The sequence below is a fragment of the Zea mays genome, chromosome 8 (genome assembly GCF_902167145.1).
Source record: "Zea mays cultivar B73 chromosome 8, Zm-B73-REFERENCE-NAM-5.0, whole genome shotgun sequence".
Lineage (NCBI taxonomy): Eukaryota > Viridiplantae > Streptophyta > Magnoliopsida > Poales > Poaceae > Zea > Zea mays.
The window spans coordinates 158,883,100-159,027,278 of record NC_050103.1 but is presented as its reverse complement, the minus strand read 5'-3'; the positions used below and the strand labels follow the sequence as shown (position 1 = coordinate 159,027,278).

Here is a 144,179-nt window from a genome sequence, read left to right as displayed (position 1 = left end):
GCGACATCTCAAAGGCCACGATTTTCCCAATCACAATGGTCGGGGTCATGTTGCTTAAGTCCTCCATGTTGTGAAGGATGGTGATGATGCTCCCATATCTTTGTTGTGGTAGCAGGGAGATAATCTTCCTCACAATGTCCGCATCACCTAGCTTATTAATGCCAATAGAATTGAGCTCATTGATAATTAGATTCAAGCGAGAATACATGTCTCTAACAAGCTCATCATCTTTCATAGCAAAAGAATTATACTCATTTAAGACTAGGCAATGTTTTTGCTCACGGACATTGGATGTGCCGTCATGGAGCTCATGCAATTTTAGCCAAATCTCATTAGCAGTTTTCAGGGTAAATACTTGATTGAAAATATCCATGCTAAGAGATTCATACAAGCAATTTTTGGCTCTAGCATTTAAATGAATTTCTTTTTCTTCACTCGTGGTGGGTTTCTCGGGATTCTTGAGGGGTTTCATCCCGTCACGAGTGACTCTCCAAACACCTAGATCAACGGCCTCTAGGTAACAAGCCATTCTAGCACTACAATATGGGAAGTTAGTGCCGTCGAAGTGTGGTGGCCTATGGGTATCCATCCCTTCCTCTAAAAAGCGTCGGCTCTTTTAGCGGTGAAGCTAAAGCGTTTCAAATGAGCCAAACCGGGCTTTGATACCACTTGTAGGAAACGAGTGACGCCTAAGAGGGGGGGGGGGGGTGAATTAGGACTTCCAAAACTTTTACTAAACTAGGCCACAATTAAATCCCTAGAGCAAAACCTTTGCAAGTAATCAAACTAGAGTGTGCAAACTAGGTTTTGTCTAAGTGTTGCTATCTCTACCGCAAAGGTTAAGTTTCAATCTACACTAAACAAGTATGACTACAAGATTGAAACTTAAATGCTTAATATAAATATGGAAAGTAAAGAGCTAGGTAGAGAAGCAAACTCTCGTGGATGACGCCGGTATTTTTACCGAGGTATCCGGAACCACGCAAGGTCCCGACTAATCCTCGTTGGTGCCCCTACGCAAAGGGAAGCCCACGCGAGGGCCAAGCACCTCGGTCGAGTAACTCCGTAGAGAGCCGCGTGCCTTCTCCACGCGCAAGTGGTGCTCCGCTTCCGGCTCCTCTCGGACGCTCCCCGCCGTCTCCACTATCGAGCTTCCGGCCGAAACGCCGCGGGCCTCGTTCCCTCCGGTACACGGTGGCGGCCGTGACACAAACGTGGTTGTCACGGTCTCGCAAGACTCTCGCCCCACTTGGTACAATTACAACGACTCACGCAAGAGCCGAGGGGTTGTGTGGTTTTACAAAACTCACTCAACTAACTAGGATTCACCTAGAGCAAGCGCTAATGTGGTCTAACTAACCTAAGCACTTCACAAAGCACCTACGCTAATCACCGAGTGATTCTATTAAGCACTTGGGTGTTTGAGCACTTGGAAATGTCTACAATATGCCTTGGTATGTTTCTTGGGCTCCCACACTTGAGAATGACCGGTTGGGGTGGTATTTATAGCCTCCACACTCCAAACTAGCCGTTGGACAGAAAGCAGCAGCTTTCTGTCGTCGGGTGCACCAGACAGTCCGGTGCACCACCGGACACTGAACAGTAGATGTCCGGTGCACGCCACGTCAGCCGACCGTTGGCGCCTGTAGCAGTCGACCGTTGGATCCGACCGTTGCCGTCTGCCCGTTGGCACACCGGACAGTCCGATGCACACCGGACAGTCCGGTGCTACAGCCAGAGAGCGCCTTTCTGCGGCCTCTCTGCGCAGACTGTCCGGTGTCTCACCGGACAGTCCGGTGCACACCGGACACCAATGTCCGGTGCGCCACCAGGCGCTGGCTGACAGCTCTTATGTTGGATTTCTTCGCTGATTTCTTCGGGCTTCTTTGTTCTTGAGTATTGGACTCCTATGCATCTTTTTATGTCTTCTTTTGAGGTGTTGCATCCTCATTGCCTTGGTCCAATTCTCTTCGCATCCTATGAACTACAAACACAAACACTGGAAGACTTATTAGTTCACGGATTGTGTTGTTCATCAAACACCAAAACTCAATTAGCCAAATGACCCGGGGTCCATTTTCCTTACACGCGGTCGTTGCAAGTCTTGAGTATGACCGGACCGTCCGCTGGAATTCTCCGGACCGTCCGGCGTGGTCCTAGACCGTCTGCGTCTGTGCGTCGGACCGTCCGAGATGCGCAGCACGAGCTCCTGCTCCTGCCCCTTGGTCTGCGCTTGCCCCTCAGCGCCGGAGGTCGTGATGGTCACCTTAAGAGTCTCCCCTCCATCGGGAGTCTTCTCGGCCACCACTTTCCTGCAAGAAATTTTATGATTCCCATCGGCCTCTCTTGCGTTGCCGATGACTATCTCTTTGTCTTTGCCTTTATCGGTTGTGTTTGGCCGAACCAGGATCCTCTTGCCCTCAAAATCGATCATGTTCATCGGAAAGGGCTTCGTGTCCACCTGCATTTCCTAAAATTTTAATCGTCCTTCGTCAATGGCCGATTGAATCTGTCGACAGAATACATTACAATCATTAGTGGCATGAGAAAATGAGTTATGCCACTTGCAGTATGCACGACGTTTCAGCTCGTCGGCGGATGGAACAGTGTGATTTATTTTAATGTTGCCATTTTTGAGTAATTCATTAAATATTTTATCACATTTACCAACATTAAATGTAAACTTAACTAAAAGGGAAATGTGCCCTTGGGCCATTTCTAAGTATTTTGGTGATTGAGTGCCAACACAAGTGCTTAAGTGTTAATCTATGCAAAGTGGCGGACAAAGTGCAAATCAAGTCAAAAGGTATGTTTCTAGACTTAGTACATTGTTTTGTGGACTAATGTATTGTGTCTAAGTGCTGGAAACAGAAGAAATCAAACTGGAAAAGTGATGGCTTTGTTCAGCCAAAGTCTGCTCAGTCTGGGTGCACCGGACTGTCCGGTGGTGCACCAGACAGTGTCCGGTGCGCCAGGCTGGCTCTGGCGAACTAGCTGCTCTCGGGACTTCATCGGCGGCGTACGGCTAAAATTCACCGGACTGTCCGGTGGTGCACCGGACTGTCCGGTGAGCAAACAGTCGGCCGGGCCAACGGTCGGCCGCGGAATCCGCGCGCGACGCGTGGCAAGAGCCAACGGTCGGAAGGGGCACCAGACTGTCCGGTGTGCACCGGACAGTGTTCGGTGCGCCAATGGCTAGGAATCTGCAACGGTCGGCTTCGCCAAATAAGGAAGGAGATCCGCACCGGACTGTCCGGTGCGCCAGTCGACAGAAGGCAAGAATTGCCTTCCTACAATGCTCTCAACGGCTCCTAGCTGCCTTGGGACTATAAAAGGGACCCCTTGGCGCATGGAGAAGATATCCAAGCATTCTTTAAGCATAGTTGATCACTCACACTTCGTTCTTGCGCACTTGTTCAACATTCTTAGTGATTTGAGCTCCGTTCTAGTGAGAAACTCGTGATAGTGTCTTGAGCTCAAGTCTGGGTCTTGTGTGTGCGTATTTGCTGTGATCTTTGTGTCTTGTGTGAGTTGCTTATCCCTCCCTTACTCCGTGCTTCTTTGTGAACTTCAAGTGTAAGGGCGAGAGACTCCAAGTTGTGGAGATTCCTCGCGAACGGGATATAGAAAAGCAAAGCAAAACACAGTGGTATTCAAGTGGGTCTTTGGACCGCTTGAGAGGGGTTGATTGCAACCCTCGTCCGTTGGGACGCCACAACATGGAGTAGGCAAGAGTTGGTCTTGGCCGAACCACAGGATAAACCACTGTGCCATCTCTATGTTGATCTCTTGTGGTTATTGTGTTTTGTTGAGACTCCTCCATAGCCACTTGGCATTATTGTGCTAACGCCTAACCAAGTTTTGTGGCATTAAGTTTTCAAGTTTTATAGGATCACCTATTCACCCCCCTTTAGGTGCTCTCAATTGGTATCAGAGCCGTTCTCTTCACGAAGGGACTAATCGCCCGAAGAGATGGATCCTAAGGGGAAGGGAATTGTGATCAACAATAAGGAGAAGGAGTCCTTCGTCAACGAGTCGAAGGATGACAAGCCTACCGACTCGGGCTCGGGCCACAAACGCAAAGATGGGAAGAAGAAGAAGACGAGACGCATCAAGGAGATTGTCTACTACGACGACAGCGATGAGTCCACCTCTTCCCAAAAGGACAACGATGACAACGACTACGATAAAAGAAAGATGGTTAATTCGAACTTTTCTTTCGATTACTCTCGTATTCCGCAAAATACAAATGCTCATTTGCTCTCCATTCCACTTGGCAAACCTCCTCACTTTGATGGAGAGGACTACGGATTTTGGAGTCACAAAATGCGTAGTCACCTGTTCTCTCTCCATCCGAGCATATGGGAGATAGTAGAGAGTGGAATGAAATTTGATAGTACTAATAGTCCCATGTTCATTAACGGGCAAATACACAAAAATGCACAAGCAACTACTGTTCTTCTAGCTTCATTGTGCAGGGACGAATACCATAAGGTGAGCGGCTTGGACAATGCCAAGCAAATCTGGGACACCCTCAAGATCTCTCATGAGGGGAACGACGTCACCTTGCTCACCAAAATGGAGTTGGTGGAAGGCGAACTTGGGAGATTCACGATGATAAGGGGCGAGGAGCCAACCCAAACGTACAACCGGCTCAAGACCCTCATCAATAAAATAAGGAGCTACGGAAGCACGCGTTGGATGGACCACGATGTCGTTCGCCTAATGCTAAGGTCTTTTACTGTACTTGATCCACATCTGGTGAACAATATTCGTGAAAATCCTAGGTACACCAAGATGTCGCCCGAAGAAGTTCTTGGGAAGTTCGTAAGCGGGCGAATGATGATCAAGGAGGCGAGATACGTGGACGACGCGTTGAATGGTCCAATCAATGAGCCTCAACCCATTGCTCTCAAGGCAACGAGGAGCAAGGAGGCGCTACCTAGCAAGGTAGCGCAAGTTGAGGCGGCAGGGCTCAATGATGAAGAGATGGCCCTCATCATCAAGCGCTTCAAGACGGCGCTAAAGGGTCGCAAGGGGCAGCCAAGCAAGACCAAGACAAAGGGGAAGCACTCATGCTTCAAATGTGGTAAGATTGGTCATTTTATCGCTAACTGTCCCGATAATGATAGTGACCAGGAACAAGGGAACAAAAGGGAAAATAAGAAGAATTACAAGAAGGCCAAGGGCGAGGCACATCTTGGAAAGGAGTGGGATTCGGATTGCTCCTCTTCCGACTCCGACAATGAAGGACTCGTCGCCACCGCCTTCAACAAGTCATCCCTCTTCCCCAACGAGCATCACACATGCCTCATGACGAAGGAGAAGAAGGTATGTACTCGGGATACCACTTATGTTTCTTCAAGCGATGATGAATCTAGTGATGACGATGAAATAGACTATTCTAGTTTATTTAAAGGTTTAGATAGAATTAAAATTGGCAAAATTAATGAGTTAATTGATGCCTTGAATGATAAGAATAGGTTACTAGAAAAGCAAGAGGATTTGTTGTATGAAGAACATGATAAATTTGTAGAAGCACAAAAATCTCATGCTTTAGAAGTTAAAAGAAATGAAATGCTTTCTTGTGAACTATCTACTTGCCATGAGAAAATTTCTAGCTTAAAGAGCATAAATGATGATTTGAATGCTAAGTTAGAAAAATCTAGTAAATTAACATCTTGTGTAGAACATGTTGTGATTTGCACTAGGTGTAAAGATTTTAATATTGATGCTTGTAGTGAACACCTAGTTTCAATTTCCAAATTAAATGATGAAGTGGCTAGTCTTAATGCCCAACTTAAGACTAGCAAAAATGAATTTGATAAATTAATATTTGCAAGGGATGCCTACACGATTGGTAGACACCCCTCAATTAAGGATGGACTTGGCTTCAAGAGGGAAGCCAAGAACTTAACAAGCCATAAGGCTCCCATCTTCGCCAAGGAGAAAGGGAAGGCCCCTATGGCTAGTAGTGCTAAAAAGAACCATGCTTTCATGTATCATGATAGGAGACATTCTAGGAATGCCTATAAAAGTTATGATGTTTTTGATTCTCATGCCATGTTTGCTTCTAGTTCTTCCTATATGCATGGTAGAGATATGTCTAGGAGAAATGTTGTTCATCATATGCCTAGGAAAAATGTTGTTAATGTTCCTAGGAAAGTTAATGAACCCTCTACAATATATCATGCTTGCAATGCTTCATTTGCCATTTGTAGAAAGAATAAGAAGGTGATTGCTAGGAAGTTAGGGGCAAGATGCAAGGGAGATAAAACTTGCATTTGGGTCCCTAAGACCATTATGACTAACCTTGTAGGACCCAACATGAGTTGGGTACCTAAGACCCAAGCCTAAATTTGCCTTGCAGGTTTATGCATCCGGGGGTTCAAGCTGGATTATCGACAGCGGATGCACAAACCACATGACGGGGGAGAAGAAGATGTTCACCTCCTACGTCAAGAATAAGGATTCCCAAGATTCAATCATATTCGGTGATGGGAACCAAGGCAAGGTAAAAGGGTTAGGGAAAATTACTATTTCATCCGAGCACTCTATTTCTAATGTGTTTTTAGTTGAGTCGCTTGGATATAATCTGTTATCTGTGAGTCAATTATGCAATATGGGATATAATTGTTTATTCACAAATGTAGACGTGTCTGTCTTTAGAAGGTGTGATGGTTCACTAGCTTTTAAGGGTGTACTAGACGACAAACTTTATGTAGTTGATTTTGCAAAAGAGGAGGCCGGTCTAGATGCATGCTTAATTGCTAAGACTTGCATGGGCTGGCTGTGGCATCGCCGTTTAGCACATGTGGGGATGAAGAACCTTCACAAGCTTCTAAAGGGATAACACGTGATAGGTCTAACTAATGTGCATTTCGAAAAGGATAGACCTTGTGCAGCTTGTCAAGCAGGCAAACAGGTGGGAAGCTCTCATCACACCAAAAATGTGATGACCACATCAAGACCTTTGGAGATGCTTCATATGGACCTCTTCGGACCGGTCGCCTATCTAAGTATAGGAGGAAGTAAGTATGGTCTTGTTATAGTTGATGATTTTTCCCGCTTCACTTGGGTATTCTTTTTGCAGGATAAATCTGAAACCCAAGGGACCCTCAAGCGCTTCCTCAGGAGAGCTCAAAATGAGTTTGAGCTCAAGGTGAAGAAGATAAGGAGCGACAACGGGTCCGAGTTCAAGAACCTTCAAGTGGAGGAGTTCCTTGAGAAGGAAGGGATCAAGCACGAGTTCTTCGCTCCCTACACACCACAACAAAATGGTGTGGTAGAGAGGAAGAACAGGACGCTCATCGATATCGCGAGGACGATGCTTGGAGAGTTCAAGACCCCCGAGCGCTTTTGGTCGGAAGCCGTGAACACGGCTTGCCACGCTATCAACCGGGTCTACCTTCACCGCCTCCTCAAGAAGACTTCGTATGAGCTTCTAACCGGTAACAAACCCAATGTGTCTTACTTTCGTGTATTTGGGAGCAAATGCTACTTTCTAGTAAAGAAAGGTAGAAACTCTAAGTTTGCTCCCAAAGCTGTAGAAGGGTTTTTATTAGGTTATGACTCAAATACAAAGGCGTATAGAGTCTTCAACAAATCATCGGGTTTAGTTGAAGTCTCTAGCGACGTTGTATTTGATGAGACTAATGGCTCTCCAAGAGAGCAAGTTGTTGATGTTGATGATATAGATGAAGAAGATGTTCCAACGACCGCAATACACACCATGGAAATTGGAGATGTGCGACCACAAGAACAATTGGAGCAAGATCAACCTTCTTCCTCAACAATGGTGCATCCCCCAACTCAAGACGATGAACAGGTTCATCAAGAAGAGGCGTGTGATCAAGGGGGAGCACAAGATGACCATGTAATGGAGGAAGAAGCACAACCAGCACCTCCAACCCAAGTTCGAGCGACGATTCAAAGGAATCATCCCGTCGACCAAATTTTGGGTGACATCAGCAAGGGAGTAACTACTCGTTCTAGATTAGTTAATTTTTGTGAGCATTACTCTTTTGTCTCTTCTATTGAGCCTTTCAGGGTAGAAGAGGCCTTGCTAGATCCGGACTAGGTGTTGGCCATGCAGGAAGAGCTCAACAACTTCAAAAGGAATGAAGTTTGGACACTGGTGCCTCATCCCAAGCAAAACATTGTGGGAACCAAGTGGGTGTTCCGCAACAAACAGGACGAGCACGGGGTGGTGACGAGGAACAAGGCTCGACTTGTGGCAAAAGGTTATGCCCAAGTCGCAGGTTTGGACTTTGAGGAGACTTTTGCTCCTGTGGCTAGGCTAGAGCCTATTCGTATCTTGCTAGCATATGCCGCTCACCATTCTTTCAGGTTGTACCAAATGGATGTGAAGAGCGCTTTCCTCAACGGGCCAATCAAGGAGGAGGTGTACGTGGAGCAACCCCCTGGCTTTGAGGATGAACGGTACCCCGACCACGTGTGTAAGCTTTCTAAGGCGCTCTATGGACTTAAGCAAGCCCCAAGAGCATGGTATGAATGCCTTAGAGACTTTTTAATTGCTAATGCTTTCAAGGTTGGGAAAGCCGATCCTACTTTATTCACTAAGACTTGTGATGGTGATTTGTTTGTGTGCCAAATTTATGTCGATGACATAATATTTGGTTCTACTAACCAAAAGTCTTGTGAAGAGTTTAGCAGGGTGATGACGCAAAAATTCGAGATGTCAATGATGGGCGAGTTGAACTACTTCCTTGGGTTCCAAGTGAAGCAACTCAAGGACGACACTTTCATCTCCCAAACGAAGTACACACAAGATTTGCTAAAGCGGTTTGGGATGAAGGACGCCAAGCCCGCAAAGACTCCGATGGGAACCGACGGACACACCGACCTCAACAAAGGAGGTAAGTCCGTTGATCAAAAAGCATACCGGTCAATGATAGGGTCTTTACTTTATTTATGTGCTAGTAGACCGGATATTATGCTTAGCGTATGCATGTGTGCTAGATTTCAATCCGATCCAAGGGAGTGTCACTTAGTGGCCGTGAAGCGAATCCTTAGATATTTAGTCGCTACGCCTTGCTTCGGGATCTGGTATCCAAAGGGGTCTAACTTTGACTTGATTGGATACTCAGATTCCGACTATGCTGGATGTAAGGTCGATAGGAAGAGTACATCAGGGACGTGCCAATTCTTAGGAAGGTCCCTGGTGTCATGGAACTCTAAGAAACAAACTTCCGTTGCCCTATCCACCGCTGAGGCCGAGTATGTTGCCGCAGGACAGTGTTGCGCGCAACTACTTTGGATGAGGCAAACCCTCCGGGACTTTGGCTACAATCTGAGCAAAGTCCCACTCCTATGTGACAATGAGAGTGCTATCCGAATAGCGGAAAATCCTGTTGAGCACAGCCGCACAAAGCACATTGACATCCGGCATCACTTTTTGAGAGACCACCAGCAAAAGGGAGATATCGAAGTGTTTTATGTTAGCACCGAGAACCAGCTAGCCGATATCTTCACTAAGCCTTTAGATGAGAAGACCTTTTGCAGGCTGCGTAGTGAGCTAAATGTCTTAGACTCGCGGAACTTGGATTGATTTATAGCATACATGTGTTTATGCCTTGATCATGTTCCTTATGCATTTTGTTGCTTCTTTATGGTGCTCAAGTTGTACAAGCTCGCCCCAGACCTCACAAGTCCTTTTTGCAAGTGATGCACATATTTAGGGGGAGACGTGCTACAACTTGACCCTTTGAGACTAACCGTGTGCTTGAGTTTGCTTGATTTAGTCTCAAAGGAGGTTTGAAAGGGAAAAGGTGGACTTGGACCATGAAAGACTTCCACTGCACTCCGATGAGAGGGTAACTTATTCCAAGTTCATCTCATATACTCTTCTTGCCTTTGTATTCTTATTTGAAGATTTTCGGTGAGGCAATGGGGTTCTAGGGTCAAGATTGATCCCGTTTTGGTGCTTGATGCCAAAGGGGGAGAAAATAAGGCCAAAGCAATAAATGGATCAGCTACCACTTGAGAAATTTTGAAAATAATAGAATAGAGCTTTTGTTTTGTCAAAATACTCTAGTTGGCTCTTTTTGTCAAAAGTTGGTCCCTTGTGGGGAGAATGGTTGATTATGGGAAATAGGGGGAGTTTTTGATACTGTGATCAATTTCTATTGGAACAACTCTCTTTATGTCTCTACAAGTGTGTTTGACTTAGAGATAGGAAATTGAGTTTTGATTTGCAAAAACAAACCAAGTGGTGGCAAAGAATGATCCATATATGCCAAATTTGAATCAAAACAATTTTGAGTTTTCATCTGCATTGATATTGCACTTGTTCTAGCTGCTTTATGTTGTGTTGGCATAAATCACCAAAAAGGGGGAGATTGAAAGGGAAATGTGCCCTTGGGCCATTTCTAAGTATTTTGGTGATTGAGTGCCAACACAAGTGCTTAAGTGTTAATCTATGCAAAGTGGTGGACAAAGTGCAAATCAAGTCAAAAGGTATGTTTCTAGACTTAGTACAATGTTTTGTGGACTAATGTATTGTGTCTAAGTGCTAGAAACAGGAGAAATCAAACTGGAAAAGAGATGGCTTTGTTCAGCCAAAGTCTGCTCAGTCTGGGTGCACCGGACTGTCCGGTGGTGCACCGGACAGTGTCCGGTGCGCCAGGATGGCTCTGGCGAACTAGCTGCTCTCGGGACTTCATCGGCGGCGTACGACTAAAATTCACCGGACTGTCCGGTGGTGCACCGGACTGTCCGGTGAGCAAACAGTGGGCCGGGCCAACGGTCGGCCACGGAATCCGCGCGCGACGCGTGGCAAGAGCCAACGGTCGGAAGGGGCACCGGACTGTCCGGTGTGCACCGGACAGTGTCCGGTGCGCCAACGGCTAGGAATCTGCAACGGCCGGCTTCGCCAAATAAGGAAGGAGATCCGCACCGGACAGTGTCCGGTGGTGCACCGGACTGTCCGGTGCGCCAGTCGACAGAAGGCAAGAATTGCCTTCCTACAATGCTCTCAACGGCTCCTAGCTGCCTTGAGAATATAAAAGGGACCCCTTGGCGCATGGAGAAGATATCCAAGCATTCTTTAAGCATAGTTGATCACTCACACTTCGTTCTTGCGCACTTGTTCGACATTCTTAGTGATTTGAGCTCCGTTCTAGTGAGAAACTCGTGATAGTGTCTTGAGCTCAAGTCTGGGTCTTGTGTGTGCGTATTTGCTGTGATCTTTGTGTCTTGTGTGAGTTGCTTATCCCTCCCTTACTCCGTGCTTCTTTGTGAACTTCAAGTGTAAGGGCGAGAGACTCCAAGTTGTGGAGATTCCTCGCGAACGAGATATAGAAAAGCAAAGCAAAACACAGTGGTATTCAAGTGGGTCTTTGGACCGCTTGAGAGGGGTTGATTGCAACCCTCGTCCGTTGGGACACCACAACGTGGAGTAGGCAAGAGTTGGTCTTGGCCGAACCACGGGATAAACCACTGTGCCATCTCTGTGTTGATCTCTTGTGGTTATTGTGTTTTGTTGAGACTCCTCCACCACTTGGCATTATTGTGCTAACGCCTAACCAAGTTTTGTGGCATTAAGTTTTCAAGTTTTACAGGATCACCTATTCACCCCCCCTCTAGGTGCTCTCATTAACCTCCTCTTGCCGTTTCTTTTGAACCGGCTGCTAGGAGGAACAAGCCAAAGATTTGGCCTGCTTTGGCCAAACCATTTCAGCAGCATATACTTCTATTGATTCGTCGTCCGAGCTACTTTGGTCGCACTCTACAATATGGACATTGTGATGAATGGTTTTGGCAGTCTCTTTGCTTCGGCTTTCACATGCCAAAGCTCTCTGGTGTAATTGTGCTAGCGTGAAAAATTGGATGTCTTCTAATCTTTCTTTTAAATAATATCGCAGTCCATTAAAGGCTAATCCTGCTAGCTGTTTTTCAGCTAAGTGTATTTGGAAGCATCAATTTCTTGTATCCCGGAACCTCCGGATGTATTCATTAACCGATTCGTCCTTCCCCTGTCGCAGGGCCACTAGGTCTACCAGATCTAATTCATAATCACCGGAAAAGAAGTGATCATGGAATTTTTGTTCTAACTCCCCCATGACAAAATAGAATTAGGAGGTAAAGTGGCGTACCATGCGAACTCGGTTCCTGTTAAAGACAATGAAAATAAACGTACGCGAAATGCTTCTGTGTCGGCCAACTCTCCTAATTGTGCTAGAAACTGGCCTATGTGTTCGCGCGTGTTTTTTCCTTGGTCACCCGAAAATTTTGTGAATTCGGGTATCCTGGTTCCCTATGGGTATGTGTGGTGATCGAATCAGCTGTCATAAGGTCTCCGATATGATTGCCCCCCAGGGACCATGCTTACTCCGAGCTTACCTCAGAACGCCCCAGCTATTTCCTCCCTCACTATATCGATAGCAGCCAGTGCGAGACCACCGACTCTCTGGTCAAACATAGGTGGGGTTGCCTGGATATTGGCATGTTGTCTTCCCCCCATTGGTTTGAGCTATGTGGTGCATTGCCATTTCCCTATATGGCTCATAGGATTGACCGTTGAAAGGGAAATGTGCCCTTGGGCAATTTCTATAATGTTTTGGTGATTAAGTGCCCAACACGTTTCTTTAAGTCCTAATGTGTCAAAGGCCAAGAAGTGCAAATCATAACAAGGTATGTTTCTAGACTTAGTAATTGGTTTTTGTATACTAATGTATTTGTCTAAGTGTTAGAAACAGAGCAAAAAAGAAAAGAAATGAATTGCAAAAGACTTGGTTGTGTGCAGCCAAAGTCCAGCTCGGCCTGGCACACCGGACTGTCTGGTGGTGCACCGGACAGTGTCCGGTGCGCCAGGCTGGTCTCCAGTGAAATGGCTGCTCTCGGGAATCGACGACGGTGTACGACTATAATTCATCGGACTGTCCGGTGGTGCACTGGATTGTCCGGTGAGTCATCCGCGACGAACTCGTCGCCCTCGGGAAAAGCAAAGGGGCGACGTGGCTATAATTCACCGGACTGTCCAGTGGTGCACCAGACTGTCCGGTGAGCCAACGGTCGCCAGTGCCAACGATCAGCCGCGCAATCTTCACGCGACGCGTGGCAGCTCCAACGGTCGGCAGGGGGCACCGGACTGTCTGGTGTGCACCGGACACTATCCGGTGCGTCAACGGGCCCGGAGCTGCAACAGTCGTCTGTGCCCGATTTGGAAGGCAATCGCGCACCGGTCCGTCTACAGGACCTGTCCGGTGGTGCACCGGACTGTCCGGTGCGCCACTCGACAGATGGCAAGGATAGCCTTCCTTGTTGGTCTTCAACGGCTCCTAGCTGCCTTGGGGCTATAAAAGAGACCCCTAAGCGCATGGAGGAGTCACCCAAGCATTCACTAAGTATTCTAAGGCATCCAGACTCTGCTCCGCGCATTCGCTTTCTTGTGTTAGAGATTTGAGCTCCATTCGAGTCGTGAACTCCCTGTGTTGTCATTTGAGCTCGAGTCTTCACTTGTGTGCGTGGGTGTGCTGCGTATTTGAGTCTTGCATGTGTTGCTTCTCCCAACCTTACTTTGTGCCTTCATTGTGATTCTTGTTGTAAGGGCGAGAGACTCCAAGTTGTGGAGATTCCTCACAAACGGGAAAATACTCTAAGGAAAATATCGTGGTATTCAAGTTGATCATCGGATCACTTGAAAGGGGTTGAGTGCAACCCTCGTCCATTGGGACGCCACAACGTGGAAGTAGGCAAGTGTTACTTGGCCGAACCACGGGATAAAAATCACGTGTCTTGTGTTGATCTCTCTGTGATTGTTTGTGTTCACAAGAACTCGCTTCAAGCTACTTAGCCATACTAACACTCATAACTAAGTTTTGTGGCTATTAGTGTTTTATTTTTCCAGGATCACCTATTCACCCCCCTCTAGGTGCTCACAATTGGTATCAGAGTCGTACTCTTCATCTAAGGGACTAACCGCCCGAAGAGATGGATCCTAAGGGAAAGGGGATGGTGGTCAACGACAAGGAGGGGTCCCTCTTCAACGAGCCAAGGGACGACAAGCCCACTGACTCAGGCTCGAGTCACAAGAAGAAGGACGGGAAGAAGAAGAGGCGCATCAAGAAGATCATCTACTACGACAACGATGCATCTTCTTCTTCACTAAGAGACGATGACGACGACGACTCATTGTCGAAAAAGAGAACAGTTAATCAAAACTACTCTTTTGACTATTCTCGCATGCCGTACAATTCGAATGCACATTTACTTTCTATTCCACTAGGAAAACCTCCACACTTTGATGGAGAGGACTACTCATTTTGGAGTCATAAAATGCGCAGTCATCTATTTTCTCTCCATCCTAGCATTTGGGAAATAGTGGAAAATGGGATGCATTTTGATAGCACTGATAACCCTGTATTCATTAATGAACAAATTCATAAGAATGCCCAAGCTACTACTGTCTTGTTAGCTTCACTTTGCAGGGATGAATACAATAAAGTAAGTGGCTTGGACAACGCCAAGCAAATTTGGGACACCCTCAAGATCTCACATGAGGGAAACGATGCTACAATGATCACCAAAATGGAGTTGGTGGAAGGCGAGTTGGGAAGATTTGCCATGATCAGGGGAGAAGAGCCAACACAAACCTACAACAGGCTCAAGACCCTGGTCAACAAGATTAGAAGCTATGGAAGCACAAGATGGACAGACCACGACGTCGTCCGACTCATGCTGAGATCCTTTACCGTTATTGACCCCCATCTTGTGAATCTTATCCATGAAAATCCCAGGTACACAAAGATGACGCCCGAGGAGATACTCAGAAAATTCGTGAGCGGGCGCATGATGGTAAAGGAGGCACAATATGTGGATGACGCCTTGAACGGTCCACTACCCGTCTACAAGCCGCAGCCCGTTGCGCTCAAGGCAACAAGCAGCAAGGAGGCGCTACCAAGCAAGGTAGCACAAGTAGAGGCTGTCGGGCTCAACGAGAATGAAATGGCGCTTATCATCAAGCGCTTGAAGACCACACTCAAAGGACGCAAAGAATATCCCTCCAAGAGTAAAACATGGGGGAAGCGCTCCTGCTTCAAATGCGGTAAGACTGGTCACTTTATTGCAAATTGTCCCGATAATGATAGTGACTAGGGACAAGAAAAGAGCAGGAAGAAGGAGAAAAAGAAGAGCTACAGGAAGGCAAAGGGCGAGGCACACCTTGGAAAGGAATGGGACTCGGACTGCTCTTCTTCCGACTCCGACAACGAAGGACTCGCTGCCTCGGCCTTCAACAAGTCTTCTCTCTTCCCCAACGAATGCCATACATGTCTTATGGCCAAGGAAAAGAAGGTACATGTTCGAGATACCCCTATGTACACTACTTCTAGCGATGATGATTCTTCCGATGATGAAGTAGATTACTCTAGCTTATTTAAAGGTTTAGATAGAGCTAAAGTAGAGAAAATTAATGAATTAATTGATGCTCTAAATGAAAAAGATAGATTGCTAGAAAAGCAAGAAGATATTTTGTATGAAGAGCATGACAAATTTATTAGTGTTCAAAAATCTCTTGCTTTAGAAACTAAGAGGAATGAAATGCTATCTTCTGAGTTATCTGCTTGCCATGAAACTATATCTAGTTTAAAGAGCTTAAATGATGAATTAACTGCTAAGCTAGAGGAAGTTAGTAAAATAAATTCATGTGTAGAGCATGTTAGTGTTTGTAATAGATGTAAGGACCTTGATGTTGATGCATGTAATGAACATCTTATTTCTATTACTAAGTTGAATGATGAAGTGGCAAGTCTTAATGCTCAACTTAAGACTTGCAAAAATGATTTTGATAAATTAAAGTTTGCTAGGGATGCCTACACTGTTGGTAGACACCCCTCAATTAAGGATGGACTTGGTTTTCGAAGGGAAACCAAGAACTTAACAAGCCATAAGGCTCCCATTCTCAACAAGAAGAAAGGGAAGGCCCCTATGGCAAGTAGTCCTCAAAGGGACCATACTTTTATTTATGATAGGAAAATTGCTAATCGTGCTCACTATAATAGGAGTTATGACCATGATGCTTTTGATTCACATACTATGTTTGCCTCTAGTTCTACTTTTGTTCATGGTAGAAGTAGGCCTAGGAGAAATCACGTTGTGCATCATGTGCCTAGAAAAATGTGTAATATACCTACTACTGTTTTCCATGCTTGCAACACTTCTTTTGTACTTTCATGTAAGAATGAAAAAGTGGTTGCTAGGAAGTTGGGAGCCAAATGCAAGGGAGACAAGACTTGTATTTGGGTTCCGAAAACTATTGTGACTAACCTTGTAGGACCCAACAAGAGTTGGGTAGCTAAAACCCAAGCTTAAATTGCCTTGCAGGTTTATGCATCCGGGGGATCTAGCTGGATAATTGACAGCGGATGCACAAACCACATGACGGGGGAGAAGAAGATGTTCACTTCCTATGTCAAGAACAAGGATTCCCAGGATACGATTATTTTTGGAGATGGGAACCAAGGCAAGGTCAAAGGTTTGGGAAAGATAGCCATCACAAGCGAGCACTCTATTTCAAATGTATTTTTAGTAGAGTCATTAGGGTACAACCTCCTATCTGTAAGTCAATTGTGCCACATGGGCTACAATTGTTTGTTTACAAATGTTGATGTATATGTCTTCAGAAGGAGTGATGGTTCATTATCGTTTAAGGGTGTATTAGACGACAAACTCTACTTAGTTGATTTTTCGAAAGAGGAGGCCGATCTAGATGCATGCTTAATAGCTAAGACTAGTATGGGCTGGTTGTGGCATCGCCGTCTAGCACATGTTGGGATGAAGAACCTTCATAAACTTCTAAAGGGAGAACATGTGTTAGGACTAACCAATGTTTGTTTTGAGAAAGATAGACCTTGTGCAGCTTGTCAGGCAGGGAAATAGGTAGGAAGCACTCATCATAACAAGAATGTGATAACAACATCAAGACCACTGGAGCTTCTTCACATGGACCTCTTCGGACCCGTTGCCTACCTTAGCATCGGGGGAAGTAAGTATGGTCTTGTAATTGTTGATGATTTTCCTGCTTCACTTGGGTGTTTTTTGCAGGATTAATCAGAAACCCAAGGGACCCTAAAGCGCTTTCTAAGGAGGGCTCAAAACGAATTTGAGCTCAAGGTGAAAAAGATAAGAAGCGACAACGGGCCCGAGTTCAAGAATCTGCAAGTGGAGGAGTATCTTGAGGAAGAAGGCGTCAAGCACGAGTTCTCCGCTCCCTACACACCACAGCAAAACGGTGTGGTAGAGAGGAAGAACAGGACGCTTATTGACATGGCGAGAACGATGCTTGGAGAATTCAAGACGCCCGAGCGATTTTGGTCGGAAGCTGTGAACACAGCTTGCCACGCCATAAACCAGCTCTACCTACATCGCCTTCTCAAGAAGACCTCGTATGAACTCCTTACCGGTAACAAACCCAACGTTTCTTACTTTCGTGTATTTGGGAGCAAATGTTACATTCTGGTGAAGAAAGGTAGACATTCCAAATTTGCTCCCAAGGCAGTAGAAGGGTTTTTACTAGGGTATGACTCAAATACAAAGGCGTACAGAGTCTTCAACAAATCATCAGGTTTGGTTGAAGTCTCTAGCGACGTTGTATTTGATGAGACTAATGGCTCTCCAAGAGAGCAAGTTGATCTTGATGACATAGATGAAGATGATGTTCCGACGGCCGCAATGCGGACGATGGCGATAGGTGATGTGCGACCACAGGAACAACAAGAGCAAGATCATCCATCTTCCTCCACAATGGTGCAACCCCCAACTCAAGACGGTGAATAGGTACCTCAAGAAGAGGGACAAGATCAAGGGGGAGCATAGGAAGAACAAGTGATGGAGGAAGAAGCACCACGGGTCCCTCCAACTCAAGTCCGAGCGATGATCCAAAGAAATCACCCCATTGATCAGATTCTGGGTGACATAAGCAAGGGAGTAACAACTCTCTCACGTTTAGCTATTTTTTGTGAGCATTACTCGTTTGTCTCTTCTATTGAGCCTTTCAGGGTAGAAGAGGCCTTGCAGGATCCGGACTGGGTGTTGGCCATGCAGGAAGAGCTCAACAACTTGAAGAGGAATGAAGTTTGGAGTCTGGTGCCACGTCCAAAGCAAAATGTTGTGGGAACCAAGTGGGTGTTCCGCAACAAGCAAGATGAGCATGGGGTGGTGACAAGAAACAAGGCTCGACTTGTGGCAAAAGGTTATGCCCAAGTCGCATGTTTGGATTTCGAGGAGACTTTTGCTCCTGTGGCTAGGCTAGAGTCTATTCGAATTTTATTAGCCTATGCCGCTCACCACTCTTTTAGGTTGTTTCAAATGGATGTGAAGAGCGCTTTCCTCAATGGGCCAATCAAGGAGGAGGTGTACGTGGAACAACCCCCTGGCTTTGAGGATGATAGGTACCCCGACCATGTGTTCAAGCTCTTTAAGGCGCTCTATGGACTTAAGAAAGCCCCAAGAGCATGGTATGAATGCCTTAGAGATTTCTTAATTGCTAACGCTTTTAAGGTTGGGAAAGCCGATCCCACTCTTTTTACTAAGACTTGTGATGGTGATCTTTTTGTGTGCCAAATTTATGTCGATGACGTAATATTTGGTTCTACTAACCAAAAGTCTTGTGAGGAGTTTAGCAGGGTGATGACTCAAAAGTTTGAGATGTCAATGATGGGTGAGTTGAACTACTTCCTTGGGTTCCAAGTGAAGCAACTCAAGGACGACACCTTCATCTCCCAAATGAAGTACACACAAGATCTTCTCAAGCGATTTGGGATGAAGGACGCCAAGCCCGCGAAGACACCAATGGGAACCGACGGGCATGTCGACCTCAACAAAGGAGGTAAGTCCGTTGATCAAAAGGCATACTAGTCTATGATAGGGTCATTGCTTTATTTATGTGCTAGTAGACCAGACATTATGCTTAGTGTATGCATGTGTGCTAGATATCAATCCGACCCCAAGGAATGTCACCTTGTGGTCGTTAAGCGAATTCTTCGGTATTTAGTTGCTACGCCTTGCTTCGGGATCTGGTATCCAAAGGGGTCTCCTTTTGACTTAATTGGATACTCAGACTCCGATTATGCCGGGTGCAAGGTTGATAAGAAGAGCACATCAGGGACGTGCCAATTTCTAGGAAGGTCCATGGTGTCCTGGAGTTCCAAGAAACAAACATCTGTTGCCCTATCCACCGCTGAGGTCGAGTATGTTGCCGTAGGACAGTGTTGCGCGCAACTACTTTGGATGAGGCAAACCCTTCGGGACTTTGGCTACAATTTGAGCAAAGTCCCACTCTTATGTGACAATGAGAGTGCAATCCGCATGATGGATAATCCTGTTGAACACAGCCGCACTAAGCACATAGACATCCGGCATCACTTCCTGAGAGACCACCAGCAAAAGGGAGATATCGAGGTGTACCACATTAGCACCGAGAACCTGCTAGCCGATATCTTTACCAAGCCGTTGGATGAGAAAACTTTTTGCAGGTTGCGTAGTGAGCTAAATGTCTTAGATTCGCGTAACTTGGATTGATCTATAACATACATGTGTTCTATGCCTTTGATCATGTTACTTCATGCATTTATATACTTTGTTGCTTATTTATGGTGCTCAAGTTGTGCAAGGGATCCCCGGACCTCACAAGTCCATGTGTGAATGATGCACATATCTAGGGGGAGATGTGCTACAACTTGACTCTTTGAGACTAATCTGTTTGTTTGAGTATACTTGATGTAGTCTTAAAGGTGCATTGAAAGGGAAAGGTGAACTTGGACAATGAAAAGACTTCCACTGCACTCCAGTATTGGTGTAATTAATTCCAAGTTCATTCTTACGCTCTATTTGCCTTTTTGCTCTTAATTGACATTTTTGGTAAGGCAATGGGGTTAAAGGGCCACAAATGCTCCCGTTTTGGTGCTTAATGCCAAAGGGGGAGAAATTAAGGCCAAAGCAAATGGATCCGCTACCACTTGTGAATTTTGAAGACAATAGAGTTAGAACTTTTGACTTGTCCAAAATACTCTTATTGCAAAATTTGGTCTCTTATGGGGGAGAATTTTGATTATGGGAAAAAGGGGAGTTTTTGGCACTTGATCAATTTTACTCTTGGAATAACTCTCTATGTGCCCAAACAAGTGTGTTTGACTTAGAGATAGGAAAAAGAATTTGATTTGCATAAACAAACCAAGTGGTGGCAAAGAGTGATCCAAATATACCAAATTATAACAAAAACAATTTGGTCTTCAATTTGAATCGATGTTGCATGTTTTGTGTTGTTTTTTGATGTGTTGGCATAAATCACCAAAAAGGGGGAGATTGAAAGGAAATGTGCCCTTGGGCAATTTCTATAATGTTTTGGTGATTAACGTCGTGTTTGGTTTGCAGGTTGGACTGCTTTCAGAGTCATCCGGACATACGTTCGAGCCTATATTACCATTTGGTTTGAATCGCGGAACGACGTCGTCCGTCACTGTGTTATTCTAATAATATACTAACACGTGGGATCAACTCACTCTACAAGAAAGTGCAAGACCGCTCTGTCCGGAGCCAGGCCACGATGGATGAGCCAAACCATCAAACCAAACACGCTGTAAGTGCCCAACACGTTTCTTTAAGTCCTAATGTGTCAAAGGCCAAGAAGTGCAAATCATATAACAAGGTATGTTTCTAGACTTAGTAATTGGTTTTTGAATACTAATGTATTTTGTCTAAGTGTTAGAAACAGAGAAGAAAAGAAAAAAACGAATTGCAAAAGACTTGGCTGTGTGCAGCCAAAGTCCAGCTCGGCCTGGCACACCGGACTGTCCGGTGGTGCACCGGACAGTGTCTGGTGCGCCAGGCTGGTCTCCGGCGAAATGGCTGCTCTCGGGAATCGACGGCGATGTACGTCTATAATTCACCGGACTGTCCGGTGAGTCATCCGCGGCGAACTCGTCGCCCTCGGGAAAAGCAAAGGGGCGACGTGGCTATAATTCACCGGACTGTCCGGTGGTGCACCGGACTGTCCGGTGAGCCAATGGTCGGCCGCGCAATCTTCACGCGACGCGTGGCAGCTCCAACGGTCGGCATGGGGCACCGCACTGTCCGGTGCGCCAACGGGCCCGGAGCTGCAACGGTCGTTTGTGCCTGATTTGGAAGGCAATCGCGCACCGGACCGTCTACAGGACCTGTCCGGTGGCGCACCGGACTGTCCGGTGTGCCACTCGACAGAAGGCAAGGATAGCCTTCCTTGTTGGTCTTCAACGGCTCCTAGCTGCCTTGGGGCTATAAAAGGGACCCCTAAGCGTATGGAGGAGTCACCCAAGCATTCACTAAGTATTCTAAGGCATCCAGACTCTGCTCCCGCGCATTTGCTTTGTTGTTTTAGAGATTTGAGCTCCATTCGAGTCATGAACTCCCTGTGTTGTCATTTGAGCTCGAGTCTTCACTTGTGTGCGTGGGTGTGCTGCGTATTTGAGTCTTGCGTGTGTTGCTTCTCCCAACCTTACTCTGTGCCTTCATTGTGATTCTTGTTGTAAGGGCGAGAGACTCAAGTTGTGAAGATTCCTCGCAAACGGGAAAAATACTCTAAGGAAAATACCGTGTTATTCAAGTTGATCATAGGATCACTTGAAAGGGGTTAAGTGCAACCCTCGTCCATTAGGACGCCACAACGTGGAAGTAGGCAAGTGTTACTGGGTCGAACCATGGGATAAAAATCGCGTGTCTTGTGTTGATCTCTCTATGATTGTTTGTGTTCACAAGAACTCGCTTCAAGCTACTTAGCCGTACTAACACTCATAACTAAGTTTTGTGGCTATTAGTGTTTGATTTTTCCAGGATCACCTATTCACCCCCCTCTATGTGCTCTCAATCGTTCCTTTCCGACCTTCTAGACGGGGCCAGAAAGCTTTCCCGAGCCCTGGATTTTGTATTAATGGGCTGATGCATTGCATAGTGTGATGGGAAGTGTTGCTGGGACGGGTGAGGATTTAGGTAACAATCCTCCTCGAAAAAGTCATGCGCGGACTGTCCGGACATTGGCCCGGACCGTCCGTGATTATATGAGGATCGTCCGTCGTTGTATGCAGACCGTCCGACTGGGTAGTTTAGATTCTGTGCCATATGTTGTGGCTCGGGTGCATGTCTGGGTAACTCAATAAAAATGGGCCCGGCCGTTGCTGGCCCGGACGGTCCGCGCTCACGTGCGGACGGTCTGGGCAAGTGCAGATCGGCTGATTTACTGCCGATTTGTGGTTGCTCAGGGTATGTGTCCATCAGCATTCCGTAAAGGGGTTGTGACTGGTTGTGACAACCTATAGCCGACGCGTGTTACCCCCTAATTCAACCTCGTGTGAAGGAAAATTTGCTATACTAGATTTATCAAATGCACGTACTAGTCTCTTATGATCGTTTTGCATACCCCCTATGATATTTTGCATTTGTTCTCGCTGTTCATCTACATAATTCTTAAGAGATTGTAGCTCATTTGTATTACTTACATTGGGAATATCTGGTGTGGGTCAGAGCGAAGCTGGATCCGTCGCCCGTTGTCGGACGACCTTATTGTTCCTGTCCACCTTGAAGTTGGCCAGAAACTTTGCTCTCGCCTCTTGAATCAGCTGCTCCTTATGCTCCTCGAACTGGAGCTGTTCGTCAGCCGGCAAGGTTTCCCAAGTCGGCTCTATAATGTTGCTGGGAGAGACTTCAGAACTATTCCTAGAACCGGCCATTAAGGGCCGATTTGATGGGTCTAGATGTGTTGTCCCCAGCGAAGTCGCCAAAAAGTATGTTGATACCTTTTTAGGGCGCCAATCACTCAACACGAACCAGCGGCGGTGCTCTCTGCACAGGGGCGGACGGTCCGCGGTCTGGCGCGAGGCTAGGGTTCCTGCCTGACGGCCAGACGGTCCGCGCGTGCGCAGGTGCGGCGGAAGATCGTCGACGGCGCCTGGATCTCACCCCGGGAGGGACCCCGTCGGGAGGAGAGATCCTATGAGTTGTCTAGGCTCAGGCAGACCGACCTAGACTCCTCTAATCGACGTAGAGTCGAAGAGAACTAGAGAATTTGGGGATTGGAAGGCTAAACTAGAACTAGACTAGAACTACTCCTAAGAAATAAATGCGAAATAGAAGTGTTATTGATTCGATTGATGATTACAAATAGGACGTATTCCTCTATATTTATAGAGGAGGAGGCTAGACCCTATAACAAACAAGCTCCCCGAGCTAATTCCGAGAATCTAGCTAACAAACACAGTAAGAAACTCGGAACCCTCATCTGTTCTGCGCGCGTGAACCGTCCGACCCTAGGGCCAGACAGTCCGCCCTCTTTTTGGTGCCCAACACACACCTTTTACAGATCGGCAGCGTTGCAATGGAGTTTTCTAGGCAGGTTAGTGCGCAGCAACGTAGGATAGCAAGAGTTCATGACGCCCCATCACCCCCATGGCTGTGATGATTCTAGTACTTACGAGGGTCCCCAACTCTCCGTGATCTAATAAACAAAAACTTCATTGGTTGGACACAACCTTTATACGCTTTTTCTGATAAGTTTTTTTTTCTGAAATCTGAATTCATCTAGAATATGGCTGCATGGAGAGTCTGAATATTGTGAATACTGTCCAGCATGGTATTTTTACCACTTCCAGTGCAGCTCCACGAGAATTCCAATCTGTTTTCTGTTCTTGCAATTTCAACGAGCATCAGATTGATGTGGATTGAAATGGACGGCGCGCCAGCCACAAGGACGTGGTGGTTGCACGAGCTCTCACCCCTTTACCGGTTAAAGCAACGAAAAGCTCACTGTATCCCTTTAATGCATAAATTATCTATTCTTTTTCAACCACAACCCTTAACCTGTTATTTTATGCATGATATGATTTTGAGACAAGTTATTATGGCCACCCCGCCACTTGCCGCAATCAATCTTTATACTGCTTGACATATTTGTTACAAATGATTTGAGAAAAGTGTGAGTTTTTAAAAGAAATGTTTTCCAAAATAGGTATGATGAAGGGTTGTCACCCTTATCACCTTTTGAGCGGGATGATCAGAGACTCCCTGGTTTAGGGGAGGGCCTAAGGTGATGGCTCAGCTGATTTAGGTGTGAGCATGAAGGATTGTCCCTCTCGCCTAAGGACCGGTTTGTCATCACTCCTTACCTATACTCTTATCAAGTATAACCATTCGAGACTGTATGGGCAGTCACTCAATCTAAACTTGTACGGTCTGAACCCCAGGGTTATGATGGCTGGGGAGCACCGGGAGGATAAGGAGGGGGAATGTGTTGTCCGGTTTGGGCATGGTGGTGACCTGACTCCTTACGGTATAATCGTTAAGGTAAGGACGTGCAAGGAAAGAGAGAGATTCGGCATTCGAATCTCACGACGGTGAGATTGCAGAAACCAGACTAGTGGGTAAAGTGTACACCTCTGCGCAGAGTTTGAAAAACCTATTCGAATAGTCCGCGTCCACGGATATGGATGAGTCATGGCTTGGATTTGACAATTAGTGTTTTGTTTTCCAAAAATGTTTTTGAAAAGTGGTTTTTAAAAGGTCCGGCGGTCGAGCCATGAGCTATGGTGGACGAGATAGGGGGTTATTTATCCAGATCACCCGATAGTGTCAATGCACCATGCCCTATTAATCGTGATAGTGCGAGAGCGCAACGCAAGGGAAAAGGGCTAGCAATGAGCAATAGTGAGGGCTTTAGACAGAACAAGGCCATAACACAGAGGCTCTATAAGTGTGACGGAACCTCCCAAGTAATTAGGCCCACCTACAGTTGTCCTTGTCCAACGGACATCAGACACCCTGTAGATGTTCCTAAGTCACTTGACAAGCTCGGTATCTTTCCTTACCTCACCAGGAACGTTTCACCCGTCTTGCAGACATTACAGAACATCGGAGATATAGAAGTGCGGAAGCAATTACATAAACTTACATTTATTTAGAAAGTAAGATCAAGTTACTTATTACAGACCAGAGCTATAAACGAGTGCTGAGTACACATATCAAGGGAGGCAAAAACTCCTCCCAAGAAATTATCAAACAAAAAGATCCTATGTGGAGGACCAAGTCCTCCCGTATCTTCATTCTTGTTTTTCTTCATTAGATATCACCTTGGAGCAAAAGCAACAAAACTTTGTCGCTTCCTCACCTAAAAACAACAAAGAGATAAACCCTGAGTATGGAATTACTCAGCAAGTCTTACCCGACTAAGGAAAAGACTCTCAAGGGTATGCTGGATAAATAGGAGTCAAGGAGAGGCTTTAGCAAAAATCAACTTATACTTTTGCAGAAGCAGCTTACTACAGTGAGTCCTTACTTTCAATCTTTTAACGCCATATTAAGTATTAATAGACTCTATTTGCATCTAGTCTAATTTCAACATCTCATCCATACAACATCATTTTTATCCATAGTGTTCACATCCTGACTTTAGGTTGCAGGGCAGTGACCAAGTCTTCATAACCGCGAAGGTACGGCGATCCGAATCGATTATACTCAGCTGAGGATCTCCAATCACACGACATATGTAGCACTTAACCCTTGCATATGTCAACCCGCCACCGGGGTTCTTAAGACCGGATCAGGTTCATGCAAACCGAGAGCACAGATACACCACCGTCCAGCCTCTTGCCACGGAGGGTACACGCTACTCTCGCCACCGCTCCACGCCCATTTCGTGTTATCTTATTCCGGCCTTAGTCTGCCCGAGGCAAGGCTTACCCATGACGAGGCATGTGACCAGTTAAAGGGTCCTCGATCATCAAGCCTACATACGCGTTAATCCTTAATCAACCTGGGTAGAACATCACCTGTTCCTAACCCAAGTCTCGATTTATGTACTTCCATCCTTAGGATTGTTTCTGTTCCCAAGGATGAAAAGAGCATCACAGGGAGCTTTGCAGTAAGATCCCACCATTGCTCCAAATGAAAATATTCTTGCAGGTAGAAGCCATCCTTTCTCGAGTTAAATTAAGGACAACCTCTAACCACAAGATCTAAGCAAGGCTAAGCATTTTTGTAAATCATATTTTGATACTTCACAGAAGTATCTATAAAGGTATGGATATCAAGGAAAGCAATGCATCAAAGGGTTTCAAGCAATTCCTATGAACCTAATGCACATTTCACTAGACTTAAGTGTGCGAAAAGTATTTAAAAACACAAGGAAAGGGGTTGCATGCACCGGGGCTTGCCTTTGTTAGTAGGTGAGTCAGGCTCGGACTCGCAGATGTCGAAGTAGAGCCAAGTCTCTGCCTGAGATTCCAAAGGTGGTGATGTCTTCTCTTGAGTCACTTCACTCTCTTCTTCGTTTTCTAAATATAACCATTTAGGTATATATATAAGAATGAATGCCATGTCATGCTCATGAGAGTGCAAAGATAATAAAGATTTATTAACTAAGTCTTGAATACAACTTTCCTTCACGGAATTCCGGAAACTTAGGGTTTCCGGAGTCGGTAAAGGAGTTCATAGGGCAGGGGGGGTGTTTTGGGGTTTGGTGATCAAACAAGGTCCAAATCAATTCAAACCCTACCCAAGGCTTCTAAATCATGTGAAAAGCTCACATAAAAAGTTTGAGCAATTTTGGGATTATTATCTATTTTCTAAAAATCCAGAACCAGTAGTTTAGGCTATTTTAAATACTCTAAAATTCCCTATTTGATCTAAAAATCATGAGTTTATTTTTATTAAATACTACAGGAAATTAGGGTTCTAAGAAAATTGGTCTCATATTTTTAGGATTTTTCTACCATTTTCTATAGGTTTTCAAAGTTCTACTGAAAAAGAAAAGGAGAAAAGTTAAACAGTGCTGGGCCAGAAGCAGCCCATACGGCCCAGCCCAGAGGGAAAATCGTGCCCGCGCGCGCGCCAGTGGTGACTTTGCGCGGAGACCCCCACGGTTTTGCATATCTAGAACCAAGTTCAGCGTACTGTTGTAACGGGTCACTGACAAACTACAAAGAAACCCCTGAGGTTCTATTCCTTTACACCGCCCGATCCTCGACGGCGAGCAGCACGACGGAGCTCCGGCGAGCCCACGTACCGGCCGATTCACGCGAGGAACGGCGTCCTTCTTCATCCGAAACCAGATTCAGGTCCCCGTGAACGTTTCCCCTAAGTTAATTTCAGGAACGGCTATCTAAATATTTCTGGCCACGGTGAGCGTGCGGATGAACTAACAACCTACACGTTCCCGGTGATTCATGGGATCCTAGCTCAATTGGACGGGTTGGCGAGTATCGCAGACGTATGCGAATGCTTAAACAAGGGAGCAGAGGGAAGGAGCTGACCCGAACTGAGCTGACCACGGCGGGCTTGGTTCCGCGGTGTTCTTCGATCGATTTGGGGGTAATCCCAAATTGGGGAGCTGTGGGGAACGATTGGAGCTAAGAGTTGGTTCACTGGATGTATGACTACCTAGCGGAACGTGCTGAGGCTTCAATTTATAGAGCTAGTGGGCGGTGGCCGCGAATTTGAATGAAGACGTGCGGCGGCCGGAGGTAGGGAAGAATACGGTGGCTGTACCCGTGGCGTTCACCGACGCAACGGCGCAAGAAGAATACTCCTAAGGATGCCACGCTTACAACCACGGCCGTAAGGCAGTCAAATCCATGATGGCGTGGCCAAACAGAGAAGGGCGGCGCCGGTGACCGGACCTGGCCGGAAGGAGGGATGGCCACGTGGCAGCCGGAGCTAGTGCCCTCCACCGCGGCGGTCTTATCCGGAGCAAAGAGGTCTTCGCGGGGAGATGCTTGCCGCCCGATCACCTCGACCCCGACGCAAATCGCGGCGCGGATAGGTCGTCGGCGGTGAAATTTTTGACGCGGCGATCTGATCCCCAATTGAGTTACTGTACCATGGCTAGTGTTCGTCAGACAGCCTGACAGAGCCTTTTGGAGCATGGTTTTCTCTTGATTTTATATATCAACATGATCGACACTCTTTAGCAAAGTTGTAGCCCTAGGATCCAGCTATAATCTTGATATAGCAATCCTAGGCAAATACTTGCTTGATCATGTATTAATTCATGCCCAAAGTGCCTGTAGTTGCACTGCTTGTGTGAGATTCAGAACTTAAACAGCATGACAGTCCAACTTTAATTGGGTTTTTCTCCCAATTTCTTATAAGATCATGGCTTGAACCCTTAAACAAAGTTGTTCTCCTATGTTTGGTCTATAAGTTTTATGTGGTGACCTAGGGCATATTTTCATTAATTTGAAAGTTACAAGGGCTCAAAGTTGTACTCACAACACTGATTTCAGACTTAGGCTATATAGAGGCCAAGTGGTACATTTTGCAAATAAACCCAAAACTTAGGGTTTCACTTGCAAATCCCTAATTTTGTGAACCATATGACTTAACATGCTTTAACATAGTTGTTTTCACACTTTAGTCCAAATGTGCACTATTTTTGCACATAGACCCCTAGGGTTTGGTTTTAGGGTTTACCAGGGCTCCAATTAGGGTTTCTGGTATCTTAGGGTATAAAGGTGATTCAACTTTATTCTTGGGGTCATTTTATGACTTTTACCCTAAAGCTTTTAGGTTTTCTCAACTTGGGTTAAGTTTTACCCCTTTAATCCCTACTTAGGGTTAAGCTTCCTATCCAGGGTCCTATTTGCAAAAACATTAAAACAATACAACTTGTTTGAAATTTTTACCTAGTGAATGCACTCTAGGTGTATCAAACATATGCAATGCCAATGCTTATGATGCCATGCTCAAGTTTTAGTTACAGTAACACCAGGGGTGTTACATCCTTCCCCCCATAAAAGAATCTCGTCCCGAGATTAAGATCCTAGGGTAGATAATGGTAAAGGAAACACATCACATTTTTATTTCCTAAGTTTTGGTGCAAGGCAGGGGTGATGTGGGGGTTACTTCTTTATTACAACAGCTATACAGGCTTTACAATTTACATGAGGCTAGGAAGCCTGGGAAATTCTTATTCAAGAAGTCTTGAGTTTCCCAAGTAGCTTCATCTTCAGAATGCTGGTTCCACAGTATCTTGTAGAACTTGAGAGTCTTTCGTCGGGTGATCCTGTCCTTTTGATCCAGAACTCGAATAGGATGCTCCGAGTATGTTAAATCTGGTTCCAGGACAACATCAGTCACTTCAACGGTTCAATCGGGAACCCGAAGACACTTCTTCAATTGTGACACGTGGAACACATTATGCACAGCAGACAATGTTTCAGGTAATTGAAGTCGGTACGCCACTGGTCCACATTGCTCAATCACCAGGAATGGACCAATGTACCAGGGTGCAAGCTTCCCCTTTAACTCCGAAACGTGATACACCCTTCATTGGTGAAACTTTTAAGTAGACATAATCGTCTACCAGAAAGCATAAGGGTTGTCGTCGTCGGTCTGCATAACTCTTTTGTCGAGTCTAAGCTTTCTTCATATTATGAATAATTTTCTGAACCTTTTCTTTGACCTCTTTCACCATATCAGGCCTAAAGAAGTATCTTTCTCCAGGTTCAGACCAATTTAGCGGAGTACGACATCGTCGTCCATATAAAGCTTTAAAGGGTGCTATCTTGATACTTTCTTGATAGCTATTATTGTATGAAAATTCCGCTAAGGGCAAACACTTATCCCATTTCTGTGAGAAGTCCAGAACACATGCTTGCAGCATATCTTCCAGTATTTGATTGACTCTTTCAGTCTGTCCACTGGTTTGAGGATGATAGGCCAAACTGTGGAGCAGTTTAGTACCCAGGGATTTATGAAGTTCTTCCCAGAATTTGGATACGAATTGCAATCCACGATCCGGCACTATGGTTTTTGGAACATCGTGCAGACTAAGAATACGAACAATGTACAATTGGGCATAGACAGTAACTGGGTAATCGGTCTTGACTGGCAGAAAATGAGAAATTTTCGTAAGCCGATCAACAATAACCCAGATAGAGTCATACCCTTTTGCAGTCCTGGGTAATCCCATGATAAAGTCCATACAATATCTTCCCATTTCCACGTGTGCAACTTACTTTTTCTGATGACACTGTACTATCTGAGTCTGTTGGGTGGCAATTATGCAACTTTACCAAAATAGAATCAGATGCACCATCTTGGGTAAAACACACAAGAAGAGGTTTACCAACAAGTGGTTACAGTAAGTTCATAGCACACGAGACGAGTGTGAATGTCGAATAACATCACGGTCAACTCGTGTTAGCCAGGGAATCCAAATTCACGAAAGGTGATATTGATTCAAGAAAAATCACCAGTGGAGGGATCTAAAAATGCGGACTTTGCAACTAGTCCATTTTATCGGGCACTAGACATGGCTCGACCCAATCACTTATGCTGGAAAAGCATACATGAGGCAATCGAGGCACGACTAGAGCGATGGTTAGGTGGTTATTGACTGACTTAATCTCAATTCTTGAAAATTCTTCCTTAAGAGGGGTTGTACAAAAGTGAGCTTAGACAACTCGATAAAACGATCTCTAAACTCAACCTTCGTTCACCAGGCAGTTGCACGTTAGTGAAACCAACTTGTTGAACTACTTTTGACATTGAGCAAGTCCTCTCAGTACCATCGGTAAGCCAAGGGTTGAGAGTTCACATTTGCAAGCCAAAGATCATGCATTTGGATAGAAATCCATTTGGTCAGGTTGTTCATCCGTTTCTTCAAGCGAGATGAATTATCCACTTGGTTAGGGAATACATGGATTAAATAAGAGAGCGAATGAACAAACTCCTGCATTTCAACAACAGGGAAAATAGATCTCCATTTTGGGAGCTAATCAGTTGTTGTCCAACACTAAAAGATCCAAGGCTTCACCTTTACACAAAAAATGCAAAGGGAACTTGTGTAAGTAGTCACTATCAAGATCAAAAGAAATAAGACCACACATGAAAGTGGTATGGCCTTTTGATCCAATGGAAATGACAGATGTTGCTTGATCTCTTTACAAACAACAAGAAACTGTTTTAAGGAAGGAGTCCACAGAAGATCACACATTAGTGTAGTTTCACAATGGATCATGACCAGAGACTTCGATACCAACATGCGCCAAGCAGCAGAATCCTGTGTGTACATTCACAGGAGGCTCTCAGTTTCGCCGCGGTACCATAAGTTCTTAACCATGACACCATTACAAAACTGGCACCAATAATGGATCTCACGTGGTAAGAACAATTTGCGTAGAGATAACATATTGATATAATCTCATAATGGATTATGACTACTAACTGTGATACAAGCATGCATCGAGCAGCACAACCTTGTGTGTATACCCACAAGAGGCCCTCGGTTTTGGCGCAGCATCATCAATTTTAGTCATAATGCCAATACGAGACATAACCAATAAGGAATCTCACACAACACAAATAGACTGATCAAGGATGACAAGGTACAAAAGAGACTCCACCTGTAAGTACGATCACAAGTAGAGATCCAAATAGATCATGGCCCAAGGAAGTGAACAAGGCATGGCCATAACCTAAACTTGATGAAAGAAGTATGATGGGAGACTGTTAATTCAGCCCAAACATATTTCTATGCCCATCATAGGGATCACCAGGTCAAGGATTAAGTTGGTAGGCCTTCGATAGATAACATGTCTTTCCTAGGTTAGGTTAATAAGGCAACATGGTGATCCACATGGAATATCCAAAGGAATAGCCATCTTAACTCTTGAATTTTGAGAAACTACTATAGATATTAAAAGTTGCTTCATAAACCGGCAGTCGTTTCTTACACCATAGTCATATAAAAGCTCACACGTTACATGATCCAGGTGAAACAGGAAAACTCTTTCCAACAAAGTTTAACCTGTTTTTATTACCAAGCTGGTCTATCTACACCTACTTTATTACATTGATCTACTACATCTTCTCTAGCTATACCATCTGCCAGATGTTTGTTGCCATTCTTCCAAGGAACCCTTAGTCCGCCGGTGCAGGAGTAGGATAAAAGGCAACATTGAGCCTATGCACTGCTTGCTGCAGATGGTTGACAAGCCGTTGTGCTACTTGAAACTCCATGGGATGAGCACGATTCAATTCTTTGATCGCCTGATCCTGATGGCTTATGAAGCTCATGGTTTCCTTAAGGTCTTCTCTAACAGCGACAACATACAGACAAATTTCTTCTTGTTGCTTACTCAAAATTTTTAATTTAGAATGAGCATTAGTTAGCTGATGCTCAAGCTCCTTAATGCGATTCTGATCAGCTTGGTGTTGCATCTGAAGTTCTGTCACCTGATGCTCTAGTCCAATAACCTGTTCCGCTTGAACCTTTGTTTCCTCAAGTTGTTCTTGTGCTTGAGTACAAGCACTGTTCTTGGCCATTTCCATCATCTTAAATGCTGCATAACTCCCAGTGTACAACTGCTGCCACTTTTGACGACTGTGCCCCCGAGTAAGTTGCAACTCTAGCACGGCCATCAAAACTCGAGCAGATGCCGATTCAACAGAATCCTGCCCAATAGGAATGCTTTCCATTAATCGGGCCTGGTGATGATACACCAATGGGTCACTTAAGGCAACTGCAGGGAACAACCTCATAGATGTGGCTTGTATTTCTTCCCTTTTCTGGTAACAAATGGTTGTTAGTACCTCTAAGGCAGCTACCTGAGCACCCTCCCAAGGAGTCATTCCTTCGGCATGGAACATCCAATACGGCCAAGATGGTTTTCTAGCACGTTCTGGAATACGCACTACTACCTCATACCATGGTTGTCCTCTAAGAATAGTGCGTGACCACTGGTACTTGGGTGCTTCGGTATATCCGACCTCTTGAAGTAGTCGCCACAGGACCACTGGAACACCAAAATTTCGTAGAAACTCTCCAATTCCTGTAGGAGCTTCTTGTTGATTCATCTATAGAGAAGGGCAACGGATACACTCTATTCACTAAGGATGTATGAACAAGGTAGATGAATCATGTACTAAACTAGCTACGCAGGGGGTTTAACTTAAAGTTTGTATGACATGATGCATGTGTAATTACAGAATCAACCTTAGTTGATTCATACCTTCTATTGCACTCTTCCTATCTGGTCTTTAAGATAGACTCTTCAGAATACTCAGGTAAGAAGAGAAAAGAGTTTTTAGGTAAGACTTTTAAAAATCCTTTTGAAGATGCCTCATAATATCTGCAAAGAAGGGCTACGCTCCGATACCAGCTGTGACGGAACCTCCCAAGTAATTAGGCCCACCTACAGTTGTCCTTGTCCAACGGACATCAGACACCCTGTAGATGTTCCTAAGTCACTTGACAAGCTCGGTATCTTTCCTTACCTCACCAGGAACGTTTCACCCGTCTTGCAGACATTACAGAACATCGGAGATATAGAAGTGCGGAAGCAATTACATAAACTTACATTTATTTAGAAAGTAAGATCAAGTTACTTATTATAGACCAGAGCTATAAACGAGTGCTGAGTACACATATCAAGGGAGGCAAAAACTCCTCCCAAGAAATTATCAAACAAAAAGATCCTATGTGGAGGACCAAGTCCTCCCGTATCTTCATTCTTGTTTTTCTTCATTAGATATCACCTTGGAGCAAAAGCAACAAAACTTTGTCGCTTCCTCACCTAAAAACAACAAAGGGATAAACCCTGAGTATGGAATTACTCAGCAAGTCTTACCCGACTAAGGAAAAGACTCTCAAGGGTATGCTGGATAAATAGGAGTCAAGGAGAGGCTTTAGCAAAAATCAACTTATACTTTTGCAGAAGCAGCTTACTACAGTGAGTCCTTACTTTCAATCTTTTAACGCCATATTAAGTATTAATAGACTCTATTTGCATCTAGTCTAATTTCAACATCTCATCCATACAACATCATTTTTATCCATAGTGTTCACATCCTGACTTTAGGTTGAAGGGCAGTGACCAAGTCTTCATAACCGCGAAGGTACGGCGATCCGAATCGATTATACTCAGCTGAGGATCTCCAATCACACGACATATGTAGCACTTAACCCTTGCATATGTCAACCCGCCACCGGGGTTCTTAAGACCGGATCAGGTTCACGCAAACCGAGAGCACAGATACACCACCGTCCAGCCTCTTGCCACGGAGGGTACACGCTACTCTCGCCACCGCTCCACGCCCATTTCGTGTTATCTTATTCCGGCCTTAGTCTGCCCGAGGCAAGGCTTACCCATGACGAGGCATGTGACCAGTTAAAGGGTCCTCGATCATCAAGCCTACATACGCGTTAATCCTTAATCAACCTGGGTAGAACATCACCTGTTCCTAACCCAAGTCTCGATTTACGTACTTCCATCCTTAGGATTGTTTCTGTTCCCAAGGATGAAAAGAGCATCACAGGGAGCTTTGCAGTAAGATCCCACCATTGCTCCAAATGAAATTATTCTTGCAGGTAGAAGCCATCCTTTCTCGAGTTAAATTAAGGACAACCTCTTTCATTGATGTTGGCGTGTCGTTGGAGGCTTCCTGGTGAATGGCGGACGATCCGCGTGCGGGGGCCGGACGGTCCGCGCCTGGTGCAGGTTGTCCAGAGGCCTCCTGGTGAAGGACGAACGGTCCGTGCGCAGAGGCCGGACGGTCCGCGCCTGGTGCAGATTGTCCAGCCTTGCTGGCCGGGCTATCTGCCATACCTACAGGGTGCTGCACAAGTATTGTTTGATTTTCTATTTTTGTGGCCGTTTGTTTTTCCTCAACGGCCTTTGGTCTCCATTTCTTTTGCGGTGGCGGGTACTGTGGATGTGTTGTAGGATTACGGGGAGGCTACGCTAGCGCAAAACAAAATTTTCAACCCCATAAAACCAAGAACTACTGCGGTTATAGGTCATGGAATTACCACTAGACGCGCAGAGCAGCGGAAGACGTCTCGATGTAGACGAACGCGTCGAGCAGTGCCGTGCAGTCGTCGGCGTCCTTCACGTCCTCGCACGGTTCGTCCTAGTGCTCCAGATGCAGCACCTCCGAGGTATCCACACGTACAGGGAGGAAGCGCCGCGTACCGAACTGCTAGGTTCGCGACGGCGGCTTGGCGAGGGCGAGAGGCGAGCGGCTACTCGTTTGCTGGTGGTGAATTAGGGTAAGCCTAACCGCGCCCCCGCCCCTCAATATATAGGCGTTATGGTGGGCTTCTGACACGGAGGCCCATCAGTAACCCTAAAGCCCAGTCTAATTTTGGATCTAATCCGAGTTAGGCTTCCTTCCCCTTAAGTGTGTGACCCTATAGGTTCACGTACAAATAGACATAGCCCGAGTACTTACTCGGCCCAATAATTGACAGCGGCCTCTAGCAAGACATGCCAACTCCTATCCGCACATAAAGATCATATCAGACGAACCATTGCAACATTACGTACATGCTGTTCCCTTTATCTCACGATATTTGGTCTGGCTCTAAGCTGACCTCTCTTTCTCGATACTGTGAATTGGAATCCTTTCAATGGTTAACTCTTAACCCTAGCACGGCCATGCATTTCTTGATCCAATCACTCGAGGGGCCCAGAGATATCTCTCTCACAAAGAGAGGGACAAATTCCAACTTGACTGACCATGCCTCACAGCATGCTTCCTGACAAACCCAAAACTACCTTTATAACTACCCAGTTACAGAATAGCGTTTGATAGTCCCTAAGTAAGTCAATTCACATCTTGAGAACATGCGACAATCTCAGGTCTAAGGATACAATATTCATGTTGCAAAAAGAGAACTATATTACAATATCTCACGTTGGGTCGGTCCAGCCTCATGTCATACATGCGCCCACATTATTAGTTTAACATCTCCATGTTCATGACTTGTGAAATGTAGTCATCAACTAATACATGTGCTAGTCATCGACTCTGACTAGGGACATCATTTAGAATAACCATATAAGTAAAAAATCTCACAAACAATTCACATAATTGCTAATCAATACAAGGTGCCTTCCATGGTTATTCAATTAAGCAATATATATATCATGGATACAAAGAAATATGCTCATCTCTATGATTATCTCTAGGGTATATTTCTAACAGTCTCCCACTTGCACTAGAGTTAATCTAGAAGATATCTAATACCCATAGATCTCATGTGTGCCTCATGCTTACGTTGTGGAAGAGGTTTTGTCAAAGGATCAGCAACATTCAAATCCGTATGTATTTTGCATATCTTTATCTCACCCCGCCTAACGAATTCCCGTATGAGGTGAAACTTCCACAGTACGTGTTTGCTTTTCTGGTGGTTCCTTGGCTCCTTAGCTTGCGCAATAGCCCCATTGTTGTCACAGTAGAGGTTCAATGGACTAGATGCATTAGGAAACACACCAAGCTCGATGAGGAACTTTCTTATCCAAACACCTTCCTTCGCAGATTCAGAAGCTGCAATGTACTCGGCTTCTGTTGTAGAATCAGTCACAGTCTCCTGTTTGGAACTCTTCCAACTAACAACACCACCATTTATTGTGAACACAAAACCTGATTGCGATTTTAACTCGTCTGGGTCAGTTTGGAAGCTAGCATCGGTGTAACCAGTTACAACGAGCTCCTCCTTACCCCCATATACCAGGAACATATCTTTAGTCCTTCTTAAGTACTTAAGAATGCCTTTTATCGCTGTCTAGTGACCCTCACCTGGATCAGCCTGGTACCTACTCGTAGCACTTATAGCGTATGAAACATCTGGGCGTGTACTTATCATGGCATACATGATTGATCCAATTGCTGAGGCGTATGGTACCTTACTCATGCGCTCCCGCTCATTAGCCGTCGCAGGACATTGCATCTGGCTAAGGTGTATACCATGTGACATAGGTAAGAACCCTTTCTTGGACTGTTCCATGTTGAACCGTTTCAAAACCTTGTCAATGTACGTATCTTGACTTAATCCTATAAGCCTCTTCGACCTATCTCTATAGATCCTTATGCCCAAAATATATGCTGCTTCCCCTAAGTCCTTCATAGAAAAACTCTTTTTCAGTGAAGCCTTGACGGACTCCAGCATAGGAATGTCATTCCCAATCAATAATATGTCATCCACATACAAGATCAGAAATACAACAGCACTCCCACTTTCCTTCTTGTAAACACAAGCTTCTTCTTCATTCTGATGAAAACCAAGCCCTTTGACCACTTCATCAAAACGAATGTTCCAACTCCGAGATGCTTGCTTCAATCCATAAATGGATTTCTGAAGTTTGCATATCTTTCCAGCATTGATCGGATCGACAAAACCCTCGGGCTGTATCATATACACGTCCTCATCCAGGTTTCCATTAAGGAAAGCTGTTTTGACATCCATCTGCCAAATCTCATAATCGAAATATGCGACAATAGCTAGAATGATCCGAATAGATTTAAGCATCGCTACTGGCGAGAATGTCTCGTCATAGTCAACTCCTTGAACTTGTCGAAAACCCTTTGCAACAAGTCGAGCCTTATAGATGTGAACATTTCCATCCATGTCTTTCTTCTTCTTATATATCCATTTGCATTCTATGGGTCTAACACCATCAGGCGGGTCAACCAAGTTCCAAACTTGATTTTCTCCCATGGAGTCTATCTCGGATCTCATGGCGACTTGCCATTTCTCGGAATCTGGGTCCATCATCGCTTCTGCATATGTTGCAGGTTCGTCGTTGTCTAACAACAACACTTCCCCATTGCCCAACAATAGCACTTCTCCTCGTGCCTCGCGAAGCCTTGCTGACCTTCATGGTTGTGGTGGTGATTCTCTTGCCATAGACGTCTCAACTTGTTCTGCTACATTAGCATCACTTGTTGAATCTTGTCCCACTGGCTCATCCTGAACTTCTTCAAGATACACCTTTTGTTTACTTTTCTCTCTTTTGAGAAACTCTTTCTCTAAGAACACACCGTTCCGAGCGACAAACAATTTGCCCTCTGACCGGTGGTAAAAGTAATATCCTAAAGTTTCCTTTGGATATCCCACGAACATGCACTTGTCCGATTTTGGAGTGAGTTTATCCGACTGAAGTCGCTTGACGTAAACCTCACAACCCCAAATCTTCAGAAAAGACAAACTGGGAGTCTTCCCAGTCCACATCTCATATGGTGTCTTAACTACGGACTTAGACGGTACCCTATTTAGTGTGAAAGCTGCTGTTTCTAGAGCGTATCCCCAAAACGACAAAGGTAGGTCCGACTGGCTCATCATTGATCGAACCATATCCAATAAAGTCCGATTACGTCGCTCAGACACGCCATTCCTCTGAGGTGTTCCAGGCGGCGTAAGATGTGGAACAATTCCACAACTCCTTAGATGATTGCTAAACTCATGACTCTAATATTCACCTCCACGATCCGATCGCAGTGCTTTAATTTTCTTGCCACGCTGATTTTCTACTTCATTCTGAAACTCTTTGAACTTTTCTAAGGATTCAAACTTGTGTTTCATTAAGTAGACATACCCATATCTACTAAAATCATCAGTGAAGGTTATGAAGTATTGGAATCCTCCCCTAGCTGTCGTACTCATTGGTCCGCACACATCAGTATGTATGAGTTCCAATAAATCTAATGTCCTCTCCGGTAAAACCCGTGAAGGGCGCCTTGGTCATCTTACCAAGTAAGCAAGCTTCACATGTCTCGTATGATTCAAAATCAAACGAAGTTAAAAGCCCATTAGAATGAAGCTTCTTCATGCGATTCTCACTTATATGACCCAAACGACAGTGCCACATGTAGGTAGGACTTAAATCATTAGGCCGAGGCCTTTTAGCACTAATATTACAGATAGGTGCATCATCAAGATTTAAAATGAATAACCCATTCATAATGGATGCAAAAGCCACAAACATGCCATTCTTAGAGATCACACAACCATTGTTTTCACTCGCAAATGAATAACCATCTTTCATCAAACATGAAGGAGACATAATGTTTCGACTCATACTAGGAACTAGATAACAATTATTTAACTCCAAAATAAATCCTGATGGGAGGTGGAGTTGCATCGTCCCGACGGTCAACGCAGCAACTCTTGCATTATTGCCTACCCAGAAATCAACTTCTCCTCTTTTCACACTTCTACTTCTTATCATTCCCTGCATCGAACTGCAAATATGGGCAACCGATCCGGTATCAAATACCCAAGAATTAATATAAGAATCAGCAAGAAAAATTTCTGTAATGTGAATAGCAAGTGTACCTGCTGCGGCTGTACCCTTACCGCCGCGATCCTTAATAAAGGCCAAGTACTACTTGCAATTCCTTTTCCAGTGACCAAGTTCTTTGCAATAAAAGCACTCTGCATATGCAGCTGGTCCAGCCTTGGGCTTTTGATTTGGTTTGGATACTGTATCCTTTGCCTTGCCCTTCTTCTTTTGAGATTTACCCTTCTTCTTAAAGTTGGGTTTGTTTTGGACCGCCATCACATGGCCGCTGCTGCCAGCGCTTTTCTTTATGTCCCCCTCTGCTATTTTCAGCATGCCACATAGTTCATTGAGGCCCCTCTCCGCCCCATGCATATGGTAGTTCGTAATGAAGTTTCCATAGCTGGGCGGAAGAGATGCCAAAATGAAGTCAGTGGCCAACTCTTGGCTTATTGGGAAGCCTAGCTTCTCCAACTCTGACTGTAACCAACCATTTTGATTACGTGTGGCCCAACTGCTGCGCCTTCTGCTAGCTTGCATTCCAGAAAGGCTTTGGACACATTGAACCTTTCAGTCCTAGCCTGAGTCTGGAACATATGCTTGAGCGCCACGATCATATCGTGCGCCTCATGGTTTGTCTCAAACTGCATCTGTAGCTCAGGCTCCATGCAAGCAAGCATTAGGCAAGTCACTTCAAGATTAGCATCCATTGCTTTCTTGTAAGCGGTTTTAGCTGCAGCAGTTGCATTTTCACCAGGATCCTCTAGCAGTGGGGTGTCTAGAACGTCTTCCTTTTTTTTAGCCCTGAGAACAATTCTCAGGTTACGGATCCAATCCGTATAGTTTGTTCCATTTAACTTATCCTTTTCAAGAATTGATCGCAAAGTAAATGTTGGTGTGCTAGGTGCCATTTATCTACAACAAAATAATGCAAAATACTAAGACAAAAATATCCATGACAGAGTAAATCATATTAAACATTTAATAGTCTACTCCCACTAAAATCAATATCCCTCGATTGATACTTAGTGATTCAGAACCCACAACTAACAAGTCTACTAGTGAGCTTTAGCATCACCGCTAGAAGATAAGGTAGATCGGTAAGCAACTCCTTGCTAATCATATCATATATATGACTTCTGTTGTTGGGTGACATCTCTATGTCTCGGCTCCCAACCTTATGCCCCAAAGTCCTTAACCATTAAGCTGACTTTGTTTAAGTTAACCAACCCTTTCTGCAGTTCGTATCCGATACAAACCTATCTAGTCAAGGAAAATTGGTGGCACCCTAATTTCATAGACCCACCATCAATTGTACAAGACTTATGATAGTGCAAGGTTTCGAGAGGCATTTAAGCTTAAACATTTATGAGGGATCGTCCTACTTATATCATCGCACGCAAGGACATATATGCAATATGAACAAGTATAACATTAAGAATGGCATTCACACAACAGTTGTGATTCGGTATGGCTTGCTGTCACATGGTGATCCTCATCTCCAATAATCTGTCCATCACGATGATCTCCATCTCCATGATATAGGTATGCCATCCTTCAGGTGATGAGTCCTTCAAGACCTATCTAACGTATGCTGGTAAACAAATTACATATACGCTTTGGATCATCACATGTTGACACGCAGGTCATTACATTAAATTTGGACAATACATGTGGCTCCAGCTGTATTGCCCTGGTCACGACACGCAGGTCATGAATAATTCATTAATATGCATCATATACACACAATAGCCATACCGATCACAAGATGTCCTGCAAAAACAGGTTAGACAAACACGTTTCTATATGTTCGCCACTACAGCAGATAGCCACGGCGGTTGATCAAATCAACCCAAATCCATGCATCGTATGTATGGAAATTCCACTGAAAATCTCATGCGGTTGATCAAATCAACCCAAATCCGAGACTTTCGACCCGAAGAAGATTACACTCATGACGTCGATCTGTTACGTCAATCTGCTGGTTGTGTACGCAGTTAGCCCCGATGGTGATTCCAGCCGGTAGGGGCAAGTCGCGCACATAACAGAGAAGGACGAACTAATCTCTTCAGTCGTATCCGATGTAATCTACTTCAACCCTTTATAACCAATTGATCTAATCAAACCGTGCATCAAGTAGATCCATCTCATGAACCTAGATCCAGACCTAAAACTACGCAGAACCTGGCCTCTGATACCACTGTAGGATTACGTGGAGGCTACGCTAGCGCAAAACAAAATTTTCAACCCCATAAAACCAAAAACTACTGCGGTTATAGGTCGTGGAATTACCACTAGACGCGCAGAGCAGCGGAAGACGTCTCGATGTAGACGAACGCGTCGAGCAGTGCCGTGCAGTCGTCGGCGTCCTCCATGTCCTCGCACGGTTCGTCCTAGTGCTCCAGATGCAGCACCTCCGAGGTATCCACACGTACAGGGAGGAAGCGCCGCGTACCGAACTGCTAGGTTCGCGACAGCAGCTTGGCGAGGGCAAGAGGCGAGCGACTACTCGTTTGCTGGTGGCGAATTAGGGTAAGCCTAACATTGGTGGGGTGATCCAATCGGCCTGACCTGACGTTGCTCATGAATGGGTGAGCGGGGCCGCTTTGCTGGCCGGTCACTAGGGTCGACCTTCTTTTTCACGTATTTAGACAACAATTTATCGAAAGTCGGGCCAGGCTTGATCAGCCGACCAGCTGCTTTAAATGTATTTGTTTTCCACGTACCTATCTCTGGTCGTCGTGGTTTGAAGGTATGTGGTCGCTGCGAGTCCTGAGCATGGTCGGACCGTCCGCTGGAGTCCTTCGGACCATCCGCGTCTGGATTGCGGACTGTCCGCGATGCGTAGCACGGGTTCCCGCAACTGTCTCCCTGTCTGCGCTTGCCCCCCAGTGCTAGAGGCTGTGATGGTCACCTTCAGGGTCTCCCCTCCATTGGGAGTCTTCTCGGCCACCACTTTCCTGCAAGAAACTTTACAATCCCCATCGGCCTTTTTAGCATTGCCGATGATTGTTTCTTTGCCTTTGCCTTTATCGGTTGTATTTGGCCGAACCAGAACTTTCTTGCCCTCGAAGTCGATCATGTTCATCGGAAAGGGCTCTGTATCCACCTGCATTTCCTGAAATTTCAATCGTCCTTCGTTAATGGCCGATTGAATCTGTCGCCGAAATACATTACAATCATTAGTGGCATGAGAAAATGAGTTATGCCACTTGCAGTACGCACGACGTTTTAGCTCGTCGGCGGATGAGACAGTGTGATTTATTTTAATATTGCCATTTTTGAGTAATTCGTCAAATATTTTATCACACTTACCAACATTAAACGTAAACTTAACCTCCTCTTGTCATTTCTTTTGAACCGGCTGTAAGGAGGAACAAGCCGAAGATTTGGCCTGTTTTGGCCAAACCATTTCAGCAGCATACACTTCTGTTGATTCGTCATCTGAGCTACTTTGGTCGCATTCTACTATATGTACGTTGTGATGCATTGTTTTAGCAGTTTCTTTGCTCCGGCTTTCGCAAGCCAAAGCTCTCTGGTGTAACTGTGCTAGTGTAAAAAATTGGATGCCTTCTAATCTTTCTTTTAAATAATATCGTAGACCATTAAAGGCTAATCCTACTAGCTGTTTTTCTGCTAAATGAATTTGAAAACATCGGTTTCTTGTATCTCGGAATCTCCAGATGTAATTATTAACCGATTCATCTTCTGTCTGTCGCAATGACACTAAATCTACCAAATCCAACTCATAGTCACCGGAGAAAAAGTGATCATGAAATTTTTGTTCTAGATCCCCCCATGATGAAATGGAATTAGGAGGTAAAGTGGCATACCATGCAAACGCGGTTCCTGTTAGAGATAATGAAAATAAACGCACGCGAAATGCCTCCGTGTCGGCCAATTCTCCCAATTGTGCTAAGAACTGGCCTATATGTTCGCGCGTGTTTTTCCCTTGATCACCCGAAAATTTTGCGAATTCGGGTATTCTAGTTCCCTGTGGGTACGGGTGGTGATCAAATCGGCTGTCATAAGGTTTCCGATATGATTGCCCCCAAGGGACCATGCTTACTCCGAGCTTATCTCGGAACGCCCCGACTATTTCTTCCCTCACTATATCAATGGCAGCCGGTGCAAGACCACCGATTCTCTAGTCAAACATAGGTGGGGTTGGTTGTATGTTAGTAGGTTGTCTTTCCCCCCATTGGTTTGAGCTACGTGGTGCATTTCCATTTACCCTATATGGCTCATAGGTTTGATCGTTTCTTTCCGACCTTCTAGGTGGGGTCGGAAAGCTTTCCTGGGATCTGGATCCTGAATTAATGGGCTAGTGCACTGCATAGTGTGATAGGAAGTGTTGCTGGGACGGGCGAGGATTCAGGTAATAATCCTCCTCAAAAGACTCATGCACGGACTGTCCGGATACGTACCCGGACCGTCCGTGGTTATATGCGGACCGTCCGTCGTTGTATGCGGACCGTCCGACTGGGTAGTTTGGGTTCTGTGTCATATGTGGTGGCTCGGGTGCGTGTCTGGGTACTTCATTAAAAATGGGTCCGGCCGTGGCTGGCCCGGACGGTCTGCGCTCACGTGCGGACGGTCCGGACATGTGTAGATCGGCTGTTTTGCTGCCGATTTGCGGTTGCTCAGGGTACGTGTCCATCGGCATCCCATAAAGGGGTTGTGACTGGTCGTGACAACCTACAGCCGATGTATTACGCGTGTTACCCCCTAATTCTACCTCGTGTGATGGAAAATTTGCAATGCTAGATTTGTCAAACGCACGCGCTAATCTCCTATGGTCGTTTTGCATATCCCCTATGATATTTTGCATTTGTTCACGCTGTTCATCTACATAATTCTTAAGAGATTGCAGCTCGTTTGTATTACTTACATTGGGGATGTCTGGCGTGGGTCGCAGTGAAGCCGGATCTGTTGCCCGATGTCGGACGACTTTGTTGTTCTTGTTGTTAGAAATATGCCCTAGAGATAATCATAGAGATGAGCATATTTCTTTGTATCCATGATATATATATTGCTTAATTGAATATCCATGGAAGGCACCTTGTATTGATTAGCAATTATGTGAATTGTTTGTGAGATTCTTTACTTGTATGGTTATTCTAAATGATGTCCCTAGTCAGAGTCGATGACTAGCATATGTATTAGTTGATGACTACATTTCACAAGTCATGAACATGGAGATGTTAAACTAATAATGTGGGCGCATGTATGACATGAGGCTGGACCGACCCAACGTGAGATATTGTAATATAGTTCTCTTCTTGCAACATGAATACTGTATCCTTAGACCTGAGATTGTCGCATGTTCTCAAGATGTGAATTGACTTACTTAGGGACTATCAAACGCTATCCCGTAACTGGATAGTTATAAAGGTAGTTTTGGGTTTGTCAGGAAGCATGCTTTGAGGCATGGTCAGTCAAGATGGAATTTGTCCCTCTCTTTGTGAGAGAGATATCTCTGGGCCCCTCGAGTGATTGGATCAAGAAATGCATGGCCGTGCTAGGGTTAAGAGTTAACCATTGAAAGGATTCCAATTCACAGTATCGAGAAAGAGAGGTCAGCTTAGAGCCAGACCAAATATCGTGAGACAAAGGGAACAACATGTACGTAATGTCGCAATGGTTCGTCTGATATGATCTTTACGTACACATAGGAGTTGACATGTCTTGCTAGAGGCCGCTGTCAATTATAGGACCAAGTAAGAGTACTCGGGCTATGTCTATTTGTACGTGAACCTATAGGGTCACACACTTAAGGGGAAGGAAGCCTAATTCGGATTAGATCCGAAATTAGACTGGGCTTTAGGGTTAATGATGGGCCTCGGCGTCAGAAGCCCACCATAACGCCTATATAATGAAGGGCGGGGGCGCGGTTAAGGGACAACCTAATTCGCCGCCTGCAAACCAGCAGCCGCCGCTCGCCTCTCGCCCTCGCCAAGCCGCCGTCGCGAACCTAGCAGTTCGGTACGTGGTGCTTCCTCCCTGTACGTGTGGATACCTCGGAGGTGCTGCATCTGGAGCACTTGGACGAACCGTGCGAGGACGTGAAGGACGCCGGCGACTGCACGACACTGCTCGACGTGTTCGTCTACATCGAGACGTCTTCCGCTGCTCTGCGCGTCTAGTGGTAATTCCATGACCTATAACCGCAGTAGTTCTTGGTATTATGGGGATAAAAAAATTTTGTTTTGCGCTAGCGTAGCCTCCCCGTAATCCTACAGTGGTATCAGAGGCAGGTTCTGCGTAGTTTTAGGTCTGGATCTAGGTTCATGAGATGGATCTACTTGATGCACGGTTTGATTAGATCAATTGGTTATAAAGGGTTGAAGTAGATTACATCGGATATGACTGGAGAGATCAGTTCGTCCTTCTCTGTTATGTGCGCGACTTGCCCCTACCGGCTGGAATCACCATCGGGGCTAACTGCGTACACAACTAGCAGATTGATGTAACAGATCAACGTCATGAGTGTAATCTTCTTCGGGTCGAAAGTCTCGGATTTGGGTTGATTTGATCAACCGCATGAGATTTCCAGTGGAATTTCCATACATACGATGCATGGAATCCGTGGCTATCTGCTGAAGTGGCGAACGTATAGAAACGTGTTTGTCTAACCTGTTTTTGCAGGACATCTTGTGATCGGTATGGCTATTGTGTATATGATGCATGTTAATAAATTATTCATGACCTGCGTGTCGTGACCAGGGCAATACGGCTGGAGCCACATGTATTGTCCAAATTTAATGTAATGACCTGCGTGTCAACATGTGATGATCCAAAGCGTATATGTAATTTGTTTACCAGCATACGTTAGATAGGTCTTGAAGGACTCATCACCTGGAGGATGGCATACCTATATCATGGAGATGGAGATCATCGTGATGGACAGATTATTGGAGATGGGGATCACCATGTGACAGCAAGCCATACCGAATCACAACTGTTGTGTGAATGCCATTCTTATTGTTCTACTTGTTTATATTGCATATATGTCCTTGTGTGTGATGTTATAAGTAGGACGATCCCTCATAAATGTTTAAGCTTTAATGCCTCTCCAAACCTTGCACTATCATAAGTCTTGTACAATTGGTGGTGGGTCTATGAAATTAGGGTGCCACCAGTTTTCCTTGACTAGATAGGTTTGTATCGGATACGAACTGCAGAAAGGGTTGGTTGACTTAAACAAAGTCAGCTTAATGGTTAAGGACTTTGAGGCATAAGGTTGGGAGCCGAGACATAGAGATGTCACCCAACAACAGGAGTCATATATATGATATGATTAGCAAGGAGTTGCTTACCGATCTACCTTGTCTTCTAGCGGTGATGCTAAAGCTCACTAGTAGACTTGTTAGTTGTGGGTTCTAAATCACTAAGTATCAATCGAGGGATATTGATTTTAGTGGGAGTAGACTATTAAATGTTTAATATGATTTACTCTGTCATGGATATTTTTGTCTTAGTATTTTGCATTATTTTGTTGTAGATAAATGGCACCTAGCACACCAACATTTACTTTGCGATCAATTCTTGAAAATGATAAGTTAAATGGAACAAACTATACGGATTGGATCCGTAACCTGAGAATTGTTCTCAGGGCTGAAAAAAAGGAAGACGTTCTAGACACCCCACTACCAGAGGATCCTGGTGAAAATGCAACTGCTGCAGCTAAAACCGCTTACAAGAAAGCAGTGGATACTAATCTTGAAGTGAGTTGCCTAATGCTTGCTTGCATGGAGCCTGAGCTGCAGATGCAGTTTGAGACAAACCATGAGGTGCACGATATGATCGTGGCGCTCAAGGATATGTTCCAGACTCAGGCTAGGACAGAAAGGTTCAATGTGTCCAAAGCCTTTCTGGAATGCAAGCTAGCAGAAGGCGCAGCAGTTGGGCCACACGTAATCAAAATGGTTGGTTACAGTCAGAGGTTGGAGAAGCTAGGCTTCCCAATAAGCCAAGAGTTGGCCACTGACTTCATTTTGGCATCTCTTCCGCCCAGCTATGGAAACTTCATCACGAACTACCATATGCATGGGGCGGAGAGGGGCCTCAATGAACTATGTGGCATGCTGAAAACAGCAGAGGGGGACATAAAGAAAAGCGCTGGCAGCAGCGGCCATGTGATGGCGGTCCAAAACAAACCCAACTTTAAGAAGAAGGGTAAATCTCAAAAGAAGAAGGGCAAGGCAAAGGATACAGTATCCAAGCCAAATCAAAAGCCCAAGGCTGGACCAGCTGCAGATGCAGAGTGCTTTTATTGCAAAGAACTTGGTCACTGGAAAAGGAATTGCAAGCAGTACTTGGCCTCTATTAAGGATCGCGGCGGTAAGGGTACAACCGCAGCAGGTACACTTGCTATTCACATTACAGAAATTTTTCTTGCTGATTCTTATATTAATTCTTGGGTATTTGATACCGGATCGGTTGCCCTTATTTGCAATTCGATGCAGGGAATGATAAGAAGTAGAAGCGTGAAAAGAGGAGAAGTTGATTTCTGGGTAGGCAATAATGCAAGAGTTGCTGCGTTGACCGTCGAGACGATGCAACTCCACCTCCCATCAGGATTTATTTTGGAGTTAAATAATTGTTATCTAGTTCCTAGTATGAGTCTAAACATTATGTCTCCTTCATGTTTGATGAAGGATGGTTATTCATTTGCGAGTGAAAACAATGGTTGTGTGATCTCTAAGAATGGCATGTTTGTGGCTTTTGCATCCATTATGAATGGGTTATTCATTTTAAATCTTGATGATGCACCTATCTGTAATGTTAGTGCTAAAAGGCCTCGGCCTAATGATTTAAGTCCTACCTACATGTGGCACTGTCGTTTGGGTCATATAAGTGAGAATCACATGAAGAAGCTTCATTCTGATGGGCTTTTAACTTCGTTTGATTTTGAATCATACGAGACATGTGAAGCTTGCTTACTTGGTAAGATGACCAAGGCGCCTTTCACGGGTTTACCGGAGAGGACATTAGATTTATTGGAACTCATACATACTGATGTGTGCGGACCAATGAGTACGACAGCTAGGGGAGGATTCCAATACTTCATAACCTTCACTGATGATTTTAGTAGATATGGGTATGTCTACTTAATGAAACACAAGTATGAATCCTTAGAAAAGTTCAAAGAGTTTCAGAATGAAGTAGAAAATCAGCGTGGCAAGAAAATTAAAGCACTGCGATCAGATCGTGGTGGTGAATATTTGAGTCATGAGTTTAGCAATCATCTAAAGAGTTGTGGAATTGTTCCACAGCTTACGCCGCCTGGAACGCCTCAGAGGAATGGCGTGTCTGAGCGACGTAATCGGACTTTATTGGATATGGTTCGATCAATGATGAGCCAGTCGGACCTACCTTTGTCGTTTTGGGGATACGCTCTAGAAACAGCAGCTTTCACACTAAATAGGGTACCGTCTAAGTCCGTAGTTAAGACACCATATGAGATGTGGACTGGGAAGACTCCCAGCTTGTGTTTTCTGAAGATTTGGGGTTGTGAGGTTTACATCAAGCGGCTACAGTCGGATAAACTCACTCCAAAATCGGACAAGTGCATGTTCGTGGGATATCCAAAGGAAACTTTAGGATATTACTTTTACCACCAGTCAGAGGGCAAAGTGTTTGTCGCCCGGAACGGTGTGTTCTTAGAGAAAGAGTTTCTCAAAACAGAGAAAAGTAAACAAAAGGTGTATCTTGAAGAAGTTCAGGATGAGCCAGTGGGACAAGATTCAACAAGTGATGCTAATGTAGCAGAACAAGTTGAGACGTCTATGGCAAGAGAATCACCACCACAACCACGAAGGTCAGCAAGGCTTCGCGAGGCACGAGGAGAAGTGCTATTGTTGGGCAATGGGGAAGTGTTGTTGTTAGACAACGACGAACCTGCAACATATTCAGAAGCGATGATGGACCCAGATTCCGAGAAATGGCATGTCGCCATGAGATCCGAGATAGATTCCATGGGAGAAAATCAAGTTTGGAACTTGGTTGACCCGCCTGATGGTGTTAGACCTATAGAATGCAAATGGATCTATAAGAAGAAGAAAGACATGGATGGAAATGTTCACATCTATAAGGCTCGACTTGTTGCAAAGGGTTTTCGACAAGTTCAAGGAGTTGACTATGACGAGACATTCTCGCCAGTAGCGATGCTTAAATCTATTCGGATCATTCTAGCTATTGCCGCATATTTCGATTATGAGATTTGGCAGATGGATGTTAAAACAGCTTTCCTTAATGGAAACCTAGATGAGGACGTGTATATGATACAGCCCGAGGGTTTTGTCGATCCGATCAATGCTGGAAAGATATGCAAACTTCAGAAATCCATTTATGGGTTGAAGCAAGCATCTCGGAGTTGGAACATTCGTTTTGATGAAGTGATCAAAGGCCTTGGTTTTCATTAGAATGAAGAAGAAGCTTGTGTTTACAAGAAGGAAAGTGGGAGCGCTGTTGTATTTCTGATCTTGTATGTGGATGACATATTATTGATTGGGAATGACATTCCTATGCTGGAGTTCGTCAAGGCTTCACTGAAAAAGAGTTTTTCTATGAAGGACTTAGGGGAAGCAGCATATATTTTGGGCATAAGGATCTATAGAGATAGGTCGAAGAGGCTTATAGGATTAAGTCAAGTTACGTACATTGACAAGGTTTTGAAACGGTTCAACATGGAACAGTCCAAGAAAGGGTTCATACCTATGTCACATGGTAAACACCTTAGCCAGATGCAATGTCCTGCAACGGCTAATGAGCGGGAGCGCATGAGTAAGGTACCATACGCCTCAGCAATTGGTTCAATCATGTATGCCATGATAAGTACACGCCCAGATGTTTCATACGCTATAAGTGCTACGAGTAGATACCAGGCTGATCCAGGTGAGGATCAATGGACAGCGGTAAAAGGCATTCTTAAGTACTTAAGAAGGACTAAAGATATGTTCCTGGTATATGGGGGTAAGGAGGAGCTTGTTGTAACTGGTTACACCGATGCTAGCTTCCAAACTGACCGAGACGAGTTAAAATCGCAATCAGGTTTTGTGTTCACAATAAATGGTGGTGCTGTTAGTTGGAAGAGTTCCAAACAGGAGACTGTGACTGATTCTACAACAGAAGCCGAGTACATTGCAGCTTCTGAATCTGCGAAGGAAGGTGTTTGGATAAGAAAGTTCCTCATCGAGCTTGGTGTGTTTCCTAATGCATCTAGCCCATTGAACCTCTACTGTGACAACAATGGGGCTATTGCGCAAGCTAAGGAGCCAAGGAACCACCAGAAAAACAAACACGTACTGCGGAAGTTTCACCTCATACGGGAATTCATTAGGCGGGGTGAGATAATGATATGCAAAATACATACAGATTTGAATGTTGCTGATCCTTTGACAAAACCTCTTCCACAACCTAAGCATGAGGCACACGTGAGATCTATGGGTATTAGATATCTTCTAGATTAACTCTAGTGCAAGTGGGAGACTGTTAGAAATATGCCCTAGAGATAATCATAGAGATGAGCATATTTCTTTGTATCCATGATATATATATTGCTTAATTGAATATCCATGGAAGGCACCTTGTATTGATTAGCAATTATGTGATTTGTTTGTGAGATTCTTTACTTGTATGGTTATTCTAAATGATGTCCCTAGTCAGAGTCGATGACTAGCATATGTATTAGTTGATGACTACATTTCACAAGTCATGAACATGGAGATGTTAAACTAATAATGTGGGCGCATGTATGACATGAGGCTGGACCGACCCAACGTGAGATATTGTAATATAGTTCTCTTCTTGCAACATGAATACTGTATTCTTAGACCTGAGATTGTCACATGTTCTCAAGATGTGAATTGACTTACTTAGGGACTATCAAACGCTATCCCGTAACTGGATAGTTATAAAGGTAGTTTTGGGTTTGTCAGGAAGCATGCTTTGAGGCATGGTCAGTCAAGATGGAATTTGTCCCTCTCTTTGTGAGAGAGATATCTCTGGGCCCCTCGAGTGATTGGATCAAGAAATGCATGGCCGTGCTAGGGTTAAGAGTTAACCATTGAAAGGATTCCAATTCAAATTATCGAGAAAGAGAGGTCAGCTTAGAGCCAGACCAAATATCGTGAGACAAAGGGAACAACATGTACGTAATGTCGCAATGGTTCGTCTGATATGATCTTTACGTACACATAGAGTTGACATGTCTTGCTAGAGGCCGCTGTCAATTATTGGACCAAGTAAGAGTACTCGGGCTATGTCTATTTGTACGTGAACCTATAGGGTCACACACTTAAGGGGAAGGAAGCCTAATTCGGATTAGATCCGAAATTAGACTGGGCTTTAGGGTTAATGATGGGCCTCGGCGTCAGAAGCCCACCATAATGCCTATATAATGAGGGGCGGGGGCGCGGTTAAGGGACAACCTAATTCGCCGCCTGCAAACCAGCAGCCGCCGCTCGCCTCTCGCCCTCGCCAAGCCGCCGTCGCGAACCTAGCAGTTCGGTACGCGGCGCTTCCTCCCTGTACGTGTGGATACCTCGGAGGTGCTGCATCTAGAGCACTTGGACGAACCGTGCGAGGACGTGAAGGACGCCGGCGACTGCACGGCACTGCTCGACGCGTTCGTCTACATCGAGACGTCTTCCGCTGCTCTGCGCGTCTAGTGGTAATTCCATGACCTATAACCGCAGTAGTTCTTGGTATTATGGGGATAAAAAAATTTTGTTTTGCGCTAGCGTAGCCTCCCCATAATCCTACACTTGTCCACTTTGAAGTTGGCCAAGAACCTCGCTTTTGCCTCCTGGATCATCTGCTCCTTGTGCTCCTCGAACTAGAGCTATTCATCAGCCGACAATGTGTCCCAAGTCGGCTCTATGATGTTGCTTGGGGAAATATCAGAGCTATCCCTTGAACCGGCCATTGAGGGCCGATTTGATGACTCTGTATTTGTCTTCCCCAGCGGAGTCGCCAAAAAGTATGTTGACACCTTTTTGGAGGCGCCAATCACTTCAAAAGAACCAGCGGCGGTGCTCTCTGGTCAGGCGCGGACGGTCCGCGGCACAGGGCCGGACGGTCCGCGACCTGGCGTGAGGCGGCGGCGCTCTCTGGTCAGGCGCGGACGGTCCGCGCCCTAGGGCCGGACGGTCCGCGCGTGCACAGCGGCGGCGGAAGATTGCCGGCGGCGCCTGGATCTCGCTCCCGGGAGGGACCCCGTCGGGGAGGAGAGATCCTAGGAGTTGTCTAGGCTCGGGCAGGCCGACCTAGACTCCTCTAATCGACGTAGAGTCGAGGAGAGGCGGAGAATTTGGGGATCGAGAGGCTAAACCTAAACTAGACTAGAACTACTCCTAGGATAAAATGCGAAATAGAAGTGTTTGATTCGATTGATGATGATTACAAATCAGCCGTATGACTCTCTTTTTATAGAGGAGGGGGGTTGGACCCTTTACACGACTGGATTCCGAGCTAATTCCGCAAATCTAGCCAACAAACATAGCACAAAACTCGGAACCCTAATCTACTCTGCGCAGGCGTGGACCGTCCGGCCCACAGGCGCGGACTGTCCGGACTGCGGACCATCCGGCTCCAAGGCCGGACCGTCCGCTGGCTCTTTTTGGTGCCAAACAATGACATACTGCTACGGATGAGAGGTCGACATGTAGAGAGGGACGTGGCAGAGAGGTGGGTGACCCATGCCGTGTAACGTGGAGTAAGGCTATCCACAACGACGTACTGCAAAGCATGCTCTACGAAGCTCGAGTGCCGTATGCAGTAAAGAAAGTGCCACAGCAGGATACTCTATTGCCTAATGCAATGCCAAAGGAAATGCTATTTACAGCGTCCGTTCTCTTTCTCTTCTACCCGATACGACACGTGTGAGTGGATGATTGGCTCCACACGTACAAGGCAGCCAACATGGCTCGCAAGGGCTAGCAGCAAGTGTCGCCGTATCCCGTATGGGAGAGAAAAAAATTATATAATATGTGATAGTTGGTATAGGATTAATGTATAGAGTAAACCTGTCTACAATAGATTATGTTATAGAGTAGAGAATCTTGCTAATGATAATATAATATGTCTTTTAGAGTACTGAAAGGGAAATGTGCCCTTGGGCCATTTCTAAGTATTTTGGTGATTGAGTGCCAACACAAGTGCTTAAATGTGAATCTATGCCCATGGATGGACAAAGTGCAAATCAAAAGTAAAGGTATGTTTCTAAGCCTTAGTACATCGGTTTTTTGTACTAATATACTTGTCTAAGTGTTAGAAACAGAAAGAAGAAGAAAAGAAAAGAGGTGCAAAAGGCTTGGCTGTGTACAGCCAAGACTCAGCTCAGTCTGGCACACCGGACTGTCCGGTGGTGCACCGGACAGTGTCCGGTGCGCCAGGCTGACTCGGCGTGAAGTGGCCGCTCTCGGGAATTCGCCGTCAGCGTACGGCTAAAATTCACCGGACCGTCCGGTGTGCACCGGACTGTCCGGTGAGCCAACGGTCGGCCGGGCCAACGGTCGGCCGCGGAATCCGCGCGCGACACGTGGCCGAGCCAACGGTCGGAAGGGGGCACCGGACTGTCCGGTGTGCACCAGACATGTCCGGTGCGCCAACGGCTCCCAGATCTGCAACGGTCGGCTGCGCCATTTTAGGAAGGAAATCGGGCACCGGACAGTGTCCGGTGTGCACCGGACTTTCCGGTGCACCCGACGACAGAAGGCAAGATTGGCCTTCCAGATTTGCTCTCAACGGCTCCTAGCTGCCTTGGGGCTATAAAAGGGACCCCTAGGCGCATGGAGGAGGACACCAAGCAACCTTAGAGCATTCTTGATCATCCACACTCAGTCTTTGCGCATTTGTTTGTCATTCTCAGTGATTCGAGCTTCGTTCTAGTGAGAACTTTGAGATAGTCTTTTGAGCTCGATTCTTGGCCGTGTGTGTGCACATTTTGCTGTGGATTTGTGTGTGTTGCTTCCCTCCCTTACTCCGTATTTCTTTGTGAATCTCAAGTGTAAGGGCGAGAGGCTCCAAGTTGTGGAGATTCCTCGCAAACGGGATATTGAAAGGCAAAGCAAAACACTGTGGTATTCAAGTTGGTCTTTGGACCGCTTGAGAGGGGTTGATTGCAACCCTCGTCCGTTGGGACGCCACAACGTGGAGTAGGCAAGCGTTGGTCTTGGCCGAACCACGGGATAAACCACTGTGTCATCTCTGTGTTTGATCTCTTGTGGTATTGTGTTTTGTTGAGACTCCTCTCTAGCCACTTGGCGATTATTGGGCTAACACTTAACAAGTTTTTGTGGCTATAAGTTTAAGTTTCACAGGATCACCTATTCACCCCCCCTCTAGGTGCTCTCAATTGGTATTAGAGCCGTTCTCTTCAAGAAAGGGACTAACCGCCCGAAGAGATGGATCCTAAGGGGAAGGGAATCGTGATCAACGACAAGGAGAAGGAGTCCTTCGTCAACGAGCCAAGGGATGACAAGTCCAACGACTCAGGCTCGAGCCACAGACGCAAAGATGGGAAGAAGAAGAAGACAAGACGAATCAAGGAGATCGTCTACTACGACAGCGATGAGTCTACTTCCTCCCAAAAGGACGACGACTACGAGAAAAAGAAAACGGTCAATTCGAACTTTTCTTTTGATTATTCTCGTATTCCTCAAAGTACTAATGCTCATTTATTATCTATTCCACTTGGTAAACCTCCTCATTTTGATGGAGAGGACTACGGATTTTGGAGTCACAAAATGCGTAGTCACTTGTTCTCTCTCCATCCTAGCATATGGGAGATTGTAGAGAGTGGAATGAACTTTGATAGTACGGATAGTCCCATGTTTATTAATGAACAGATTCATAAAAATGCACAAGCTACTACTGTGTTGCTAGCCTCTTTGTGCAGGGACGAGTACCATAAGGTGAGCGGCTTGGACAATGCCAAGCAGATCTGGGACACCCTCAAGATCTCTCATGAGGGGAATGATGTCACCTTGCTCACCAAGATGGAGTTAGTGGAGGGCGAGCTTGGACGATTCGCGATGATAAGGAGTAAGGAGCCAACCCAAACATACAACAGGCTCAAGACCCTTATCAACAAAATAAGGAGCTACGGAAGCACGCGATGGACGGACCACGACGTTGTCCGCCTAATGCTAAGGTCCTTTACCGTCCTTGATCCTCATTTGGTGAACAATATTCGTGAAAATCCTAGGTACACCAAGATGTCGCCCGAAGAAATTCTTGGAAAGTTCGTAAGCGGGCGAATGATGATCAAGGAGGCGAGATACGTGGACGACGCGTTGAACGGTCCTACTCATGAGCCTCAACCCATTGCTCTCAAGGCAACGAGGAGCAAGGAGGCGCTACCAAGCAAGGTGGCGCAAGTTGAGGCGGCCGGGCTAAATAATGAGGAGATGGCCCTCATCATTAAGCGCTTCAAGACGGCGCTTAAAGGTCGCAAGGGACAGCCAAGCAAGACCAAGACAAAGGAGAAGCGCTCGTGTTTCAAATGTGGTAAGATTGGTCATTTCATTGCTAACTGTCCCGATAATGAAAGTGACCAGGAAAAGGGGAACAAAAGGGAGAAGAAGAAGCATTACAAGAAGGCCAAGGGCGAGGCACATATCGGAAAGGAGTGGGATTCGGATTGCTCCTCCTCCGACTCCGACAATGAAGGACTCGCCGCCACCGCCTTCAACAAGTCATCCCTCTTCCCCAACGAGCGTCACACTTGCCTCATGGCAAGGGAGAAGAAAGTAAGCACTCATGATACTAGTACTTATGCTTCTTCAAGTGAGGATGAGTCTAGTGATGATGATGAGATAGATTACTCATGCTTATTCAAGGGATTAGATAGATCTAAAATTAATAAGATTAATGAGTTGATTGATGCTTTGAATGACAAGAATAGATTACTAGAAAAACAAGAGGATCTTTTATATGAGGAACATGATAAATTTGTAAGTGCACAAAATTCTCTTGCTCTAGAAATTAAAAGGAATGAAATGCTCTCTAGTGAATTATCTACTTGTCATGAATCCATCTCTAAATTAAAAAGTGTTAATGATGATTTGAATGCTAAGTTAGAAATAGCTAGTAAATCAACATCTTGTGTAGAAATTGTTGAAACTTGCAATAGGTGTAAAGATTTTGACATTGATGCTTGTAGTGAACACCTAGTTTCAATTTCCAAACTTAATGATGAATTGGCTAGTCTTAATGCTCAACTTAAGACTAGCAAGAGTAATTTTGATAAGCTAAAATTTGCAAGGGATGCCTACACAATTGGTAGACACCCCTCAATTAAGGATGGACTTGGCTACAAGAAGGAAGCCAAGAACTTGACAAGCCACAAGGCTCCCATCTCCGCCAAGGAGAAAGGGAAGGCCCCTATGGCTAGTAGTGTGCAAAAGAACCATGCCTTCATGTATCATGATAGGAGACAATCTAGAAATGCTTATAAGAGATGTAACGCATATGATGCTTTTAATTCTCATGACATGTTTGCTTCTAGTTCTTCTTATGTGCATGATAGAAATGTTGGTAGGAGAAATGTTGTTCATAATATGCCTAGGAGAAATGTTGTTAATGTTCCTAGGAAAGTAATGAATGAACCCTCTACAATTTATCATGTTTTAAATGCTTCCTTTGCTATTTGTAGAAAGGATAGGAAAATAGTTGCTAGAAAATTAGGGGCAAGATGCAAGGGAGACAAAACTTGCATTTGGGTCCCTAAGGATATTTGCACTAACCTTGTAGGACCCAACATGAGTTGGGTACCTAAGACCCAAGCCTAAATTTGCCTTGCAGGTTTATGCATCCGGAGGTTCAAGCTGGATTATTGACAGCGGATGCACAAACCATATGACGGGGGAGAAGAAGATGTTCACCTCCTACGTCAAGAATAAGGATTCCCAAGATTCAATTATATTCGGTGATGGGAATCAAGGCAAGGTAAAAGGGTTAGGTAAAATTGCAATTTCTAATGAGCACTCTATCTCCAATGTGTTTTTAGTTGAGTCTCTTGGTTACAATTTGCTATCTGTTAGTCAACTATGCAATATGGGATATAATTGTCTTTTTACAAATGTAGATGTGTCTGTCTTTAGAAGAAGTGATGGTTCACTAGCCTTTAAGGGTGTATTAGACGACAAGCTTTACTTAGTTGATTTTGCAAAAGAAGAGGTCGGTCTAGATGCATGCTTAATTGCTAAGACTAGCATGGGCTGGCTGTGGCATCGCCGCTTAGCACATGTGGGGATGAAGAACCTTCACAAGCTTCTAAAGGGAGAACACGTGATAGGTTTGACTAACGTACAATTCAAAAAAGATAGACCTTGTGCAGCTTGTCAGGCAGGTAAGCAGGTGGGAGGAGCGCATCACAGCAAGAATGTGATGACCACATCAAGACCCCTGGAGCTGCTACATATGGACCTCTTCGGACCCGTCGCCTATCTAAGCATAGGAGGATGTAAGTATGGTTTAGTTATTGTTGATGACTTTTCTCGCTTCACTTGGGTGTTCTTTTTGCAGGATAAGTCTGAAACCCAAGGGACCCTCAAGCGCTTCCTAAGGAGAGCTCAAAATGAGTTTGAGCTCAAGGTGAAGAAGATAAGGAGCGACAACGGGTCCGAATTCAAGAACCTTCAAGTGGAGGAGTTTCTTGAGGAGGAGGGGATCAAGCACGAGTTCTCCGCTCCCTACACACCTCAGCAAAATGGTGTGGTAGAGAGGAAGAACAGGACGCTCATCGATATGGCAAGGACGATGCTAGGAGAGTTCAAGACCCCCGAGTGCTTTTGGTCGGAAGCCGTGAACACGGCTTGCCACGCCATCAATAGGGTCTACCTTCATCGTCTCCTCAAGAAGACGTCGTATGAGCTACTAACCGGTAACAAACCAAATGTATCGTACTTTCGTGTATTTGGGAGTAAATGCTACATTCTAGTGAAGAAGGGTAGAAATTCTAAGTTTGCTCCCAAAGCTGTAGAAGGGTTTTTGTTAGGTTATGATTCAAATACAAAGGCGTATAGAGTCTTCAACAAATCATCGGGTTTAGTTGAAGTCTCTAGCGACGTTGTATTTGATGAGACTAATGGCTCTCCAAGAGAGCAAGTTGTTGATTGTGATGATGTAGATGAAGAAGATGTTCCGACGGCCGCTATACGAACCATGGCGATTGGAGAGGTGCGGCCACAGGAACAAGATGCTTCCTCAACTATGGTGCTTCCCCCAACTCAAGACGATGAACAGGTTCATCAACAGGAGGCGTGTGATCAAGGGGGAGCACAGGATGATCATGTGATGGAGGAAGAAGCGCAACCGGCACCTCCAACCCAAGTTCGAGCGGTGATTCAAAGGGATCATCCCGTCGACCAAATTTTGGGTGACATTAGTAAGGGAGTAACTACTCGATCTCGATTAGTTAATTTTTGTGAGCATTACTCCTTTGTCTCTTCTATTGAGCCTTTCAGGGTAGAGGAGGCCTTGCTAGATCCGGATTGGGTATTGGCCATGCAGGAGGAACTCAACAACTTCAAGCGCAATGAAGTTTGGACACTGGTGCCTCGTCCCAAGCAAAATGTTGTGGGAACCAAGTGGGTGTTCCGCAACAAACAGGACGAGCACGGGGTGGTGACGAGAAACAAGGCTCGACTTGTGGCAAAAGGTTATGCCCAAGTCGCAGGTTTGGACTTTGAGGAGACTTTTGCTCCTGTGGCTAGGCTAGAATCAATTCGTATCTTGCTAGCATATGCCGCTCACCATTCTTTCAGGTTGTACCAAATGGATGTGAAGAGCGCGTTCCTCAACGGGCCGATCAAGGAGGAGGTGTACGTAGAGCAACCCCCTGGCTTCGAGGATGAACGGTACCCCGACCATGTGTGTAAGCTCTCTAAGGCGCTCTATGGACTTAAGCAAGCCCCAAGAGCATGGTATGAATGCCTTAGAGACTTTTTAATTGCTAATGCTTTCAAGGTTGGGAAAGCCGATCCAACTCTTTTTACTAAGACTTGCAATGGTGATCTTTTTGTGTGCCAAATTTATGTCGATGACATAATATTTGGTTCTACTAATCAAAAGTCTTGTGAAGAGTTTAGCAGGGTGATGACGCAGAAATTTGAGATGTCGATGATGGGCGAGTTGAACTACTTCCTTGGGTTCCAAGTGAAGCAACTCAAGGACGGCACCTTCATCTCCCAAACAAAGTACACGCAAGACTTGCTGAAGCGGTTTGGGATGAAGGACGCCAAGCCCGCAAAGACTCTGATGGGAACCGACGGACACACCGACCTCAACAAAGGAGGTAAGTCCGTTGATCAAAAAGCATACCGGTCAATGATAGGGTCTTTACTTTATTTATGTGCTAGTAGACCGGATATTATGCTTAGCGTATGCATGTGTGCTAGATTTCAATCCGATCCTAAGGAGTGTCACTTAGTGGCGGTGAAGCGAATACTTAGATATTTGGTTGCTACACCCTGCTTCGGGCTCTGGTATCCAAAGGGGTCTACCTTTGACTTGGTTGGATACTCAGATTCCGACTATGCTGGATGTAAGGTCGATAGGAAGAGTACATCAGGGACGTGCCAATTCTTATGAAGGTCCCTGGTGTCGTGGAACTCTAAGAAACAAACCTCCGTTGCCCTATCCACCGCTGAGGCCGAGTATGTTGTCGCAGGACAGTGTTGCGCGCAACTACTTTGGATGAGGCAAACCCTTCAGGACTTTGGCTACAATCTGAGCAAAGTCCCACTCCTATGTGATAATGAGAGTGCTATCCGCATGGCGGAAAATCCTGTTGAACACAACCGCACAAAGCACATTGACATCCGGCATCACTTTTTGAGAGACCATCAGCAAAAGGGAGATATCGAAGTGTTTCATGTTAGCACCGAGAACCAGCTAGCCGATATCTTTACCAAGCCTCTAGATGAGAAGACCTTTTGCAGGTTGCGTAGTGAGCTAAATGTCTTAGATTCGCGGAACTTGGATTGATTTATAGCATACACGTGTTTATGCCTTTGATCATGTTCATTCTGCATTTTGTTGCTTATTGTGGTGCTCAAGTTGTACAAACACTCCCTAGACCTCACAAGTCCTATTTGCAAGTGATGCACATGTTTAGGGGGAGCTGTGTTACAACTTGACCCCTTGAGACTAACCATGTGCTTGAGTTTGCTTATTTTAGTCTCAAAGAAGGTTTGAAAGGGAAAAGGTGGACTTGGACCATGAAAGACTTCCACTGCACTCCGATGAGAGGGTAACTTATTCCAAGTTCATCTCATGTACTCTTATTGCCTTTGTATTCTTATTGAAGATTTTGGTGAGGCAATGGGGTTCTAGGGCCAAGATTGATCCCGTTTTGGTGCTTGATGCCAAAGGGGGAGAAAATAAAGGCCAAAGCGATAAATGGATCAGCTTCCACTTGAGAGATTTTGAAAATAGTAGAATAGAGCTTTTGGTGTGTCAAAACTCTTTTGTTGTCTCTCTTGTCAAAAGTTGGCTTCTTGTGGGGAGAAGTATTGATTATGGGAAAAAGGGGGAGTTTTTGTTTGAAATCTTTGATCAATCTCTTTTGGAATGACTCTCTTTATGCTTCAACATGTGTGTGTGACTTAGAGATAGAGATTTGAGTTTGATTTGCAAAAACAAACCAAGTGGTGGCAATCCATATATGCCAAAATTGAATCAAAAAGAAATTTGAGTTTTATTTGAAGTGATATTGCACTTGTTCTAGTTGTTTTATGTTGTGTTGGCATAAATCACCAAAAAGGGGGAGATTGAAAGGGAAATGTGCCCTTGGGCCATTTCTAAGTATTTTGGTGATTGAGTGCCAACACAAGTGCTTAAATGTGAATCTATGCCCATGGATGGACAAAGTGCAAATCAAAAGTAAAGGTATGTTTCTAAGCCTTAGTACATCGGTTTTGTGTACTAATATACTTGTCTAAGTGTTAGAAACAGAAAGAAGAAGAAAAGAAAAGAGGTGCAAAAGGCTTGGCTGTGTACAGCCAAGACTCAGCTCAGTCTGGCACACCGGACAGTCCGGTGGTGCACCGGACAGTGTCCGGTGGTGCACCGGACAGTGTCCGGTGCGCCAGGCTGACTCGGCGTGAAGTGGCCGCTCTCGGGAATTCGCCGTCAGCGTACGGCTAAAATTCACCGGACCGTCCGGTGTGCACCGGACTGTCCGGTGAGCCAACGGTCGGCCGCAGAATCCGCGCGCGACACGTGGCCGAGCCAACGGTCGGAAGGGGCACCGGACTGTCCGGTGTGCACCGGACATGTCCGGTGCGCCAACGGCTCCCAGATCTGCAACGGTCGGCTGCGCCATTTTAGGAAGGAAATCGGGCACCGGACAGTGTCCGGTGTGCACCGGACTGTCCGGTGCACCCGACGACAGAAGGCAAGATTGGCCTTCCAGATTTGCTCTCAACGGCTCCTAGCTGCCTTGGGGCTATAAAAGGGACCCCTAGGCGCATGGAGGAGGACACCAAGCAACCTTAGAGCATTCTTGATCATCCACACTCAGTCTTTGCGCATTTGTTTGTCATTCTCAGTGATTCGAGCTTCGTTCTAGTGAGAACTTTGAGATAGTCTTTTGAGCTCGATTCTTGGCCGTGTGTGTGCACATTTTGCTGTGGATTTGTGTGTGTTGCTTCCCTCCCTTACTCCGTATTTCTTTGTGAATCTCAAGTGTAAGGGCGAGAGGCTCCAAGTTGTGGAGATTCCTCGCAAACGGGATATTGGAAGGCAAAGCAAAACACTGTGGTATTCAAGTTGGTCTTTGGACCGCTTGAGAGGGGTTGATTGCAACCCTCGTCCGTTGGGACGCCACAACGTGGAGTAGGCAAGCGTTGGTCTTGGCCGAACCATGGGATAAACCACTGTGTCATCTCTGTGTTTGATCTCTTGTGGTATTGTGTTTTGTTGAGACTCCTCTCTAGCCACTTGGCGATTATCGGGCTAACACTTAACAAGTTTTTGTGGCTATAAGTTTAAGTTTCACAGGATCACCTATTCACCCCCCCCCTCTAGGTGCTCTCAAGTACTAATTTAGAGTAGTATGAGTGTGGATAGCCTAAAAACATCCGACTCACATGGAGGATGCCGGTCGTGAAGGCAGGTGTTGGGGCGAAGGCGAAGACGCTACCCTTCACTCCAGGCCTTCGTCACCTCGCTGCACCAACAGAGGCAAGATGACTGGTGCGGCCCACCCTTCGTCCTCCTCACTGCAAGATGAAGGCCCACGACGAAGTCTCTCCATCCCACGCCCTCACCCGACCTAGAGGCCCACGTGGGATTCAGTCCATTGTAACAGGCCCCGCACAGAGAAGCATGTTACGGGCCTGATTTGTAATAGCTTTTCTATAATGACAGTCTGTAACCGTCCCTTATGGGAATATTCTGGGGATAGTCCAGGTGCATGAGGGCATAAACGTCCTTACATTGGGACGTTGGGCACTCGGGCACCTATAAATACCCCCATACAGTGCCCTTGAGAGGTTGGATTAACAGAGCAATCGCCATCTCGAGTTAAACCTTGCTTGCACTATTTCCACTCCCCCGTTGGATCAACTTGCCCAGGAGAGCAAGTTCCAACATTTGGCGCCCACCGTTCGTGCTACGAACAAACCACCCGCGATGGCACCCAAGAGAGCTAGTTCAAAGGCAGCCCCATCCGTCGACGAAGCAGCGAAGGCAGCACTGCTAGCTGAGAAAAAGGGCAGGGCCCTCGCAGATAACACCCACCAAGAAGCCTGTGAAGACGAAGCACTCAGCAAGAGACAGCGCAACGATCAACCCACTCCCGAAGGCACCCTCCGCACCTGCAGCTCCGGAGGACAATCACAAGCACCACCCCCAGGCTTCGCTCCACTAGAGGGCGAGGACGCAATAGAGGACGGCGAAGTCATCGGCGTCTCAGCAGAAGAACAGCTACAACTACGGGCCCTGCGCATCAAGCGCAATCTCCAAAAGTAGAAAGAAATCCTCGAGGCCAAGCGCCAACGTGGTTTCGTGCAAGCCAAGGTGCGCTAGATGATACGAGATGAGGAGCAGAGGGCTCGGGAACTCGAGCAAGAGATTGTGCTCATGCAGCGCGAAGGCCAACACGATCTGCAGCACAGCCCGCCCCTCCAGCAGCGCGCGCTAGCCGGAGACCTATTCATTCCCTAGCGCGGACCCTTCATCCCGCACGCCGCAGCTTTCCAAGGCATCAACTACCTTGATGAGCGAAGCCCCGTGGCGCCGCAACTCCAAGTGTCACCATGGCCCGCCAACTTCAGGGCAGGGACCTACCCCAAATACAACGGCAGCACTGACCCAGCACAATACATCATGAGCTATCAAGTCGCTGTCGCATCATCTGGAGGGGACGACACCACAATGGCCAAGTCCTTCATCATCGCCCTCGAGGGTCCGGCCTTGACCTGGTACACCAGGTTGCCCCCATTGTCCATCGACTCCTGGAGAAGTGTCTGAGACAAGTTTCTGCTTAACTTCCAAGGGTACCGCCCAGGCACCAATGCCTTGGCCGAGCTGTCGCTCTACAAACAGCAAGAGAAGGAAACCCTACGAGAGTACTACCGCAAGTTCCTGACTCTCAAGTCACAACTGCCTTTTGTCGACGACCAAATTGCCATACACTACGCCATCAGTGGCCTTCGGGCTGGCGTCCTATACAGTCACTACATCAGGGACCCACCCAAAAACCTCCAAGAGCTCTATCAGTTGTTTGAGAAGTACGCCAGATCCGAAGAGCTCCATCAGCGCAAGGTCGAGTCTCAGAGAAAGCCCAAGGACCCTCCGCAGTCCAGCCGAACCTGGACAAGGCCTTCGCAGTCAGACTCCGGTCAAAAAACCACAGTCAGCAGCAGGTGCATAACATAGCCAACCAGCACCCCGCCGGCGAGGCCGCTCGCCATCAAGATTATCCCCCCAAGGCCGCGACAATGGCACGCGTGGCCGGGGCCGGGGACGGGCGCAGCAACCGCGCAGATATTACTGCCTGTTTCATGGCGAAGACTGCACGCACCCAACGAGGGATTGCCCAGAAACGAAGGCCACCAGGGACAGGATGTCTCGGGCACAACCCACCGACAACCAAAGAGTTGTCGCGCACTGAAAGGGAAATATGCTCACACCTTTTCCTAAATGATTTTGGTGGTTGAATTGCCCAACACAAATAATTGGACTAACTAGTTTGCTCTAGATTATAAGTTCTACAGGTGCCAAAGTTTCAACACAAACTAATAAAAAGTCCAAGAAAGGGTTCAAATAAAAGGAGCAAAAGACAACCGAAAGGCAGCCCTGGTCTGGCGCACCGGACTGTCCGGTGCACCACCGGACAATGTCCGGTGCACCAGAGAGTTCCACTCCAAACTTGCCACCTTCGGGAATTCGGGGAGGCCGCTCCGCTATAATTCACCGAACTGTCCGGTGTGCCAAGTGGAGCAACAGTCGTCCGCACCAACGGTCATCTGCAACTCTACAGGGAACAGTGAACAGTGCACCTGCGCGCGCAGAAGTCAGAGCAGGCGCCAGAAGGCGCACCGGACAGTGAACAGGACCTGTTCGGTGCACCACCGGACTGTCTAGTGGCCCCGTTGTCAGAAGCTCCAACGGTCGGAACCCAACGACTTGGTGACGTGGCTGGTGCACCGGACAGTGTCCGGTGCGCCATACGACAGAAGCCCTCACCAACGGCCATTTTGGTGGTTGGGGCTATAAATACCCCCAACCACCACACTTCAATGCATCCAAGTTTTCAGCCATCAAACCTCATACAAGAGCTATAGATTTCATTCCAAGACACAAACAAAGAGATCAAATCCTCTCCCAAGTCCGGAATCACTCCAAACAAATTACTGACTAGAGAGAGAGACTTTTGTGTTCTTTTGAGCTCTTGCGCTTGGATCACTTTTCTTCTTCCTCTATTCTTATTTCCAACTCACTTGTAATCAAAACAAGAGACACCAAGTTGTTGTGGTCCTTGTAGTGGACTAAGTGTCCCATTTGATTGAAGAGAAAGGCTCACTCGGTCTAAGTGACCGTTTGAGAGAGGGAAAGGGTTTAAAGAGACCCGGCCTTTGTGACCACCTCAACGGGGAGTAGGTTTGCAAGAACCGAACCTCGGTAAAACAAATCACCGTGTCATCCGCCTTATTTGCTTGTGATTTGTTTTTTGCCCTCTCTTTCGGACTCAATTATATTTCTAACGCTAACCCCGGCTTGTAGTTGTGCTTAAACTTTATAAATTTCAGATTTGCCTATTCCCCCCCTCTAGGCGACTTTCACGCACACATATCAACACCACCACCCACAACCATACAACCATGGCCACGCCCAACATCTACCCAACCACGCATATCAGCAACACCGGGAGGTACAAGTCGTACCACCCCCACTCCCGCCTCCGCATCAACCAAACCTACACCACCAAAATCACCACCAAGCACCAGAACAAGAAGACTTCGCCGATCAGCCGTATCGCGGAGTCATTCACATGATTACCGGAGGGTCCAGCGTCGACTTCGACACAAAGCGACAAAAGAGGGATCACTACCGAAGCGTCAACCACATCGCCATCACCGGCCCAGTCATGCAAACGAAGTGGTCACATGTGCCACTAACCTTCAACGCCAGAGATGTTGATCTGCGCAGCGCACCCCACATCGACGCCATGGTAATCAACTGCAGTGTGGCAGGCTGGGACCTGCACAAAGTCCTCGTTGATAATGGCAGCTAGGCAGACATCATCTTCCTCCACGCCTTTGACCGCATGGGCATCAGCCACAGCTTACTCAAGCCTTCGGACAATCCCCTATATGGCTTCAACGGCAAGGGCACCTTCCCTGTGGGCAAGATAGAGCTACCCCTGTCCTTCGGCGTAGCACCCAATGCACGAAGCGAACAGGTCACCTTTGACATCATCGACATGGTCTATCCCTACAATGCCATAATGGGTCGGGGCTCTATCAATAAATTTGAAGCGGCCATTCACAGATTATACCTCTGCATGAAAATTCTGGGTCTGCAAGGCGCAATAACGGTTTACGGTAACCAGCAGATTGCGTGTAACATTGAGAAAGACTTTATTCTAGGACAACAGAACGTACACTGCCTTACGACGCAGCGCGAAGTCTCCGAGGCTACCCGCCCAGCCGCCAACGAACATGAAAAGGCACAGCTGCAGAGCAACGACGGAATGAAGACAGTTCCCCTTGACCCGGCAACGCCCAAGCAAACAGTCATCATAAGCGAAGACCTGACTTCGCAAGACGAGGAGAAACTCATCTCCTGTCTCTCCAGAAATAAGGACGTCTTCGCCTGGTCTGCCCTCGACCTGGTCGGAGTCAGTCGCACCATCATCGAGCACAGTCTGGGCATCGACCCTTCGGTGCGCCCAAAGAAGCAGCGGTTGCGCAAAATGTCCGATGAAAAAACAGAAGCCGTAAAGCCGAAGTACACCGCCTGCTAGAGGCCAATTTCATCGAACCAGTCGCCTACCCTACGTGGCTCGCCAACGTAGTCATGGTGCAAAAGAAAAGCGGCAAGTGGCGGATGTGCATCAATTTCACCAGCCTCAACAAGGCCTGCCCCAAGGATAATTTCCCGCTGCCACGGATCGACAAGATAGTCGATAGTGCAGCCAGATGCGAAGTCATGTCACTTCTCGACTGCTTCTCTGGCTACCACCTGAAAGTCGCCTAGAGGGGGGTGAATAGGGCGAAACTGAAATTTACAAACTTAATCACAACTACAAGTCGGGTTAGCGTTAGAAATATAAACGAGTCCGAGAGAGGGCGTGAAAACAAATCGCAAGCGAATAAAGAGTGAGACACAAGGATTTGTTTTACCGAGGTTCGGTTCTCACAAACCTACTCCCCGTTGAGGTGGTCACAAAGACCGGGTCTCTTTCAACCCTTTCCCTCTCTCAAACGGTCCCTCGGACCGAGTGAGCTTCTCTTCTCAATCAATTGGGAACCAAACTTCCCGCAAGGACCACCACACAATTGGTGTCTCTTGCCTTGATTACAATTGAGATGATCGCAAGAAAGAATGGGAAAAAGAAGCAATCCAAGCGCAAGAGCTCAAAAGAACACAACAAATCTCTCTCACTAATCACTAAAGCCTTGTGTGGAATTGGGAGAGGATTTGATCACTTTGGTGTGTCTTGTATTGAATGCTTAGCTCTTGTAAGTAGTTGGAAGGTTGAAAACTTGGATTACTTGAATGTGGGGGTGGTTGGGGTATTTATAGCCCCAACCACCAAACTAGCCGTTTGGTGAAGGCTGCTGTCGACGGGCGCACCGGACAGTCCGGTGCGCCAACCACGTCACCCGGCCGTTAGGGTTCGACCGTTAGAGCTCTGACTGGTGGGGTCGCCTGGCTGTCCGGTGGTGCACCGGACATGTACTGTAGACTGTCCGGTGCGCCTCCCGCGCGTGCTCTGACTCTGGCGCGCACTGTAGCGCATTAAATGCCTCTGCAGATGACCGTTGGCGCCGTAGTAGCCATTGCTTCCGCTGGCACACCGGACAGTCCGGTGTGCACCGGACACTGTCCGGTGACTCACCGGACAGTCCGGTGAATTATAGCGGAGCGCCCTTGGAAATTCCTGAAGGTAGCGAGTTCGGCTTCGACCGCCCTGGTACACCGGACACTGTCCAGTGGCACACCGGATAGTCCGGTGCGCCAGACCAGGGTGCCTTCCGGGTTGTCTTTTGCTCTTTTGTTTGAACCCTTTTCTTGGTCTTTTTATTGGCTTATTGTGAACCTTTGGCACCTGTAGAACTTATAGACTAGGGCAAACTAGTTAGTCGAATTATTTGTGTTGGGCAATTCAACCACCAAAATCAATTAGGAAATAGGTGTAAGCCTAATTCGCTTTCAATCTCCCCCTTTTTGGTGATTGATGCCAACACAAACCAAAGCAAATATAGAAGTGCATATTTGAACTAGTTTGCATAATTATAAGTGCAAAGGTTACTTAAAATTGAGCCAATATAACTACTCATAAGATATGCATGGATTGTTTCTTTATTTTTAACATTTTGGACCACGCTTGCACCACATGTTTTGTTTTTGCAAATTCTTTTGTAAATCCTTTTCAAAGTCCTTTTGCAAATAGTCAAAGGTAAATGAGTAAGATTTTGCGTAGCATTTTCAAGATATGAAATTTTCTCCCTTGTTTCAAATGCTTTTCCTTTGACTTAAACAAAACTCCCCCTCAATGAAATCCTCCTCTTAGTGTTCAAGAGGGTTTTAAGATATCAATTTTGAAAATACTACTTTCTCCCCCTTTTGAACACAATAAGATACCAATTTGAAAATCATTGGTTTTAAAATTAGGTGGTGGTGCGGTCCTTTTGCTTTGGGCCTAATACTTTCTCCCCCTTTGGCATGAATCGCCAAAAACGGATACTTTGAGTGAAATATAGGCCCTATAGAAATACTTTCTCCTCCTTTGGCAAATAAAACATATGAGTGAAGATTATACCAAAGATGGAGAGTTGCTCGGAGCGACGGCGAATGATGAGTTATGGAGTGGAGTGGAAGCCTTTTGTCTTCACCGAAGACTCCAATTCCCTTTCAATACACCTATGACTTGGTTTGAAATTCACTTGAGAACACATTAGTCATAGCATATATGAAAGAGACATGATCAAAGGTATATTTATGAGCTATGTGTGCAAGACATCAAAAGAAATTCCTAGAATCAAGAATATTTAGCTCATGCCTAAGTTTGTTAAAAGTTTGTTCATCTAGTGGCTTGGTGAAGATATCGGCTAATTGATCTTTAGTGTTAATATATGCAATCTCGATATCCCCTTTTTGTTGGTGATCCCTTAGAAAATGATACCGAATGGCTATGTGTTTAGTGCGGCTATGCTCAACGGGATTATCCGCCATGCGGATTGCACTCTCATTATCACATAGAAGAGGAACTTTGGTTAATTTGTAACCATAGTCCCTAAGGGTTTGCCTCATCCAAAGCAATTGCGCGCAACAATGGCTTGCGGCAATATACTCGGCTTCGGCGGTTGAAAGAGCCACAGAATTTTGCTTCTTTGAAGCCCAAGACACCAAGGATCTTCCCAAGAACTGGCAAGTTCCCGATGTGCTCTTTCTATTAATTTTGCACCCCGCCCAATCGGCATCCGAATAACCAATTAAATCAAAAGTGGATCCCCTAGGATACCAAAGCCCAAACTTAGGAGTATAAGCCAAATATCTCAAGAATCGTTTTACGGCCGTAAGGTGAGCTTCCTTAGGGTCGGCTTGGAATCTTGCACACATGCATACGGAAAGCATAATGTCCGGTCGAGATGCACATAAGTAGAGTAATGAACCTATCATCGACCGATATACCTTTTGATCGACGGATTTACCTCCCGTGTCGAGGTCAAGATGCCCATTGGTTCCCATGGGTGTCTTGATGGGCTTGGCATCCTTCATCCCAAACTTGTTTAGAATGTCTTGAGTATACTTCGTTTGGCTAACGAAGGTGCCCTCTTGGAGTTGCTTCACTTGAAATCCTAAGAAATACTTCAACTCTCCCATCATTGACATCTCGAATTTTTGTGTCATGATCCTACTAAATTCTTTACATGTAGATTCGTTAGTAGACCCAAATATAATATCATCAACATAAATTTGGCATACAAACAAATCATTGTCAAGAGTTTTAGTGAATAGAGTAGGATCGGCCTTTCCGACTTTGAAGCCATTAGCAATAAGGAAATCTCTTAGGCATTCATACCATGCTCTTGGGGCTTGCTTGAGCCCATAAAGCGCCTTAGAGAGCCTATAGACATGGTTAGGATACTCACTGTCTTCAAAGCCGGGAGGTTGCTCAACATAGACCTCTTCCTTGATTGGTCCATTGAGGAAGGCACTCTTCACGTCCATTTGGTAAAGCTTGAAGCCATGGTAAGTAGCATAGGCTAATAATATACGAATTGACTCAAGCCTAGCTACGGGTGCATAGGTTTCACCAAAATCCAAACCTTCGACTTGGGAGTATCCCTTGGCCACAAGTCGAGCTTTGTTCCTTGTCACCACACCATGCTCATCTTGCTTGTTGCAGAAGACCCATTTGGTTCCTACAACATTTTGATTAGGATGTGGAACTAAATGCCATACCTCATTCCTAGTGAAGTTGTTGAGCTCCTCTTGCATCGCCACCACCCAATCCGAATCTTGAAGTGCTTCCTCTACCCTGTGTGGCTCAATAGAGGAAACAAACGAGTAATGCTCACAAAAATGTGCAACACGAGATGTAGTGGCTACCCCCTTATGAATGTCGCCGAGGATGGTGTCGACGGGGTGATCTCGTTGGATTGCTTGGTGGACTCTTGGGTGTGGCGGCCTTGGTTCTTCATCCTCCTTGTCTTGATCATTTGCATCTCCCCCTTGATCATTGCCGTCATCTTGAGGTGGCTCATCTCTTTGATCTTCTTCTTCATCGACTTGAGCCTCATCCTCATTTTGAGTTGGTGGAGATGCTTGCGTGGAGGAGGATGGTTGATCTTGAGCATTTGGAGGCTCTTCAGATTCCTTAGGACACACATCCCCAATGGACATGTTCCTTAGCGCGATGCATGGAGCCTCTTCATCACCTATCTCATCAAGATCAACTTGCTCTACTTGAGAGCCGTTAGTCTCATCAAACACAACGTCACAAGAAATTTCAACTAATTCCGAAGACTTGTTAAAGACTCTATATGCCCTTGTGTTTGAATCATATCCTAGTAAAAAGCCTTCTACAGTTTTAGGAGCAAATTTAGATTTTCTACCTCTTTTGACAAGAATAAAGCATTTGCTACCAAAGACTCTAAAATATGAAATATTGGGCTTTTTACCGGTTAGGAGTTCGTATGATGTCTTCTTGAGGATTCGGTGTAGATACAACCGGTTGATGGCGTAGCAAGCGGTGTTGACCGCCTCCGCCCAAAACCGATCCGAAGTCTTGTACTCATCAAGCATGGTCCTTGCCATGTCCAATAGAGTTCTATTCTTCCTCTCCACTACACCATTTTGTTGTGGGGTGTAGGGAGAAGAGAACTCATGCTTGATGCCCTCCTCCTCAAGGAAGCCTTCGATTTGAGAGTTCTTGAACTCCGTCCCGTTGTCGCTTCTAATTTTCTTGATCCTTAAGCCGAACTCATTTTGAGCCCGTCTCAAGAATCCTTTTAAAGTCTCTTGGGTATGAGATTTTTCCTGCAAAAAGAATACCCAAGTGAAGCGAGAATAGTCATCCACAATAACTAGACAGTACTTACTCCCGCCGATGCTTATGTAAGCAATCGGGTCGAATAAATCCATGTGTAGGAGCTCCAGTGGTCTATCAGTCGTCATGATGTTCTTGTGTGGATGATGAACGCCAACTTGCTTTCCTGCTTGGCATGCACTACAAATCCTGTCTTTCTCAAAATGAACATTTGTTAATCCTAAAATGTGCTCTCCCTTTAGAAGCTTATGAAGATTCTTCATCCCAACATGGGCTAGTCGGCGGTGCCAGAGCCAACCCATGTTAGTCTTAGCAATTAAGCAAGTGCCCCCAACATATGTGGCAACTATCTTGCCGGATTTGTTAGTTAAAACATAGGATGCATCAAAGGTTTTAAATGAAATATTATGATCATTTGATGCATTAGGAGTTTTCTTCTTAGGCAACTTAGCACGGGTTGGTTGCCTAGAGCTAGATGTCTCACCCTTATACATAAAAGCATGATTAGGGCCAGAGTGAGACTTCCTAGAGTCAATTCTCCTAATCTTGCTCTCGGGATAACCGGCAGGGTATAAAATGTAACCCTCGTTATCCTGAGGCATGGGAGCCTTGCCCTTTACAAAGTTTGACAATCTTTTAGGAGGGGCACTAAGTTTGATATTGTCCCCCTTTTGGAGGCATGCGATGTTGGCGGCGTCCTCGTCGGAGGAGGAGTCGGTGGAGCTCTCGTCGGAGTCCCACTCCCGGCAAACATGGGCATCGCCGCCCTTCTTCTTGTAGTATCTCTTTTTCTCCTTTCTTCTCCCCTTTTTGTCGTCGCCCCTGTCACTGTCACTAGAAATAGGACATTTGGCAATAAAGTGACCGGACTTACCACACTTGTAGCAAACCTTCTTGGAGCGGGGCTTGTAATCCTTCCCCCTCCTTTGCTTGAGGATTTGGCGGAAACTCTTGATGATGAGTGCCATTTCCTTGTTGTCGAGCTTGGAGGCGTCGATGGGTTGTCTACTGTAACACCGTGATTTTTTTTGAACAATCATTTTTTAAAATTTAGTTTAATTTGATAATGTTTAAGTGATTTAAACTCATGCAACATGATTCTTGATTAATTTATTTTTTAATTAGTCGACTAAAATAAATTTTAAAGTCTACATGCTTTGCTGCATTTCATGATGGTGCATTCTCTTTTATGATTTTTTTTTGGATGCATTAATTTACTTTGATAGTTTGATCTTAACTCTAAAAAGAAATCCTTGTTTTCTCACGTCCGGCCGTGCATGGAAAAGGATTTATTTTTCTTTTTTTTTCTTTCCTTGCATGGCGTTCCTCATATGCATTCGACGAGGGCTGCCATTACTTGGGCCACGAGCCACTATCTGCACATCATGCGGTTGGTAGCTGCAGCGCCCACGATCTAGGCGGCATCGAGTGGGAGTGGGACTCGCCTCAGGGCGCCATTTGCTCCTACGCATGAAAGCTTTCTCAGCGCAGTCTGTCTATCTACATCATCTCGTCCACCATCAAAGCCTCACTAATCTGGAGTATTGTTGCGACGTTGCGTCGCTAGCCTGCCTCGCGACCTCGCACCGCTAGTCCGGCGAACTGTCACGCCGCCTTGGCCACCGACAAACTGCTCATAGCCACGCATCTCTGGGAATGGCTCGTGTCGTGCGCCCAAACCTGCGTGCCGCTCCCAACCGTGTGCTCCTGTCGCCTGCTGCTCCAGCAAGCCTCCCCGGTGCCGGCGCAGCCTGCCTCCCTTGTTGAGCGCCACCCCAACCCCTTCCTCCATGGCTTCCTCGTGCGAGCACATAGGCCAGGCGCGGCCAGCGGCCGGGCTGCTCGCCCCTGCTGGCATGCCCTCCCTGCACGGCCGGCCAGCAGGCCACATCGCGTCCGTGCCCGCAAGTTCGTCGCACCCACGCCTCGCCGACCAGCAGTTGCTCGGGTGCTCATCAACGTCGCGCCACCTCCACCCATGCTTCATCCTTGTCAACGTTGTTCGCCAGAGCAGCGTCTCGCCGTGGGATACGTCGTCGCACTATTATCGTCGCTGCGCAGCAGGGGCTACATCGCTCTCATCATCGCCGAGGTGAGCTTCGTCTACCGTCTACCCCATGTGCGTGGTCTGTCGTCGTTAATCTGTGATTAATATATTTCTATATGTATACATTAACTTCTGTGTTAGATATCCCTTACATTCTGTTCCGGTTACGTTAACTTCGTAAGGACGTCGTGCACACGTTAAGAATATTATGCCTCGACACATGTTTTATGTGTTTAATTAATTGTTAGTTTGTCCGTTGACTATTAGGATAAAATTTAGTTAACAATAATTTATAGTTTTAACTCGTGCTTTTATAAATATAAATGTTAATTAACTTGATAAGTACCAGCTTAAATACTTTTAATTAATTATTTGTTCGTTGTTGTTCGCGTGCGGCATCGTTCGCGCGTCATCGTGTTGTTCGCACGCGTAGTCACGTTGACTCACGCGTGTCGCGCGTTGTTTCGCGTATGCGCAGCGTGTCGTCGAGGTCCCGACGACATCCGTCTACCCCTAGACGACGTTTGTCTACCCTTAGACGACGCCCGTCTACCTCCGACCCCGTTCGTCTACCCCTAGACGACCCCCATCTACTCCCGTCTACCCCCGTCTACCTCGTCTATTCCCCTGCGCTAATTAATTTCCTATTCGATTGTCGATCAGTAAACTGAGTACTCAATTGGATTAAAATTATGATTTTAGTTAGGCGATTGTAAATATGTGATAATGTGATCTTAACGACTTAGATGTGGTATTTAACACCTATTTAGTGTTTAGTATAAACGCGATGTCTATTAGCGACTCTTGTGAGTCGTGCGCGTCGTCGCATATTATTATTCACGTGCTGTTTGCGCGTTGTCGACTTTCCTTCGCGCGTTCGTGTCGCGCATCTGGGTAGCCGTTCAATTATAATCACTAAGGTCAATTAGTTAACTATTTGTTTAATCATCCACTATTAAAATAGTAAGTTAGTCAAAGCTAAGTAGTAGTTTTAATTTATATTTGATATGATAATGTCAATTCACGTAATTATAATTACGTCGAACTAATATTCTAATTAAGACTTGTTTAGTATAAACATGTTACCGATTTAGCTTTCTCGCCTATGTCGCGCGTGTTATTCAGCACGCGGTGGCGTGCTGTTTCGCGCGTCGTTCGTGCTGGTAGCGCGCGCTGTCTTGTGCGCCGTTCGCGTGCTATGTCACGCGTGTCCGCGCGTCGTTTGCACGCTGCTGTGCTGTTTCACGCGTTACATGTTTCGTCTCGCTCCGCTAATTCGTCCTGCTTAAAGTCGTTGATGTTATTTAACTTACTTATTTAACTAAGAATTGTTAGTGTGGTCAGTTAATTAAAATTGTGCGATAGCTCTAGTTTCATTTTAAATAAATATTGAGTAATATAATTAGGTCAAACTAAATGTTATGATTAATACTCGGTTAGTATATACGCGCTAACTTCTCGATCGTAGCTTCGAGTTCGACGTTTCTTTTTCCTCGCGTGACCGTAGTAATACGCTCTATTTCATTTTGCATGTTTATTATGTTTTTCTTTGAATGGTGTAATATTCTTATGCACATATATGTTTGTTTGCTTGTGTCTGTTTGTCTTCGCTTCGTGTTGCGATTAGATCGCGATTCGTTTCCGAACTTTGAGGAATCGACGGTCAAGCTTCGGCGACCAAGTGATCTAGCTCTGTGTTCCACGAAGTTGAAGACTCTGAGCATCTGTTTGGTGAAGGCAAGTGTCCTCTGACCCATTATGTCCTAGTCACTTATAACTTACTATCCCGCATTACTTACTTGAAACCTAAGGATTGACTAGCTTTACGCTTTACTTTATCCTTGATGACCTTTTGGGCTGTTATGGTTAGCATTTTGCTATTGCCTTAACTTAATCAATGAACATGATGTGACTATTTATGATACTGTTATCCTGATGATATTGATGATCTTGTGATATTCTAGGGGGCTCAGGCTGTTTCCTGAGTACCTCTCCGTAAGGACCTGTTCGTTGAGAGACCACCCGGGATAACAGTGCAACCATGAGGGTGAAAGGGATGCCCTTAGCTAATTAATTAGAAGAACTAGAGGTATAGTTGCTTCGCCGTCGTGCCGTCAATGGGGTCCAGGCACAGTGCTTGCTCTGCCGAGGCTGAGTGCCGAGGTTCTTTCGTTTTGCTTTTGTTAGTCACCCTCCTGCGGGGAGAGGTACTGTGTTTATCAAACTGGAGAAACCTAACGGGCGGCTATGACCTCTAGGGAATCTTTGTAACAGCTACGTAGTGATACCCTGCCGGACCACCTAGGAAGTGATCAATGGGGATTAGCTCTCCCCGGGCAAAACGGGAATCACGACACATGGGTAAAGTGTGCGACCTCTGTAGAGGGTAGTGAAACTGATATATCAGCCGTGCTCACGGTTAAGAGCAGCCTTGGGATCCTCTTTGATTAGAGATACATATGATCGAGATACAATGGTTCTGTTTATGGTTTTGGTCCGATGATGATAATGATGCTTCGTCGATGAGGAAATGGTTCACGGGTTGGTTATATGATAAAACTTGGCTTCCACTAATAATAAACACCTGGCCAACTAAAAGCAACTGCTTGAGCTTAACTCCACATAAAGCTAGTCCACCTCAGCCAAACAGGACATTTGCTGAGTACGTTGATGTGTACTCACCCTTGCTTTCACAAAATACCAGGTTGACTTTGGTGCAATCTATGCCCAGGTAAATAAGAAGGCATCGAGGCGGTTCTCCAGGAGTTCCAGGACTTCGACGAGTTCGAGGATTAGGCTAGCGACCTCCCCCAGTCAGCTGCCTGTGGTGGGTTTATTTACTTTGACTACGTTTCGATTCTGTGTACTTTGATTCATATTATGTAAATGACTCTAGTCTTTAATATCATTATTTATTCTTTATTGTTATTCGAAGCATTGTGCTATGATGAGTCATTTATGTAATCGCTGTGTACGTGAATTACTGATCCTGGCACGTACATGGTTCGCATTCGGTTTACCTTTTAAAACCGGGTGTGACATCTACTTGATGTAGACTCCTCCTCCTTCTCCTCCGTCGCCTTGAATTCCACCGGTTGTGCTTCGGGCGTGGAGGGGCCATCAAGCTCGTTGATCTTCTTTGAGCCTTTGATCATCAATTCAAAGCTCACAAAATTCCCGATTACTTCCTCGGGAGTCATTAGTGTATATCTAGGATTGCCACGAATTAATTGAACTTGAGTGGGGTTAAGGAAAACAAGTGATCTAAGAATAACCTTAACCACTTTGTGGTCATCCCATTTTTTGCTCCCGAGGTTGCGCACTTGGTTCACCAAGGTTTTGAGCCGGTTGTACATGTCTTATGGCTCCTCCCCTTGGCGAAGTCAAAAGCGACCGAGCTCCCCCTCGATCATTTCCCGCTTGGTGATCTTGGTCACCTCGTCCCCTTCGTGCGCGGTCTTTAGCACGTCCCAAATCTCCTTAGCACTCTTCAACCCTTGCACCTTATTATACTCCTCTCGACTTAGAGAGGCGAGGAGTATAGTTGTGGCTTGGGAGTTGAAGTGTTGGATTTGTGTCACTTCGTCCTCATCATAATCTTCATCCCCTACGGATGGTACCTGTACACCAAACTCAACAACATCCCATATACTTTTGTGGAGTGAGGTTAGGTGATATCGCATCATATCACTCCACCTAGCATAATCTTCACCATCAAATGTTGGTGGTTTGCCTAATGGGACGAAAAGTAAAGGCGTATGTTTAGGAATGCGAGGATAGCGTAGGGGGATCTTACTAAACTTCTTGCGCTCATGGAGCTTAGAAGTAATGGACGGCGCGTCGGAGCCGGAGGTGGAAGGCGATGAAGTATCGGTCTCGTAGTAGACCACCTTCCTCATCTTCTTTTTCTTGTCGCCACTCCGATGCGACTTGTGGGAAGAGGATTTCTTCTCCTTCCCTTTCCCCTTGTTGCGGGACTCTTCTGATGAAGCCTTCCCGTGGCTTGTAGTGGGCTTGTCGCCGATCTCCATCTCCCTCTTGGCGTGATCTCCCGACATCACTTCGAGCGGTTAGGCTCTAATGAAGCACCGGGCTCCGATACCAATTGAAAGTCACCTAGAGGGGGGTGAATAGGGCGAAACTAAAATTTACAAACTTAATCACAACTACAAGCCGGGTTAGCGTTAGAAATATAAACGAGTCCGAGAGAGGGCGTGAAAACAAATCGCAAGCGAATAAAGAGTGAGACACAAGGATTTGTTTTACCGAGGTTCGGTTCTCGCAAACCTACTCCCCGTTGAGGTGGTCACAAAGACCGGCTCTCTTTCAACCCTTTCCCTCTCTCAAACGGTCCCTCGGACCGAGTGAGCTTCTCTTCTCAATCAATTGGGAACCAAACTTCCCGCAAGGACCACCACACAATTGGTGTCTCTTGCCTTGATTACAATTGAGATGATCGCAAGAAAGAATGGGAAAAAGAAGCAATCCAACAAATCTCTCTCACTAATCACTAAAGCCTTGTGTGGAATTGGGAGAGGATTTAATCACTTTGGTGTGTCTTGTATTGAATGCTTAGCTCTTGTAAGTAGTTGGAAGGTTGAAAACTTGGATTACTTGAATGTGGGGGTGGTTGGGGTATTTATAGCCCCAACCACCAAACTAGCCGTTTGGTGAAGGCTGCTGTCGACGGGCGCACCGGACAGTCCGGTGCGCCACCGAACAGTGTTTGGTGCGCCAGCCACGTCACCCGGCCGTTAGGGTTCGACCGTTGGAGCTCTGACTGGTGGGGTCGCCTGGCTGTCCGGTGGTGCACAGGACAGGTACTGTAGACTGTCCGGTGCGCCTCCCGCGCGTGCTCTGACTCTAGCGCGCACTGTATCGCATTAAATGCCTCTGCAGGTGACCGTTGGCGCCGTAGTAGCCGTTGCTTCCACTGGCACACCTGACAGTCCGGTGTGCACCGGACAGTCCGGTGAATTATAACGGAGCGCCCTTGGAAATTCCCGAAGGTAGCGAGTTTGGCTTCGACCGCCCTGGTGCACTGAACACAGTCCGGTGGCACACCGGACAGTCCGGTGCGCCAGACCAGGGTGCCTTCCGGGTTGTCTTTTGCTCTTTTGTTTGAACCCTTTTCTTGGTCTTTTTATTGGCTTATTGTGAACCTTTGGCACCTGTAGAACTTATAGACTAGGGCAAACTAGTTAGTCCAATTATTTGTGTTGGGCAATTCAACCACCAAAATCAATTAGAAAATAGGTGTAAGCGTAATTCCCTTTCACCACCAAATATACATGAAGGAGAAAGACAAGGCCAGTACCAGTTTCATCACACCCTTCGGCACGTACTGCTTCATCAGGGTACCGGAGGGACTCAAGAACGCTGGGTCAACCTTCTCTCGCCTCACCAAGACGGTGCTCGAGAGCCAAGTAGGCCGGAACATTTTCACGTATGTGGACGACATCGTCGTCGCCAGCAAAAATAAAGAGGATCACCTGGCCGACCTCGCAGAGATGTTCGCAAATATGTGGGATGCACGACTTCGCCTCAACCCCGAGAAGTGCGTCTTCGGAGTTCGCCAGGGGAAGATACTGGGCTACCTGGTGTCGCACCGTGGGATCGAGGCCAACCCGACCAAGATTCAAGTAATCACCAACATGACACTCCCGCAGTCAACCAGGGACGTCCAGCGTCTGACAGGCAGATTAGCCGCTCTGAACTGATTCATCTCCAAGTCTGCAGAGCGGAGTCTACCTTTCCTCAAGACACTGCGTGGCATGAAAGACTTCGCATGGGGACCAGAACAAGTGGCAGCCTTCGAGTCACTCAAGCAGCACCTGTCAGAATTGGCAATTCTTACCAGTCCCGACTCCTCGCTGCCTCTGCTGCTCTACGTCGCAGCCTCACCACATGCAGTCAGCATAGCGTTGGTCCAAGAGCAAGATAGAGAGGGCACGACCCGGTAGTGTCCAGTCTACTACGTCTCCGAAGTCCTCACGACTTCCAAATGAAACATGACGAAATTAGAAAAAATTTCCTACGCAGTCGTCATGGCATCGCGCAAATTGCGCCACTATTTCGAGGCATTTAAGGTGCAGGTCACCTCGGACAGGGGACTGGGCGAACTATTCAGAAACCTAGAGGCGTCCGTCCGAATCGCCAAATGGGCAGCCGAACTCTCCGGGTACCATATCACCTTCGAGCCTAGGACAGCAATCAAGTCGCAAGTCCTCGCAGACTTCATCGTCTACTGGACAGGGCCGACACGGCAACAAGAAGAGCCCTCAGAGAAGGTGTGGACCATCCACTGTGATGGCGCATGGTGCCATGTGGGGGCAGGCGCGGCTGCAATTATCACCTCACCCACCGGCGTCAAGCACAGATACGCAACACGCCTTAGCTTCGCTCTGGAGTCCGACAGGTGCACCAACAACATAGCAGAGTATGAAGCCATCATCCTGGGCCTTCGCAAGCTGAAAGCACTCGGCGTCACCACCTGCATAGTCAAGACAGACTCAAAAGTCGTTGCTAGTCAGGTCGAAAAAGAATATTCAGCAAAAGACCCCGCACTCATGCAGTATCTTACGGCTGTTTGCAGTCTTGAGAGACAATTCAAGGGTTTCACCTTGCAGCATGTGGACCGCGCCAGGAACGATGAGGCCGACGCATTGGCCAAAGCAGCAGCCAGAGGCGAAGCCTTGCCCTCCGACGTGTTCTACCATGTCATTGGCACACCAGCCGTCCGCAATCTAGAGGGTCTACAAATAACCAACGACGCTGAGGGACATCGCATCGTCAAGCTCATCATGACTGAAGATTGGCGGGCCCCAATAACCCTGTTCCTATAAAGATATTACCACCCAAGTGACGTCAACAAGGCCAAGCGCCTCAAGCACCGAAGCCGGGACTTCGCACTTATTGAGGGTCAGCTATACAAGAAGGGGGTCAGTCAACCCATGCTTAAATGCGTCACCAAAACCGAAGGCATCCAGATCCTGCGCGAAGTCCACAGCGGAACTTGTGGCTCTCACTCAGGGCCTAGGGCCCTCGCTGCCAAGGTGATCCGTCAAGGATTTTACTGGCCTGCTATAATCTACACCGCGAATCAAGTCACGAGGTCGTGCGAAGCTTGCCAGAAGTTTTCTCCCCGCTCGGGCAACCCTTCGCAGTTCACCAAGCTGATTGCCCACACATGGCCACTTCAACGTTGGGGGCTGGACATTCTCGGGCCACTACCTACAGCTCAAGGGAACCTCAAGTTCACCTTCGTCGCCATCGAATATTTTACCAAGTGGATCGAAGCCAGGGTAGTATCCACAATAACGTCGAAGACTACCCAGAAGTTCTTCTGGCAAAACATTGTTTGCCGATTCGGAGTCCCGTCCGAGCTCACAGTCGACAATGGCAAATAGTTTGATAGCCAGGACTTCAGGGACTTCTACTTCTCCATCGGCACCAAGCTTGCCTTCGCCTCGGTATACCACCCGCAATCTAACGGCGTCGTCAAGCGCGCCAACGGCAAGATTTTCACTGCCATCAAGAAAAGGCTTCTTGATGACAAGAAGGGTAAATGGGCCGACCAGCTACCTGAAGTAGTCTGGGCACTAAACACGACTGAATGCCGGGCAACTGGATTCACTCCTTTTCGTCTACTATATGGATCGGAGGCCATGACCCCGCAGGAAATAAAGCATGGGTCACCCCGAATAAGTGCATCAGCCGTCCCCGACGTAGACGAACCAACGTCCAAAGACCTCATCGATGGAGACCGCGTATTCGCCCTGCAGGCCCTCAACAAATACCAAGCTCAAACGAAGGCCTAGCGCGACCACGCAGTCGTCCCAAGAGAGTTCAACGAAGGAGACCTCGTACTCGTCCGAACCACCCGGACAGAGTCACGGGGCAAGCTGGAGCCAAAGTGGGAGGGTCCATTCATCGTCAAGTTGAAGGCGTCCCCCAGCGCATGCAGGCTAACAACGCCATCCTGCGAAGACCTAGAGCATTCCTGGAATATTGACAATCTCTGCAAATTTTTTGTTTAAACCCTCAGGGCCCAGGAGCCCTTGTAATCCACCAAACGGTATTATGCCGGCCCACACTCTTTTCCTCCGGGGGGGGTGAGGTTTTTAACGAGGCGGAGCCATGTAATATACCTGCAAAAATCCCCCGCAAAAACTAAGATACAACATGTCAAAAAAGACCGCATCGACGATCTTCGGCATTCGACCACTCCGAAGTCACCGCGAGAGGCAACGCAGATTACCCTCGCGTGCGACACTCCGCGCAAAAGTCGCCTAAGGGTGCAACCGGAATAGCACAACAAGTGCGCTAATCAAAGTCTTTTATTTAAAAGACACTCCACGCAAAAGTCGCCTAAGGGTGCAGCCGGAATAGCACAACAAGTGCGTTAATCAGAGTCTTTTATTTAAAAGACACTTCGCGCAAAAGTCGCCTAAGGGTGCAGCCGGAATAGCACAACAAGTGCGTTAATCGAAGTCTTTTATTTAAAAGACACTCCGCGCAACAGTCGCCTAAGAGTGCAGCCGGAATAGCGTTAATCGAAGTCTCTCATTAAAAAGACACTCCACACAGAGTCGCCCACGGGCGCAGCCGGACCAACACAAGCGTACGAATACAGCCAATAGGCCACATCACCATACAAATTACAATTACATACACACGGTGAGGGCATCACATATTACATCGGATCAACCTTCGGGATGATACCCATCTCCCTGTAATTAAACAACATTATCCTCAATTACTCACCCTCAAAAAGCTTCCGAAGATCCCCCTCGCCTATGCTCGCCCTAGTCGGCGAGGACAACAATTCTCGTTTACCAACCCGGTCTACTCAAAGACGGCCACGCTCCATCCCCATACGACGGCGCCTGCCACTTCGCGAAAATTCACCCACAGTATGTTTTCCCACCACCCTTCGCCGCCTACACCCAGTACTCGCACCAGGAAGATCCCGGCACCCTCCACACATGGTGAAGCCTCCACCGCAGCCACATCCAACGCAACAAAATAATCCAAGCCTTCATCCGAGGACTCCTCCGTCCAAGGAAACGAGCTCCCAGATCCACCATCAGACTCAAAACATTCAGACACAGAACCAAACAAACTATCATCGGCAGGCACTACGGTTGAAGTCTCTGTCGCAAAATCAGTATTGTCAGTAGCGGTTGCTTGCGCAGGCCCAAATGTCGGAACCTGCGCAGCAATCGAGGTTTAGTATCACATAGACAAAAGTTTACACTTACAATCCCTAACCCCTATTCCGCCACCTGCGAAGGCCCGGCCGCCGCCGCGGGGTCTTCGGCAGCTGGTTCGACCACTGCCTTTGAGGTGTCCTCACCCATCGGCGCAGGGGCTGGCGCGGGGTCTTCGCCAGCTCCAGTCAGTGCAGGGGTCGCCGAGGGGCCCTTGCCCGCATCGGACGGCGGCGCCAGCTCCACCCTCGAGGCCTCCGGCAGCGTGCTGTCTAGATCGCCAAGGTCCTCCACCTCCTCGTCATGCGTCATCTGCTGCAATAGCATATTCATTCAGCAAAACCACACATACCCACACATATAACCACACAAAATGAGCCTTTACCTGATCCATTGCCCGGTCGGACCTCTCTCGGACCGTCTCTCGGCCGTGAGGACCCCACATCCTGTCGAAGAGCACCCCCGCCGACCACTTAAGATCTGGGTCCTCGACCTGGAAGATTTCGCGTTCGAAGCCTTCGTCCGACTGGTCGAAGACCTCGAAATGCCCGCACCCCTCGCGGGACAAAGCATTCACGGCCCCTTCGCAGGTGACGAGGGAGGCAAAGGATATGAGGCCCTTCACGATTGTCGGTAGCACCCCTAGCTCCTCCTGCAGCCACTCAAGGAAGCGGAGGCCCACCTCTTGGCCAGGCGCTTTGAAGGCGGCGGTCCACGCACCCAGCTCCTGGTACGCATCCACGAGCTGTGCATGCGTCCGCTCGACCTCCGCGCGCGTCGAGGCCTCGGTTTTGTCCACGTGATTGCGCAGGCTGTTGAGCCGCGCCTCCAGCTCCTCGGCGCGTTGGCGGGCGAGACTGGCCTCTGCCTGCGCAAGTTTGGCTTCGGCTTGAGCGGCCTGCACATCGGCAATGACCTTGTTCGCGTCCCTGCTCTCCTCCACCAGCTGGCACCGGAGATCCCCCTTCTCAGCCTCCGTAGCAGCCAACCTCTCCGTCGGCCTGCGGCTTTTGTTTTCCGCAGCCGACTTCTCCCGAACAGCATCCGTATGCTGCGCCCGGAGACGGTCGATTTTGGTAGCAAACTCCGAAGTTAGAGCACCCGACGCAGCATGGTCGGTGAAGTCGATCGCCTGCCACAAAACCCCATGAGATTCGCAATCACATAAAAACAATGAACTATCGAAGTCCAACACGACTTACATGCTTCAGCTGCTGCGACGCATGCCTCAGCTAATGGGACACAGAGCCCGCCACATCTTTAGCGGCGGCGGCCAACAAAATCTCGCCGCTCGCGCAGAAGGTGGACCACGGGTCCTGCGAAGCACCCTTCGCACCAACCGCCGCCGTCGGCGAAGTGGCCGCCACCGGGGCCAGGACAACAGCCAGCTGTCCCACATCCGACCCTGCACCATGATCTTGTTTAAGACCTAGTCCCCGTTAAAAAAACTTACCAACGAGATAATCCCCCACGCAGATGTCCGTGTCAAAATCAGCAACACGCGTCGCCGCCACGTCAGTGCGCACCGGCGATGGCAGCCTTCGCTCCTTTGCGGGCTCGGCCGAGGGCAGCTTGCCCGCACCAGAGGCAGCAACCTTAACACCCGCCGAAGACTTGCTGGGCCCGGGGGTGGCCGGCTTCGCAACCTATGGTGGTTTGCTACCGCCAAGGGCGGCAAACTTTGCGCCTCCCCGCGTCTTCTTCGCCTCGCAGAAGGGTCCCCGACCCTAGTGACCGCCTGGCGCTTCCACGCCACATCTTGATGATCCTTCTCCATCACTGCCGATACAACAGCAGCAATATTCCGCCCATAAGGAAAAATCTTCAACTCACGAGCCATATGAGACGTAAGTATGTCTTCGCCGGCCACGCGGGGGATCGGAACGTTCCTTGGCCATCGACCCTCGGTAACCCTTAGCATTCGCGCCGAAGACTCCCGGAGCTCAGGCGAAGACATCCTTCCCCGAGGGCCACGCAAGTACCCATTAAATCCATAGCAAAACGATCGGAGACCCCCAACCCTTCAGCTGCAGTACCTAATTTTCTCTTCTTCATGGTTGGCGCAGCCTCCCGTGAAGAACCTTCCCCAGCCGCAGCCACTGGTTTCTTCCCGCGGCGATCAACGGCCACAGTAGCGTCATCCCCAGGATAGCCGTCGTACGACAAACGATTCAACTCGAAGACCCTATTCAGGCGAACGTTGGATCCACGAATATCCCAACTCCGCAGAGCCTCCGTCCGCGGCACATACCGCCCCACAATCCTCACAGCTCCATCCTCCACTTCACGCACGAATGCGGCTGGGTCCCAGCCGCGTAGATCCAACGTGAAGGCCAGACTATGCACTTGCTGCTCGCCTAGGGAGGGCATCTGGCGAGGGCATACTTTGCCCAGCGCCCATCCATGCGCCAAGGGCCACACTCCATAACCGATGAATTCCTCAACCAAATCGCGCCCGCTACTCATGCGGGCAGCACACCGAAGGGCCCCTTCATCCCTATCATCCTCCGCCACCTCAAACGGCGGGAACACCACATCACAGTGGGAGCACATCACGGCCGCCGGGAGTCCGAGGAGGTTTTTGACTTCGCCTCCCGACACATAAAACCAATAATCATACCAATTGCCCCATTTGTTGCGGGCGCAGGGAACTAGTTCCACAACTTTCGTCGAAGTCTTCCCAGTCCTCGGCGTAAAGGTGCACGATCCAATATGTGCAATCTTGCTCCAATTTTTCTCTTCTGCCAGTGCAGACAGTAATTCTTGGCGAAGACCTCTATGGAGGGCTGACCGCCATACGAAGTCACCGCCCAGGCATACTTCGCCAGGGCCACCACGACATTAGGTGTCAATTGGTGGATCTGTACGTCATACCTCTGCAAGACCTCTGCCACAAAATGATGCGCAGGTAGGCGAAGGCCGACGATAAAAAATGCCTCGAACACAACTATCTCACCCTCCGGCTCAGGAATCTCTTCCGCCCCCGGAACTCGTCCAACTCCATTCCCAAAATACCCCAACTGCTGCATGTCTTGCACGCGAACCGAGGAGATCCTCGAAACGCCGAACTCCACTGTGTGGCCCAGGTGTAACTCCACCGCCGCCAAATCGCTCATGGTATCCTCGGATGACGATTCGCCCAACAGCGCATTCGCAGCGGACGAAGAAGAAGTCGACATTGCTACGTACCGTCGGTGGCGGCGCGCAGTTTGCTTGACGCGGGCCAGATCTCCGATGAAGAGGAACAAGGAGGGCAGGCGAGCGGGCGAACGATTTCAAAATGTTAGGGTTTTGCGGCGCACATAAAGGTAAGAGAGCCAGGGCCGCGCCGCCCCCCTTTTTATACATAGGGCGCGACGCTTCGGGAAGCCCGCAGTCCAACAGTACCACGCCCATCAACGGTCACATCAAAAACCCCCCGCGGAATCACTTCGAGCGAGGGCAGCGTCCCCACCATCTAGTGACGTCTTCGGCACCAGATGACTCAATCGAACTAGTCCCTCGGAGGGCAAATGTTGGGGCGAAGGCGAAGACGCTACCCTTCGCTCCAGGCCTTCGTCACCTCTCTGCACCAACGGAGGCAAGATGACCGGCGCGGCCCACCCTTCGTCCTCCTCACTGCAAAACGAAGGCCCACGACGAAGTCTCTCCATCCCACGCCCTCACCCGACCTAGAGGCCCACGTGGGATTTGGCCCATTGTAACAGGCCCCGCACGGAGAAGCGTGTTATGGGCCCGATTTGTAATAGCTTTTCTGTAATGACAGTCTGTAACCCTCCCTTATGGGAATATTCTAGGGATAGTCCAGGTGCCTGAGGAGAGCAACTTGCCCAGGAGAGCAAGTTCCAACAACAGGCGACTAGGATGTCGAGGGGGCGAGTAGACACGAATGCCCGACATCACAGGGCGGTGCACGGACGCAACATGGTGTTAGCAAAGACACAAGACACCAATATGAAGATGCGAGGAGTCGAGGAGACTACCACTTACATGGAGAAAGAGTGCGAGAGAGAACATGAAAGAACGAGAGTGAGTTAGGCTATTCACAATGATAGTTTCACGATAGTTTCATGCACATTTAATAGTGTGTCACATCACTATTTTAGATGATATGGCATATTATTTAAGACAAATGAGTTTTATGGAATGAAATTGGTTTCATGGGGATGAAACCATGTCAACCCGTTTCCAAGGTCTTGTAAATCGCGTGAAACCTTCATTGAGAGTGATTTTGAAGCAGCAAAAGAGCTCCAAAATATGTATTACAACTCTAAAAAGTCTGTAGAGTTTGTGACTCTCGAGTTAGGATGTTTGAGAAGCTCTATTCAGTTTAGAGATGGTGTTGGGGACTTCTTCTCAAATGCTATGAATTAATAACAAGGCAACATAAAATGTTAAATGTCAAAGCCCTTCGTCCGTTGAAGCATTATTTCCCTGAGGATTTAATGAGCTTTGGACAAAGGTTATGGATGATAAATTACGAAGGTCTTAGCTTCGTAATCAGAAGTAAAATAATGCGAAATGAAATATAGAGTATAAAACGTTAAAGAATACTAAGAATGAATAACATCATTTACTTATTTTACAATATAAATTGAGATATTAGAACATGATGTTTGGTTACATTTATACCTTTGCCTTGACAAAGAACAATAATTCCAGAGTAATGCGTTAGCAGTTACAGGATTGTGTGAACAGTAAAGGAGTACTGTTCACTATTTATAGGCACAGGACGCGGCCTGTAAAAAATTACAATCATACCCCTTACAAGAGATTACAATTATGACTCAGACCTTCATGGACTAAAAAGTCATTCCAACTTTAAGTCGGTTCGATCCTTCATCTTTGAAAACGCTATAACAACGAAGCTTTATGAGCGGTAGCTTCGGTGTCACGTATAAACAGATTTTGCCGAAGGTGTTTCTTCCTTCAGGACCTTCGGCGACGAAGCATGGTCCCAACAGATGGCAACATGGAATTATGAGGTTTGATCCCCCAGACTAGGGATGAAAACGGGACGGATACAGCCGGATACAGGGTCATCCCGTATCCTACCCTAATGTATTTCTCTCAGATATGGTACCAGATACGGGTAGTTAAGATTCGGGACAGATACAGGACGGGACCGGGTAATAATCCGGGCGAGTAAGAAACGGATAATAGATACTACTCGGGTTGGTACCGGATAATTGTCGGGTAGTTCGTCCCGATGATATTAATTGTCCAACCACCAACAAATACATAAATTAAGCAATACATTATCATGTATATGATAGATCAAATGTAGAAAAGGAAATTGATAAAATTGACATCATGCAGTTCAAAGTTACTAATAACAAGGATATTGTAGAACCAACACTGCAATATTAAAAATTCATAAAATATTCTAGTTTCACTAAAAAATTGCAAATAAGTTACAAAAACAAATAAACATTTTATACAAAGATAACTCAAGTCCTCATATGAAATGATAAAATAAAGTATTGATTACGTTGAAACTTGGATACTTATAGTGATTTCACATGTAACTCATACAAATAAGTGAACGTGAAATGGAAGAAATGCGGGAATCTTATAGATCTTATGATCCAAACATTTTTTATGGTTATATATGAACATATGTTGTGTCTCCGTAAAATTTCATAATTTTTTGAGGCTATTTATATATTATTAATTTTTTGTCGTAAAAAATAATGAAAATACAATTAAATCCATCAAATAATGTAGCGTCGACCGAAAATTGCAACTAAACTATAAATACGAATAAATAGTTTATACAAAGATAACCTTAAGTTCCCACGTGGAGATAACCTTAAGCCCCCCACATAAAAATGATAAAGTATATTAATTTGATATAAATTTGGACATAATTTTAATGATTTTGGCCTAAATATATGTTTAAACAAAAATTTGATGTACTACAAAGTTATAGATCTCTTCGAGATCTACTATTTTCATATAGAATTTATCTTCATCCGATTTCATATCTAAAAGTTATGATTTTATAACTATATTATTATGCAGGAAAAAAGGGTACCCGAATTCCGGGTACTCGTATCCGACCCAAATCCGAAGCTACAGTATGCGGGTATTACCCGTATTCGTCCCGAATATAAAAATACCCGAATCTGTATCCGAAAAACGGATATATGCACTATCCGTATCCGGTACCCGACGGGTATACCCGACCTGTTTTCATCCCTACCCCAGACCCCCAGGGGGGAGTAATTCCCCGTCCCCAGCCCCACGAAGAGCCAGGGGGAGATTTTTCCCCACAACCCTCCCCCCTCCCCCCGCGCCGAGCGGGGATTTTATCACATGGGGATCCCCATACCCGGTTCATTCAACAAGGCAGCAACAACACAATTCAATAATTTCAGCACGACATCAATATACATACTGTCAGAGGGTGGACTCGGTGGAGGCTATGTTGGGACAAAGGCGAACACGCCAACCTTCGCCCAACGATTTCATCCTCGCCTTGCGCAGGCGAGGGCTGGATCCATAGAACCCGCCGAACAGGCCAAGGGCGCTAACTGGATTGAGGCATGTTTGACCCCCTTCTCTCACACGAGACAAGACAAAGGCCCCGCCGAAGACTACGAGACCTCCCACTCCCTCACCACGGAGAGAGGCCCATGTGTGGTTCGGCCCATAGAGTTGGGCCCCACGTGGACATGTGTGATTAGGGCCATGTCTGTAATAAAGTTTACTGTAATGACTGTCTGTAACCTCCCCTCGTGGGAATATTCTAGGGATAAACCAGGTACTCGAGGGTCTAAATGTCTTTGACAGGGACAAGCGTCCCCTCGAGTACCTATAAATACCCCCATACTGTGCCCAGGCACAAGGGGACGAACAAGGCTTTTGACATCCCATGTTAAGCTTTGCAAACTCTCTCCCTAATTTCACGTTGGATCAACTTGTCTTGAAGGGGAGGTTCCAACATTTGGCGCCCACCGTTCGTGCAACGAAGAACAACCCACGATGGCCCCCAAGAGAGCAACGTCCAAGGCAGCCGCATCCATCGACGATGCAGCGAAGGCAGCACTCCTGGCGGAGAAGAAAGGCAAAGCCCTCGTGGACACCACCCCCAAGAGGCCGTCGAAAGATGACGCTGTCAACAGCAAGAGACAGCGCCAGGATCACCCCACCCCGACGGCACTGCGCACACCTGCAGTTCCGAGGGCGCACCCCAAGCACCACCACCAGGCTTTGCTCCGCCAGAGGTCGAAGACACCATAGAGGATGGACAAGTCATCGACATCTCGGCCGAAGACCAGCTAAAGCTACGAGCTTTACGCATAAAAAACAATCACCTGCAGAAGCAGAAGGAAATCATCGAAGCCAAGCGCCAACGAATCACCATGCAAGCCAAAGTGCGCTAGATGATACAAGATGAGGAGGAGAGAGCTCGGGAGCTAGAGCAAGAGATCACACTCATTCAAGGCGAAGGCTTATACAACCGGCAGTGCGGACCCCTCGCACCGCCAGTGCCTCTCCAGCAACACATTCAAGCTGGAGACCCATTCCAGTCACAGCGCGTCCCTTTCATTCCAGCAGCTGCCGCTTTCTAGGGGATCAACTATCTCGATGAGCGAAGTCCTCTGGCTCCACAGCTCCAAGCATCACCCTGGTCTGCCAACTTCAGGGCTGGCACCTACCCCAAATACAACGGCAGCACTGACCCGACTCAGTACATCATGAACTACTAGGTAGCCGTCGCATTGTCCGGAGGGGACGATGCCACTATGGCCAAGTCTTTCATCATCGCCCTCGAAGGCCCTGCCTTGACTTGGTACACCAGGCTACCGCCACTGTCCATCGAGTCCTGGAAAGGCCTTTGCGACAAATTCCTGCTCAACTTCCATGGCCACCGACCTGACACAGACGCCTTGGCCGAGCTATCCCTCTGCAAGCAGCAAGAAAAGGAAACCCTTCATGAATACTACAGGAAATTCCTGACGCTCAAATCGCAACTACCATCAGTTGACGACCACATAGCGATCCACTACGCCATCAGTGGTCTTCGGGCAGGCGACCTATACAATCATTCTATTAGGGACCCACCCAAGAACCTACAGGATCTATACCAACTATTTGAGAAGTATGCCAGGTCTGAGGAGCTCCATTAACGCATGGTTGAATCTCAGAGGAAGCCCAAGGACCCTCCGCAGTCCAGTAGAACCTGGACCAGACCAGCGTAGCTAGACTCCGGCAGTGACAATCACAATCATCAGCAGGTGCACACCATAGCCAATCAGCACCCAGACGGAGAGCCCACCCATCGTCAACGACACAAAAGGAAGAGGCCAAGGACGGACACAACAGCCGCGAAGGTTCTATTGCTTGTTTCACGGCAAAGACTGCACGCATCCAACAAGGGACTGTCCGAAGACTGAGGCAACCAAGGATAGAATGTCTAGAGCTCAACTAGCCGACAACCAGCGGGTCATCGTGCACACTTACCATCACCAACAACCCTACCACAACGAGCAAATCCAGCATCCACCCAACCATGTTTACCAGCACCATCAAGAGGTGCAGGTTCTACCACCACCACCTCCGCATCACCCAAATCCTCCGCACCACAACCACCCACCGCAAGCACCCAAACAAGAAGACTTCGCTGAGCCACCATATCGCAGAGTCATCCACATAATCACTGGGGGATCCAGCATGGACTTCGACACAAAGCGACAGAAAAGAGACCACTATCGGAGTGTGAACCATGTCACTCTCACTGGCCCAGTGGTACAAACAAAGTGGTTCCATGTACCGCTCACTTTTGATGCCAGGGACGTTGACTTGCGCAACGCTCCACACGTAGATGCCATGGTGATAAACTGCAGGGTAGCAGGCTGGGATCTACACAAAGTGCTTGTCGACAACAGCAGTCAGGCTGATATCATTTTTTTGCACGCCTTCGATCGTATGGGAATCAGCCATAGCCTCCTCAAGCCTACAGATAATCCCCTCTTCGGATCCGGTGGCAAGGGCACTTTCCCCGTCGGTAAGATAGAGCTCCCCTGTCATTTGGTGTAGCACCCAGCGCGCGGAGTGAGTAGGTCACATTCGACATCGTCGATATGGTCTACTCATACAATGCCATAATGGGGCGTGGCTCGATCAACAAATTTGAGGCGGCCATTCATGGGCTCTACCTCTATATGAAAATCTCAGGCCCACAGGGTGTGATCACTGTCTACGGCGGTCAGCAGACAGCGCGCAACATTGAAAGAGACTTCGTTCTAGGGTAATGAAACGTACACTACCTCACGACAGAGCGTGAAGGCCTTGAGAGCACTCGCCAAGTCGCAGACGGAAAAGTCAAGACCCAGCTCCAAAGCAACGATGGGACGAAGGCAGTACCCCTCGACCCAGCAACACTGAAGCAAACAATAATAATCAGCGAAGACCTGACATCACGAGACGAGGAAAACCTCCTTTCCTGTCTCTCCCGTAACAAGGATGTCTTTGCTTGGTCCACCCTCAATCTGGTCGGGGTTAGTCGTTCCATCATCGAGCACAGCCTGGGCATCGAACCCTCGGTGCGCCCGAAAAAGTAGCGGCTACGAAAAATGTCCGACGAGAAAACGGAGGCAGCCAAGGCCGAAGTGCATCGCTTGTTGGAAGCCAAATTCATCGAGCCAATCGCTTATCCAACATGGCTCGCCAACGTGGTCATGGTGCAGAAAAGAGCAACAAATGGCGTATGTGCATCGACTTCACAAGCCTTAATAAGGCTTGCCCCAAGGACAATTTCCCTCTGCCACGAATTGACAAAATTGTCGACAGTGCAGCAGGCTGCAAAGTCATGTCCCTCATTGTTTGCTTCTCGGGCTGCCACCAGATTTACATGAAAGAGGAGGACAAGGCAAGTACAAGCTTCATCACACCCTTCGGCACGTATTGTTTCGTACGGATGCCTGAGGGGCTCAAGAACGGCGGTTCAACCTTTTCTCACCTCACCAAGAAGGTCCTTGAAAACCAAGTAGGCCGCAACATCTTCACTTATGTAGACGACATTGTCGTCGCAAGCAAAAGCAAAGAGGACCACCTGGCCGACCTCGCAGAGACATTCGCCAACATGCGTGACGCACGACTCTAGCTCAACCTTGAGAAGTGTGTCTTCGGGGTACGCTAGGGGAAGATACTTGGTTACCTAGTATCACACCGAGGGATCTAAGCCAACCCAACCAAGATCCAAGCAATCATCAACATGGCACCCCCACAATCCACCAAAGATGTCCAGCGACTGAAAGGAAGACTGGCGGCCTTGAACAGATTCATCTCTAAGTCCACTGAGCAAAGCCTACCCTTCCTCCAAACGTTGTGTGGCGTGAAAGACTTCGTTTGGGGCCCAGAGCAGGCAGCGGCCTTCGAGTCGCTCAAACAACACCTGTCTGACTTAGCAACTCTGACAAGTCCTGACCCTTCGCTTTCGTTGCTTCTCTACATTGCGGCTTCACACTGCACATTTAGCGCAGCATTAGTCCAAGAGAAGGACAGAGATGGCAAAAACCAGCAATGCCTAGTGTACTACGTCTCTGAAGTCCTCACGACTTCCAAGTGCAACATGACCGAACTCGAGAAAATTTCATACGCCGTGGTCATGGCTTCACGCAAGCTACGACACTATTTCAAGGCGTTCAAAGTACGAGTCACTTCGGACAGGGGTCTGGGAGAATTGTTCAGGAACCCGGAGGCGTCCGCTAGAACTGCAAAATGGGCAGCTAAACTGTCCGGGTACCACATCATCTTTGAGCCTAGAATGACAATCAAGTCGCAAGTCTTGGCGGACTTCATCATCGACTGGACAGGACCTATGGGGCCACAATAAGAACACTCAGAAAAAGTTTGGACCATCCACTGCGATGGTGCATGGTGCCATGCGGGGGCAGGCGCCGCGGCGATTATCACATCACCCACCGGTGTCAAGTATAGATATGTCGCGCACCTCAGCTTTGCTCTAGAATCCGACAGGTGCACTAACAACATATCAGAATACGAAGTCATCATCCTGGGTCTTCGCAAACTATGGGCCCTCGACGTCACCACATGCATCATCAGAACAGACTCCAAGGTCGTCGCTGGCCAGATCGAAAAGGAGTACTGAAAGGGAAATAGGCTTACACCTTTTCCTAAATGATTTTGGTGGTTGAATTGCCCAACACAAATTATTGGACTAACTAGTTTGCTCTAGATTATAAGTTCTACAGGTGCCAAAGGTTCAACACAAACCAATAAAAAGTCCAAGAAAGGGTTCAAATAAAAAGAGCAAAAGACAACCGAAGGTAGCCCTGGTCTGCCGCACCGGACTGTCCGGTGCACCAGGGTGGATCATCTCAAACGTGCTAGCTTCGGGTTTTCTGGGAGCCACTCTGCTATAATTCACCGGACTGTCCGGTGTAGCACCGGACTGTCCGGTGTGCCAGCGGAGCAACGACTAACTGCGCCAACGGTCGTCTGCAAAACTCTACAGTGAACAGTGCAACTGCGCGCGTAGAAGTCAGAGCAGGCGCCAGATGGCGCACCGGACAGTGAACAAGACCTGTCCGGTGCACCACCAGACTGTCCGGTGGCCCACTTGTCAGAAGCTCCAACGGTCGAACCCTAACGGTTGGGTGACGTGGCTAGCGCACCGGACTGTCCGATGCGCCCTTTGACAGCAGAGTTCCCCAACGGCCATTTTGGTGGTTGGGGCTATAAATACCATCCAACCACCACTCTTCAAGGCATCCAAGCATTCACTACTCCTCATTCAATACAAGAGCAATACACAACACTCCAAGACACAAATCAAAGCCACCGATCGAATCAAAGTCCACAATTCAACTCTAGTTTTTAGGACTTGTGAGAAGATCGACTTGTGTTCTTTTGTTGTTCTTGTTGCTTGGTTGGCTTTCTTCTTTCTCTCATTCTTACTCTCAAAGCCTTGTAAGCGAAGCAAGAGAAACCAATTGTGTGGTGGTCCTTCCGGGGTCTAAGTGACCCGGGAAATCAAGGAAGGAAGCTCACTCGGTCTAAGTGACCGTTTGAGAGAGGGAAAGGGTTGAAAGAGACCCGGTCTTTGTGACCACCTCAACGGGGAGTAGGTTTGCAAGAACCGAACCTCAGTAAAACAAATCACCGTGTCATCCACTCTTATTTGCTTGTGATTTGTTTTCGCCCTCTCTTTCGGACTCGATTATATTTCTAACGCTAACCCCGTCTTGTAGTTGTGCTTAAACTTTATAAATTTCAGATTTGCCTATTCACCCCCCCTCTAAGCGACTTTCAGGTACTCAATAAAGAAGCGTGTGCTGATGCAGTACCTCACCACCGTCCGCGGTCTCGAAAAATAATTCAAGGGTTTCACCCTGCAGCATGTCGAGCGCAACAAGAACGAAGAGGCCGATGTGTTGGCCAAAGCAGCAGCCAAGGACGAGGCCCTGCCCTCTGATGTGTTCTACCACGTCATCAGCACACCAGTCGTCCATAACCCCGAAGGCTTGCAAATAACTCAAGACGCCGAGGGCCACCGAATCGTCAACCTCATAATGGCCGAAGACTGGCGGGCCCCAATAACACTATACCTCCAGGGCCATTACCATCCAACCGATCGCAATGAGGCCAAACAACTAAAACACAGGAACATGGATTTCGCAATAGTCGAGGGTCAGCTTTACAAAAAGGGCATCAGCCAGCCTATGCTGAAATGCATAACCGAAACCGAAGGCCTAGAGATCCTTCACGAATCCACGGCGGAACCTGCAGGTCACACTCAGGGCCCAGGGCCCTCACAGCCAAGGTGATTCATCAGGGATTTTACTGGCCCGCGATAATATGCACGGCCAACCGAGTCACCAGGTCATGCAAAGAATGCCAAAAATTCTCTCCTCGCTCAGGCACCCCTTCACAATTCACCAAGCTCATCGCCCACACCTGGCCACTTCAGTGTTGGGGGCTGGACATCGTCGGGCCACTGCCTACAGCTCAAGGGAACCTAAAGTTCACCTTTGCCGCCGTCGAATATTTTACTAAGTGGATCAAGGCTAGAGCAGTCTCCACGATAACAGCGAAGACCGCCCAAAAATTCTTCTGGCAAAACATTGTCTGCCGGTTTGGAGTCCTGTCCAAGCTAACAGTCGACGACGGCAAACAGTTCGATAGCCAGGACTTCCGGGAATTCTGCAGTTCCATCGGCACCAAGCCAGTCTTCGCCTCTGTCTACCACCCACAATCCAACGACATCGTCGAACATGCCAATGGCAAGATTTTCAGTGACATTAAGAAAAGGCTCCTTGACGACAAAAATGGCAAATGGGCAGACCAATTACCCGAAGTCATATGGGCGCTGAATACGACAGAATGTCGAGCAACCGGGTTCACACCCTTCCGCCTGATGTATGGATCCTAAGCAATGACACCACAAGAGTTAAAGCATGGGCCCCCCAAACAAACCAATCAGCCATCCCCAACGTCGACGAACCAACCTCCAAAGATCTCATTGATGGAGACCGTGTCCTCGCCCTGCAGGCCCTAAACAAGTATCAGGTCCAGACCAAGGCATGGCTTGACAACAATGTCGTCCCAAGAGAATTCAACGAAGGGAATCTAGTACTCGTGAGGACCACCAGGACAGAGTCCCGGGGCAAGCTAGAGCCGAAGTGGGAAGGGTCGTACATAGTCAAGACGAAGGCATCCCCAAGTGCTTACAGGCTAACAAGTTCATCTGGCGAAGACTTAGAGCACTCATGGAACATCGATAACCTCTGAATTTTTTTAAAAATTTTTTATTTAAGATCCAAGGCCCAAGCGTCTTTGTAATTCCTCAAACAATGTCATTCAGGCCCGCACTCTTTTCCTCCAGGGGGTGAGGTTTTTAACGAGGCGGAGCCATGTAATATACCGCCAAAAAGCCCCCACAAAAAGTCCAGCAAGCATCATGGTCATGAGTGTCGAAAAAGACCGCATCGACGGTCTTCGACAATCGACGTATAAATAGTCATCGCAAGAGGCAGCCTAGACTATCCTCGCGTGCGACAAATCCGAGCAAAAGCCGCCTAAGGGTGCAACCTGATATGCACAACAAGTGCGCAACATCACCCTAAGGGTGTGAAGTCTTTACTGTAAGACAAATCTAAGCAAAAGGCGCCTAAGGGTGCAGCCGGATATGCACAATAAATGTGCGACATCACCCTAAGGGTACGAAGTCTTTACTATAAGACATATCCAAGCAAAAGCTGCCTAAGGGTGCAGCTGGATATGCACAATAAGTGTGCGACATCACCCTAAGGGTGCAAAGTCTTTACCATAAGAAAAATCCGAGCAAAAGTCGCCTAAGGGTGCAGCCGAACATGCATAAATGCGTGACATCACCCTAATGGTGCAAAGTCTATTACGATCACCTTAAAGGTGTGAAGTCTCTACTATCTGACACGGTCGAACAAAAACCACCTAAGGGCACAGCCAGGTATGCATCATAAGTGTCCAACATCGCTGTGGAAAGCGAGGTCCCCATCCCATTTACGTGCCACGCCAGCACGATTACAAGTCGGGACAACCTCACAACAAGCGCAGCATGCGGTGTCATCATAGTTTACATACACACAACAAGGGGCTCGCCGGCCACATTGCATAAATAATACAAATCACATCTTGTTGCCCTCCCTCTCTATTGCGATCCGGGGGAGGGCAACGTTTTCACTCACTACCGCAACACGAGAGCGAGGGCAGCAAACATGCTACATCGGCTCAGCCTTCGGAATAAGGCCTGCCTCTCGAAAGTTAAACAACATCATCTTCAACTCCTCGCCCTCAAAAAGATTCCACAGATCCCCCTCCCCAATACATGTCCTGGACGTCGAGGAGAGCAAATCTCGTTGGCCGTCCCGATCTAGTCGAAGACAGGATCGTTCCATCCCCATCCGTCGACGCCTCCCACTTCGTGACATCTCACCAACATTGTGCTTCGACACCACCTTTCGCTGGCGGTGCTCCTCGGCTATCACCCCAGCTAGGGGAGTAGACCCTTCGCGCACTTCAGGCTGCAACAAAGACTTCACCGCGGCCACATCCAATGCAGCAAAATAATCTAAATCTTCATCAGAAGACTCCTCAATCAACGAAAATGGGCTCCCAAAATCACCCCCATCTGATGACCAAGATTCAGTTTCAGAACCAGATGAATTTCCATTAACAGGCACTGCATTCGCAGCCGCCACAAAATTAATATCAACATCAGTAAGGGTTGCTTGCGCAGGCCCGGACGTTGGAACCTACGCAGCAACCGACCTTCAGTATCACAAAAATAAAACCATAAACCCAACGCCCCTAACACGACGCCGCCACCTGCGAAGGAGCGACCGCCACTGTAGGGTCTTCGCCAGCCGGCGCAGTCGCCGCTACAGGGTTTCCGCCAGGGTCGGCTTGTGGCGCCGGTTGCTCTTCAGCCCCCGTCCTCGCATCTGCTGCCCGGGTCACCGAGCTTTCCATGCCACCAAAGTCCTCGACTTCTTCCTCGTTCAGCATCTACAGAAACATCAAAATTGTTACCAAAAAAACCTGCTCCAACGCTCGGTCGGCCCTCTCCCGGACAGTGTCACGGCCGTGAGGGCCCCACATCCTGTCTTAAAGCGCCCCCGCGGACCGCTTTAGCACCTCGTCTCCAACCTGGAAGATTCCGTGGTCGAAGTCCTCGGTTACCCGATCAAAGACTTCGAAATGCCTACATCCCTCACGAGACAAGGCATTCGCAGCCCCCTCGCAGGTAACGAGCGAGGCGAAGGACATGAGACCGGCCACGATGGACGGAAGCAACTCCAACTCCTCCTGCAGCCACTCGAGGAAGCGAAGGCCCACCTCTTCGCCGGATTTGTTAAAGGGGGCGGTTCGCGCACCAAGCTGACGGTACGCCTCCATGAGCAACGCGTGCGCTCGATCGACCCCAGCGCGGGTGGAGGCCTCCGTCGTGTCCACGTAGCCGCGCAGACTTCTCTGCTCCGACTCTGCGTCGGTGGCGCGCTTGAGGGAAAGACTGGCCTCAGCGCGGGCCTTTTTGTGTCCTCCCTTTTCGCCGCAAGCCGATGACTGAGGTCCTCCTTCTCAGCCTCCACCGCCGTCAGCTTTTCAAGAAGATTACGACTCCTGTTTTCCGCCGCCGACTTGTCTCGAATAGCCTCCGTATGTTGTGTTCGAAGGCGCTCAATCCTCCCCTCAAGTCGCCACCTTTCGGCAAAAAACTCCAAGGTCAGCGCCCCCGATGCAATGCGCTTGGCGAAGGCAGCCGCCTGGCACAAAGACTGTCAAAAGCGGAGCTATGGAAGAAAAACAAGTTCCAAAAGCACCGGTCACACTCACATGTTTTAGCTGCTATGCAACTGAGGCGACCATGTCCTTCGCGGCGGCGGCAGAGGCAATTTTGCCGCCGGCGTAGAACTTGGACCACGGGTCCTACGAGGACCCCTTTGCCACAGTTGCCACGGCCACTGGACCAGCCGTCACCACCGCCGGGACAACAGCCAGTTGCCCAGACTCCGCTCCTACACCATGGTCACGTCAGAAACGCAGACTTCGTGCAAAAAAACTCACTAGCAGGATCTAGTCCCGTGTGGGCATCGAACATTGTGACCCCGCCCACAAGGTAGTCATCCACCGAAATATCCATGGAGACTTAGGCGCCCCCCACCGCTGCTTCAGAAGTGCGCGGTGGCGAGGCAGGCCTTCGCTCATGTGTGGGCGCGGTAGGCGAAGGCATGCTGGCGCCGGGGCGGCAGGCTTCGCGCTCGCCCGCGCCATCTTCGCCTCGCGCCTCGGGTCCCCCAACCTAGCGAACACCCGATGTTTCCGTGGTGGGACTTGGCGATCCTTCTCCGTCACTGCCGATACAACAACACCAACATTCCGTCCATAAGGGAAAATTTTCATCTCACGAGCTAATCGGGATGTAAACATGCCCTCGCCAGCCGCCCGGGGAATCAGAACATTCCTAGGCCAGCGACCCTCGATAACCTTCAGCGTTCGTGCGGAAGATTCCCGGAGCTCAAGCGAATACATCGTCTCCCCGGGAACCACGCAGGTCTCCAGCAAATCCGCAGCAAAACGATCGGAAGCCCTCGACCCCACAGCTGTTGTACCTAATTTCCTCTTCTTGGAGACCGCACCCGGTGCTGCTCCCCCTGAAGGGCCCTCATTGACCGTTATCATTGCCTTTTCCCCCGGCGGACAACAACATCGGCATAGTCGTCCCCTGTGGGGGACAGATATCCCCCGGGTCCACTAGAAGACTAGATGGCCTCGCGGAAGACTTTGGGCCCATTATTTCGCAAGGCCACCCTTTCGTGAGCCAGGAGAAGAATCTCTGGCAGAATGGATCGACACAAGATCAGATCAACTCAAGCCCATGCGGCTCACTGAATTCAAACGATTATCCGCAGCATTGATCCGATTCCCCCGCGCAGCGCCCTCAGACGTCGGAACTAAACGAGGATAAGTTGGAAGGATAATAGGGAAGATAAGTTAAGTCGGTTCACTATTACTTAGGAGCACATAGTTATCATACCCGCATGTAATGCCCCACGGTCGAGTATATAAGGCCCAGGGGGCACCCCATCAAAGGAGAGGTCACTCATTAGCCATCTACACTCTTCTCTAGCGTCCTTCATACTAGAGAATCCCCCTGTAACCCACCGCATAAAGATCCACACTAGGAAGTAGGGTATTATGCCTCTCTAAGCGGTCCAAACCTATAGAAAATTGTCTACCGTCTCTCGTGCGCCCAGCACGAACCATCGAGCTACAGTCGGTTACACTGTCCTACCCAAAAGCACCTTGAGGGGTAACCCCAGGTGCGCGGTCGGGTCCCAAACACCGACAGCTGGCGCGCTAGGTTGGGGGTGTGTCACTAATCCAAGCTAGCTCAATGGCCATCACTTTTCAGCACAAGATCGCTCTCCACCCTAGATCCGTGTTCTGCTTCGGAACCATCTCATCTGTGGCAGACAAAGAAGGGACTCTACATCGTATAGCAGATCCGCCGGAGAAAAAGCCTTCCTTGAAAATCTCTGGGAAAGCCAGAACGAAGCAGGAAATAGCGCAACATCCAGCGCTCCGGGCGAAGACTACCTCCTGCAAGCCAGGAGCAGAGAGTTCATTCACCCAGAGAACCCCGTTGTCCACCTCATTCACGGAAAAATGGACACAGATTATAAGGAAAAAAGAAACAAACGAGATGAAGGTCCGTCAAGCTACCCTTCTGGTACCTCCACCCTCAAAGGAGAACAGAAAGAAGCTTGTCATCACGACAACTCCATTCTACCCCGACATCCTCTTCATCGGGGGGAGAGTGGAATCGTCCCCCATCTCCGACGACGAACCAACTGGGGAAGAACCACCTCAGCGGGAAGCTCGCCGACGAAGGAACCGACGCCGTAATGCCCGACGACATCATGAAGCCGAAGAACGAGATCCAGCGCAGCCCGTATAGCGAGACGAGATCTCAGAGGTGGCAGAAACTCCAGATGAACGAGTCTTCAAGGAAAGGAGGAACTCCCGCCGATGTAATCGTCGGCAAGCTCAAGAGCAAGCCGAGCAGGAAGTGAGACAGCGTCGAGAGAACCCTCTCTTCGGACGAAACCTGAACCCCGACTTCGCCCGAGCCATGAACACACCGAGCGAGGTCGGTGGAGTATTGGCTCGGATAGCCGATGGCCTCCCCCGGACTCCAGACGCCGAGGGCTATCGGTGGCTACTCACTCGGGCAGCTAATCATCTCCTGCCTCTCGCTCATCCTCCGAGCGATCTACGACACGCCATCAATAGTCGACGGGACACGCGGAGCTCCATCAATGCTTCGTGCGAACGGCGACATGAGAACGAGATTCAGCGTCAAGAAGAGTATGATCGGGATCATGGCATCCCTGCATGAAGCCTGGCCACTAGGGTTGAGTCGGCAACAGCTTCAACTAGCGGAACGACCCGGGGACGATCGAGGCAACACATCGGCAACTCCCCTCCCCGGGACCGACACCACAATCGTCGATAGAAGGACACGTGTGGAGTATCAGCACTCACTCCATGTCTTAGGGCCATTCAGTGGCCCCCTAACTTCAAAGTCTCCAACATCGATAAGTACGAGCCTAAGCAGGACCCAGGAGGCTGGCTGGCTGTCTATACCACCGCCGCCCAGGCCGCTGGGGCAACTGAAGACGTGATGACTGCGTACTTGCCCATCGTCCTCGGGCAAGATGCGCTACAATGGCTATGACACCTACCCCGACACTGCATCGACGATTGGAGCGACTTCAGTCGGTGTTTTATCACCAACTTCCAATCTCTCTCCGATAAGCCGGCACAGCCATGGGACCTCAAATCCATCAGGTGCTGAGGGGATGAGACTCTTCGGTCGTACCTCAAAAAAATTTAGACCATGAGAAATCGTATTCCTGAAGTTGCAAAAGCATTAGTGATCGAGGACTTCTACCGAGGATCTAATGACTCGGCCTTTGTCCGAGCCATACTACAAAAAGCGCCGACCACTTCCGAACAACTGCTCAGGGAGGCGGACCTCTACATCACGCCGATGAACGTGCGTAGGACCTCATCGGAGGAACGAAGCTAGCTCCATCCGCACCACGGCGCGCCACGAACCAGCAAACCGACAAGCGCTGGGAGAAGAGGCCTTGCGAAGAAGTCCATGCCGCTGGACCACCCGTCTCTCGTGCCCGAGGGGCACCCCACGGAGGCGAACAAACATTGGATGACATCCTCGACGCCCAGTGCTCGTACTACAAGGATATGCGTCATACTCTTCGGAACTGCAGAGATTTCAAGCACTCCGTTGGGAATGGCCGACCCTTCCAACCTCTGCAACCTCCCCCACCACGAGGAGGACCCGAAGAACCTCGGTAACCTCAGTAGCAGGAAGGGGGAGGAGGCAGAGCATTCCCGCGTGTCGATGGAGAAGTCAACTTCATCTTCGGCGGACATGGGCCGCAAGAGAACAAGAGGCAGAAGAAGCTCAACGATCGTCAGATACTGGTGGCGGCCACCAGTGCTCCTGCCCCATATCGATGGTCCGAACACCCGATCACCTTCACTCGGGCAGATCAATGGCTCAACTTCGATCATCTGGGCAAGTACCCGCTCCTCGTCGATCCAGTGATCCGAGAGAGCAGGGTAAAAAAGGTGTTAGTGGACGGGAGAAGTAGCAGCAACGTCACCTTCCCCCGAACACTCTTAGGCTTGGGAGTCGCTCTCAAAGAGCTCCATGAGTCAGACACTCCTTTCTTCGACATCATGCTGACTGAAGGAGAATACCCACTCGGACACATCTACATGTCGGTTACCTTCGGAACCCCAGAAAACTACAGAACCGAGTTCCTAAGGTTCGAGGTAGCAAGCTTCGACTGTGGATACAACGCCATCATCGGCAGGCCGGGATTGGCGAAATTCATGGCCATTCCGCACTATTCATACATGATATTGAAGATGCCGGGACCACAAGGAATCATCACCGTGCGCGCTGACTTCCAAGGCGCCGCAGAATGCTTCCGAGTGGCCATTCAGGCGGCCCTCACCACCAAACAACCGACGACTTCCTCCGTGCAGGCGAACTCAAAGCCTGAGGAAGACCTCGCGATACCCACGAATGAAGCTCAAGCCGTGACCTCTATGCGATCGACTGAGGAAACGAAGAGAATCGACCTCGGGTTCGCTGACGAACGCAAGACTGCCATCATCAGCTCCAGCCTGGATGACAAATAGGAAGGCATGCTTGTCCAGTTTCTGTAAGATAACCGAGACGTATTCGTATGGCAGCCTGTGGATTTGCCGGGAGTCCCGAGAGAACTGGCCGAGCACAAACTGAAGGTCTATCCCCAGGAGAGGCCGATCCAACAAAAGTTGCGTCGTTTCACGCCCGACAAGAGAGAAGCTATTCGTGCCGAGCAAGCTCGATTAGTCACAGCAGGATTCATTAGAGAAGTACTGCATCCTGAGTGGTGCAAATTCTGTTCTTGTACTCAAAAAGAATAAAGTGGATTGGCGCATGTGCGTCGACTATACAGATCTCAACAAACACTGTCCGAAGGATCCCTTCGGACTTCCTAGAATAGATCAGGTGGTAGATTCAACCACCAGATGCTCTATGTTGTCATTCTTGGACTGCTACTCTAGATACCATCAAATCAGCCTGGCAAAAGAAGACGAGGAAAAAACTGCATTCATTACCCTGTTTGGAGCTTTCTGTTATACCTCCATGTCGTTTGGCCTCAAGAATGCTGGAGCGACTTACCAGAGAGCTATTCAAACATGCTTAGCCGATCACTGGGGCAAGCGGGTAGAAGATTATGTCAATGATGTGGTGATTAAAACAGAAAACTCAGAAAACTTCATCGAGGATCTGCAGCTGGTCTTCAACAGCCTGAGGCAGTACCGATGTAAGCTCAATCCAGAAAAATGTGTATTTGGAGTGCCAGCTGGGAAGTTGCTCGGATTCATTGTCAGCCACCAAGGAATTGAAGTTAACCCGGAAAAAATCGAGGCTATCATGAGGATGGAAGCACCACGATCACAAAAGAAAGTGCAAAGGCTTACTGGGTGCATGGCAGCTTTAAGCAGGTTCATATCAAGGTTAGGAGAAAAAGGCCTACCATTCTACAAATTGCTCAAGAAGGTGGACAAGTTCCAGTGGACCTCAGAAGCTCAGGAAGCCCTTGATGCACTGAAGAAGTTCTTGATCACACCGCCAGTGCTAAAGCCGCCACGCCAAGCCATGCTAAACTAGCCAGCAGAAGATATGTTGTTGTACATCTCCTGCACGACTCATGTGGTGAGCACCGCGTTAGTAGTCGAGCGGACAGAGGAAGGACACACATATCCAGTACAGCATCCCATCTATTTCATCAGTGAAGTTCTGAGACCCTCTAAAAAGAAGTATCCCCAAGTTCAAAAACTATTGTACGCAGTACTTCTAACTGCACGCAAGCTCCGTCACTACTTTGATGACCACAATGTCATAGTAGTCACCGGGTTTCCAATAGGGGATATTCTCCACAACAAAGAAGACATTGGAAGAATAGCCAAGTGGGCCTGCGAGCTGGGAGCTCACGACATTGAGTTTCGGCCCTGCACTGCAATAAAGACTCAAGCGCTAGTTGACTTCATATCAGAGTGGACCGAGCAACAAGTACCAGATAACCCGGAGGTTGCAGAAGTATGGCAGATGTATTTTGATGGCTCGCTGAAACTGCAGGGAGCAGGTGCGAGGATCCTCTTCATTGCCCCTAGAGGAGAACAGCTCAAATATGCTCTTCAGTTGTTATTCTCAGCATCCAATAATGCAGCAGAATATGAAGCTCTGATCCACGGATTGAACATTGCCATATCGCTGGGCATTAAGAGGTTGATGGTATACGGAGATTCACTAGTGGTCATAAGTTAGATAAATAAAGAATGGGATTGCTCGAATGATTCTGTTGGGGACTTGCTCTCAAATGCTTCGGCTTAAGAGCAAGGCAACACAAAGAATGTTAAACGTTAAAGTCCTTCATCCTTCGAAGCATTATTTCCCTTAGGATATAACGACTTTCGGACGAAGGTTACGAAGGACATATCATCGTAAGCATGACATATAAAAATAGAGAGGGAATCATACGAAGTATAATAGACAACATGAATAATTAAATATGTTGTTATTATTGAATCATTTCTATTTATTACTATGAAGAAATAGGAATTATATTATATTACAAGTGTACCTTCGGCTTGAGAGAAGGTAAAGAGTACAAGCATGACGCAAAAGCAAATGCCAAGTCAACCTGAACAGTACGGGAGTACTGTTCATCTATTTATAGGCACGGGACGCAGCCCATGTAAAATTACATCTAGGCCCTTTACATTTGCTAATAACTCCATAGTAATTCATCGGGGTCTAGATAGCCTTTTCCCCTTTAAGTTGGTTTCCTTTTTTCTGTCATCATGCCGAAGCTCCCTTGCGCACAGCTTCGGCTCTGTTCCATCCTCCGTTTCCCTTGTGCTTCTTCACATTGTGATTTTGACTCAAGTCTGAAGGGTCCAAGTCTGAAGGTACCTGTTCATGTATTATACTCCAAAAACATCGTTAAATCACATTTTTGAGGACCTTCGGAAGCCGAAGGCCCCCAATAGTAGCCCCTCGCAATATTAATTTGTTAAAATGATAAATTCAGATTGCGATATGGATGAAGGCCTTAAGCCGAAGGTCCGAAAAAACACCTTCTCTTTGCTAGAATAGCAACAATCAATGAAAAACGGGGCCCTCCCACTTGCAACGCACTGGATGACAAGCGAGGCCCTTCTACTTGCAACGCACTGGTCGTATAAATAAGAGCACACTGCGAGCATATTTGGCACGCTTTTCTTGCCATCTGCTCTTGCTTTCTCAATTTTTAGCTCTTGCACACCAACGCTTGCCTGGCTTTTTAGATTTTTTAGCTTCGGCCTTAAGAGCACGTTTTCAACATTTCCGAAGATGTCTCAAGATAACAAAGTTGTCACCGAAACAAAGCTGAGCCTTTCTGAAGAGAAGAATCTCAGGTTTCTTGAATCGATAGCAAAGACGAACACGGAGAAGATCACTAGGGAGATTTTAGAAGGTGTATCTGAAGATACTGGTGAAAGTGACAGCTATGATATAGAAAGCGGAGGTGAGGACTCCGAAGACCGGTCGTGGCGACCCAGTCAAACAGTCTTCGGAAAGTCGAGTATTAAACAGAGTCATCTCGATAACATGAGGGGAAGATATTTTTGAGATATGTCTACTGTGAGGGCCGATGACGGAGAGAGGATTGTGCCTACTCCCAAAGAGAATGAAGTTGTGATCTTCCAAAGCTTTTTTAAAGCTGGGCTTCGGTTCCCCTTAAGCAAATTTGTGGTTGAGGTTTTAAAGATCTATCAGGTTTACCTTCATCAAATCACTCCCGAAGCAATTATAAGAATGGGAATCTTCATCTGGGCCGTGAGGAGTCAGGGCTTGGAGCCAAATGCAAAAAGTTTCTGCAGTATGCACGAACTGCTTTATGAGACGAAACCCTGGGGCAAAGAGCAATATCATAACAACTATGGCTGCTATAGCTTCGTCGCTCGTTCTGGCTCGAGCTGCCCCGTGCCAACCTTCCGGAAAAGATGGCCTGGGGACTGGATGAAGGAATGGTTTTACGTAAAAAAATGATTTAAAGGCACGAGAGGACATTAAAGATATTATCATGCGTCCTATCTGGTAGCGCTTCGGCCTTCGGAAACCGAAGGTGGAAATTGATGAAGCAGCCGAAGAATGCCAAAAGGTCTTCGGCACAGTTTGTTGTTTCATCGGGACGAGGGATTTAGTCTAGGAGCACATAGCCTTCAGAGTGTGGCCGCTTGTAGAGCAATGGGAAATGCCAAAGGAAACTATTAGTAAGTCTGACGAAGGTGGACTGGTCAGATTGAAATACACCTTCAGATATGAGGGTAAGTTTATTGAGCCAGATGATGATTAGCTGAAATGCATCGAAGCTACAAGCGACGAACTACTTGGACCATATTCAAAGGCAGAGGATAACGCACTGTCTGCGACCTTCGGAGGCAGGAAGAAGAAGAGGTTGAATAGAGTTTTCGATGTTATTGGGTTTATATACCCTGATTACCGCTATCCGCTGAAAGGGCAAAAGAGAAAAAGCACAACTTCTGGAAAAGGAGATGCTTCAGTTGCTCTAAGTGAGGCCGCGCCAAAGAGGAAGAGGGTGAACGTCCTTACTCATCGACCGCGCTTCATCGAACCGGCCTCAGTGCCCGAATTTGGTGGTGAGACCTCTATGGCTATTGAAGCCAAAGGACCTGCACTTACTCAGAAGAATGAAGAGCCGGCTGCAACGCCGAAGGCTGATAAAATTGGAGAGCCGAGAGCTGAAGGGACAAAAACATCAGAAATTTTAAGTCCTTCGGCTGAAGTTGAAGTGCCAAAAATCCAAAAAGGTCCAGCAATGATCCCCAAAAGAAAAAGGATGGTTAATTTTCTGGATGTATTGGAGATAATAAAGTCTTCAAGCACTACTTCGAAGAAAATTGCCGAAGTTCCCAAAGCACAAATTGAGACAACAGTCTCTGATGCCGAAGCTACAAAGCACCAAGCTGAGACTGAAGCTGGGCCTTCAGAGCCCGCCAAGGTGATATCCTTGGAAAAAAAGAAACAGAAGCGGCAGAACAAATTTTGGCTGAAGAAACTGGCACTGCCACCCCCGAAGCATTTTCTGAAGCCCTCAATTATATTTTACGACATGCTTCGGGGAAACAGTTGACTGAAAAAGGAAAACAAGAGGCTCAGTTCTATGCCCAAAAATTGAAATATCCAAAGGGGGCATTGATTTTCAATGGCAGCGGAGAAGAAGACTTCTTATATTGTCTCCCGGACAGCAAGGAGATCTATGTCTGCCGGAAGATGGGAAGAAGCTTCGGATTCCCGATGCTAGAAGACGGGCTCTCAGTATTATCAAAAGATGAATTGGCCGACAGCTTAGCGTACAACAACTTAAAGGTGAGAGAATAAGATTTTTGTGCTTAAAAACAAGATTTTTTTCGTTTGCTTATACTTAATACCACACTTTTTTTGCAGGGCCTTATTCTTAGCAACGCCCTCAGGGCGCAAAAAGGCGCTGAAGACGAGGGATATACCATGGCCTTGAATAACCTTCGTTCTGAAGTAATTGAGCTAAGGAACGAAGGTCTTGCAAAAGACAAAATATTAAACTCATTAATAAACAAGATAAAAGAAGACGAGGCTACTTCGAAAGCCCAAGCTGAGACCCAGAAGTGCGAAATTGAAGATCTTCGGAAACAGCTGGCAGAAGAAAAATAAAATGTGCAGTTGCCGAAGCTGACCGAGACGCCAGTGAATACTGGAAAAATCACTGGGAAAAAACAGTTGGGGAGCTTCGTTCTTCGAAAGAAAGATGCTATGAAAAATCTATGGCATGTGTACAAAAGATAAAAACCAGCTTCACCAATATTGGCGCATACTCAAATGAGGACAACTTCGTAGTAGGCGATCCCGAAGGTCCAATCGAATGGATCAAGGGCGAAGCCGAAGCCTTTGAGGAAGTCTTGAGTGGCCGCGGAGATGTCTGTGCCTTCTCAGGTGCCAGGGGAATTGCGGCTATCTTAGAGAAGACAGGATGCGAGCATGTAAAGATTCTGGCCCAGGCTGAAGCTGCGTTTTCTATTGAAGATACAAAAGACCCTTCGGCTGAAGCAAGCCTGATTGGCGGAAAGTTTTTTACCGACATCTGGGAAAATGGTGGCCGAAAGATGGCTCACGAAATTATAAAGAAGAGTGAAAAAGATACCCACGATGCTAGAGAAGCGGCAAAGGCAGTTGAAAAAACTGCAGAACTTGAAAGGCGGATAGGTATTGTCTATTTGCTTTTGACTTTATATTTTATTCTTGTGACTTCGAACTTATTCATGTTTTATATCGCAGCCGAATTATCTCCTCCCCCAGAGCCCTTCGAGTCACAAACCGACCCCAAAGCAAAAAATGAAGATGAAATTATTAAGATGGCCGAAGCTATTATGGACAAAGTTGTAACTCAACTACTAAACGAAGCTGCAGAAGTAGTTCTAAAAGAAGACTAGCTATTGTTGTAAAAACATTCAGAGTACTGATGTAATATTTGCTGAACAAAGTGTGTAATATTCTATAGTTTTGAAAGTAATATATATAAGGTGTATGTAATTCAGTTCTTTATGATGCATGAAACTTTACATACATACCGTTTTTGAGCCTTTGGCGAAAAAACACCTTCCCTTCTTTTCATGCTTCGTGAAGAATATCCATATTCGTGAAAATATTATGCTTCGTAAGCAATAGATTTCCTCTGATACTAAAGTTGACGAAACTGCACTTCTTCAAACTTTATTTTGTGCCTTGGCACAAATTCTTCGAAACAATTTCCGAAGGTTAACATTATATTCCCTTCCTGTGCCATTGATGTGATATGATGTATGATGACATGTTATGCGAATGATGTGATGATGCTATGATATGCAAGATGATATTTGTGCCAAAGATACACACACTTTCCCACAGTAGAATACAGTCTCTTTGCCGTTTATTTTTCGGCTTCACCGTTTATTTTTCGGTGTATCAGCGTTGACTTTTCGCTGTAAGCCTCCCTTAGGAGCTTCTTCGCCTTTTACTTCGGCGGTATCAGCGTTTATTTTTCGTTGTAAGCCTCCCTTAGGAGCTTCTTCGCCTTTTACTTCGGCGGTATCAGCGTTTATTTTTCGTTGTAAGCCTCCCTTAGGAGCTTCTTCGCCTTTTACTTCGGCAGTATCAGCGTTTATTTTTCGCTGTAAGCCTCCCTTAGGAGCTTCTTCGCCTTTTACTTCGGCGGTATCAGCGTTTATTTTTCGCTGTAAGCTCTGCATTCCCTTTGGAACGACTTTTGAGCAGAAAACTTACGCTGCGTTCCCTTAAGAACGACTTTTGTCGTTCCGTAAAAAACTTACACTGCGTTCCTTAAAATGACTTTTTGTAACTTCGGAGATACTTTCTGTATCCATGAGCTCTTAATAACGAGTTTTCATGCTTCGGCGACTGTTTGGATTCCGTATATCTGTGTATAAGATACATTTTCACTATGACAAAAACGAAGCTATTACAAGAAATTGAAAATGATAGGAAAAACTTAGGCTTTCAATGATTGTTCCTTATTAAAAAGAAAAAAGATAACAAATGCAAGAACTATTTCAGCAGCAGGATATCTTCTAGTAGATTATCTTCGACTCTGGTACAGTACTGTTTACTGTGCAAGCTTATGACTCCTCTCTGAAGTCTCGTTGTTGATGAGTGTGCTGGCTCCCTTCTGGCTGCTGACCTCGTTGTATTGGTGGTGGAGGTGGAAGTTGTTGCCAACATGCCTGGGGTTGGCTTGCCGAAGCAACAGAAGCTGCGAATGGTTACCCACATATTCTGGAATGTACGGTGAGTGGTAAGAAGCAGTATGCATAACTTGCTTCGGCTGACTCTGCTGTGCTGCAGCTTCTGCTATCTCTTTCTGTTTCTGGATGGTGACATGGCACATCCTGGTAGTATGGCCCTTGTCCTCACCGCAGAATAGGCAATAAATTTTTTTGGGCTGATCCCCAAACCTTCCTCTGAAGCCTCTGGCACCTCTGCCCCTTGGAGCTGTGGACCGAGGATAGCTCTGTTGCTGCCTCGAAGCCTGGGAGGAATATTGTGGCCTCTGTTGCTGACTTCCTCTGTCGTCATTCTGAGTGGAATGAATTGATCTGACGTGCCTAGGATGGACTCTCCCTTTGAAGCCCCTAGTCATTTCGGAGAATCTGTAAGCTTCCTCCCTTCTCTGTCGAAAGTCATTGTCAGCTCGGATGTATTCATCCATCTTCTGAAGCAGTTTCTCCAGGGTCTGAGGGGGCTTCCTAGCGAAGTATTGGGCTATAGGTCCTGGCCGAAGCCCCTTAATCATGGCCTCAATGACGATTTCATTGGGCACCGTTGGGGCCTGTGCCCTCAGTCGTAAGAACCTTCGGACATACGCCTGAAGGTATTCTTCGTGATCCTAGGTGCACTGGAACAAAGCTTGAGCAGTGACTGGCTTCATCTGAAACCCTTGGAAACTGGTGATAAGCATGTCCTTCAGCTTTTGCCATGATGTAATTGTTCCTGGCCGAAGAGAGGAGTACCAGGTTTGAGCAACATTTTTGACTGCCATGACGAAAGATTTCGCCATGACTGCAATATTGCCACCATATGAAGATATGGTTGCTTCGTAGCTCATCAGAAATTGCTTCGGATCTGAGTGCCCGTCATACATGGGGAGCTGAGGTGGTTTATAAGATGGAGGCCAAGGTGTAGCCTACAGCTCAGCTGACAGAGGAGAAGCATCGTCAAAGGCAAAATTTCCATGGTGGAAGTCCTCATACCAGTCATCTTCGTTGACGAAGCCCTCTTGGTGAAGCTCTCTGTGCTGGGGCCTTCGGTTTTGCTCATCCTGAGCAAGATGACGAACTTCTTCAGAGGCTTCGTCTATCTGCCTTTGTAGGTCAGCTAGCCGAGCCATCTTTTCCTTCTTCCGTTGCACTTGCTGATGAAGCATCTCCATATTCCTGATTTCTTGGTCCAAGTCGTCCTCCTGAGGCGTTGGACTGGTGGCCTTCCTCTTCTAGCTTCGGGCCTCCCGAAGAGAAAGGGTCTCCTGGTTCGGGTTCAACGGCTGCAGAGCGGCAGCCCCTGTTGCTGAAGCTTTCTTTGGCGGCATGACGAAGGTCGATGCTTGCCGAAAGTGGTCGGAAAGGGTTCACCGGAGGTGGGCGCCAATGTTGGGGACTTGCTCTCAAATGCTTCGGCTTAAGAGCAAGGCAACACAAAGAATGTTAAACGTTAAAGTCCTTCAACCTTCGGAGCATTATTTCCCTTAGGATATAACGACTTTCGGACGAAGGTTACGAAGGACATATCTTCGTAAGCACGACATATAAAAATAGAGAGGGAATCATATGAAGTATAATAGACAACATGAATAATTAAATATGTTGTTATTATTGAATCATTTCTATTTATTACTATGAAGAAATAGGAATTATATTATATTACAAGTGTACCTTCGGCTTGAGGGAAGGTAAAGAGTACAAGCGTGACGCAAAAGCAAATGCCAAGTCAGCCTGAACAGTACGGGAATACTGTTCATCTATTTATAGGCACGGGACACAGCCCATGTAAAATTACATCCAGGCCCTTTACATTTGCTAATAACTCCATAGTAATTCATCAGGGTCTAGATAGCCTTTTCCCCTTTAAGTCGGTTTCCTTTTTTCTGTCATCATGCCGAAGCTCCCTTGCGCACAGCTTCGACTCTGTTCCATCCTCCGTTTCCCTTGTGCTTCTTCACATTGTGATTTTGACTCAAGTCCGAAGGGTCCAAGTCCGAAGGTACCTGTTCATGCATTATACTCCAAAAACATCGCTAAATCACGTTTTTGAGGACCTTCGAAAGCCGAAGGCCCCCAACAGATTCTATGGGCAAGTACTGTACATCCGTCCAAAACTGGAAGACAAATTTGAAGGGCTGGAATTTCATCATGTGGAAAGAGATCGCAATAAAGCAGCAGACGCGTTGTCGAAACTAGGATCCAGTCGAACTCAGGTCCCACCTGGAGTTTTCGTCCAGGAGGTGCCACGCCCGAATTCCTCAGATCAAGTAGAAGAGTGCAATGTTTTGAGCCAGCCAGAGTCAGACTCTAATGACGAACCGGATGATAAACGGAGCCTATCATCAGGTATATAAAGAACGAAGACGAACCGGATGATAAAGCCGCAGAGGAACGCATTGCAAGGTAGTCAGCCCACTACACCCTCATAGGGGACGTACTGTACAGAAGGGGTGCAACAGGAGTCCTCATGAAGTGCATTCCTTCGATTACTGGGAAGCAACTGCTAGATGAGATTCACGCCGGACAGTGCGGGATACACGCAGCATCTAGAACTCTGGTTGGGAAGGTCTTCAGATCTGGTTTCTACTGGCCGACGACAAAGAGTGACGCAGCCGAGTTAGTCCAGAGATGTGAAGCTTGCCAATTCTTATCAAAGCAGCAGCATTTGCGAGCACAGCAACTGCAGACCATACTCGTAACATAGCCATTTGCGTGTTGGGGACTGAACATGATTGGACCGTTCAAGAAAGCTCAGGGAGGCTACACTCACGTGTTGGTCGCCATTGACAAATTCACCAAATGGATAGAATACAAACTCATTGCTTCTCTAACTTCAGCCAAGGCAGTGGAATTCATACAAGATATAATATTCAGGTTTGGGATACCGAATAGCATCATAACCGACCTAGGATCAAATTTCACTAGCTTTGAATTCTTTGATTTCTGCGAACAACGAAGCATCCAGATCAAATATGCGTCAGTAGCACATCCAAGAGCCAACGGTCAGGTGGAAAGGGCTAATGAAATGATACTGAAAGCACTCAGGAAGAAAGTCTTCGACAAGAATGAAAAGTTTGCAAGGAAGTGGATCAGAGAATTAGCTTATGTGGTTTGGAGCCTAAGAACTCAACCCAGTCGAGCTCTACATGGAAACACCCCCTTCTTCATGGTCTATGGTTTGGAGGCAGTGCTACCCGCCGACCTCAGGTTTGGGGCACCAAGGCTGATATTCGAAAACTTAGCTGAAGCAGAAGCTACCAGGCTAGAAGATATTGACATATTGGAAGAAGAGCAGTTGAACGCAGTAATTCAGTCAGCTAGATACCAGCAGACCCTGAGGCGCTATCATGATAAGACTATACGACATCGATCCTTCGTAGTGGGAGACTTTGTCCTTCGCCAAATTCTAACAGGAGAAGAATGGCACAAATTATCGCCGCTATGGGAAGGGCCGTTCATGGTGTCGGAGGTCACTTGGCCAGGATCATATCGGCTTACTCAAATGGATGGCACGGAAGTAGGGAATTCATGGAATATAGAGCACCTCAGGAAGTTTTACCCTTAGCAAGAACTATCGGAGCAATGTTGTATTCTGTAATTGGAAAAGACGTCTTCAATAAAAGATTTCACTCTCAAAAGCATTCAAACTATTGGTTATCCATCGACTTCGACTTGATTAAACTTGGAATCAAAACACTTACTCGACATAGGGTGACCACTATACCCTACTAATGGAGTAATCGACTTAAGTCAGAGATGACTTAAGACGGAGCAACATGCTCGCGCTTACTCGGCATAGGGTGACCACTATACCCTATTAACGGAGCAATCGGCTTAAGTCGACAATGACTTAAGACGGTGCAACATGCTCACGCTTACTCGACTTAGGGTGACCACTATACCCTACTAACAGAGCAATCGGCTTAAGTCGGCGACGACTTAAGACGGTGCAACATGCTCGTGCTTACTCGACATAGGGTGACCACTATACCCTACTAACGGAGCAATCGGCTTAAGTCGGCAATGACTTAAGACGGTGAAATATGCTCGCGCTTACTCGACATAGGGTGACCACTATACCCTACTAACGGAGCAATCAGCTTAAGTCAGCAATGACTTAAGATAGTGCAATATGCTCGCGCTTACTCGACATAGGGTGACCACTATACCCTACTAATGGAGCAATCGGCTTAAGTCGGCAATGACTTAAGACGGTGCAACATGCTCGCGCTTACTCGACTTAGGGTGACCACTATACCCTACTAACGGAGCAGTCGGCTTAAGTCGGCAATGACTTAAGACGGCGTAACATGCTCACAACTACTCGTCATAGGGCGATCTCTATGACTTACCAGCTGATCAATTGGTATAAATCTATTACTACTTATTAAGGCTCTAAGGGTAGCCTGCCTCTCCTTTGTTCTGCCTCCTGACGATCTCAACCGCCCAATACGCTCTAGAGTCTCTCCTGTCGGATGCGCGCACTCTCTCCCCCACGCCACGCATCGCCCCGCCCCACCCGGTCGTCCAACCGTGCGAGTACCCTAGGAGGCCCCGTCGTCCGGGACCCGAGGAGGCCTCGTCGAGATCGAGCGCACCGGGTTCGTGTGCGACGTCTGCTTCCTCCTCGTCGCGTTCTGCTACCTCCTCGCCGTGCTGCTCATCGGTTCCGTCACCGTCTGGGTCGCCGCCTCCTTCCTCTCCCTCTACGCCGCGTACGTCCTCCTCGTCTGGACGTCCCACTGCTACGCGGAGGACGGCACGACGAAGCCCGTCGTCGACGAAGTCGCGGCCGCGGGTCCCGATCCCGACCTCGCCGCCCCTCTCCTCGCCGAGGACCTCGACGAACCTCCCGCGCTTCCCATCTCGTCCAAGAACGCCGAGGCCGCCGCACCGCCGCGGCGGGGGAGGAGCAGCCTTGCGCGTCGCGCCCTCCACGCGCTGCAGTGGCTGCTGTACCTGCCGTGTCACCTCACGATCCCGGACATCGCGGCACACCGGTGGTCCAAGCGCTACGCGGTGGCATCCGCGCTCCTCGCCCCTCTCCTCCTGGCGGCGATCTCGTCGCCCTCCAGCCCCGCTGCCGCCCTCTCCGGCGCGGTGGCCGGGACGGTCCTCGCGGCAGCGGCCGCCCGCAGCAGTGCAGGAAGATATCCGGAGCGTGCCAAATTCTGTACATCACAACAATGAGATAGAGTCAGATTCTCCACCTCACGTCTGTGAGATAGAAAGTGTGAAAAGCAACCAAGAAGGATACCAATCTTCGGATGGTAGTGCTTTCCCCAAGACAAGATCTGAGCGAAGTATTGACCAATGGGTATTTGCAAAGTCAAAATCTGAGGAAAGCATGGATTAGTGGTCTGAAATACCTTCAGATGTTGAATCCTTCAGCGAAGGTAAAAGGTATCTCAGTAGCGAGGAGCTGAGTTACGTTGATAGTGCCAACGTTGTTGTCATGGACAAATACATGGATTCACTCCTCTCTGACCAGAGGAACCTTCCCTACGCTAGCTCCTCGGTGCGCCAGGATTCAGTCAGACGAAAACCTGCTTCGTCCGCCGATTACAGCCGCCGACCTCCACAGCCAACTCCACCTGCATCGTTGTCAAAGAAGGAATCGTGGGATGTCATTGAAGATTCGGAGTTCGATATACTTGACAGTTAGTAATTGATACCTTTGCGATCTCAAGGCTGTTTATCCTTCTATTTTCTTCCATGTTTCCCCACACTTCACCTGGTTTGTAAATGTGGACGTGCAGGTGGCGTCAGTGATAGTGGGAAAGGACTAATGTTCTTTTTACCAATATATAATAACAGTGCGTGCATATAAATCTTCTGAGCTCGCAAGCTGTGAGCCTCCCAAGTTAAAAGTGTTTATATGTTGGCATCACTGTTTGTTTCAGATATTTTTCTAGCGCTTTGATGTGATCATCAGGTATAACAAATGCATATTCTTAGTAAAACGATAGACCATTTTTTCCAGGGACCTTCGGTGTGTGGAGATTAGATGTCAGAAAAATTGATAGCGAACTAAGGGATACATGCACATACTGCTCATGATGAATAGGCATTGTTGTGTTATTCCTAATCCTTATAATTGGAGATGAGGTTGAGAAAAATTATGAAGGTTTTTAACGGATTTAAACCTATCAATCTCCTTTAATTTATATAGATTATATGAATTGGGTTGAAAACGATGAGGCCCTAAAATGGATCTCATCCGCTGCTATAAATCAGGTTGTTGGGCTTGCAAATTATTGGGAGCAGATTAACGCCAAACCTACCAACACTTGATTCTCTTGTGGTCCATGTAGGGGTGGAAACGAGCCGAGCCGAGCTCGGCTCGGCTCGCTGCAGCTCGCTCATGCAACGAGCTGAGCTCGGTTCGGCTCGCCCATCTGGCGAGCTCGAAAAAGAGGCTCGGCTCGGCTCGCTCCAGCCAACGAGCCTAGCCATAAATATAAATCTGCTCTAAATTATAATATAAAATCTTAAAAATATTTTAAATAACATATTTTAAATTAGTAAAATAGATATATCACTAATATAATATAGAAAATAAATTATTTTTGTATAGTAATCTCAAATAATATAAATTATTGTTTACTCGGTACTAATATTATAAGCTAATTAAGATTTTATATAACAAATTGTTGTTGGGTCGAGTCACGAGCCAGCTCGCGAGCTGCACCGAGCCGAGCCGAGCTGGCTCGCTCTTTTCACGAGCCACAAAAACAGGCTCGGCTCGGGCTCGTTCTGAGCGTCGAGCCGGTCCGAGCCGAGCCGAGCTGCTGCGAGCTCGAGCCAGCTCGTCGAGCTCGAGCTTTTTTTCCAGCCCTAGGTCCATGGGTGGATGTGATTAGTTGTTGCATTATTATTGCTTTATAAACCTTCTATGATTCTTTATAGCATTTGCGTTGGCAACCAAAGTTGGTTTCATGTCGCATGTCATTTATTCCAGTTTTCTGATGGGTCTCCATCTTGATATATTTGTGACAGACTGAAATGTTCGATGACATTTACAGAGAAGATGGTTTTGGCAGTCTTTAGGGTAAGTTGCATGCATTTATGATTTTCTTGCCAATTCAAGCTTTGGATAACATGAATCTCACTCGAACGATTGGAGAATTCTTATAGGATCTCACTATCCTATGGATGACCAAGAGCCTGATGGACGACATCCATGGGTGGGGAGTTCTCTTCGATGGCAGAGTTGGTGACAGAACCATCACTGTAAGTGCACAAGATCCACACCCTCTTAACCACTCCGCAGCGAAGATTTTCTACATGGGCTCACCTGACAGCAACCTGCAATAGTTCTGTTTATTTGATATTTTAGTGTACCTTTTACTTGCAACTCAATTAATCATGCTCTACTGGATTAAGAGTTTTTAAACTGGTCATTGCAAATATCATATGATTTTGTAGATTGGTTCATCTATGATCTTTCTCATCTCCTTCGAATTTGTTCTGTTTATACATCATGTAGGGGGAAAACTGGAAGCCATTTGAATCGAATACGATTCCACCACCTCTAACTTTGGGTGATTAACCCACTTGAATTGGACTTCACAAAAGCAATTGCTATCAGAAACCAGGTATTCCAATTCCACCTGTCAATGCATGGTATGAATTAAGGGCCTTGGCTAGAAAATGGGAACATATAAATTTTTACGTGGTAGATAGTTGTGGGAGTGTCAGAATCTCATTCTTTCTAAGAACACCATGGAAGGTATGGAATTTGGCAATTTGTTCTATAGTACAGGTTGGTAGGCTTGATAGTTTAACTATATGTTTGCAGGTCACCGATATTGTATTTAATGAATTTGCTTGACATCCCAAGGTCTATATTTGGAATGGTGAAGGTACAATCTGAATACTAGCATTAAGTTGTTCAGTATTTATGCTTTTTGCTCAACTTGTTGAACTAGCAACTATTTTTACTTCTGCAGAACCTAAACCTAACAAGGGACATCTTGCATGGGCTGATGCTTTTGTCATAACAGCAGACTCGATAAGTATGTTAAGTGAAGCATGCAGCACAGGGTAAGCTATTGTCTTATTGGACTGATGACTTGCACGTTGCAACCTTTTTATGAAGTTTCAAGAGTGTGAATAGCTTCAAACTGTTTTGGCGCACTAGCAGTAGCATTAGTTGCTTTTGAGTTCTAACCAAACAGGACGAACAGAGTAAATGTTTCCACAAATTCCACTGAACATGATTTCTGTATAGGCATCAATTCACGTAAATTGCATATCATGTCTGGTGTTTTCTTGGGGACAATGTAATTTTTAGCTGACCAATATAATGAATGCATAGTACCAAAATTTGAAAAGTATAGTAATGTTCCTTTCTTTTGTTAAATAATAGTCAGTAAGGATTCCTGGCTGGGATGCAACCCTTTTTTGTTGGGGATTGGCATTGAGGTTGTGGGTTTTTTTTACTTTCACTTGCATAGCTATCGGCTGGTTTATTTTTGGTGCTCCAGGTGTTTGATGTAATCACTCTGTAGGTGTGCACATTCAGCTTGATATTGAAGAACGTCGCGTCGCTGTTCATGAGTAAGGATTCCCTCAAGGTTGAAGCTGATACTAGGCTTGGGGAGCTCATAAAGTACGTTTATAGCTAGCTAGCATCACGTGAGACTCACAGAAATACAGAATTCCCTCAGCCTGTGACTTCTCCATCTGTTTCGTTTCTCCATGCGACGACATACTAGGTCTGTAAGCGGGGCCGCGCATGGCGGGTGTCAGGTGAGCAGCAAGGGGCAGAAGTGCCGGCCATGTGGACGAGCAGCGTGGGCGAGAGGCGAGGTACAAGCAGCAGCAGTGCGGGCATGCAAAGAGCCAGGGAGGCAGCAGCCATGCGAGGTGTGCTACGTGCGGTAACGACATCAATTTGCTTCCTTCTTTACTCTGCTTGATTTGGGATTTCTTCTACTTGCTTCATTTATTCTTTAGTTTATTTGATTTGGGGAAAGCAATCCGAACTTTAGTGAAAAACCGAACACCACACCAAAAAAGTCGACACTGAATCAATGTGTGCTTTCTCTAAATTCTATCAGTAGCCATGTAATATAGTTGTTACATGCCATGAACTTACACCTGCAATTTTTGTGCTGCAAAAAACCTAGAGAAGAGGCCCGTAATTTACACTTGTCAGAATTTCTATACTTCTCTCTATGCTGGATCCAGATGTTCATGTTAGATATGTTGGTCGTACTTTTGATACGGTAAGCAAGATTGCTCCACTAGATGACTGTACAGCCAACTCACCTATGACTGACATGAGTTTGTTGAGTGTAACCCTAGAACTTATGATAAGTTGTCACCCACATTTAGCAGTATGTTCAAGAAGATAGAAAAGAGCCAGCAAACAAACTCTCCTAAACTTCATATTTTCTGATGTAACTCCTTATTGTGTTTTAATTGTGTTTATATATGAGAAATAAATTAGGGAACAAAGTTTTTTTATTGTGTTTTAACCGTGTCTACATCTGAGAAATAAATTAGGGAAGAAAGTTTTTTATTGTGTTTTAACCGTGTCTACATCTGAGAAATAAATTAGGGAAGAAAGTTTTTTTCATTGACGATGGTATATATTCTGATAAACTGGGCATGGTTAGAGCGCATTTCTATGAGAAATCGAGTTTTGACCAGAACAGATCAGATGCAAGAAGATATTGAAATGAAATTGATGGCTACCAGAATTCACAGGTTAAGTACCGATCATTTTCTTTTACATGTTTGTTTGAGCCAACAACTCATGTATTATGTTATCAGTCATGAATTACTGGTATTAAAAGGACCATAAATTCAATGGACTATGTTTGCTTCATACATTTCGCAGGGCATCCATTACCAAGGGATGGAGCTCAAGGACACGCCTGCACCGCTAGAGAAGTTTTTTGCAATTGTGAGTACTATTGTCAAATGTTTCTTGTTGTGCAAAAAATGGAATTGAACCAACATAGGATTCTATTGTGGTAACAGGCGAAGGGAAAGTACTAATGTTGAGGACATGTTTCTTGCTCATATCTTTGGAATGGACACTCTGGCCCGTGGCCTCCACAACGTTGTCAAGCTGATTGAGGTAACTGAAAAAACATTAAGACCCACTAAACTTTTCCCATGCAAAGGTTTTTAAACTGGGAGTGTTGTTCTGTGATGTTGGGATGGTTTCCTAGATGATCTTTTCCACAAAGCGGTACCAGAGTTTTGATAGTGAGATTGGTGCCTTGATCGAGGTACGTCACTTTCCAGTTTGGAGTTTGATTTCTTGATTGCGAAGAATTGGATTCGAATTTGTGTATGTGGTAACATTACTTTATGGCTCTAAATAGGATGGGAAAGGAGACTTTGAGATGCTAAAAAAGAAGGTTCTAGAGTGCAGTGCACTGTTCCATCCGGCAAGCAGGTAAATGTGTTGACAGTCTAGGCGTCCTCTCTATTTCTAAAGGTTACTGATTGGGTATATATATCATGATGTGCTTTCCTGATGCAGGAACTAGCAAAGATTCTGTTTTAGTATGCACTACAGATGGTGCGATGTCCATAGCTCCAGGAATAAGCACAAGCATGCGCTCTCCGAACACGCATTTGTTCTCCTCACCACGGGTTAGTACGAGCGTGGGACTGAGATAATCCAGATGTAACATATCAGAATTTTTCAGAATTGTTACCTCATTTGTTTTGAGTGGAATCAAACTGAAGTTAGTTAAAGCTTATCATGCATTTCATCGTTGATGTGCACGATCGTGTTTGGTACTTGATATTATTTCATAGTGTGGCAACGATGCTGCTGCTCAGTGGCAACGATGCTGCTCAGTACTTGATATTATTTCATAGTTCTTCCCATTACATGTTTTGTTTCGTACTTCTAAAAGTATATATTGTAGCATTTTTCTTATGCCAACTATGCCTCAAGCTGAGAATTAGTAGCATGCTATGCAAATTATTGTACGATTTATTTTTATGTGTTGCTTGTATTCATGTAATGCACTAACATTTTATCGAATAATTTGTACGCCTCTGTCTCTCCCTCCCTCCCCCGCCACATCGCGGAGCTCCGTCTTTGTCGGTCGCTGCGCAATCCCTTCGTCGGCACCCACGCGTACCTTATCGACTGCACGCCGCCGTCACCAAGGCCCTTGTGACCATGTGCCGCCACTCCATTGTCGTCCTATGGAGATTATTCCCTCCTTGAAACTACCCCCTCGCCCTCAACCTCACGCGCCTTGCAGACGGGTGGCCTCACGCCGTGGAGTCGGTGCACTCGACTGTAGCCCGAGTTTCGCTTCGACACCATCTCGAACGACTCGCAGACGTCGTGCTCCATTTCATAACAGTATAATACACATTTGTACATAAGTTATCGTTATATTATATGTCTCCGTTGCAACGCACGGGCACTCACCTAGTTAGGAAAAGATTCCAAAAACCAGCATGCCACACGTACTTCTGCAAACATTCATAACGACTGTTGAATTATAAACAGCAGAAACAAAATGTTATATCTTTTCAGCGCCAAGAACACATTCTAATATCCTACCGAGTATTCGAGCGCACTGATCACACACATATATAGTTCACAAATGCATTCAGTATCTTCTAAACACAGCAAAACTTCTCTATTTGGCAATGTCTTTCGCAGGAGCAATCGAGGAGGAAGGGCGACTCGAAGCATTAGGCGTAGCCTTGACGTCCGCAACAATGTCATCAGGAACAATTACACCGGGCCTTCTCATCAAGATTCGCCCCGCGCGAATGGCTTTGTCCATAGCCTTGTCACGCTGGGCTTTCAGAGCGGCGCAGTTGTCCTCTGCAACTTTGGTAGCTAGTCGAGCGACCTCTAGCTCCTGGGCGACTGATCTCTTGGAGGCACGCAGATCTTTGATGATGGAGTCCTTGCTTGACACCAACTGCCTAAGCCGTAGGATCTCATCCTGGGATACTTGCAGTTCATGACGATGATGATCCAGATCTGTCATGGTAAAACGGTGGCTCCTTTCCAAGATAGTTAGGGAAGTGCTGGCATCACGATACAACCTATCCAGATTATCGCGAGAGGCTGCAAGTGCTCGTTTCTCCTCCTACAAACAAGAATCAACTCTCAAGCATCCAGTAAGCAGTAAAATCACGGTAGATCTAATTAAGTAAGCTTACCTCGTTAGCCGCCCTTTCAGAATCAAGTCGAGCATTAAGAGAAGAATTCAAAGAATGTGCGTTGTCTAAAGAAGCAGAAACTCGAGCCAGGTCGATCTGACCTTAGGAATACTTCTCCTCAAGCTCGGAGTACCGTTGGGTTGAGTCGGCTTGATGTTGAAGATGTATCTCCTCAAGCTCAGAGTACCGTCGGGCCATATCTGACAAAAAGCAGTTGAAGAAGGATACACGGTTAAAAACAAATTAATCAATCAGCCAAGGAAGAAACAAAGATACCAACCAGCATTTGACACTTTCAAATCAGCTATCTGCTTCTGAAGCAGCAATGGATTCCACTGCGTCAGAGACAGAGCTCCTTCTGGGATAGTGGCACCATGTGATTTCAATTGAGCAGACATCCCGTCAACCAAAGCCTGTTATTAAAAACAAATGAGTATAAAGAAAGTGATTTACCAGGAGGAATGACGGAAGAAAAGAGCTAAGTTACCTGAAGATTAGAAAAGAATGAGGGCAATCCCAAGTCACAAGAAGTTGTGTTGTAGCTCGATGAAGGAAGATCATCTGGAACAATCTGAAGAGTATTGTTAGGGGTTGATTCAGCTCCACTAGAAGATATTAGAATTATGGCATCCGGCTCGCCAACCTCCAAGGCGACTCCCTCACTCGAAGCTAAAGAAGTATGCATCGCTATCACTCCATCAGATCGTGGTGGAGACGACTCGACGTGGACGTCCATGGAGGAGTGGGAAGGAGAGCTCCCTCGGACACCCTCGGGGGCTGGGTTGCAGCTCGCACTACCCATCGGAGCCGGATCACTATCGGCAACACCCTCGGGGGCTGCGTTGCAGTTTGCGCTACCCACCAGAGCCGGATCATTACCGGCGACACCCTCGGGGGCTGGGTAACCGCCGGCATCACCCTTGGGGGCTGGGTTTTCTGCAACAGCCACCTCTAAGACTGAAGGATCCTCAGTCACCTCCATGGGAGTCGGGCAATCCTGACCAGCTTCTTGACGCCGAAGACTGCCTTCCAAAGTCGACGATGTGTGAGATACCGCCCGGGATACCTCTAATCCCACGTCTAGAGCGTCAGAGCAAACATCCATCATATCATCAACAGTCGGTTCCAACAGCATATCTTCAGGAATGACATCCTCAAGGGCCTGATCAAAATCTGTTATGGATAAATCTTGAAGGCTAACAAGAGCAGACAGAGCTAGAGAAAGAATATCACTATCCCCCCTACTACCTATGTAACGCCGGCTATTGTTGCGAATTAGCGGAACTTCTTCTTCCTCTTCTTCATCCTCGTCAAAAATGCGGACAATAGATGGTGTAGGAACACACCCATTGGGGTCAGCTTCAACAGGATCACACCCATTGGGATCAGCTGGCGCACGGATACACTCGTTGAGGTCAGTTGGTGCAAGGTTACACCCATTGGGATCAGCTGGTGCACGGATACACATGTTGAGGTCAATTGGTGCAAGGCTACACCCATTGGGTTCAGTTTCAACAGGATCACACCCATTGGGATCAGCTGGCGCACGGTCACACTCATTGGTGTCAGCTTCAACAGATACACCACCTGTTGGGGACTTGTCCTTAAATGCTATGAATTAAGAACAAGGCAACACAGAAATTGTTAAACGTTAAAGTCCTTCGTCGTCCGAAGCATTATTTCCCTTGGGATATAATGAGTTTCGGACGAAGGTTATGAAGGACATACCTTCATCATCACAATAAATAATGAAGAAGGATTCATATAAAGTATGAGAAATGACTTAAACACTTAAATATTATTATTAACTCATTTCTATTTTATTATTATGGAAAAATAGAAATGATAACAAATTACAAATGTACCTTCGGCTTGAAAGAAGATAAAAGTACAAGCGTGACGCAAAAGCAAATGCCAAGTCAGCGTGAACAGTACAGGAGCACTGTTCATCTATTTATAGGCACGGGACGCAGCCCATGTAAAGTTACACCCATGCCCCTTACATTTGCTAATAACTCTATAGTAATCCATCGGGGTCTAAATAGCCTTTTCCCCTTTAAGTCGGTTTCCTTTTCTGCTATCACGCCGAAGCTCCCCTGCGCATAGCTTCGGCTCTGCGCTATCCTTCGTATTCTTTGCGCTTCTCCACAGTGTGGTTTTGATCTAAGTCCGAAGGTACTTGTTCATATATCATACTCTAGAAACATTGTTAAATCATGTTTTTGAGGACCTTCAGAAGCCGAAGTCCCCCAACAGTAGCCCCTCGCAATATTAATTTGTTAGAATGATAAATTCAGATTGCGATATGGACGAAGGCCCTAAGCCGATGGTCCGAAAAAACACCTTCCCTTTGCTAGAATAGCAACAGTTAATGACAAGCGGGGCCCTCCCACTTGCAACGCACTAGGCGTATAAATAAGAGCACACCACAAGCTCATTTGGCACACTTTTTGCCATCTGCTCTGCCTGCTCAATTTTTAGCTCTTGCCTACAAACGCTTTGCCTGGCTTTTTAGATTTTTTAGCTTCGGCCTTAAGAGCAGATTTTCAACATTTTCGAAGAGATGTCTCAAGACAAGAAAGTTGTTGTTGAAACAAAGCTGAGCCTTTCTGAAGAGAAGAATCTTGGCTTTCTTGAATCAATAGCGAAGACAAATACAGAGAAGATTACTAGAGAGATTTTAGAAGGTTTATCTGAAGACACCGGTGATAGTGACAGTTATGATGTGGAAAGCGGTGGCGAAGACTCCGAAGATCGACCTTGGCGACCAAGTCATACAGTTTTCGGAAAATCAACTATTAAACAGAATCATCTCGACAATGAGGGGAAGATATTTTCGAGATGTGTCTATCGTGAGGGCTGACAACGGAAACATGACTTCTCCTGCTCCCGAAGAGAATGAAGTCGTGATCTTCCGAAGCTTCTTCAAGGCTGGGCTTCAGTTCCCCCTAAGCAATTTTGTGGTTGAAGTTTTAAAAATATATCAGATTTACCTTCATCAAATTACTCCCGAAGCAATCATAAGAATGAGAATCTTCGTCTGGGCCATGAGGAGCCAAGGCTTGGAGCCAAATGCAAAAAGTTTCTGCAGTATGCACGAACTGTTATATGAAACAAAACCCTGGGGCAAAGAGCAATACGATAACAATTTTGGCTGCTATAGCTTTGTTGCTCGCTCTAGGTCAAGCTGCCCCGTGCCGACTTTTCAGAAGAGATGGCCCGGAGATTGGATGAAGGAATGGTTCTATGTGAAAAATGATTTAAAAGCACGAGAGGATGTTAAGGAGATCATCATGCGCCCTATCTGGCAGCGTTTCGGCCTCCGGAAACCGAAGGTGGAAATTGATGAAGCAACCGAAGAATGCCGAAAGGCCTTTGGCATAGTTTGCTCTTTCATTGGGATAAGGGATTTAGTGCAGGAGCACATAGCCTTCAGAGTGTGGCCACTTGTAGAGAAATGGGAAATGCCAAAAGAGACTATCAGCAAGTCTAACGAAGGTGGGCTGGTTAGGTTGAAATACACCTTCAGATATGAAGGTAAGTTTGTTGAGCCAGATGATGATTGGCTGAAATGTATCGAAGCTACAAGCGATGAACTGCTTGGGCCATATTCAAAGGCAGAAGATAACGCGTTATCTACGGCCTTCGGAGGCCGGAAGAAGAAGAGGCTGAATAGAGTTTTCGATGCTATTGGGTTTATGTACCCTGATTACCGCTACCCGTCGCGGGGGCAGAAGAGAAAGAGTGCAACTTCCGGGAAGGATGATGCTCTAGCTGGTCCAAGCGAGCCCACGTCAAAGAGGAAAAAGGTGAAGGTCCTTACTCACCGGCCGTGATATATTGAACCAGCCGAAGTGCCCGAATTTGGCGGTGAGACCTCTTCGGCTACTAAAGCCGAAGAATCTGTCCTCACATAGAGGAATGAAGAACCGGCTACAATGTCGAAGGCATCACCAGCCAAATCAGGTGAGCCAAAGGCCATTAATATTGAAGAGGCAGAGGTCGAAAAAAAGAAAAATATTAGAAGTTATAAGCCCTTCGGCAGAGGTGACAGTGTCGAAGGCGCAAAAGGATCTTACAACGACCCCCAAGAGAAAAAGGATGGTCAATGTGCTGGATGTACTGGAGAAAATAAAGACTTCAAGCTCTACTCCAGGGAAAGCAGCTGAAGCTTCAAAAACGTGAATTGAAACAAAACAAACTGAAGCCGAAGCTGCACAAAGTCATGCCGAGACCGAAGCTGGGCCTTCAGAGCCCGCCAAGGAGAAATCCTTGGAAATCGAAGAAGAAGCGGAAAAAGAATCTGCAGAACAAATTCTGTTTGAAAAAACTGCCATTCCTATTCCCGAAGCATCTTCCGAAGCTCTCGATTATATTATACGACATGCTTCAGGAAAAAGGTTATCTGCAGAAGAAAAGCGAGAAGCTCAATATTATGCCCAAAGATTGAAATATCCAAAAGGGGCGTTGATATTCAACGGCAGTGGAGAAGAAGACTTCTTGTATTGCCTGCCAGACAGCAAGGAGATTTCTGTCTGCCGAGAGATGAGAAAAAGCTTCGGGTTCTCGACACTAGAAGACGGGCTCTCGGTGCTATCAAAAGATGAATTGGCCGACAGCTTAGCATACAACAGCTTAAAGGTGAGAGAATGAGATTTTTGTACTTGAAAACAAATTTTTTCCATTTGCTTATATTTAGTACTGCACTCCTTTTGCAGGGCCTTATTCTTAGCAACGCCCTCAGGGCGCAAAAAAGTGCTGAAGACGAAGGATGTACTATAGCTTTGAACAACCTTCGTTCCGAAGTAATTGAGCTAAGGAACGAAGGTCTTGAAAAAGATAAAATATTAAACTCATTGGTGAACAAGATAAAATAAGACAAAGCTACTTCAAAAGCTCAAGCTGAAGCCCAGAAATGCGAAATTGAAGATCTTCGGAAACAACTGGCAGAAGCAAAATTAAAATGTGCAATTGCCGAAGCTGATCGAGACGCCAGTGATTACTGGAGAAATTATTGGGAGAAAACAGTTGTAGAACTTCGGTCTTCAAAAGAAAGATGTTATGAAAAATCCATAGAATGTGTGAGAAAAATAAAGACAAGCTTCGCCGATGTTGGCGCATACTCTAGCGAGGACAACTTCGTAAGAGGCGATCCTGAGGGCCCAATTGAATGGATCAGCGGCGAAGCCGATGTTTTCGAGGAAATTTTAAATGGCCGTGGAGACGTCTGCGCCTTTTCTGGCGCGAAGGGAGTTGCAGCTATCTTGGAGAAGATGGGTTGCGAACACGTAAAATCCTTGGCGCAAACCGAAGCTGCCTTATCTATTGAAGATACAAAAGATCCCTCGACCGAAGCAAGTTTAATTGGTGGAAAGTTTTTCACCGACATTTGGGAAAATGGCGGCCGAGGGATGGCCCACAAAATTATAAAGAAAAGTGAAAAGGATACTCATGATGCTAGAGAAGCAACAAAGGCAGCTGAAAAGACTGCAGAACTCCAAAGGCGGATAGGTATTGCCTAATTGCTTTTCACTTTATGTTTTATTTTTGTGACTTCGGACTTATTTATGTTTTATATCGCAGCTGAACTATCTCCTCCCCGGGAGCCCTTCGAGTCATTGGTCGACCCCGAAGCAGAAAAGGAAGATGAAATTACTAAGATGGCCGAAGTTGTTACTCAACTACTAAACGAAGCTGCAGAAGCAATTTTAAAAGAAGAGTAGCTATTATTGTAAAAACATTTGGAACATTAATGTAATATTTGCTGAACAAAATGTGTAATATTTTGTAGTTTTGAATGTAATATATAAGCTGTTTGTAATTCAATTCTTTACGATGCATGAAACTTTATGTACATACTGTTTTTGAGCCTTCGGCGAAAAAACACCTTCCCTTCTTTTCATGCTTCGTGAAGAACATTCATATTCCGTAAAAACATTATGCTTCGTAAGCAATAGATCTCTTTCGATATTAGAGTTGATGAAGCTGTACTGCTTCAAAACTTATTTTGTGGCTTGGCACAACTTCTTCGAAGCAATTTCCGAAGATCAACATTGTATCCCCTTCTTATGCCATTGATGTAATATGATGTATGATGCCATGTTATGCGAATGATGTGATGATGTTATGCTATGCAAAATGATATTTGTGCCGAAGATACACACACATTCCCACAATAGAACACACAATCTGTTTGCCGTTTATTTTTCAGCTTCACCGCTTATTTTTCGTTGTATCAGCGTTGACTTTTCGCTGTAAGTTCTGCATTCCCTTAAGAACGTCTTTTGAACTTCTTCGCCTTCTATTTCGGCGGTACTCGCGTTGACTTTTAGCGCTTCGCCTTATATTTCAGTGGAATCAGCGTTTATTTTTTGCTGTAAGCTCTGCATTCCCTTTGAAACGACTTTTGAGCAGAAAACTTACGCTGCGCTCCCTTAGGAACGACTTTTTGTTGCTTCGGTCAAACTTACACTGCGTTCCTTAGAACGACTTTTTGTTGCTTCGGCAAAACTTACGTTGCGTTCCTTAGAACGACTTTTTGTTGCTTCGGCACAACTTGTAATATAATTGTGAACCCCACGCTCTAGAGAACGACTTTCGTGGTTCACCGACTTTTGGAACTTTGTGAGTCTGTGAAGAAGGTTTATTATATCATGACAATTATGAAGCTATTACAAGAAATTAAAAACAACAAAAGAACTAGGCTTTCAATGATTGTTCCTTATTAAATATAAAATGATGACGAATGCAAAAACTGTTTTAGAGGTAGGATATATCTTAGTAGATGTGCTTCGATTCTGGCACAGTACTGTTGACTGTGCGAGCTTCGGACTGCTCCCTGAAGTCTCGCTGCTGGTGAGTGTGCTGGCTCCCTTCTGGCTGCTGGCCTTGGGGATATGCGGGTTGCATTGGTGGTGGAGGTGGAGGTTGTTGCCAAGATGCCTGAGATTGGCTTGCCGAAGCAACAGAAGCTGCAGGATGGTTACCCACATACTCTGGTATGTACGGTGAATGATACGAAGCAGTATGCATAACTTGCTTCGGCTGGTTCTGTTGAGCTGCAGCTTCTGCTATCTCCTTCTGTTTCTGGATGGTGACATGGCACATCCTTGTAGTATGGCCCTTGTCCTCACCACAGAATAGGCAATAAATTTTCCTAGGCTAATCCCCAAACCTTCCACCGAAGCCCCTGGTGCCTCTGCCCCTTGGAGCTGGAGGCCGAGGATAGCTTTGTTGCTGCCCCGAAGCCTGGGAGGAATATTGCGGCCTCTGCTGCTGACCTCCTCTGTCGTCATTCTGAGTAGAGTGGATTGATCTGACGTGCCTTGGGTGGACTCTCCCTTCGAAGCCCCTGGTCATTTCGGAGAACCTGTAAGCTTCCTCCCTTCTCTACTGAAAGTCATTATCAGCGCGGATGTATTCATCCATCTTCTGAAGCAATTTCTCCAGGGTCTGAGGGGGCTTCCTAGCGAAGTATTGGGCCGTAGGTCCTGGCCGAAGCCCCTTGATCATGGCCTCAATGACAATTTCATTGGGCACTGTTGGCGCTTGTGCCCTCAGACGCAAGAACCTTCGGACATATGCCTGAAGGTATTCTTCGTGATCTTGCGTGCACTGGAACAAAGCTTGAGCAGTAACCGGCTTCGTCTGAAACCCTTGGAAACTGGTGATCAGCATGTCCTTCAGCTTCTGCCATGATGTGATTGTTCCTGGCCGAAGAGAGGAGTACCAAGTTTGTGCAACATTCTTGACTGCCGTGACGAAAGATTTCGCCATGACTGTAGTATTGCCTCCATATGGAGATATGGTAGCTTCGTAGCTCATCAGAAACTGCTTCGGATCTAAGTGTCCGTCATACATAGGGAGCTAGGGTGGCTTGTAAGACGGGGGCCAGGGTGTAGCCTGCAGTTCTGCTGATAGAGGAGAAGCATCATCAAAAGCAAAATTTCCATGATGGAAATCTTCATACCATTCATCCTCGTTGTAGAAGCTCTCTTGGTGCAGCTCTCTGTGCTGGGGTCTTCAGTGTTGCTCATCTTGAGTAAGATGACGTACTTCTTCAGTGGCTTCGCCAATCTGCCTTTGTAGGTTAGCTAGCCGAGCCATTTTTTCCTTCTTCTTTTGCACTTGCTGATAAAGCATCTCCATATTCCTAATCTCTTCGTCCAACTCATCCTCTTGGGGTGTTGGACTGGTGGCCTTCCTCTTCTGGCTTCGGGCCTCTCGAAGAGAAAGGGTCTCCTGGTTCGGGTCCAGCGGCTGCAGAACGGCAGCCCCTGTCGCTGAAGCTTTCTTTGGCGGCATGACGAAGGTCTATGCTTGCCAAAGGTGGTCGAAAAGGGTTCACCGGAGGTGGGCGCCAATGTTGGGTACTTGTCCTTAAATGCTATGAATTAAGAACAAGGCAACACAGAAATTGTGAAATGTTAAAGTCCTTCATCCTCCGAAGCATTATTTCCCTTGGGATATAATGAGTTTCGGACAAAGGTTATGAAGGACATACCTTCATCATCACAATAAATAATGAAGAAGGATTCATATAAAGTATGGAAAATGACTTAAACACTTAACAAACAGGAGCAGAAGGTCTAGCATCCTGGCCCAAGCATGACAATCGCCGAAGCCGTCTCTTTTTCTCCTTCTTCTCCTCAGCAGGCACAGTTGGGTGGCTGACCTGGCGAAGATGCTTTGGGCGAGTACCCTTAGGCTTTCGGGTGTCCACTGTTTTGACAAGCTCTGGTATAACCATGACAGCCATTGTTTCAGAAGGGGCCGAGTCAGAAGATTCTCCAGCCAACATATCGAGTACAACATTTATTTCTGCATCATCTAGACTCACTGGCATCTCAAAATGAACTTGCCTCTCATCATTGGGAAGATCACAAAGAGAAGCAACCAAGACCTCAATATATTCAGGAGAGGGTCGCACTCTAAGACCCAGACCACTATCACCAGCAGGAGGATTTGACACGAAATTGAAAAAGGACTTAGGAGGTGGCAGATTCCAAGCAGAGTAGGCAACAGGAGCACCAACATTTGATACTTTGCCTCTCAAGATCATGTCTAGTCGGCACATCAGATCCTCAGCAGGAATCTTCCTATTGGTAACCCGAGTCGAGTCGGTAACACCACTATACAAGTAAGCTGGGTATGCTCTGTCCTTCAAGGGCTGAATATTCTTAAAAACAAAGACAGCAACCATAGCCTCAGCGGTCAGACCTCTCTCCTTCAGCAGACAGATTTCAGCAAGCAGAACCCTAGCTTCTGTTACTTCCAAGGCAGTAGGAGACTCAATCCAACTCGGAGTGCGCACATCGAGCTGTCTCCACGACCGAAGGGGGAGAGACTTGCTGTGGTTTTTCACAATAAACCACTCAAGGCGCCACCTTTAATGTTGTCCTTAAGCGGAATGTCAAGGTATTCTCTTTTCCTCCCGCGGCGCATCTCCAGACTCGCACCCACTACTACAAATCGTGTTATATGAGATGGTTAATTTTTAGTTATTAAGACGCTTATGAAATGTCCAAATTTGATGGAGTCGCAAAAGATGTTCCGTTTTTAAGATGGTTATAAACCGTCTTAAAAGATATTAAATAAGACATTTTTTAATTTATAACTGTCTAAAAAAGGAATTTGTTAAGTCATTTTGTCCAATAAACTGTCTTAAATTAGGTTTTGTTTAAGACACTTCTTCTAAAGAACTGTTGAAAATACGAACATTATAAGTCACAAAGTATTTATCAAACTGACTAGAATATCCTATAATAATAGACACTCGTAACAGAAAAACTATCTTATTTAGGAGACTGATATTGGACGTTTTAAAAACCGTCTTATTTAGGAGACTGATATTAGACATTTTGAGAAATGTCTTGTTAAGATTTGAAACGACTTACTTGGCAGTATATTCTTCAATTACCACATTATAATAATTTAAAAGAGAAAAATACATACACATAAATTTAATAACACTATAATTAATATAATATAGATAAATACCATTCAGTATCTCATAAATAAGAATTGTCAAATAACTCATGCATAAGTGTACTCTAAATTTAAACTTGCTCATCAACTGTTTGTGCTAACATTGAGCCTAAGTATATATAAATTCATGTCTCCACACTTGTACGACCCCCAAAATTTGAGTTCCATTCCATCTTTCATCGATGGCATCATCCATCGTTTCATCAATTCATCATTGTCGGCGTTTCGACCCCGGGGGGTCCCTGGACCGATGAGTAAATTTGTCGCTGCGTGTCCCAGCCCAGATGGGTTGGCGCGAGATGGAACACAAGGGGGGAAACGCGGCTCGTGTTATCCTGCGCCAGGGGGATGCGCTCGTAGTAGGGGTTACAAGCGTTCGCGAGAGAGAGTCTGAGCCTGTTCGTCAGCTCGTTCCCCCGCCCGACCCTCTCGCATGAAGGACCTGGACTCCTTTTATAGATGCAAGGAGAGGGTCCAGGTGTACAATGGGGGTGTAGCTATGCGCTAACGTGTCCGGCAGAGAGGTGCCTGAGCCCTGTGTACATGCCAACGTGGCTGTCGGAGGGGTGCTAGAGCCCTGTGTACGCGGTAACGTGGCTGTCGGGGGAGCGCCTGAGCCCTGTAGAAGCACAGTTGTCGGTGCTGCTGGGATCTTGCTGACGTCTCCTTGCTTCCGTAGGGGGCTGAGAACCACCGTCGTCATGGATGCACGCGGGGAGCCATCATTACTTGTTACCGGGGCGAGCCAAATGGGATGTCGGTCTTGTTCCCCCGTAGCCTGAGCTAGCTAGGGGTAGGGTAATGATGTTTCCCATGTGGCACGGTCGGTCCGAGCCCAAGGTCGGGCAAGGTGGAGACTCCTCCGGAGGCCGAGGCCGGGGTCGGGCGAGGACGCGATTCCTCCCGAGGTCGAGGTTGAGGCCGAGCCCTGGGGTCGGGCGAGGCGGAGACCACCTTCCGAGGCTGAGGTAGGGGGCCGAGCCCTGGGGTCGGGCGAGGCGGAGACCTCCTTCTGAGGCCGAGGTTGAGGCCGAGCCCTGGGGTCGGGCGAGGCAGAGACCTCCTCCTGAGGCCGAGGCCCAAGGTCGGGCGAGGCGGAGCTTCCTGTTGCGCCTAAGGCTGAACTTAGCTGTTGTCAGCCTCACCCTGGTGGGTGGCACAGCAGTCGGAGCGGTACGAGCGGCGCTGTTTTCCTATCGGGTCAGTCAGTGGAAGGGCGAAGTGACTACGGTCACTTCGACCTTGCCAACTGAGACACGTGTGTCAGGATAAGGTGTCAGGCGATCCTCGCATTGAATGTGCCTGCGATACGGTCGGTTGGCGAGGCGATTTGGCCAAGGTTGCTTCACAACGAAGCTTGCCCGAGCTAGGCTTCGGGCGAGTCGAGGGTGCGCCCGTTGCTTGAGGAGGCCCTCGGCGAGGCATGAATTCGTCTGGGGCTAATGTTCCCGCCCGAGGCTGGGCTCGGGCGAGGCGAGATCGCGTCCCTTGAGTAGACGAAGCCTTGACCTGAATCGTGCCCATCAGCTTTTGCGGTTTGTGCTGATGGTGGTTACCAGCCGTGTTTAGGAGTGTTGGGGGTACCCCTAATTACGGTATCCGACAGTAGCCCCCGAGCCTCAAAGGGAGTGTTGGTACTCGCTTGGAGGCTTTGTCACACTTTTTTGCGAGGGGACCGGCCTTTCTCGGTTACACTTTGTTCCGGTGGGTGCGCGCGAGCGCACCCGCCGGGTGTAGCCCCCGAGGCCTCGGAGGAGTGGTTTGACTCCTCTGAGGTCTTATTGCCTTTCGTGATGCCTCAGCCTGTCTGGTTGTTCCCTCATGCGACCTGGTTGTAGCCCGGGTGCATGGTCAGGTTCCGAGTTTTTAGGCTGGTTTATTGACGCTGTCAACGGTTTGGCCGTAGCCGGGTTTGCGAGAGCAGCCCCCGAGCCTCTGCACGGAGCGAGAGGACGATCAAGGACTGTCTCGACTTTTATTATACGCCCCTTTGTCGCCTTTCCGCAAGGAGGAAGGGGGGTAAAGCGCCATGTTGCCCTCGGAGGGCGCCGAACATGGTGTCTCCAGTGAGTTGCTAACGGGTGATCCGAGTGGACGCCCGTGCCCCGTTTGATAAGGGTCGGCTAGTGGCCCAGAGGCGCGCTCCAAAAGTACCTACAGGTGATTTGCCGGACCCGTTCCATAGGGTCCGAGGGCTCGATGCCTCCCTCTGGTGGGATTTCGTTACAAAATCGCTCCTGCTGGTCTCGGAAATGTCCTAGGGTACCTCGGGAGCGTAGCCCGAGCCTCGGCCATGTAACGGACGTACCCAGAGTCATCCCTCTCTCTGCGTGCTCTGGGGCGGCTGTCGAACCCTTCCGAGGGGCCAGCCTTCGAACCCCTGATCACTAGGAGGGCTCGGGGCCCGCTTCCTTCGCGGAGAAGGATCCCTTTCGAAATATCCCCTTTCCCGGTCCCTGTAGCAAGAGAGAGAAAGGGGAAGAGGAAAAGGATATGAATTTAAACGGCGTGGCACACCTTTTTTGACACGGTCATCATGGCAGAGGTGAAACGACGCCAGCTTCGCCTGCCAAAGGTGCCGCTTGCCCTACCGAGGAGTTAATGCGACGAGACGAGCGGTTCGCTAGGCGGCCATCGCACGTGCTCGAGTCGTTCGAGGAACGGAACACGGGCACGTCATCTTCACGCAGTGGGAGAGGGCTCCCCTGCCGCTCCAGGAGGGGACGTGAGCCTGCAGGCGATTTGATCGCTGCTTCTGCTCGTCTGCAGCCGCCATTACTGCCGGTCCACTTTTGGTCATATCAACCATCGCGCCTCCTCCCGCGGCTGACTGACCCGTGAATTGTTGTGCTCGATTGGCACTGTTGGGCCATGCGTAGGGTTGCCTCGAGCCGCGGCACCGGTTCCACAGTCGAGGAGGCGCGGCATTGGCGCAAGTGGCGGTGCGGTTTCTTGCACGTAGTAACCGGCGCACCAGTTACATGACGTGTGGGCCTGGGCCTCCATGTTGGATGCGACAAAGCCGAAGGGGTGCGCCCCCGTGGTACGGTTGCACGCCACCTGCATGGCGGTCCTCCCTTTCGACCGCTGGTTTCAGTGAGGATGGAGGAGTGCTTGTAACCGCGGGGCGGTTACATGCTCCGCGTGCGGCGGTTTGGCTTCTTCCGTTTCGGGTCAGCTTGCATGACGTGTGGGACCCAGCCCCCGTGTCATAGGGGGAGGACCCTGGAGCACGTCGGTGAAGACTTTGCCCGCGACGCTTGAGGACGCGAGTGGGGAGAGCCGCCTTTAAAAAGGGATCGATCCCCCGGGCGGTAGCCATGCCTTCGCACTCCCCTCATGCATCGCGCCCTTCCACCTTCCGAGCCCCCGGATGGGGAGCACCCGCGTTGCCTTCGTCTTGCTGCTGTTGGAGGAGCACGACCTCGCGGGGGTTGGCGCTCTTCAGCCATCGCTCGGCTTCAAGGATTTTCATCATGCAGCCCGGCTGCATTCCCTCACCAATGGTCATCCAGGATGATGACCACCAGTTCGATGGTGGGGAGAAGCAAGCCGGGCTGTGGCCTCTGCCCCGCCCTCAGCTTCAAGGATCTTCATCATCCTTGTTGTGGCGGAGGGCGAGCTGAGCCGAGGTTCTACCTCCCGCATGGGCCGGCAGGCCGCCTCTTCCTTCAGCATTCAGGGGAGAGGGCGCTCACCGGCCTTGCGGAGGGGGCGAACCTCGACAACGCGGGGCCGGTTGGCCGCAAGCGTCGTCAGCTCTAGCATGCCTGGCTCGCTGGCTCTGTCGCGGCCTCCGACGTTGTCTCCTGCCGCTTGATCCGGGCGTGGCCGTCCGTCCACCGCACGGGTGGCTTTTGCGCCGTGCGCACCGGGGGATCGTCCAAGCCGTCGCACGCCGCTAGGGCGGCGTTCGTGTTCTTGGATTGTCTTGTCCTCACTCCGGCACGACGCCTCCACGCGGAGGTCGGTGCCTGCCCGTCCACGAGGACTTGAGTGGGGATCTGCCGGTGCAGGCCGGGGCGGCCGCCATTCTTTGGCGTGGCGCCGGCGCGCATGTGGCCGCTGTCGTCGGTGCTGAGGTGGTGGCAGCCGGAGAAGGTTTCTCCGCCGACGAGACCGTCGGCACCACCTGCGGTTGGACCTCCGGCTCTTTGGCTTTGATGGCTTGTCTTCGCCCCTTGAGTGGGGACGTGGGCGAGGGCCTTCTTACAGCAGCGTTTACCCTGAGGTCATCGCTGCTGCTGTTTAGCCGCCCGAGGCAGAGGTCGTTGTCGCTGCTGGTGCAGTGGTCGCCAGCGAGCCACCTGGAGTTTGTTGTCCCGCAGGCCCTCTGGTGTGGAGGTTGTTCATACCCGAGGGAGTGGAACCGGAGTTCCATTTATAATGGCACCCTGAGTACCGGTGTTTGTTCATTGTGGCTGTCGAGGCCTAAACATCTGGGTATTTGAGCGTAATACCGTGTTTCTTCCTCATTTCGAGCACTAGGACTCGCCTGTCGGCTAGCTGAACCGCTTAACCGAGTGTGAGTTGCCCTGCGCGGAAGGTGACGAGTGAGGTATCCATATCCCGGAGGCGTAGGAGTCCCTCGGCTCGGTCGGCCTTGCCACTCAAGGCCTCTCTTGCTCAGTTCTAGAACCTTCGGCCGCTCTGCGATGAGCTGGAGCCGGAGGCAGCGGTGTCGGCATGGACAGAGGCGGAGTCGGCTCGAAAAGAAGCTCGTCGGCTCGGGAGCAGGTGGCTTCCCGGGCCGAGGAGGTGCAGCAGCGGCGGCTGGGGCTTGGCCAGGTCATCCGCGAGCGGGACCAACCCCGGAGTCATGCTGCCGAGGCCGTGAGCCGGGCTGAGGTCCTCGGAGGACAGCTGGCTATGGCTACGGAGCGACCAGTCGAGGTGTCCGCTCGGGCCGGGACCCTGGAGGAGACCCTGGCTGCGATGGCCCAAGCGCGGTGCTGGCGTCCTCCTTCGAGGTGGAGATCCTTCCACCCGTGTCGCCGTCCGAGGCCGGGCCAGATTCCGCCGAAGGTGAAAACGACGCCGAGGGTGCTACTGCTCCCTCTGTCGATGTCTGAACCTGCAGGAATAGTTTTTCTGTAGTATGCGTATGTTTTCGCGACCGCCGAGGCCCAAACATCTTATTGTCGTGTTATAAAGCTGTGTTTCCTTCCCTCTTGTTTCGAGTATTAGTACTTGTTCGTCGGTAGCAGAATCGCTTATCCGAGCGAGAGTTACTTTTCGCGGAAGGTGATGAGTGAGGTATCCGTATCCCGGAGGCGTAGGAGTCCCTTGGCTCGGTCGGCCTTGCCGCTTACGTGCACTCTTACTCGTTCGCAGGATTCTATTATCGATATAGTCGAGAAGGCACGAAAGTCGTTCTGGCAGAAAAGTTTTTCGAGCGTTAGGACTTGTTCGGCAGCAGAATCGCTTATCCGAGCGTGAGTTACTTATCGCGGAAGGTGATGAGTGAGGTATCCGTATCCCGGAGGCGTAGAAGTCTCTCGGCTCGGTCGGCCTTGCCGCTTACGTGTACTCCCGTCGTTTTCAGGACCCCGCTATCGAAGCAGTCGAAAAGCACGAAAGACGTTCTGGCAAAAGACTTTTTCTGGGGAAAATTTTGACGCAGAGGGGGTTCCCCCCTTCTAGCCCCCGAGGGAGGGTCGGGCTTTGCCGAGGTAAGGCTGACCCTTTCTTGACGGTTAGACCTTATTTATGTATGTAAAGAGAACGAGGTATATGAACGACTTGAAGCATCTTAAGGGTAAAAGCGACGTAGCTGTCGGATGTTCCAAGCGTTGCTGTAGATCTCGCCTTGATCGTTGGCCAGCTTGTATGTTCTGGGCTTCAAAATCTTGGCGATGATGAACAGCCCTTCCTAGGGAGGAGTAAGCTTGTGGCGCCCTCGGGCGTCCTGCCACAGCCGAAGTACCAAGTCTCCCACCTGGAAGCCTCGGGGCCGAACCCCTCGGGCGTGATAGTGTCGCAGAGACTGCTGATACCGTGCCGAGTGTAGTAAGGCCACGTCCCGAGCCTCTTCCAGCTGGTCCAGTGAGTCTTCTCGGCTGGTCTGGTTGCTTCGGTCGTCGTACGCCTTTGTCCTCGGGGAACCGTATTCTAAGTCTGTGGGCAAGATAGCCTCAGCCCCATAGACTAGAAAGAACGGCGAGAAACCCGTGGCTCGGCTTGGCGTCGTCCTTAGACTCCAGACCACTGAGGGTAGCTCTTTCATCCATCGCTTGTCGAACTTGTTGAGGTCGTTGTAGATCCTCGGTTTGAGTCCCTGCAGAATCATACCGTTGGCACGCTCCACCTGCCCATTCGTCATGGGGTGAGCTACGGCGGCCCAGTCCACACGGATGTGGTGGTCCTCGCAGAAGTCCAGGAACTTCTTCCCAGTGAACTGGGTGCCATTGTCGGTGATGATGGAGTTTGGGATCACAAAGTGATGCATGATGTTGGTGAAGAACGCCACCGCCTGCTCGGACCTGATGCTGGTTAGGGGTCGGACCTCGATCCACTTGGAGAATTTGTCGATGGCGACCAACAGGTGCGAGAAGCCCCCGAGTGCCTTCTGCAAGGGACCGACGAGGTCCAGACCCCACACAAAAAATGGCCAAGTGATGGGTATTGTCTGCAGGGCCTCAGCGGGCAGGTGCGTCTGTCTCGCATAGAATTGACACCCTTGGCAAGAGCGTACAATCCTAGTGGCGTCGGCCATCGCGGTCGGCCAGTAGAAGCCTTGTCAGAAGGCGTCCCCAACGAGGGCTCGAGGTGCTGCATGGTGACCGCAAGCCCCCGAGTGTCTTTCTTGCAATAGCTCCTGTCCTTCGGCGACGGATATGCATCGTTGGAGAATGCCTGAGGGGCTGCGGTGGTAGAGCTCCTTTTCATCACCCAGTAAGACGAACGACTTGGCGCGCCGTGCCAGTCGCCGAGCTTCGGCCTTGTTGAGGGGTAGCTCTCCTCGGAGGAGATATTGCAGGTACAGGGTCTGCCAGTTTGGGTTAGGCGTGACCCCATCCCGCTCTCCCTCGACGCGCAGTGCCTCACCCTCGGCGGCAGAGGATACCTCGGGCTGGGCCGAGGCCTCCTCGTGGTGGGCCGAGGCCTCCTCGGGCTGGGTCGAGGCCTCCTCGGGCTCGGGCGTGTCGTCGGTCTTGACGGAGGGTTGATGTATGTCTCTGGAGAAGACGTCCGGGGGAACCGTTGTCCGCCCCGAGGCTATTTTAGCCAGCTCATCCGCAGTCTCGTTGTACCGTCGAGCGATGTGGTTGAGCTCCAGCCCGTAGAACTTGTCTTCCAGGCGTCGAACTTCGTCGCAGTAGGCCTCCATCTTCCAGTCGCGGTAGTGGGAGTTCTTCATGACTTGGTAGATGACAAGCTGTGAGTCGCCACGAGCGTCGAGGCGCCGAACCCCTAGCTCAATGGCGATGCGCAACCCATTAACCAGAGCCTCGTACTCGACCACGTTGTTTGTCGTCGAGAAATGGAGGCGCAACACGTAGCGAAGATGTTTCCCGAGGGGTGAGATGAAGAGCAGGCCAGCACCTGCTCCTATTTTCATCAGCGACCCATCGAAGTACATGGTCCAAAGTTCGGGTTGGATCGGAGTTGTTGTCAATTAGGAGTCGACCCATATAGCCACGAAGTCCGCCAAGACTTGGGACTTTATGGCCTTCCGAGGAGCGAACAAGATTGTCTCGCCCATGAGTTCCACTGCCCACTTTGCTATTCTACCTGAGGCCTCTCGGCACTGGATGATCTCCCCCAGGGGGAAGGATGACACCACAGTCACCGGATGAGACTCGAAGTAGTGTCGCAACTTTCGCCGCGTCAGAATTACTACGTATAATAGCTTCTGAATTTGCGGGTAGCGAATCTTGGTCTCTGATAGCACTTCACTGATGAAGTAAACCAGCCTCCGGATGAGCAGTGCATGCCTTCTTCTCGTCTCTCGACTACGATCACGACGCTGACCACCTGAGTGGTTGCGGCTACGTAGATCAAGAGGGCTTCTCCCGCAGCGGGGGGCACCAAGATAGGCGCGTTTGTAAGGAGCGCCTTTAAGTTTTCGAGGGCTTCCTCGGCCTCGGGGGTCCAAGTGAAGCGCTCGGCCTTCCTTAAGAGGCGGTACAAGGGTAGGCCTTTTTCGCCGAGGCGTGAGATGAAGCGGCTCAGAGCCGCAAGGCATCCCATGGCCCTCTGTACACCTTTCAAATCCTTGATAGGCCCCATGTTGGTGATGGCCACGATTTTCTCCGGGTTGGCCTCGATGCCCCGCTCGGAGACGATGAACCCCAGGAGCATGCCTCGAGGGACTCCGAAGACACACTTCTCGGGATTGAGTTTCACGCCCTTCACTCTCAGACACTTGAATGTCGTTTCAAGGTCAGAGAGGAGGTCGGAGGCTTTCCCCATCTTGACAACAATGTCATCGACGTAAGCCTCGACCGTTCGGCCGATGTGCTCTCCGAACACGTGGTTCATGCACCTTTGGTAGTTGCACCTGCATTCCTCAAGCCAAATGGCATAGTAGTATAGCAGTACATGCCAAAAGGTGTGATGAAAGAAGTCGCGAGCTGGTCGGACTCTTTCATCTTGATTTGGTGATACCCTGAGTAGGCGTCGAGGAATGACAGGGTTTCGCACCCAGCAGTGGAGTCCACAATTTGATCGATGCGAGGTAGAGGGTAGGGAACCTTCGAACATGCTTTGTTTAGACCAGTGTAGTCTACGCACATCCTCCATTTCCCACCTTCCTTTCTCACAAGCACAGGGTTGGCTAACCATTCGGGATGGAATACCTCTTTGATGAACCCTACGGCCATCAGCTTGTGGATCTCCTCGCCTATGGCCCTGCGCTTCTCTTCATCAAAGCGGCGCAGGTGCTGCTTCATGGGTCGGGCTCCAGCTCAGATATCCAGTGAGTGCTCGACGACATCCCTCGGTATGCCGGGCATGTCCGAGGGACTCCACGCAAAAACTTCGGCGTTTGCACGGAGAAAGTCGACGAGCACTGCTTCTTATTTGGGGTCGAGCTCGAAGCCGATCCAGACTTGCTTGCAGGCGTCATTGCTGGGGTCGAGAGGAACGGACTTAACCGCCTCGGCCGGCTCGAAGTTGTCGGTGTGGCGCTTCGCATCAGGCACCTCCTTGGAGAGGCACTCCAGGTCGGCGATGAGGGTCTCGGACTCGGCGAGGGCCTCAGCATACTCCACGCACTCCACGTCGCATTCGTACGCGTGTCGGTACGTGGATCCGACGGTGATGCCCCCGTTGGGGCCCGACATCTTGAGCTTGAGGTAGGTGTAGTTGGGGACGGCCATGAACTTGGCGTAGCACGGTCTCCCCAGCACCGCGTGGTAGGTTCCTCGGAACCCGACCACCTCGAACGTGAGGGTTTCCTTTCGGAAGTTGGAGGGAGTTCCAAAGCAGACGGGCAGATCGAGTTGTCCAAGGGGCAGGACGCGCTTCCCGGGGATGATCCTGTGGAAGGGCACCGCACCGGCCCGGATCGTGGATAGATCGATCTCCAAAAGCCCGAGGGTCTCGGCGTAGATGATGTTGAGGCTCCTAAGGACCTTGGTGAGCCTGGTGCTGCCGATGACGGGGTCGACGACGAGCGGGTACTTTCCTAGGCTCGGCATGTAGTCGGGGTGGTCGCCTTGGTCGAAGGTGATGGGCTTGTCGGACCAGTCTAGGTAGACTGGTGCTGCCACCTTTACCGAGCAGACCTCTCGGCGCTCCTGCTTGCGGTGCCGAGCCGAGGCGTTCGCCACTTGCCCACAGTAGATCATGAAACAGTCGTGGACCTCGGGGAACTCCTCTGCCTTGTCACCCTCTTTCTTGTCGTTGTCTTGGCCTTTGCCACCTTTCGCCGGGGGCCCAACCTTATGGAAGTAGCGTCGAAGCATGACGCATACCTCAAGGGTGTGCTTGACGGGACCCTGGTGGTAGGGGCACGACTCCTTGAGCATCTTGTCGAATAGGTTGGCCCCTCCGGGAGGCTTCCGAGGGTTCCTGTGCTCGGCAGCAGCGACAAGATCTGCATCGGCGGCATCGCGCTTCGCTTGCGACTTCTTCTTGGCCTTCTACTTCGTGCCCCGCTGGGTAGACGCCTCGGGGACGTCTTCCTGTTGGCGCCCCTGAGGCTGCTTGTCCTTCCGGAAGATGGCCTCGACCGCCTCCTGACCAGAGGCGAACTTGGTGGCGATGTCCATCAACTCGCTCGCCTTGGTGGGAGTCTTGCGGCCCAGTTTGCTCACCAGGTCATGACAAGTGGTGCCGGTGAGGAACGCTCCGATGACATCCGAGTCGGTGATGTTGGGCAGCTCGGTGCGCTGCTTTGAAAACCGTCGGATGTACTCTCGCAGGGATTCCCCTGGCAGCTGGCGGCAGCTTCGGAGATCCCAGGAGTTCCCAGGGCGCACGTACGTGCCCTGGAAGTTTCCAGCGAAAGCCTTGACCAGGTCATCCCAGTTGGAGATCTGCGCAGGAGGCAGATGCTCCAGCTAGGCCCGGGCGGCGTCGGAGAGGAACAGGGGGAGGTTGCGGATGATGAGGTTATCATCGTCCGTCCCTCCCAGCTGGCAGGCCAGCCGGTAGTCCGCAAGCCACAACTCCGGCCTTGTTTCTTCTGAGTACTTGGTGATGGTAGTCGGGGCCCGGAACCGGGTCGGGAGCGGCGCCCGTCGTATGGCCCGGCTGAACGCTTGCGGACCTGGTGGTTCGGTCGAGGGGCTCCGATCCTCCTCGCTGTCGTAGTGTCCCCCACGCCTGGGGTGGTAGCCTCGGCGCACCCTCTCGTCGAGGCGGGCTCGACAGTCGCGGCGGTGGTGCTCGTTGCCGAGGCGACCCGGGGCTGCAGACGTCGCATCCCGCGTGCGCCCGGTGTGGACGGGGCCTCCCGCATGAGTCGGGAAGTCGTTGCGCGATGCTCCGGGGGGCACCCTTGCCTTCGGGAGGCAGAGCTTTCGGCCCGTCGGACTGCGGCATCCTTCAGAAGATTCTTGAGTTCTCCCTGGATACGCCGCCCCTCGGTGGTGGATGGCTCCGGCATCGCTCGGAGTAGTATCGCCGCTGCAGCCAGATTCTGGCCGACCCCGCTGGAGGCCGGGGGCAACCTTGCCCTGGCATCATCGACGATACGGCGCTGGACGTCTCAGGCCAGATGACGCGCTTCTCCGGCGAGTGCTCTGAGAGCACCTAGAGGGGGGGGTGAATAGGTGATCCTGTAAAAGTTCAAAACTTAGGCCACAAAAACTTGTTAAGGGTTAGCACAAGTATGACCAAGTGGCTAGAGAGAACTCAAAACAAGATAACCACAAGAAAGCAATCACAGAGTTGACACGGTGGTTATCCCGTGGTTCGGCCAAGTACAAAACTTGCCTACTCCACGTTGTGGCGTCCCAACGGACGAGAGTTGCACTCAACTCCTCTCAAGTGATCAAATGATCAACTTGAATACCACGGTGTTTTTCTTTCCTTTGATCTTTTCCCGTTTGCGAGGAATCTCCACAACTTGGAGTCTCTCGCCC

General features: G+C 47.8%; 1 pseudogene; it reads left to right on the top strand.

Annotated features, from left to right (window-relative positions):
- The first annotated feature begins 119,276 nt into the window (after window positions 1–119,276).
- LOC103636229 (xylose isomerase-like) lies at window positions 119,277–121,276 on the top strand (annotated as a pseudogene).
- The last annotated feature ends 22,903 nt before the right edge of the window (window positions 121,277–144,179 follow it).